The sequence below is a fragment of the Mus musculus genome, chromosome 1 (genome assembly GCF_000001635.26).
Source record: "Mus musculus strain C57BL/6J chromosome 1, GRCm38.p6 C57BL/6J".
NCBI classification, from domain to species: Eukaryota; Metazoa; Chordata; class Mammalia; order Rodentia; family Muridae; genus Mus; species Mus musculus.
This window is the reverse complement of record NC_000067.6, coordinates 152,797,369-152,941,212: the sequence shown is the minus strand read 5'-3', so window position 1 is coordinate 152,941,212 and position 143,844 is coordinate 152,797,369. Positions and strand designations below refer to the sequence as shown.

At 42.3% G+C, this 143,844-nt stretch overlaps 2 protein-coding genes and 1 long non-coding RNA gene across 14 annotated transcripts; 1 reads left to right on the top strand and 2 right to left on the bottom strand.

The window, feature by feature from the left end:
* Positions 1 to 4,166: 4,166 nt before the first annotated feature.
* 1700040K01Rik (RIKEN cDNA 1700040K01 gene) lies at positions 4,167 to 6,408 on the bottom strand. The gene is made up of 2 exons (NR_166417.1): positions 6,028 to 6,408; positions 4,167 to 4,882 (listed from the first exon to the last, which is right to left on the bottom strand). It is a non-coding gene; the product is annotated as an RIKEN cDNA 1700040K01 gene (long non-coding RNA).
* Positions 6,409 to 38,082: 31,674 nt separating this feature from the next.
* On the top strand, positions 38,083 to 104,218 carry Smg7 (Smg-7 homolog, nonsense mediated mRNA decay factor (C. elegans)). Of its 11 annotated transcripts, none has more exons than XM_006529450.4 (24): positions 38,083 to 38,704; positions 63,036 to 63,172; positions 70,422 to 70,453; positions 72,844 to 72,961; positions 74,500 to 74,632; positions 79,361 to 79,532; positions 80,692 to 80,763; positions 81,711 to 81,861; positions 82,199 to 82,334; positions 84,602 to 84,764; positions 85,211 to 85,364; positions 86,833 to 86,903; positions 88,555 to 88,615; positions 91,219 to 91,338; positions 92,197 to 92,617; positions 94,950 to 95,094; positions 95,618 to 96,000; positions 96,806 to 97,177; positions 97,834 to 97,983; positions 99,620 to 99,700; positions 100,029 to 100,188; positions 100,741 to 100,911; positions 101,033 to 101,178; positions 101,828 to 104,218. In XM_006529450.4, the coding sequence occupies exons 2-24, from the start codon at positions 63,120 to 63,122 to the stop codon at positions 101,939 to 101,941; spliced, it is 3,579 nt and encodes a 1,192-aa protein (XP_006529513.1). In that variant the 5' UTR covers positions 38,083 to 38,704; positions 63,036 to 63,119; the 3' UTR covers positions 101,942 to 104,218. The 11 variants fall into 11 exon arrangements, with proteins under 11 accessions (XP_006529513.1, XP_006529514.1, XP_030109150.1 ...); XM_030253296.1 differs by lacking the exon at positions 63,036 to 63,172 and adding an exon at positions 80,348 to 80,450 and having other exon boundaries at positions 38,530 to 38,704; NM_001359257.1 differs by lacking the exon at positions 63,036 to 63,172 and adding an exon at positions 80,348 to 80,450 and having other exon boundaries at positions 38,568 to 38,704; positions 92,197 to 92,479.
* Positions 104,219 to 104,222: 4 nt separating this feature from the next.
* Positions 104,223 to 141,060, bottom strand: Ncf2 (neutrophil cytosolic factor 2). 2 transcript variants are annotated; one of them, XM_006529236.4, is made up of 17 exons: positions 140,700 to 140,993; positions 133,814 to 133,956; positions 133,008 to 133,357; positions 130,213 to 130,295; positions 124,114 to 124,222; positions 119,563 to 119,697; positions 116,889 to 116,996; positions 115,272 to 115,331; positions 113,752 to 113,795; positions 110,720 to 110,861; positions 110,452 to 110,520; positions 109,524 to 109,599; positions 107,868 to 107,890; positions 107,285 to 107,436; positions 107,033 to 107,144; positions 106,009 to 106,186; positions 104,958 to 105,211 (listed from the first exon to the last, which is right to left on the bottom strand). In XM_006529236.4, the coding sequence occupies exons 3-17, from the start codon at positions 133,179 to 133,181 to the stop codon at positions 105,099 to 105,101; spliced, it is 1,578 nt and encodes a 525-aa protein (XP_006529299.1). In that variant the 5' UTR covers positions 133,182 to 133,357; positions 133,814 to 133,956; positions 140,700 to 140,993; the 3' UTR covers positions 104,958 to 105,098. The 2 variants fall into 2 exon arrangements, with proteins under 2 accessions (NP_035007.1, XP_006529299.1); NM_010877.5 differs by having other exon boundaries at positions 104,223 to 105,211; positions 133,008 to 133,956; positions 140,700 to 141,060.
* Positions 141,061 to 143,844: the final 2,784 nt, after the last annotated feature.

The following is a 143,844-nucleotide window of genomic DNA, read 5'->3' as shown; positions in this document are numbered from 1 at the left end:
ACGCCAGGGCCAAAAAGTGGGAGGGGGTGGGTAGGGGAGTGCCGGGGGGGGGGTATGGGGGACTTTGGGGATAGCATTGGAAATGTAAATGAGGAAAATACCTAATAAAAAATTTTTTAAAAAAAGAAGGATAGTGGATGAAAGAATTATAGTGTTTGTGTGTGCACACATGCAATTGTGTGTATGTTGCAGAGTCAGGGAATGGGGATATTTGAAAGCATGGATCAAGCAGATGATAGAAATGACTGGAAAGAGAATGAGAAGATGACCAGAACACCCTAGGGTTCTGCATGAGAATAGCAGATCTGAATTGGGATTAGTAATAAGTTACTATTATTAATAATGTGGGAACAGGTGAGATGGCTCAGCCTGTGAGCTTGATGACCTGTGAGCCTAATGACCTATGAGCCTAATGACCTATGAGCCTAATGACCAGAGATGGATACTTGGAATTCATGTAAAGATGGAAGGACAGCTCCTACTCGACAAAGTTGTCCTCTGACTTTCACATATGCAGCACAGCTCAATTGTGCCTGCATAGAAGCACATCACACACACACAATTTAATAAATAGAGCGAATCCCTATTGACATGAGAAGTGATACTTATAGTTCACAAGGCTCAAGCACATTCACTATCTCAGTATCTTCACAATGGCTGGGTCTGTGAGCTGCATCAGCAAACCCTGTATGGATGCTGCATATGAGGACAGATGAAGGCTCATTTAAGGTTTCACCTTGGTCAGACCCAAGTTCCAGAGTCCTACTGTAAGTGACTGGCAACAGAACTTACTGCTACTTTTTAACTGAGTGAGGTTGGGTGTGGTAATGGATACCTGTAATCTCAGTGCTCAGGTTGAGGCAGGAGAATTGAGAGTTTGAAGCCAGCCTGAGCTACATGGTGAGACTCTGCTTTAGACCAAACAAAGCGGCAATAGAAAGAATGTAGAAAAACTGAGGAATTTGGGCTGTCAAGGTAAGAGGCATCCTGAATACAAAGGCTGCTGGGTCCTGGTGCAAAGAGCCTCACTTTTCATGGGACTAGATGTCTGTCTTTGCCCTTTTTCTGTGACTAGTTCCAAAGAGGAAGAGCCTTAGAACTCAGCCATGGAACTAAGGAGCAAAATGGAGACGGTCTTTGTGTTCAGTGAATAAAAAATTTAGCAGCATGCAAATAGTCAAGAGGGCAAGTGACTTGATACCCAATACTTTCTGTGTGAAAATCTAAATACTTCTTAACTTCGCAAAGAAGACACTAGGGTAGAGTGAGACTAAACCAGATCCCAGTTCCCACACATATAAAGAGGGAAGACATCCTTTGCATGATTTGAGTTGTGACTTATAGTGAACCTTTGCAGAGGGACTTGGTGACCTTCTACATGGCTTCCTTGTAGTTCTCATATTTATCAACTGATCATTTCTACTTTTAAGTTGGTTGCAAAGAGGAACCTTCGGGGCAGGGGAGGGCAAGATGCTCCTGTTCTGAAGAAATTTCCTCTGAATTTAAACTTACAAATTGGAGGGAGGCTTGCTTGCTGAGGCTCAGGAAGTAAGCAGAATGTACAAAGCTCTGAAAATAAACAACTCACAAGTCTCGGGAAGTTCCTAAAAACTTACAAGATTTATAAATCCTTTCCTCAAGGTTATATAAGCTATAAGGAAGGCTGGGGAGAGTTTTCCCACCTATGGAACTGCCTGTAAGGTATTTGGAAGAGCAAAGAGTTGCCCTGTCTCTTCACAGCAAAAGAAACCCTAACAAAGACAAGTCACTACTACTTCAGTGTAAGAAACAATTAGCCATTCAAAAATAGTTTTGAGGATGGAAGAATGAACAATCAGCTATTTCAGAGTACCAAAAAGAGCTGGCTCAGTTTCTTATTCCCTCTGTCCTGAAGGCACTATCTGTCAGGCAAAAGGAAGATGGCCTATGACGAATGAGCACAACCATACACACCAATGCATCTGTGCTTGACTTTATAATTATGGGAAGATGAAAACACTCCATTAAGGTGACTGGACAGCAAGTGCCTCCCTACTTTTGTCAGGCCAGCTGCCATTTGAAATGTCCTAGCCTCTTTACCAGAAAGTCAAGGTGGGATGGCAGTCACCCTGGGTTAATTGGGCCTGGATCTGAGGTGGAAAAGGAAATGCAAGAAGGAAGAAAGGAAGAGCTCGCTTGGCTAGCAACTGTCTCTCAGGAAAGAAGGTCGAAAGAGGATGCAGAGAGCCAGGAGAATCTGAGCTTGAGAGCTGTGTGTATGCGTACATAGAACTTTCTGAAATCACATCCACATGTCTGCAGGACAGCAGGGCAGAGGACATGACTACATACTGGATGCCCATCCTCAATCTTAAGACAGGACAGATTGTCATTCTTTAAGCTGAAAGTTGAGAGACATTTAGAAAGCCTGCAAGCTCAGAACTTCAGAGATCTCCTCTTGCAATGCAGGAGGGGAGCAGGCTTTTGTGTGACTCATTTTTATGGATGCTTTTGGTTTATGTTGTTTTCCTAAATATCCATCAGTCTGCATGGGTGAGGTGGCCGTATACTTTTCTCCCACTGTTTATCTGGGCAGGGGCTTCTCTCACTCTTGACACTAGTGCAAGGGAATGCGCTGTGGGTGATAGAAAAAAAAGAAACTACAAGAAGACTTGAGAAGCTGGGACCTTTTAATTTTTCTCTTCTCTCCCTCTCTATGTCCTGGAGAAGTTTGGGAGGGACTGCCATCACATTTCCAACTGTGGAAAGACTCCGAGAGTTCTGACAGATTGCCTAAGATCACCCAATCTCCCTGCAAGGCCAAGCCAGGTCCTCCTGAGCCCAGGGCTTGTTCCTGCCAGGAGGCCTCAGGCTGCCATTGGGAAGGGAAGACTTTCCCCCAAGGCTGCCTCTCTGGGCCCCAGAACTAGAAATCCAGTGAGAGTCTCCAATTGTGTGCTACCTTTGAGCACTCCAGACTCTCAAGTGTGACAACTAGTCTAAAGGGGACAAAAAAAAAAAAAACCACTTCTGTGCCACCCTGATTGACATCCCAGTGCCTTCAGTTGGAGATCCATCAGATAGAACCCCAGTGCCACACTGGGAAGATAGTGCAGCACTGGCTGTGGATAGTCATCAGTGCCTTTCTCTCTTCGGTCCTCTGTCCCCTCATCCACTTCTGCTGAGACCTCTGCTGTCCACTCAGCCATGGGACTTAGAAGGTAGACAGTAGAGAGACTTCCTAACAGAGGTATGGGCAGAGCATTGTGCTGATGATGATCATGCTTCAAGATCTTCCTTTAAGCCAGCACAGTGGCTTCCAGAATGATCTGAGCACATTCACCACATAGGAGGCATCATTAATACACAGTAGAGAGTCCATTTCCCCAAACAAATGCACCGAACGATTACTTTGATGTAATCAAACTTGGTATAATTAGAAAGGGTGGGTCTTTTGCTTTGTCAGCCTCTCAGGAAAAAAGTACAGAAGCCATTATGGGGATCAAATTAAGTATGCTACTAAAAGGAGGCTATTTCTCAGTCCCATGGCTGCAACTCTGACCCACTGCTCCTCGGGTTCTTACCATGCTACTCTTTGGCACTTCCAGGACATTGGGAAAGAGGGGAGGGGGAAACAATTTCTCATGAGTATGGCCCAATGCAGGTGCTGTTTATCATCTAGGAAATGAAGCTGGGTTGAAGTGTGTGTGTGTGTGTGTGTGTGTGTGTGTGTGTGTGTGTGTGCTCATACCTAGTCCTGAAAGCTCCCTACGGAAGAAGGCAAGCTTGGACAAGACTGGACATAAGTAGAGGTTTGTGTGCACATGTGTGTGCTTGCTTGGAACAGAGGGAAACAGGAAGGGAGGGAGGGAGGAGAGAAGGAGAAAGAGGAGGATGAACAGGAGGAGGAAGAAGTCAGTATCTTAGGGGTTAAGAGTTCAACAAAGGAAGGTTGGAGAAATAGTTCAACAGTTGAAAGTACTTACTGCTCTTGCGGAGTGCCTGGGTTCAGTTCCCAGCACTTACATACATCTCACAACCATCTGTAACTACAGCTCTAGGAGATTCAACTCTTCAGACATCCATGGACTCCTGCATGCACACTGTGCACATACACACACCCAGGCACGCATACACATAAAACGAATATTTTTGAAGGTTCAACACAAGAATTTTGGAGGCACACATTCGTATCACAGTAATAGACTTCAAGGATTTATTCGCTCTTTAAATGAACAGTATGATGATAGAAAGATTCCAGGCTGACAATTAGCACAATGTCAATGTCCCAATCTGAACCTCTGACTTCAGTAGTGGTTGTCAGGGCAGCCGGGGCCTGGGTGATCTTGAGAGTCAGCTGTGGGTGTCCCCACTGTTTGCTTTCTTGCCTGCACTCCACTCTAGGTTTAAAGGTATCCAAGGTTTCCCTCTCACGGAAGATGCTTTGGAGTTTTATCTGGATGAGTTCTTTCTTGCTCAATGGCTTTCATAAAGGCCCTTGGCTTGTCATTTATGCCTCTATCTTCTTCCAAAATGCACCTGAAATGGCTGATCCTGCCATTGCCTGTGCTAACCACAGCCCTTCAATCTTTTCCAGACCATCTGTTTCTCTTCGCTTTGAAGCCACACTAAATTTGTGACAGCACAATCATCTCCATGGCAACGGGATATGGTCCTCACCATTGGATCCTGATTTCATTCTGACCAAAAACCAAGCAACAGTCAGATGACCTAGTTACTTTTCTCATTGTTGTGACTGAATACAGGACAAGCAGCAACTAAAGAGAAGGACGGTTGTTCCTGCCTGTAGCTTGAGGGGATACAGTCCGCTGTGGCTGGAGAACGTGTGACACCAGCTGCTTCATGGTGACAGGAATGCAAGATAGGTGGTTACATTATGTCCCTAGTCAAGAAGCAAATATTGAACAGGAGATAAGACTGAGCTGTAAACTTCTGGTAGCCCTCAATTGCCCACTCCCCTCTAGCCAAGGTTCCCCACCTCTAAAACAGCACAGCCAGCTGGAGACCAAGACTTCAAATACTTGTACCAGTGGGGAAATAGTTTACATTCAAACCACACCTGAAACTATAGTATAATGTTTCTCATTACTGTTTTGTGTTTTGGTTGGCTTTTTTTTTTTTTCTTCAGGCAGGGTCTCAAGTAGCCAAGGTTGGTCTTGAACTCCCGATCCTCTTGTGTCAACCTCACATGTACTAGGATTAAAAGTGTGTGCCATTCGCCCCGGTTCTTGTTTGTTTTCTCTTTGAAAAAATTCCTACTTTTGACTTCTGTAATCTTGGACTCGGCCTGAATATATGCTTAAATAACATATATGAAGTATTTGTTCAGCAAACAATTCGATATGCAGGTCAAAAATAATCCTAATTTGGAAAAAAATCACATAGACCTACCCCGTCCACACCCACTGTGCTATAAAACTTGATTGACTATGCATGACTGGCTCACAGTCTTCTGGCTTGGGGAGAAGAGAATGAGGACTCCATTTAGTGGACATGAAACTTCTAAGGCTAAGAAATAGGCTTTGATGACCGAGAAGCAGCGGAAGGCAGCTGACCTAGTTCCAGCTCAATGGCTTTCTTATCATGCTCAGCACAAGAAAGACACAAAGAGTCTTTTCATCTGAGTTCAGAGTCTCTAACCAAGGAAGATAAATGGGAAGCTGTATCCTCATAATTGACCAATACCTGGATATTTTGTTCATTTGCTTTAATCTCGTACGACTTAATTACTGTTTGGGGGAAAACCCTGAACATCATTTGCTATGCTGGGGTATTGAGAAGGTGTATGAATTTTTTAAATGAACTAGTTGCAGGAGGATCAATAACATGTCTTATCAGTCCATTCCCGTGTCAGTCTTTAAATAAGTGACAAGGACTGGATAATGGCACTGTGGTGGACATACAGCATAATGCACACAATGCACATAACTCGCAGGTAATAGACACAGAAGGGAACGTATTGTAGTGTATGGATATAGGCACAAATACTTTGTATAGCATTTGTAGCTTAGTGACAAGTGGACTTACCACCATCTTCTCCGTCCTATTTTTCTCCAGCTTCCTCCAGAATGAACTAGTTAAGGGTAAGGTAACGGGTGGGTAATAGTATAACAAATGTTAGAAGAGACGCTAAAGTAAATTTTTAAAAAGGAGGAAGAGAAAGAGGAGGAAAAAGAGGAGCAAAAGGAAGAAGAAGCGGATAAAGCTAGGTGGGAACTCACACACGTTATTCCAGCGTGAGGTCGGGCTTCTGCAAACCGCGTCTCAAAAAATGGGGGAAAATTACAATAGAAAAAATCTAGAAGGAAGAAGGTACAGAAAAAAGCAGGAAACTGTGAGCTGAGCCGAGTGGCTACAAGGCAGAGCCAGGATATGAGAGGCAGCTGCGCTGTGGGCCTTCAGGGAGTGAACAGGAAAGAAAGACTTTAAGTCCTATTGCTAGCTCTGGGCTATGATTCAGCAGCTTGCTAGTTTTTTCAGAAACTGAAGAAAACGAATTATTGTTCAAACTCTTTAAATTAGAAAGAAAGAAAGAAAGAAAGAAAGAAAGAAAGGAAGGAAGGAAGGAAGGAAGGAAGGAAGGAAGGAAGGAAGGAAGGAAGAAAGGAAGAAAGGAAGAAAGGAAGAAAGGAAGAACAAAATAGATAAGTCTGGAAGAAGCCCACTTCATAATCTATCGCTCCTCCCCACACCCTCCATTTCCCCCACAGCTGCACATGTGCGCATGTGTGCTTGCAGCTTGTCCAGGTAAAAGGTTTCTTGGGTTTTTTGTTTCTTTGTTTTGTTTTGTTTTGTTTTGTTTTGTTTTGTTTTGTTTTGGATTTGGGGGGCAGGCGGGAAGCCTGGGGGGAAGTAGGTTTGGTCAATTGTGGTAGCTTGTGGTTTGACACAAGCTAGAGCTATCTAAAAAGAGGAAAAAAGAGGAGTCTCAACAGACTCTCAACAGATGGAGAGAGTGACTCCATCAGACCATAGGCAACTTTGTGGGAGTGTTGTCTTAATGACTGATGTGGGAGCGCCCAGCTCGCTGTGGGTGGTGCCAGCCCTGGACAGGCGGTCCTAGGCTGTCTAAGAAAGCATCCTGAGCGATCTGTGAGGAGCAAGCTAGTAGGCAGTGTTCCTCCGCAGCCTCTGCCTCAGCTTCTGCTTCCGGATTCGCTCCTTGAGTTCCTGCCCTGACTTCCCTTCGCGATCGATTATAAATTGTGAGATGAAATAAACCTCAACGTCTCCAGGTTGCTGTTTGTCATGGTACTTTGTCACAGCAACAGAAAGCGAGCTGACATTTCCTCACCCCACCCCACTGGCCAGCCCTCAAGCCCCCTCCCCCACCAACAGTCTTCTCGTACCATTAGAGATTGTTGGCCAGGATTGTTTTACACTTACGCCAGCCTTCTATAGTCCAGAAGCTCTACCTCTACTGAAATTTAATTTTAACCTCAACAGATTTAAAACAAAATTAAGTGAATCAAAGAAGTAGGAGTGAGGAAAAAAAAAAAGGAAAGAAAAAATAAAAACAGTACAATTTCCTTAGAGAACCCTAAGGTCAAATTTGAGGCCTAAGAAAGGCAGGATAGCATTCCAGAGAACACCATGGTGCCCAAAGGACAGGCTTCATTGAGAGACAACATGCAGACTTGCTCCTGTCTGACACTGTTCTTGAATAGTGTCATACATTACTATTACTTCAGAAGACACAGGGCTTAGCCAGGCTCAAGGCCAGTCTGGAACATACTGGGAGACTCTGTCCCCCAAATCCTCAAACAAACAAACAAAGAAACAAAGGGTTTCCTGTTTGAACCCATGTATTGAAATGTAGTTGTTAACATTGGAAGTGATCTGTCACAGAAGCTTCCTCATCATTTAACCTCATCCGTAGCTTCAAGGCATGAACCACACCCTGGTCATTCAGGGGAGAGTAGGACAAGACAAGGTAAAAGCGACTATCCAACTAGCTGGATAGAAATGGGAGGTAAGGAGCCAAGTTCGCAGTCACAGTAAATCCATTGTCCCAGACAACAGTCTGGCCTATGTTACCATGAAAAGGAGCTTTTGGGGAAGACAATTTCTGGTACACGGCATATTTCTCCCCCTGGAGAAGCTCACACTTCTGTGTTAGACTCTCTGTGAAATACTATCAAGAGGAAAAATCTACTTGAACTGCTGTGATGAATTGCTTCTGGGAGCACATGCTATGTTTAGAACATTACAAATTCTACGAAACACTAGTATTTTCAGAATTTGCATCAATATGTTTGGAGTAGATGATGTCTATAAAAGTTTTATAATAGGTATACTATTATGACAGTAGCCCTACCACCCACACATCTGAAATACCCAGGGCTCCTAGGATTCAATCACGGTGGGCTTTGATCTTTCCAGCACTTCAGTGTCGCTCCTCTGTAAGCTAGGGTGTGCTGCATAAATTTGTATCTGACACCAGTATAAATGTTAGCCTCTCCTCAATTTCTCCTAACTGCTTAGTGTCCTCATGGTGACTGCACTACCCAGGAAGTCCTGCGACAAACATCTAAATGTCAACTTCTTTATAGAGCTATGCGAGAGTTTTTCATCTTCCTCCCAACAATGTAGCGTTGTTTCTCCAGAAACTGCTTTCTTCCAGAGAGCCTGAAAATGAACCCACACTCATCTTACCTGATGAACCACGTGGAATACCTGCAGCAGAACAGAGCCGTCTTGAAGATGGAAGGCTTTCATACAGATCAATAAAATAAAATAAAATAAAATAAAATAAAATAAAATAAAATAAAATAAAATAAAATATTGCTTTCAAGGGGGAGGAGGGAGAGGTTGGGGCTTTGCAGAGGGGAAACCAGGAAAGGGGATAACATTTGAAATGTAAATAAATAAAATATTCAATTTAAAAAAAAAAAAAAAAGACTTTCCAGGACTAAAGCAAACTAATGGGGCTGGGGATGTTTCGGGTTAGTTGGTTCCTTGTTGAATCAGGAATAGTACCACGTGGTAAGTGGCCTCAGTTGATTGTTAGGTGAGTAGGTAGTTTTGGCTTTCTAAGACAGGGTCTTGGTAGTCCAGACTGGTCCTGAGTTGACAATCCCTCCTGCCTCCTGGTCCCAAATGCGGGGCATGAGCACAAGCGCCATACCTGGCTAGCCTCTTCTCTTCAGACGAGAAAGTTAGTGTGAAAGATGATGTTCTTGAAGGTTTAGGTTTTGAATGTGGTATATTTCTTCAATTGTCAAAGAACTGGTATTTCACAAGTCATTTAAGTACTTGTGTGTGTGGAGGGTTCTATTTTAACTTGATGAGTAAACACATGGCTATCTCTGACTTAAACAGATTTTGAATTTCATTTTTTGTTTTTGAACATGTGTTGCTCATACACAAAATAAAAGGCAGGAAAAACCACCTTATGAAGTGTATTTTCCCTTCCTATTCTGACCCTTGGCAACTCTATTCTCCTTCCCACCTGTAGCCTCCAGTACCAATCCCTTGACTTTCCCCTTAGCAGTGGTCTGTCTTCGCCCACATGCATGGCTTCTTTTCTTCGCACAGACGACACCACAGGAGACAAGCTGCTTTGCTGGTCTTGAGTATCTACATTAATGCAGTGCAGAGTGAAGGCTGGGCTTTATTTTTTATCAGTTACTTGGTTCTCAATGAATGCTGAGGCATTTTAGATCACAGTTTCTTTGGAGAGTATTGTCGGTCACAGGTTTGCTGGTGAAGTCTCACAAGTAGAATTTGTGTCCATAAGCACATGTACGTTTATTTTGAAAGATAGCTCTAAATCACTCTTTGTCCCTTACACAGCCCTCAACTACGTATCACTATTTCTCTAAACCTGCTAACAAACCAGCATTTTACAAAAAGTTTGATGTTTGACAGTATGAGAGTGAATACACACACACACACACACATACGAGCGTGTGCACACAGGAGACAGGAACTGGGAACTGTCATGGTTAAAATATGAAATATCCCACAGGTTCACATGATAAACACCTCGACCCTAGCTGATGTTATTTGGGAGGTGGTGGGAACATTAGGAGGGGACACCTAGCTATAGAAAGTAGGTTCCAAAGGGTGTGCTTTTGAAGGTTGCACATGGTCCGTAGTCTCTTCTTCTTTCTATGCTACTTGTCCGCCATCGCAGGGAACCATGGAGTTGGCTTGGCCTAGCTGCCTTGAGAGGCATGCGTTTTAGAGTTCTCAGATTAGACTCCATGGCCTCTGGGATGCAGTATACCTTCCAGTTCTTGAAAGACAGATGCACTCCCTCAGGCAGCGAAGCATTCACGCTGCTGTGTGTTTCTCTGTATGTTCTCTTGGTAGTTAAGAAAGCATGGGAGCTTGACAGGACAATTGGTCTTGAGCATTAATGCTGCAAAAGCATCTCTTCTTTCCCTACACAGGACTGACTGCCCGCACCTACATCAATATCATCCATGTTTGTAGGAAGAATGGGAAAGCATACCCTGACTGGTGGCCCATAATGACTCACACATGCGCAACGGCTCCATCCGTATTTTACAACTTTAAGATCTGCCTGACACTTGGAGACTAAAGAAGAAAGAGCAAATGATCTGGCCAGCCAGTCAGATGGTGCCAGCAATAAGAGGCGAGATGTCCTGGACCAGTGGGACATGGGTAGAGGGTATAAAGGCACTCCCCAATTCTGTAATAAATTAGTCTGCTTCAGCTTCTCACCTGACTCTCTCTTGGAGTCGGTGTTTCTGATGATCCTGAGACGCTGAGGGCTAGCGAAACACATGTTGCTTTTCTTCACATCTCAGAAATGTAATGTAAACTTTGATGCTTATAAAATGCTTTATTTTCCTTTGTATTTGGGTGTGTGTGCATTCACACATGTATTGTAAGCCAGACAGATCTCGGGTGCTGCCTCTCAGGATACCTCTACTTTAAGGGATCTGTCTGACTTTGAGGCAGAGCCTCTCTCACTGACTGATGTTAGACAAACTGGCCAGTGCACCCCAGAGTCTAGTCTCTTTCCTGGTCCCCAGCACTGGAATGCTAAGCACATGTCACTACACCTGGCTATTTATGTAGTTCCTGTAGGTGGAACTCAGGATGTCATGCTTGTGTGGCAAGGACATTACTGAGACATCTCTCCAGCCTGTAAATGCTTTTTTTATGAATAAACTCAACTTTGGTTTTAACAGTCTCTATTCTAACACTGCCAGAAATAGAATTTTGGCTAATTCCCTCCCTAACTCTGAGCTGTGTCTAAATTTTAGAGTTTGGGAGTTGCACCATATCACTGGGAATAGTTGGGCCTTAGGCCCCCCAGCCATACCTACTGCAACCTTTGCATATCAATACTGACCTGATGCTTGGTTTAGATAGGAGCTTGATAAACATTCATTAAGTAAACGAATCAATGTTTTCCCACTTGTCATTTTAATTTTCCTAAATTTTAGATGTCTCTGGATTATAAGCATTTTCACCTGGACAAGGTATTTCTAAATGATTCCCTAAGTCGCCGTGCCGATGGGCTGTTTCACTAGCAACAGAGGATGTATTTCAGTCCCCTAGAGCTTTGTCAAAACACGGAGCCATCGCATTTTGAAATTTCTACCGAGAAATGTCTTGATTTGCCCTTTTCTGATCATTAGTGAGTCTGAGCATATTTCATTTACCTAATTTTCGAGTGGATTTCATTGTCTTCCTTTTATTTACAAAAGGAACTTATATGGTCTGCATGCTGCTTTGTCTGATATATATGATGGTTTGAATGAGAGACGTTCCCTAGAGGCTGGAACACAAGGGGTCACAGATGAAGAGAATGCCTTGAGTCTCAGAAGAGGCTTTAGACCTTTGAACAGTGTGAAGGCTTAAATACTATCAGGACTTTTTAAGTTGGACTAAACACATCTTGCATCATGAGATAGCCATGAAGCTATGAAGGCCAGGGAGCCAAATGTGGTGGCTTGTGTGTTTGAACACTTAGTCCTCAGCTGGTGCTGCTGTTTAGGGGAGATTATGGAACCTCTAGAAGGTACAGCCTTAGTAGGAACTATGCCACTATGGGCATCTTTGAGTGTTTATTGCTTTGCCCCCATGTCTTAGTTAGGGTTTTATTGCTATAAAGAGACCCCCATGACCAACTCCTATAAGGGCAAACACTTAATTGGAGCTGGCTTACAATTTCAGAGGTTCAGTTCATTATCATCATGGCAGGAAGCACGGCACCATGAAGGCAGACATGGTGCTGCAGAAGGAGTTGAGAGTTCTACATCTAGATCCACAGGCAGCAGAAGGAAACTGTTTTCCACAGGCAGCCCAGAGGAGGCTCTGATTCCACTAGTCAGACTTGAGCATATATATATGAGACCCCAAAGCCCTGCCTCCACAGTGACACACTTTCTCTGGGGTTTTACAACTGTTTTGGCTTCTCTTAGATCATTTCTATATGTAAGTGACTTTAGTGTCAGCCTGACAAATCATGTGTGTGTGTGCACATGCACACGCGCGCGCATGCACACACACTATTGTTGGGATTTTGTTTGTTTGGTTGGTTGGTTTTGTTTGTTTGTTTGTTTGTTTGTTTTTTCGAGACAGGGTTTCTCTGTGTAGCTCTAGCTGATCCGGAACTCACTTTGTAGACCAGGCTGGCCTCGAACTCAGAAATTCACCTGCCTCTGCCTCCCAAGTGCTGGGATTAAAGGCGTGCGCCACCACCGCCCGGCATTATTGTTGGGATTTTTAAAACACAATGAACCATGGAAAATTATTCTACTTATTCTATTGACTTTCTATTCTGATTTGGATATTATGTACTTTTTATTCTAGTCCCTTTTTTGACCTTTGGTGGTCAAAATATTCATGAAGGTTTTGCACATTCTTGGTTAGGTTGATAAGTGTCTAAGATTGTTTCTGTTGTCATTGTAAATGAGATTTTCCCCTACCTGTGTACTGGTGGACAAGTTTCCTGCTATGAGGGCTAAAGACCTGCTGTTGATTTTTCCTGTTGATCCTATACTTAGCAATAATGCTAAGACAGTTACCTTATTTTTTTTCCTTTTTGAATCTCTTGTAAGAAATGATGTCTACAAATAATTTTTACTTTTTTTGTTTATCTTTTAGTAGCTATTTCCTCTGAAATACAGAACATAGAGCTTGTGGGACTTGCTGTGTTCTTCTGGCAGGAATGCTTCTATAACCTATTATACACTGCCATATGACGTTAGCCAATTGATTTTGTTTTTAATTATAATTCTTAAATCCTTAATGTTTTAGTTCTTTGAATTTTAACTTACATTTTTGTGTGTGATGAGGATGGGGGACAGATGTGTGCCCGGTGTACAGGTGGAGGTGAAAGGCTAACTTAAAGGCATTGATTCCTTCCTTCTGCCGTGTGGGCCCTGGGGATCGAATTCCCAATGTCGGGCTTGGTGGCAGGTGCCATTACCCACCGAGCCGTCTCAAGGTAGGGTATGATGCTTTATTTCTACCAAGTGAGAGAAGCTATGGGTTTCTCTTCAGTCTGGAAATAAGGTAGCTTTGAGAGTGTTTAAGAATTGCAGTACTTGGGCCGGGCGGTGGTGGTGCACACCTTTAATCCCAGCACTTGGGAGGCAGAGGCAGTCGAATTTCTGAGTTCCAGGCCAGCCTGGTCTACAAAGTGAGTTCCAGGCCAGCCAAGGCTATACAGAGAAACCCTGTCTCGAAAAACCAAAACAAAAAAAAAAAAAAAAAAAGAATTGCAGTACCAAAAACCAAACCAATTGTAGTACCATCTTTATGTTTGTGGTAAACTATCTGTCCTTGATATAGTATTTTATACTCTTTGCTGGAGTTGATATTATAGCTATTTTAAGGTTTTTGTATGTGGGCTAAGAATGAGCTTCTGAAAGTCTTTTTTTTTTTTTTTTTTTTTTTTTTCTTAAATAGAGAAAATAGAACTTGTAATCTAATGCTGGTAAAGAAAGAGTTGCCTCCTGTACCAAAAGCCCAAAGTACAATTCCTAGCACTAAATAAGTCCGGGTGTTGTGCTGTAGATCTGGGGTCCCAGCACTCAGAGGTGAAACAGGAAGATGAGAAGTTCAAGGTCATCTTCAGCTGCAGTAATGAGACACTTTGGGGAGGATGTTCACAAGTGAGATTCATGTTTAAACCTGAAGTGTGTGTGTGTTTCTGTGTGTGTGTGTGTTTGTGTGTGTCTGTGTGTGATTGTGACACAGTGTGTTTGTGGAGGTCAGAGAACAACTTCTAGGTGTTGGTTCTGCCCTCTTCTTTCCTTTTCTTTCCTTTCCTTTCCTTTCCTTTCCTTTCCTTTCCTTTCCTTTCCTTTCCTTTCCTTTCCTTCCCTTTCCTTCCCTTCCCTTCCCTTCCCTTCCCTTCCCTTCCCTTCCCTTCCCTTCCCTTCCCTTCCCTTCCCTTCCCTTCCCTTCCCTTCTCTCTTTCCTTTTCTTTTCTTTTCTTTTCTTTTCTTTTCTTTTCTTTTCTTTTCTTTTCTTTTCTTTTCTTTTTCGAGTCAGGGTTTCTCTGTGTAGCCCTGGCTGTCCTGGAACTCACCTTGTAGACCAGGCTGGCCTCAAACTCAGAAATCCGCCTGCCTCTGCCGGGGATTCTGAGATTAAACTTGGGCCTTCAGGCTTGGCTATAAACACCTTAGAGAAGCCATCTTATAGGTCCTTTTATCATTTTATTCTCTCTTTCTTCTTCTTTTTTTAAATTTTGAGACAATATCTCATGTAGCCTAGAGCCTAGGTGGCTATTCAACTTGTGTATGGTGGTTTATACCTGCAATCTCCACGATCTGGAAGCTGAGGCAGGAGAAGTACTTAAAGTTTGAGGGCAGTTTAGGCTATACAGTGAATTCCAGACCAGCTTGGGCTAGAGTGAGGACTTGACTCAAAAAAGAAAAAGAGAAAAGAAAAACTAACAAACAACCCCCCCCCAAAAAAAAACTAGGCATGGTAATGCACACCTTAATCCCAATATTCTAGAAGCAGAAGCAAGCAGATCTCTGGGAGTTCAAGACTAGCCTGGTCTACATGGCAAGTTGCAGGCCAGCCAGGACTATATAGTGTGATCCTATCTTTAAAAAAGAAATCCAGGCCGGGTGTGGTGGCACACACCTGTAATCCCAGCACTTGGGGGGCAGAGGCAGGTGAATTTCTGAGTTTGAGGCCAGCCTGGTCTACAGAGTAAGTTCCAAGACAGCCAGGGCTATACAGAGAAACCCTGTCTCGAAACCCCCCCCCAAAAAAACCCCAAACAAACAAACAAAAAAAAGAAATCCAGGCCCCTCTATAAAAGAGAAGATACACTGTGATAATCCTAAATCATGCCTACAGATTCTCTTACACTAAGAAATGGGCCACGCCCAGCATCTTGAGCTTGCGGCTAAAGGTAGAAGAACCTTATGACTTCTGAAGTTGGAAGTCCAAAGGCCACGAGAGCTGTTTGCTGGACGAGTCTCTATTGAATCCCCGAGCCTCCATGTAAGAAGTCCAATCACAGCCGGGCGGGTGGTGGCGCACGCCTTTAATCCCAGCACTCGGGAGGCAGAGGCAGGCGGATTTCTGAGTTCGAGGCCAGCCTGGTCTACAAAGTGAGTTCCAGGACAGCCAGGGCTACACAGAGAAACCCTGTCTCAAAAAACCAAAAAAAAAAAAAAAAAAAAAAAAAAAAAAAAAAAAAAAAAAAAAAAAAGAAGTCCAATCACCCTGATGTCATTATGGTATGATGAGATCCAAGACACTTACAAACGTCACTTGGCAGCATTCCAATACAGCCCTTGTCACTCCAGCCTTGTCCTTTAAAAACTCCCCAGGAAGTTTAAGTTCAGGTTTTATCTCAGGACATCTTGGACACTGTGAAATGGAGACTAACTATGCCTGATATATCTATCGTTATTCCTATCACGTGGGACCTGTGAGCCCAGTAACATGGCTGCTGTGTCCTGCTGTTCTGCAGCAGTTCTTTACACAGAGACACACAGAACACAAGAAGGACATATCTAATAGTACTTCAGGAAAGAAACAACATAGTGGGGGAATTTATAATCCAAGATGATACTGAGAATTTTCTAAAGTTCTTGGAATTAGACGATCAAGAGAGCCACTGAGAATTGAACTCCAGTCTTGTGGAAGAGCTGCAGCAAGCACTCTAACTGCTAAGCCAGCTCTCCAGACTGTGTTTTTATTTTTAATGGAAAAAACACTAAAGTATGTATTGCCACAAGAAAAGTGAATTTAGAACGAAATGTTAGCATAGATAAACAAATGGTGAGCATAAAAAGTAATAAATTATGCTCGTAAATTGGATTCATTGCTTGTGTAGTGGTTTTATGCTCCCACAAATATACAATTAACTTCTAGATGGAAATAGTTATCTAATACATCAAGGAGCTAAAATATATCTTTTGGGGGTATGAGGATAGCTATATTTTTTTTTTTAACTGTGAGGAAAAGAAAGAATTAGGTATGCTTATCAGAAATGCAATGGTAGCTTTTAAGACTATAGACAAAATGTAGTCTTCAGGGCCAGTGAGATGCCTGGCTGAGTAAGGATGCTATACTCTGACCACCTGAGTTTGATCCTTGCGACCCACTTGGTGAAGGAGAAAACAGACCTCCACAGAAGTCCTCTGACTTCTACCACAATAACAAAAATTCAATTAAAAAAAAATCTACAAAGTCCAAATCAGCAGAGGTAAAGTCAAATGGAATTTTTTAATTATGAAACAAAACAAAAAGAAAAATTACCTGTAAAAAAAAATCAAAAGTACATGAGCGAGTCAGGCATGGTGGTGCACATATTTGATTCCAGCACTTGGGAGGAATCACTTGCAGAAGCAAATGAATCTCTACAAGTTTGAGGCTAACCTGGGCTACATCAAGAATTCCAGGCCAGGGCTGGTGTGATGGCTCAGCGGGCAAGAGCACTGACTGCTCTCCAGAAGGTCCGGAGTTCAAATCCCAGCAACCACATGGTGGCTCACAACCACCCGTAATGAGATCTGCTCCCTCTCTGGTGTGTCTAAAGACAGCTACAGTGTACTTACATATAATAATAAATAAATCTTAAAAATAAAAATTCCAGGCCAGCCAGGGCTGCGTAATAAATCCCTTTCTCAAACCAGACAAACAAACAAATAAACAAACAAAAAAGAATAAATAAACAAGCCAAAGTACAAACTGGAGACTAATAGAGGAGCAGCTCAGACTGATGATACTTCTGTGAATTTAACCTTGCACTTATAAACAGAAAATGTCAGGATACTAAATGAAATAATACCACAGTTACCTGCTGTTTGTAAAAAAGAGGTGGATTAAAGGAAGCTGAAAATAAAGAGGAAAGTTCCAGAAAGAACATGCAAGAGGAAGAGTTAGGAGTACAGCCCGTAGGTCCTTGTGCCCACAGATCTCTAGTGCTGCCTGTAAGTCCTTATGCCCACGGATCTCTAGTGCAGCCCATACTGTAGGTCCTTGTGCCCACAGATCTCTAGAGAAACCAGGATTGCTGAGCATGCAGGATTGTCTTTTCAATAGGAAAGATATAAAACCTGTACTGCCAGCCAGAAAGCTGGGAGTTAGAGGTGATTAATAACTGGCGATCTGTGTTATCTGTTGGGCCAGACCATACCAAGCCCCTACAACCAGGACCAAAGGTGGCTAGTAATCTGTTTCCCTGAGAACAGGGACCTCCCCAAGATCCCCCAACCAGCACCAAAGATACCTATTAGTCAAATGACCCTTCCATTATCTGTCTACTCAGACGGTCTCCCAAGTTCCCATAACCAGAACCAGAGATGGTGACAGCCCAAACGACCTCTACACTATGTGTATGACTGGGACCAGGCTGGACCCTGCCTTAGGCCCTTAAGCTCTTACACGTAACCTATCTCTAGAACTCATCTTGGAAAAAATGACCCGTAATTATGCTTCCTTGTGCCTTGGGGATTCTATTACACCAGGAAATTATATTGTGTTTACAAAGTTTTACAAAGTCAATCTAAACTGAGTCATGGTGTCTATTCACCACGGGTGCCTCACTTTCCTGACTGCCGTGACCACTTGTACTGTTCCCCCGACAAAAGCAAGTTAAATATTAATATCAGGCAAAAGAGTATTAAGCAAAAGTACTAATAACAATAAAGAAATCTCATAATGCAAAAAATTTAAAAACTTGTAAAAGTCCTATCCTGCTTACTATATGATCATGATATAAGAAATAACAGAACATGGGCTGGCGAGATGGCTCAGAGGGTAAGAGCACTGAGTGCTCTACCAAAGGTCCTGAGTTCGAATCCTAGCAACCACATGGTGACTCACAGCCACCCGTAATGAGATCTGACACCCTCTTCAGGCGCGTCTGAAGGACTACAGTGTACTTATTATAATAACAAATAAATCTTTGAAGAAAAAAAAAAGAAGTAACAGAACTACAAGAAAATAATTGCTCAACAGTAATATTGGAAAGGTTTAATGTATCTGTCTTAGGTTTTTATTGTGATGAATAGACACCATGATCAAGGCAACTCTCATAAAGGAAATTAAGTTTATAAGTTTCATTTCACTATCATCATGGCAGGAGCATGACAGCATGCAGGCAGACATGGTGCTGGAGGAGCCAAGAATTCTACATCTTGATCTGAAAACAGCTAGGGGGAGACTATCTTTCTGCAGGCAGCCAGGAGAAGGTCTAGATCACACTGACCAGACTTGAGCATATATAGGAGACCTCAAATTCCTGCCTCCACATTGCCACTTCCTCTAATAAGACTGCATGTCCTAATTGTGCCACTCTCCATGGGCCAAGCACATTCAAACCACTACAGTATCCTTACTAGAAACGCAGTTGTAATTAAACAAAAATTAAGTTGAGAGGTTGGAGGAAACTTTGCATCAATTTTCCTTGTGCACAGTAATATAATCAGAAGTATGGTTTCACTATGTTTGTTTTGTGTGGGTATATGTATGTCCATGGCACTGATCATGTATGGAGGTCAGAGGACAACTTGTAGTTGTGAGTTCTTTCTTGTCACAGCATAGTTCCCAGAGATCAAACTCAGGTCATCGGGCTTGACTGGGGCTGCCTTTCCTGTCTTACCAGTCCAGTTCATTTCCTCATGAGAGTTATTCTCCCTTCCTACCTTCTCCACTCACTTCCTATTTTAGTGTTGCTTCCCTATACATTCAGGACCACGTAGTGTGACACTATTCCCGGGAGACATGAGCAAATACCTACTCACCCAGACAGGAAACTGTCATCAATCCAAAGTAAAGATACTAACAGAATCCAATGTGGTGAGTCAATAAGTTTTATTGGGGTTACTTATGGGAGTAGAAATGACTCAAAGATATTTATATCAGTAAAGCTGAACCAGCATGGGTGACAGCTCACCAAAGCTGGAAATCTGGAGAGCACTACATAGCTGTGTCCTTTCCAGGTAGCTCAGTCTAAACCTCTTCTAGGCAACTTGGGTGATTTCTTCTTTTTCCTGGGTACCTTGGCTGCTCTGAGACTCTTCTAAGAAACTCAGCTTTTGTCTTTTTTAGCAGTCTTTACTGCTTATATATACTTGAGGAGGAAGGAGCCTAATGAATCTGATCAGTTTCAGGGACTTCCTAAAGACTTTTGGGTTGTTTTCTGGTCTGAGCTTAAGGGGAATGTTTCTTGCAGAATGGAATGTTTCATCTCCCCTTAGAAAAGCAGTTCTCAACCTGTGTTTTGCAACATTTTGGGGAGTCAAACGATTTCACAGGGTCACATAACAGATATCCTACATATCAGATATTAACGATTCATAACAGGAGCAAAATTAAAGTTATGAAGAAGTAACAAATTATCTTTAAGGTTGGGGATCTTATTAAAGGGTCACAGCATTAGCAAAGTTGAAAGCCCTTGTCTTAGAACATCCTGTTGTTTTGCCCTTTTTTTTTTTGTTTTTGTTTTTGGTTTTTGGAGACACGGTTTCTCTGTGTAGTCCTGGCTGTCCTAGAACTCACTTTGTAGACCAGGCTGGCCTTGAACTCAGAAATCCGCCTGCCTCTGCCTCCGAAGTGCTGGGATTAAAGGCGTGCGCCACCACTGCCGGGCCTTGCCCTTCTTTTAAATTCGTGCCTTAAAATATTATGTTGTTTCATCTCTTCTTTAACACCTGTGTCTTAACAAACTTTCTCTCAAGATAGAAAGCTGTAATATTCAAGGACACTGCTGTACAACAGACCCTTATCCTAGCCCTAAAGTAGGTGTCTCTCAGAGAAATGGGAGATACGGTGAACATTAAACTGAAAGCCAATTGGCCTGATTTTTGTGTGTATGCAGCACTCTTGCTTTCTTCCACTCACAGAGCTGAGCTATTTGTTGGTTTATTCTGTGTGTATGTATGTGCACATGCATGTGAAGACCAACGACTGACATTGGGTGCCTCCTCAGTCTCCCTCCATCTAAGTTTTCGAGTCGGGGTCTCTTGCTAAGCCTGGAGCTCACTGAGCTGGCTAGCAGCCCAAGGCATCCTCCCATCTCAGCTACCCCAGCTGAGTTTCAGGCTCACACTGCAGCAACAGGCTTTTATGTAGGTTCTGAACTAAAAGCCCATTTAATTTTTTTAAACTCCAATCCAGGGTAGAATTTACACCTTTTCCTAAGTCCCAACTTTACACCTCTGATGGATCAAACTCTCAGCTCACTTCTGCTTGACTCCAGACCCAGAAGATTATCAGAACCATCACTGTAGCCCACTAATCTCCGTATGTTTATTTTTTTAGACAGGGTCTCATATAGATCAACCTACCTTCAACTCACTATGTAGCCAAGGATGACCTTGAACTCCTGGTCCTGTGGTCTCTGCCTCCCCAAAAGCTGAAATTATACGTGTATGCTGGCCATTATATTGGGCAGCCTTTAATTTCTGAGCTTAGAAACGGAATATCACATTAATGAATATGGTGTGATTTCTTGACTTTTCTTTTTGCTCATTTGTTTGTTTTTTTTTTTTTTTTTTTTTTTTTTTGAGAACTATGTGCACCCCTGGCTGTCCTGAAACTCACTCCATAGACCAGGCTGGCCTTGAACTCACAAGAGATCTCCATGCCTCTGCCTCCCAACTGCTGGGATTAAAACATGCACCACCACTGCGTAGCAACTTGACTTACTTCAATATTGAAAATTTTAGAAATTGAGTGTATGGCTCAATCCTGTATTACCAGAAGCTGAGGCAGAAGGATTGCTGTAAGTTTAAGGCAAGGCTGGGCTACAAACTCAGAACTTGTCCAGGGTGGAAAGAAGAAAGGGAGAACAGGAAAAAGGGATAAACTGTGAAGAGGAAGTAGAAATTCCAAGTCTAAGCTCACAGCAATAGCATTTTACTGTTTTCCCTTGGCACTGTGGTTTTGGGAATGTCTGGCTTTACTTGGCATCAGGTTTCTTCTATTCTCAAATGCCAAAAACCTATCAAATTTTTTTGTAAATTTCCCCAGGACATCTGATTTGAGGTGGGGACTCTCTCAAAGGTTCGGTAATATTCCCATAGAATAAAAGTACAATCTTATGTCATTGTTGTCCCACCATATATGTCTTTCTGCATATGCATTCCCACACCCATCTCCTCCCTCACTTTCCTCAGAGGCTTCACTCCTGTCTATTAGTCTCTCCTCTCTCTCTTTGTTTGTGCTGGTCGTTTCCTTGTCTTTTAATTTGACCGAGCCCTTCTTATCGCCCATTCCTTATCTGAGCAAACTCTGTGAAAGCCATCCAACTAATCAATTACCACCTTACATGCTGACGACCAACAAACCATTGATTCCAAATCCGACTCCTCTTAAATGCCCCAGATTCATAAACTCTCTTAATCCAGACAAATGCAATTCCACTGTGATCAAGATAGATAGGTCAGTGGGTAAAAGTTCTTACTATATAAGCCTGACACCTGAGTTCCATCCCAGAATTGACATAAAGGCTAAAGGAAAGAACTGAGGCCACAAAGTAATCCTCTGACCTCCACACGACCCCCACTGAGACACACACACACACAAACACACACACACACACACACTAATATATATTTTAAAGTTTTATATGCAGATCAACATTTCCAAAGTGAATTAATTCATTTTCTCCACATCTTACGTACCCCCAAATCTTCCTTCCCTTCTGCTTTCTACTTTCATCCAGTTTCCCAAGCAGAAACCTGGACATTTTCTTGATTCCTTCCCAACCAACAAGTTATTGGTTACTATATTTCACTTAACAAATATTTAGTAAGTGCTGTTATACTAAATTAAATTGGTCCTGAGAGTGACTTCATACAGGAGTCCTTAAAGACATTCTTAGCCTACAAGCTATCCCAAAGCCAAGCTTAAGTATATACATGTGTAACAAATAGCTTAGTCTCAGCCACTCATAGCAGACAAGTGGCCCACTGTTCAAAGCATGCTCAACTAAGGCTCGGTAGCTCACTTCCATTTTCTATGCACAAATAGTGATACTTTGTAGCTCCAGTGTAGCCTGTCTTTGGCTACTTTGTGGGTTCTGTTTTCTTCCTTCTATACCCTTTCCCACCCTTTCAACCCCCTAACATTAGATAGGAGAGAAACAAGGATAGAAGAGAAAGAGGGTGACATTATTGTTGGATTACTTTCTGCTGCTTAGGAGCATGGAGTTCTTTGGGGCAAGTTTGATCCTCCCTGTCAGGATACCTAATTTCTTCTTGTTTCTTTGTTGTTGTACTTAACAAACTGGGACCAACAGCAACCAACAGCAACCAACCAACAACCAATAACCCACCCTACCTCTCAGGGCCCTAGCATTTATATACCCTCTGAAAAGTCCCCAGAATTCCAAACGGCATATAAACGCAGAAATTATCTGCCACTGGCAAAATCACGCCTCTGCTAGAGCATGAGGCAAACCATAGTCAACTACTGTGGACAATCTAAAGCAGCCCCATATCCCACACCTGGAAGTAAAATTAAAACATAGTCACGTATTTCTGTGGAGTTTTTTATTGTTTGGTTGGCTTTGTTTTTTTTTTTTTTTTTTTTTTTTTTTTGAGACAGGGTTTCTCTGTGTAGCCTTGGCTGTCTGTCCTGGAACTCACTCCATTGACCAGGCTGGCTTCAAACTCAGAAATATGCCTGCCTCTACTGGGATAAAAGGCGTGCAACACCACCACCTGGCTTATTTCTGTGTTTTTAAAAGAAAAAAAAATTCCAAAATTGTCACTACACTCCAAAATTCGTAAAAACTGTTCTGGCTCAGAGGCTGCCTGACTCTAGAACCATGAATAAAAGTCACTTAAGATTTTTAAGTTATAGCAGTACAGACTGGGCCTCGAATGCCAGGTCTGTAATCCCAGGACTCCCTAGGAGAAAGCAGGACAGCTCTGAGCTTGAGGCTATCCTAGGCTACTTGGCTTGGCAGACTATTGGTCTTTTAAATGGTAATGTTGGCAGCAGTGGGAGGTGGGGCAGGGAGCATACCTGGGGCAGCCTGAGTTCTGTGGAGAGACCTCCTACTAACGTGAAGCCAGCTGTTGACTTTTCAGTGAAAAAGAATTTCACAATGAGTCATCGGAAGAGTGTGTGTGTGTGCATCTAATAATCACCTGGTGGTTATTAGTTGAAACCTTAATGTAGATTTAATCAGAGGGATTAATAAAAAGACAGGCACTGAGTGAAAGGAGAGTACACACCAAGCATGGACACAGGCTCTTCAGAGTCACACTGAAGTGTCCTTACCATAATCTTTTTTTATGGTTTTGGTGGCTTCTGAGGATTCCTGAGGGCGGTTCCTGAGGATCCTTGGGCAAGTGACAAAGTGAAACCAGGTCACAAGGGCTACCCAAGGGAGCTAAGGTACATTTTTACTGCAAATGAAATTTAAATCTTGTGAAATGTCCAGAACGTTGAAGGCCCACATCTGTGAAGGAATGAGGCCATACTTCAACGCCAAGCTTGCTTAGTTCTTAAGCATCGTCCACGTCCACTGCTGGTTTAGTATCCATACTGGAAATAACTCCGAGTAAAACTAGGCATGGTGGTGCATGCCTGGAATTCCAGCACTTGGGAAGTGGAGGCAGAAGATTCAGGAGTTCCACCAGAAGGCTCAAGGATAACAACAAGCCCTGAAGCCTAACAACCTGAGTTTGCTTCCTGGGAACCGCCCTGTGAGAGATTACAACAGATTCCTGGAAGTTGTCCTTTGACCTTCATATATGCACTGGCTGGTGCATGAGTGCACAGGGATACACACTCATACACACACACACACACACACACACACACACACACACATACACACACACACACACACACACACACACACACACACACACAGTAGCCTGGGCTACAGGAGACCCTGTTTTAAAACAAGTAAATTAATAAAAAATGTAGCATGATGAAATAGCCCTAAATAAAGGAAATGTTGTCTCTGCAGGCAACCTTCAGAGCAAATTCTGTAAATTGTGAGGAATTCTTAACTCTGCTGGCAAGAGATTCAAACAAGAGTCCTGAGTGAGGGCTCTTTTCCTTTCCCATGTCTTCTTAATTGTCCTTAACTCTTATATGCTGCCTCAGCAATGCTGTTCCTCTGGGGTCTGTCAGGCTCCTTGAACTAGGTCTTACCTGGAAGCCTCATTATCACAGATTACAATGAAAGTCCCACTCAGAGCTACACGGAACTAGAGATCACCAAGTCTGCTGTGGTCTGGAGACCAGAGTCCTATCTGCTTCTCCAGAAGATCATGGACCCAAATTCTTAAACCTCTGATGAAAAGTAGGTTCTAAATGATAGGCAGGGAAACACGAGGGCCTGGGTTTGAATTTCCAGCACTGTGTAAAAGGCCAAGCACGGAGCTGTCTTTTTGTTGCTGTTTTTTTTTTTTTTTTCCAAGACAGGGTTTCTCTGTGTAGCCCTGGCTGTCCTGGAACTCACTCTGTAGACTCGGCTGGCCTCAAACTCAGAAATCCACCTGTCTCTACTTCCCAAGTGCTGGGATTAAAGGCGTGTGCCACCACTGCCCAGCTCTTAGTTTTTATGATTCAGAAAGGAAATAAAAGCAGAACATGGTGGCGAAAGCACTTAATCCCAGTACTCAAGAGGCTCCTGAGTTCAAGGCTACCCTGGTCTACAGAGCAAGTTCCAGGACAGCCAGGGCTACCCAGAAAGAAGCCCTACCCCCACCCCCCAACAAAACAAACAAACAAAAACTAAACAGCAAGCAAACACTGAGGTCAGGACTGGTCACATTCCAGAGAAGCTCGGAAGTTGGTGAGGTGAGGCGAGGCCATCAGTATGCCTTTCAGTTAAGGGAGGAGAAGAGAGTTACAAAGGAAAGAGAAGGCAGAAAGGTTAAGGAAAGACAATGATTGTCTTGTAAATCCTCTCAGGGATTACGGTCTTTTAGTCAGTCACCGTGTATTAGAAAATGATCAGCCTGTAAGTATCAGTGTCAGACGTGTATTAGAACCCTGGGGTTGCCTGTAATAAAATCCTGAAGCATCACATTATAGAAAACTGTTGGTTTTAATTGGACTTCTTTCCAGCTCCCACATTGCCTCCGGGTTTCTGTAACAGAGCAGATAGTGAGAACACTTAGAAAAGTGAACAGGGTTGGGGTATAGGTCAGCAGTAGACTATTGTCTAAAATATGTGAGACTCTAGATTGGAGCTCCAGCTTCACAGAACAACAAACAAGAAAATTCCAGCCAGGCAGTGGTGGCGCACGCCTTTGATCCCAGCACTTGGGAGGCAGAGGCAGAGGCAGGCGGATTTCTGAGTTCGATGCCAGCCTGGTCTACAGAGAGAGTTCCAGGAAAGCCAGGGCTACACAGAGAAACCCTGTCTCAGGAAAAAAGAAAAAGAAAAAAAGAAAAATAAGAAAAGAAAATTCCAAAAAACTGTAGCAACAACAAAGGAACACTGAAGCTAAGTGGGCTGCTCTATGGCTATAACCCAACGTGAGACAGGACTGAGATTTCAAAGAAACCAGGATAAGTCTTACTCAGTACCTGCGGCTCCTCTCAGCCACTCTCACTCTGCCTCCTTTCCCAAACCTCTCCAACCCAGTGGCTGGGCTTAGCTTCCCTTCTCCCAGCTTCAGATTCCTATATAAGGTGGCCATTTTGGCTAGCCACTAGCCAACCTGCCTGCTCCTGGATCTCTCCTGGACTGCTTGTTTGTTTCCCTCTCTGTGCTAGTGAGAGACACCAAGAAGATGTGGAGTAAAAGCCACCCAGAGACCGTGTGTGGCAGAAATGACCGCTGCTAACACTTCATTGTGTCCTCACCAAATTCCATGTATGTCTAGTTCACAGTAACACTTTCTATTTTTTAGTATAACTTAGCATATAACACTTCAGTCTTGAAAACTGCTGGAAAGTTTAGTTGTATATTTTCCTCTTCCAAATGGGAAGTAGAAATTGAAAGCAAAAGTTCCAATGTTTCATTCTGAAAGAGTTTGTAGAATGTTATGTATCTGTATTTCATCTTTAAGTGGGACGACTTCAAAGCTCTTTACCATAGCATTCTCCCTTAAAATACTGCTGCCCCTCTATGTAATTCCCTCCACTTTAAGCACTGAGAGCAAGACCCTATTAGGAGCCAATACAATGGAATCTTTAATATATATTTGAAGGTTGCATGAAAGAATAAATCAACAGACACTAGATGATTCTATCAGCTCACTTCTCCTTAACAGCAGGATATGCACAGATTGGGGTTGCCAGAGGTAAAACGAGGTTTAGGTAGATTTATCTACTCTAAAGTTTTGTTTTGAAGACAGAGTTTCATAGATCACATGCCAGATTTAGATATTTGTCTCAGGAGAGCAGAGCATTCCTGTTTAGGAATTGATCATTCAGATGGTGTCTTCACATCCTAAACTCTTACATCTACTTAAGGTCCTAACTTTTGGACCAATAAATATTTACCCAAACTTAACCCCGCCTCCTTTCTACAGCTAATATACATTGCTGTGTACAGTGGGAAATGTTGCATTCCAATATGTGCCATGCCTTATAGACTTGGTCCAGTCAGAGGACCAAGCGCTAAAGAACTAAAACCACGTGTGTCTTGTTGAACACAGGATAGAGGGACTTGGGGGGCTAAGACAGAAGCACCTCAACCAAAGGTTCTGCGAGCACATGTGAGGGAATGAGCAGGACATCAGGAGAGCCAGGAGGGACACGCCAGCCAGGCCAGCTGGGCTGGCTCCTGGAAAGCTTCCTGTTCTCTTTAGCTTTCAGACAGGTCTTCATCTCATCTCAACATCTCAGCAGCTAATGAGCTGAGACATCCCTCATCTGCAGATGAAAGCTGTTTCCTTTCTTAGCAGTTTATCCTTGGCTGTCAGCCATGACTGAGTTGGGGGCAATGCACTCTCTTTGCCTCCTTCTCCTTGAAAGCAGTTCTGGATCACTTCCTGTTTGCTCTTTAAAAAACAAAAAAACAAAAAAACAAAAAACAGGTTTAGCACATATTGATGTTAGTATGTAAGTTCCCTTTCATTTTGTTTACATAGTAAGAGCAGCAGCCTGTGCTGAGCGTCTTCTATCAAGTACTAGTAAAGCTCAGACATTACATATCTTAGTTACTGTGATTGGACAGTTTGCCTCCAGAAACAATTTAATTATCTCATTTGCTTTGAAAGCCAAAGTGGCTTTTCAAGAATCTTATGTCAGTTTACTTAGCTCCACCCCATTATAGGAGAAAAAAAAAAAAAAAAAAACAATAATGCTAGAATTCAGTAACATTTTCAATGATGGAAAATAGAGATTCTTGAACTTTTCATCCCATGCCCTGATGCAAGCTTCTTTCTGATTAAATCCATTATTAACATATTACTACTATATGTGTGGGTGCACAAAGTGTGTGTGGGGGGGGGGATAGGAGGCCAGAGAACAGCCTTACAGAATCAGTTCTCTCTCCCTCCCTTGATGTAGGTTCCAAATACTAAAGGCTCACATGGCAGGTGCTTTTATCCACTGAGCTATTTTGTCAGCCCTTTATTATGATTTATTATTTACTTTTTTATTCAGACATGGTCTCAGCTCGTATACCAGGCTGGTTTGGAGTATATGGTGGTCCTTCTCCGGTCTCCAGTCCTGGGATTAGCAGGAGCAGCACCTGTCCAGGTTCTTACATCAGAAAGCTTGATTGTCTAGACTATTTTCTCACTAGCTGATGGCCTTTCCTCTTCCTTTCTAGAAAAAAAAAAGCGATCATCTTTCTTCTGCCATGTGATGATTGGCTTGAGACGGTTCCAGATTAGAAACAAAGCTAAATTGAAATTTTGATTTTTTAATGCCTTGTGGCATTAAATCTCAGAAGGATGAGATTTTGCTGTGAAATAACCTGAATTTTATGTGAGATCTCTTTACTCACTGCCTTTTATTAAGTATAAGAGCAGGTTACAATTATTCAGTTGGGTTGGGGACTCAGTAGAATTCTTCTCTAATTGCTTAGTGATTTCCTTTAGAGAGCATTACTCAATGAAGTGATGAGGACACTTGAGCATGTCCTCAAAAGTCATGGTTCAAATTTCCATTGCATCTTTTAAGTTAGCTGACTTAAGAAGCACTTATTGAACAAGGGTATACCAGCCACTTTGCAAGGGGAAGGACTACAGTCAGCACGAGAGGAACAATATCTACTACTATGGAGCTTACAGTCCAAGGCAGTAAATCTGAACACAGACATGCCAACATGGCTGTCATAAAGAGGAGCAGAGCAGAGCAGAGCACTGTGGGACATTTGAAAAACAGCATAGCTGCTTCCATGATGCCGATGTGGGTGGTGGGCAGTGAAGGTTCCTTTAGGAGAGTTCAGCTTGGAGCCTGATGCCCGAGGAAAGAAGTCTGGAAAGAAAAGGTAGCTATATAGAGGAGACAATTTGTATTCAAAGCTCTGAGATAAAAAGATCTAGTCAAGAATCTAGGAGGTCAAGGTAATTATATCCAAACTGCTCAGGATCAGATTGTCCTGGGGTTGTCTAGCAGGTAGCCGAGGTCCTTCCTTGGTGCTGACAAAGAATTGGAGACAGCAGAGCCTGTCACAGAACAGAGAAGAGTACCAACTTTATACATGTGGGATGGGAGAAGCCCGAGGCTGAAATCTTTTTACCAGATGCTGGCTTGGGCTATAAGGTCTCTGGGCTCCATAGCATAGAGCTCCCCTTTCCACTATTGGTTCTGTCTAGAAACTCACCCAATGCCTTCTTTCTCCTCACAGAGTTTTTCTGGAACAAGAAGCAGCTATGTCAGAAAGCCTGCTTTTGGGCTTCCTTGTTTACCTCTGTCTCTCTGCCTCTAAGAATGGGTAGGTAGGGGAGTTAGGGGAAAGGGCAAGAGTAGACTCATCTAAGGACTGGCAACTTTGCCAGAAGAATAATAAGACATGCATATTTGCATCTACACATGTTTTGACATGATTTTGAAGAACAGGTTTATGGCAATGAATACCAGTTATCATAGTTTTATGCTGGAAATGGTATCTGCCTCATGCAAATAAGATAGTAGAAAATATAGATTATGTTCTCATAGTTAGATACATAGGGAAAAAATGGCTGTTTTGGTAGTAACCCAGGCTTTGACATAAATGTATTCTTTTCAGGTTTGGGACCAGAGGATGCCTTTGGTCTGTCTTCTTGTTTGGTTTTTTGTTTTTTGTTTTGTTTTGTTTTATTTTTCGAGACAGGGTTTCTCTATGTAGCCCTGGCTGTCCTAGAACTCACTTTGTAGACCAGGCTGGCCTCGAACTCAGAAATCTGCCTGCCTCTGTCTCCCAAGTGCTGGGATTAAAGGTGTGAGCCACCACCGCCCAGCTTCTTTTGTTTGTTTGTTTGTTTGTTTGTTCTTTTGGTAGTCTTGTGTATTGCATACTAAAATGTTGTGTGAACACCAAGGCCCTCTGTCAATAGAGTGTGAGAGAGAGGCGACTGAGTTTTTGCTTTGTTTTTAATATTCTTCTACCTTTCCTAATAGCTTTTCTCTCCACTACACTTTGTCTATTTATAATTGAGACAGGGTTTCTATGTATAGCCCTTGCTGTCCTGGGACTCACTATGTAGACCAGGCTGGCCCCTTGAACTTACAGAGATCTGCCTACCACTGTCTTCCAAGTGCAAGAATTAGAGACATGAGCTACCATGCCTGGTTCTGTTTCTATACTTTAACAGATTTTCTGATATAATTTCTGAAAGGTGTTTGCTAATTGGTAGTTGTGAAAATTTCTTTATAGTGACAATTTTGGAATTTTGGTTTCTTTAAAAAACGAAAATATTATAAGAATATTTTTGTTTTGATCCCAGATTAGGGATATGGGGCTTCTTCAGATTGTCTACAGCAGCTGACTCTGATTTGCCTCGTGCTCTAGCAGGGGTGTGACCTTACCAGATAGTTTCTGATACCATGTGACATTTGGAATGCTGAGGACGTTTCAGAGGGTATATAATATAATGCTAGGGCCTTCAGCGTTATTGGAGGGTTGTTGGCTGTGGATTTTTAAGTAGTCGTACACAAAGAATAAATTAGGTATCCTGATGGCGAAGACCAAACTTGCCACAAGCCCTCTCTCCAACTTTATTCAGGGATATCTTTCCTTTCTCTCTATTATATTTTCTCTCTTATCTAGTGTTAGGGGCTTGAAAGGATGGAATAAAGAACCCATAAAGTAGCAAAGGTCAGCGATAATTCCTGGAGATTAAAGTTTTCTGTAGCACACATTAGAGAATGGTGAACATATGTGTGTGGGTGTTTGTGTGTACATGTGTCTGTGCACATGTGTGGAAGACAGAGTTTGATGTTGGATGTTTTGATGCCTGCTCAGCTTCTAAAAATTTATCACCACCATCATCATCACCTCCATCATCATCACCACCACCATCACCATCATCACCATCATCATCCTCCCTGCCAGGGACCCCATCCTTATGCTTGTTCAGCAAGTGCTTTATCTACTGAGCCATTTCCACAGGCCCCAAACTCAAAGGGTTTTAACATGTACTTCGGGCTATAAAGCTTCACAACTATTTTTCAGGCTACATGACTATTAGAACTGAATGAATAGATAAATACTTGGTCAATTCTTTGAGGAAGACCCTTGGTCTAGCAAGGCCTGAGTTTGGATGTCAACTTGTATCTGACTATTTGAAGAGCATAAATCACTCATTTGACTGAATCAGCTCTATGGGTTGAGGTATGGCCCTCAGCAACACCAATGAGCTTCACCTGTACTGTAAATTCGGATGTGCAATTGATAATTCATCTCATCAAAACAGAAACACATACATTAATGTCCAATTGCATGCACATGTTTTGGAAGCACACAGAGTATTTAGGCTAAATATTAGAATAAATTCGTGCTTGTTGAAGTCTTTTGCAATGGGTGAGAAGTCTATTATTATAAACAGGGAGGAGGAGGCTTGCTATGTATTGACTGTTGGGTCATGGAAGCCCTGGTTTTACTCCTACGAAATAGGACTATTAAGAGTAGCATCCTGAGTTGGGTGTGGTGGCACATGCCTTAATTCCAGCCCTTGCAAGGTAGAGGCAGGCAGAACTCTGTGAGTTCAAGGTCAGCCTAGTTTACAGAGACAGTGCCAGGACAGTCAGGGCTACATGGAGAAACCCTGTCTCAACAGATCAAAGTAGCACCTTCGATTCAGTTTTATTTAAGGGGCAGGCCACTGAGAGTTTGACCATGCTCCAGTGAATATATACACAACACAAATTGGACTTGTTCGATTTTATTTTCTATTTTTAATTCTTATTTTTTCTTTTAATTTTATTTTTTGGTAGTGGGGGAGGTCTCAAGGGTAGTGAGGCAGAAATGGAAGGACAGGGAAGTAATTGTGATCAGGGAGCGTGATGTGAAATTCCCAGAGAATCAATAAAAGTGTTACGTTAGAACAAACAAACAAACAAGTTAGAGGGCCAGTTGTGATGCGTGTTTCAATGCCAGCAATTGGGAAAGCAGAAGCAAGCAGATCTTTGTGAGTTTGAGGTTAGCCTGGTCTACAGAACAAGTACCAGGACAGCAAGGGCTACACAGAGAAACCTTGTCTTGAAAAAGTAGCTTCTTAGCAAGTTCTTACTATTTGGTGGAAAAGTCACTTTTTCATGTTCTTGGGTAATGGTTATATTTGGCTGTTTGGTAGTAGTAAAGCTTTTTGATGTTTCAAATATCTAAAGGACTCAATGCTTTGGTGGCCACAGCTTTTTGGGTAACCAGAAGTATGTATAACAAAAATCTATATTCTAGCACTGAATAACAATAGATTTGACAGTGTACTCAGCTCTGAGAGTATCATAGAAAAACGAGGGTACTATTTCTTCTTCTTCTCCTTCTTCTTCTTCTTTTTTATTAAGAGGGCACTATTTCTTAAATTGCTTTACAAATAATTTTTATGTTTCAGTGTCTCTAAGTTACTCTAAGTTTTATCTTGATATAAAAGAGCAAAACAGAAAGAAAATGAACATTTCTTAAGAGGCAGCATTATGTATCAGACACTGAGCAGATCACGTGTGTATCATCATTAAAGCTTACAGGAAGTCTGTGATAGGTAATCTCTTTAGGAAAATGAAGTTTGGAAACCGAGACGGCAGAGCCACAAGGCACACTCAGGTCTGTTAGCTTGTGAATGGTTAAAGAGATCACTTAGCCAAAATACACACTGAACAACTGTAAAATCAGGGAGGGTTAATAGAATGGGGCAGCTGTAACCTTTCCTTCAGTAGATGTCATTTATAAGTGGCTGAGTAACGCTGCAGGTGTTTGTAGTTTGGAACCCCACTGGTTTTTGATTCTTTGATACTAGCAACCAAGGCTCTTGGTTAGAACCCCGAGAAGAAAGGTGAACGTGTGCACTGTCGCCATGTTTGTCTCTGTTGTCAGTTTGTGTCATTTTATGCAGGGTCTCCCTTATGTAGTTCCTCCTTCCCTGGAACACATGTACACAGTCTGCTGGTTGCTTTTACGCCAACCTGACACAAGCTAGAGTTATCGGAAAGGAAGGAACTTCAATTGAGAAAATGCTTCCATAAGGTCCAGCTGTGTGCATTTTCTTACTTAGTGACTGTTGGGCACATTGTGGGTGGGGCCATACCTGTGATGGTGGTCCTTGGTTCTATCAAAACGCAGGCTGAGAAAGCCAGTAAGCAAAACCCCTCCATGGCCTCTGCATGGGTTCCTGCCTCCAGGTGCCAGCCAGCCCTGCTTGAGTTCCTGTCCTGACTTCCTTCGGTGACAGTCTACAATGTCAAAGGGCCAACCAAACTTGCTTTTGGTCATGGTGTTTTATCACAGCAATAGAAATAGGTAGTCTCCTAACTATGACAGCCAGGCTGCCTTAGACTTGTAGTGATCCTCCTTCCAATTCTATTAATTTTTGAAAATAATTACATAAATATTACCATCATCCTATCTACTTATTAGGCATATTGTAAATGGTACTGAAGAATCTTACAAAATTCTTAGGAAAGCTTACATAAACGTGAAGTTTATTTCTGATCTCATCTGTGCTTCTGATTTGTTATCTCAATTACCAAAGCCATTGCTTCCCATTCTCGTCACTTCTTGTGCTGCAACCAGAAGGTGAGTTATTCTAAGTATCATCTCTCTTTCACTGTGGTATCCATAGTAACCTGGACAGTTCCTACAATATAATAATTCTCAGGAAATGTTTGGTGAATAGACCAGCCACGGTAAGAAAAAAGGATTCATCTCTTATCTCATTTTCTGTATCCAAAATTAGTAGATAAGAACATTTTCATAGAGTTAGTATATGATGTGCTTATTATTTATTGGAGACATATGCCCTGAACATAAAAAGGTTGCTATGATCATTATTTTATTTAGAATGAAATTACATTTTGGTAAAAATATAACATGAATTTCAGGAAAAAAAATCCACTGAATATTTAGCATACTGCTTGAAATATAAATAGAGCAATAAGACAAGAGAAAGATAAAAAAGAGTTATATGTAAACAAAAAAGAAAAATCAAAGTATCTCTACTTGCAAATGTCATAATACTGTACTTTAAAGATTCTACAAGAAAACTCTTAGACCCTCTATCCACTTTCATCAAAACAGTAGAGCACAAAATCTACACACAAACATCACTAGCCATTTAAATATAGCAATAATGAACTTTCTTATAAAAATTAGGAAAAATTCCATTTACAATAATTTTTAAAATGCTGTGGAATAAACTCAACCAAGGAAATGCAAGACCTCTACAATGAAAACTTTGAGATGCGGCAGCAAGCCTTCCTCTGCTTGTGGGCTGACACAGGAGAGTCAAGAGGGACCATCCTGCAGATTCAACCTTCAGAGTCAAGTGCAATCCAAACGAAACTGCAATGACTCTCCTCACAAAAAAGCAGCAACAACAAATTAAAAAGTACATATGGATGGACAGAGATCACATAGTCTAACCAGTCCTAAGCAGAAAGAATAATGCCGGAAGTACCACAGTACTGGATCTTCACATTATACTAAAGAGCCACAGAACAAAAAGTACGTGCCACTGGCAGAAGGAAACAAAGGAGACATGTAAGCCAGCACACTAGAACTGGGGATCCACAAGCAAATCTATATAGCAATAAGACTATCAAAATTATACATCAGGAAAAAGGGTGCTGGTCACCGTTTATAGAAAAATGAAGCTTGATACATATTTCTTTATTGTGCACACAAAAAAAAATCAAACGTAAAATGGACCAACAGCATTAGAGGACCTGAAACTTTGAAACAACTAGAATAAAACAGGAAAAACACCTCAAAGTGTAGGCATGGGCAAGGGATTTCTGAGAAGGACTCTACTAACACAGAGTATAATCCCCATGGGTTATGAGACTACACAAAACTAAAGACGTTTCTACCTCAAAGAAAACAGCCACTTGACTGAAGACAGAGCCTGCAGAAAGGAGGGGAAAACCTTTGCTAACTACACATCAAATGGGAACAATAGAGCAGTGGCTCTCAACCTTCCTAATGCTGCTGTCCCTTTAATACAGTTCCTCATGTTGTTGCTTCTTCATAAGTGTAATTTTGCTACTGTTATGAATGATTATGTAAATACCTGACATGCAGGATGTCTGATATGTGACCCCTGTGAAAGGGGCAAGACCCACAGGTTGAAAACTGATTTAGAAAATGCACAGAATCGCAAAAAGTAAACAGCAAAGACAAGTCATCAGTGAACAGGCCAACGAGCGGGAGAAACGGGTCTCAGAATAGGAAACAGACGTAAAGTGAGGTGGCATACGGTATCTTCAGCCATCAGAGAAATGCAAATTAAAAGAAAGGCTGTTAAGAAAACCAATCACAGCTGGGCATGGTGGCACGTGCCTTTAATCCCAGCACTTGGGAGGCAGAGGCAGGCAAATTTCTGAGTTCGAGGACAGCCTGGGCTACACAGAAAAACCCTGTCTCAAAAAACCCCCAACCCCCCCCCCCCCAAAAAGAAAAGAAAACCAATCACAGCAGACAGTGGGGGTGCATGCCCTAAATCCCAGCCCTTGGGAGGCCGAGACAGGCACTCTCTGTGAATCCATGGCCAGGTTGGTCAGAGAGACCAGGCCAACCAATCCTACACTGAGAGAACCAGTCTGTAACAAACAAACAAACAAAACAGACAGAAAACTAAAACAACCAAACAAAAGGAAAGAAAAAGAAAGAAGAAAACAGACCTGCTGGTGATGATGTGGAGAGTAAAGGAATTCTTATGCTTTGTAGGTGGTAATGTAAGCTGGCCCAGCTTCTCTGGAAGTCAGTGTCTAAGTCCCCCAAGAAACTAAAAATAAAACTACCATAAAAGTTAGCTCTGCCATTCTTGGGAACAAAACTTAAAGTCAACACACCAGAGATACTGGCACATCCATATTTATTGTTGCACTAGTCCTTATAGCTAAGAAATAGAACTAGTTTATGTGTCCATCAGCAGATAAGAAAATATACATAATGGATTTTTTTTCAATCGCAAACCCCCTCGGAACCAGGTTTTTTTTTTTTTTTTTTTTTGAAAAAGCAAGGAACTGGAGATCAAATATTAAGAAAAAGAAGCCATACTGAAAAAGACAAATAACATTTTCTCTCATACACAGCATCTAGATTAAAAATGTGTATGTGTCATGAAAGTTCAAACAGGACCATGAAAAGGGAAGAAAAGGTCTGTAGGGAGGGAAGCAGTGGAGAATCTAATGGAAATTCACAGGACAATGAAAGCAGAATGGATGACTAAGAGGGGGAGAGCACAAGGAAGAGAGGGAAGAAAGTAGTATGGAGGAAATCAATGGGGAAGGTAGATAAAATATTTGTGTGTGTATGTGTGCCATAATGGAATTCATCACCCTGAATACTAACTAAAAAAAAAGTAGAATATTTGAGTATATATAGTAGTAACTTCCATTCTTTGACTTCCAGAGTTGAGGTAGAAAGCTACACACCAGAGATGTGAACAGTTTCTCACTAGGTGGCTCTCTTTCCCGTGAGTGGGCGGTGCGTTGGCGCTGGTGGAAGATAGGGGCCATTGTACTGCTGCAATCGCCCATACGTCATAGCGCCTCACACTCGCGCTTGCTTGCAGCATGAGGGGGCATAGTTCACTTTCTATTTCGTTAATGACATGCTGTCCTTGAGAATGATGTCCAAGTGGGCTGTACTTTCGTTTCCTGAGAACAGAAACACGTTCCAAATAAACACTGTTCTAGGTTAATAGGAGTTGGATTCAGAGAAAGACCTGTAAAGCGATTCTTTAGGCAGCATGGAAAAACCGGAAGATATCAGGTACCCAAACCAAAACCAAGATCCCATTGAAAATGCTGGTTTTAACTATACAGTGAGGACTGCGTTCTTGGATCTTATTCTAAAACACTTTAGGATAGCTGCTTATATAACTTTCAACATCAATTGAAAATAAAACCTGTAAAATATCAATAATTACTTCATTCCATCAGAATGACTTATTCTACACGATTCCACATCATCAGGATCCATTATTTCTATTTTAACCCTAAACCTGACACAAAATGCTTAAAATATTCGTTCTCAAAATGGAAAATTATTTTCTTAAACTCCCTCATGCAGATAAATCTAGATACTTTTTTTTTATGGCAAGTTCTAAAACACTGCAGATGTTTTTGAGGAGGGGGTCTTTGGAGATCAACCTTCGATGACGGAGCGTCTTTTCTCTCTGAGGGTACCTCTGGAAAGAACGTCATCAGCCTTTCTGATCGCTCTCCATTCTAAATGCCTAAGAACTGCGTGTTAGCCTCCTAGGCTGGGTTCGAGCTCTCACTAAGTCGCCTACGGGAGGTCTCGCCGGTGATATCGAGTAGGAATTAGGCAAGGGTCGACCGGCTACAAAAAGTCGAACATTCGCGATCGCCGGAGCCGCATCTCGGTTGTCATGTGCCCGTCTCTTCCCTTAGGGACCCGCTTCTGGCGGGATCCCGCTGCCCAGCCTCAAACAGTGGTGGGGAAGCCCCTTCCCTTTCCTCTGACTTCGCAGCATCGCCCTCGCTTTCTCGTTCCCACCCACTCGCCGCCGGCCTTCATAACCTGCCTTTTCTTCTCGGGCCCGGCCCTCTCCCTACCCGGCTCAGATAGGCAACGATGGAGGTGGTTTCCACCCTTGGGGGACTGGCAATGCCTAAAATGAATGCTTCGGGGTCTCCCCCAATTTTTGCTGGGAGAGTAAGGGAGGAAGAAATGGACTTTCCTACTCGGATAACCATTTCGACTTCTGGCTTTTAAAAAGGCAGGGAATCCAAGTGGGGAATCCTGGGCAGTTTCCAGGGAACCCGTTTCTCTACGGGAGGGTCACCCTGTCTACACACGGCAGTTACTATGACAATACAACCACAGCCTCCAGTTTCCATGGCAGCGGCCTGCCCAATCGGATTGGTTTTCCTTTCTATTTCTCCCTGGGCTCCGCCCTATTCCCCCCCCCCCCCCCAACCTTCTCCCAGAGTGCCCGGGGAGGGGCGGCTGAAACGGGGGAGGCCTCTGCGTCACTCTCCGGCGCGCGAGGGGACGACCGGAGTCGAGGAATTGGCGGGCGGAACTGTAGGAGGAAGGGGTGGCGTTTCCGGCGGGGAAAGTGGAGGAGTGGGAAAAAAAAAAAAAAGAAAGAAGGAAGGAAGTGAGAAGTGGGCGGGTGGCCGGGCGGAAGGCTTTGAGTGTGACTCCGGGCTGCTCTGGGCTCGATGTCCGCGGTGAGCCGGGGGCCGCCCCCGCGCCCGGGAGGAACAGGACGGAGCCTTAGGAGGCCGCCGGGCACCAGCACCGGATCGTTCGGCCGGCGCGCGGGCACCGCACCGCTCGCCGATCCCAAGAGGGAGCGCTACAGAGCGGCGGAAAGCACCCAGAGGGACCGGCGCTGCTGAAGTCTCGCGAGAGCGAACCCGACTTCCTTCCTCTGCTTCTCCCCTCCTCTTTCCCCGCCCCTTTCCCCTTCTTTTTCCCCCCCCCCTCCGGAGCCGGAGCGTCCCTGCGCCCCACAGGCCAGAGCCGCAGCCGCTGCCGGAGCCGCTCCCCCCAACTCCCTCCCCCTCGCCTCACTCACTCTCCCCCCCCCCCACCCCGCGCCAAGCGAGGAGGAGTCGGAGGAGAGGAAGATGGCGGCGACCGCCAGCACCCGCGGGGCCGCGGGGCCGCTCCGAGGAGCCTGAGAGACCCACGGAGGCTTCGCGGCGAGACGCGGCGGCGGAGGATGAGCCTGCAGAGCGCGCAGTATCTCCGGTGAGCGCCGGAGCTTGGCCGAGGCGTGGTGGCGACGGGGGAAGGGGAGGCTCTCGGGGGGCCGAGGACCGGCGGACTCGGAAGCGGTGGGGGAGTCGCGGCGTCCTTCTGTCCCCAGGGCGGGGAGGCCGAGCGCGGGGCCGAGCGGGCGGCTGCGGGAGGGGGCGGGCACACACATGGCTGCCTGGCCCCCGGGAAGCCGGGCGAGCCGCGCTCCGGGGGAAGCCGGGCGAGGAGCGGAGGGAGGTTGGGGAAGCGGGAGACGAGAACGTGTGTGTGAGTGTGTGTGTGTGCGTGTGCGCGCGCGCGCGCGCGCCTCTGGTCGCAGGCTGCGGGGCCGGGGTAGGGGAGAGGAGAGCCGGCAGCGACCCAGAGTCGAGGTGGGTGTGAAGGGGTCTGGAGCCCACGGCCCGGGAAACGTGGTGTGCTGGCCGGGGCGATGCAGGAGAGAGGAGGATGGAAGTCGGCACACCTGGGGGTTGGGAGGGCGCATTCTGGAGGGCAAATGAGAGGAAGGGGAGCCCGCAGGAAACGCGAGCTTGTTCTTTAGTCGCGGGCTGGAAGGAGGAGAAATAATGCCTTCTGTCCAGAGTTAGAGGGGTCGGAGAGCCCGGAAAGGGGGAAAAAGGATGGGGAGACGAGGGAAGAGGGAGGTGCTACGAACAAGGTGATGTTCTCGAAAGAAACTGTAGTTGGAAGATACCATTCTGAGAGTCGTGTGCATTCATTAGGTGCGATGTAAGGAACTTGTATGAAGGAGATAGAGTGACCCATGGGTACTGGGGGTGCGTGCGTGTGTATGTGTATGTGTGTGTGTGTGTGTGTGTGTGTGTGTGTGAGTGTCTGGGGTAAGGGAGGGGAAGCAGGGATTGATGCACACTTAAAGAAGACTCACATGCATTAACACCGACGTCGAGAACATTTTGAATGGAAAGACAGCAGCTGGTGTGCAGTCAGAATAGTTTGACGGATTTTGAGTGAGAGCTTGGAGGAAACTAGAGGGGAAAATACAGCCTTCACAATGGGAAATAAGGTTGCTAGTGCCTGAGGCTAATGGAGGAGTTGCTAAGACTGGGAACTTACAAACTGGCCTTTTTGTCTTTCAGGAACAGTGTTTTTCTTTTAAATAGCAGGTCTTATTTGGGAAGATACTTTTAAAAAGTGAGTTGAAACCTTGAGGAGAAGAGAATTGAATGGGTAGATAACTGAGTAAGATTTTCTTTAGCTGTTTAGACATAAGTGATGTGGAAGTCGATGTGTTAAGAGTGGTCCCATATATATATTTATATTGCAAGAGAATTGATGTTGTTCTGTGGTAAACAGAGTGGCTATTCTGTCTTTGAAAGTAGTTATTCATTACACTGGAGAGAGAGTGGTGGGATCTCTGAATCTTTGATGCATGAATTCCAGAGTTTAGCACAATGTGTATGCCTGATATTATAAGGTGGCATTCTCTTTTTTTTCCTCTGTTACCCTTATTACTGCATTAAGTAAACTTTACAGTGAGCTGTGAATATATAGGTGCAGTAGAAAAAAATAGAAACTACCAGGACAGTTCTTAATCTTAAGGAAATTACATGATAATATCCAGTGTGTGAGTAAATTAATAGCACAGACTAATGTAGCTATCACCACAAAAAGGTACCATGTTTTTGAGTCCTAGATGACCTGAGCAGTTGAGGGAAATAGGAAAGGCTCTCTTTGTTCATCTGCTCTTTCTACTCCTATGATTCATTGATTGGTTGGTTGTTCACCTGTAGGTAAGGCATTGTACCAACTGCTAAGAATAGAGAGTAAGGACTCCACCCTCTTACAGAACTTACTAGTTTGTTAGGTTTTAGAAGAAAAGAACACTTAAACTTTTATAAGGATGGACTCTTCCTGACAGCTGTGGATTAAGAAAGGGAGATTCTAAATGGAAGGACATAGATAATAAGGAAATGGAAGGGGGAGTGGTGTTTGGTTAGGCAAGAATGCTGGAGGGCTTGAATGGAGTTTAACTTTTTTCTTTTGCAGATTAGGAAGGTGAGTCCAAAGAAGCTATTGAGGATCGAATGGCTGGTGTGTAAAAACAAATTCAAATGCTTGTCTTGTAGCTTCATGTCAGCTTTCTGTGCTGCATATCTATGCTCATTCTTTGCCCAAGTGTGAACTGAGGGCTTTCTATAATCTAGGAGCTGAGACTTCACTGGTGAAACAAGGGTGAGCATGGGGTAGTCTATCTTGATAGAAAGTCAGTAAACATGAACAGATAAATACACTATAAGGTCCTTTGAAATGATAGAAAGGAAAATAAGGCCGTGTATTTTTATATGAACACAGGAAAACCTATTCTGTAATCTGATGCTAGAAGGGTCTTAAATTTTATGATCTTTAGTTTATAGATAAAATAAGTAGACATCAGAAATATTATGATGAGGGATGGATAGAGATAGGAATATAGCTTCATTTGTAACATAGCATGCTTGCTTACCCTGCACTAAATAAAACTGAGTATAATAAAGTTCGCCTGTAATCCTATCATTCTGAAATAGGAAACAGGAAGATCAGAAGTTCAAGGTCATCCACTATTTAGCAAGGTCAAAGCCACCTGGGCTTCATAAGGCCCTGTCTCAAAGAAAGAAATCTGAGATGACTTGTTAAAAGGCAATTTGTAAGCCCGGCTGTGGTGGCACACGCTTTTAATCCCAGCGCTTGGGAGGCAGAGACAAGCAGATTTCTGAGTTCGAAGCCAGCTTGGTCTACAGAGTGAGTTCCAGGACAGCCAGGGCTACACAGAGAAACCCTGTCTCGAAAAAAACAGCAACAACAAAAAGGCATTTTGTAGGTTTACAGCTTTGAGAAAATTACTGTGTCATAAACTATGTGGACCTTTAGTGCTTGAAATAAGGTCTTGGCAGTTGGAGGATTGTGATGACAAACTGGAAAGTGCTGATACTTTTAATGCAGAGATAGCTGGCTTTTAGAAGCTTCTGTGCCAGTGTATAAATCTGCTTGGAGGGAAGAATTACCCTTAGGTTATGGAGTCAGTGACAGGTTGGTGTCAACTTGACTCTGAAGAATAAATTAAAATGGAATGACGGCTACACCTCCAGCTGCAATCCAATAGGCAAAAAGAGAGGCATGAGCTATAGGATACCTTCCACGTTTCTCAGATCTGTCCTAAGTAACAAAAGCAAACCTTAAGTCTGATGCTTAGAGATGCATGCAGGAGGAAGGGGGCAGTAACAAGCATTGTGCTAGCTTTAGTTTTACTCTTAGGTCAGTTAAAGACTACTGCTGGGAGACTGGAGACTGTCTTCAAGGAAACATTACTTTGAATTTCTTTGAAAATAGAACTTTTTAAAAAAATTTAGTAGATTTATTTTTATATGTATGGTGTTTTGCCTGCATTAATGTCTGCATTCATGTACTGTGACCATGGAGGCCAGAAGAGGGTGTTGGATTCTTTGGAACTAGAGTTACAGATGGTTGTGATTGGCCATGTGGGTTCTGGGGATCTAGCCTCCATTACAACAGCCAGAGTATGAGCCATCTCTCCAGGCCCCCAGAACAGCTGTTGTGGTTTTTGTTTTTGTTTATTTTAATAGAAATTAGGGGATGTGACCTGTGACCTTGACTTAAGGAAGAGTTGCCTACCTTTGTCAATGGGAGAAGACCATGACTGGACAGTTTTTAAACTGTATAACTGTAGATTTTCCCTCATGTAGAATGAAAATTTATTTTCTCCTAGCCAAATTTTAGTTTGTTAGAGTAAAGTAAGCAGGGGTGTCTGGTATTGAAATGGCGGGGTAGTGGAATTGTAGGGGCAAGGTGGCACTTTCGAACAGTGAGACATATGATTATGATGGTAAGAACAAGAAAGTAAGGGACTCAACATTAAAGGAACTGAATTCATCTCAAAGAAAAAGCATAAATGAAAAGAAGAAAGGCCCTGTACAGGAAAGAGATGATGCTGTGAACAAGACTGCAGATTTCGAAAGATTTAATATTTATAAAGTAAGAAATGTCCTTAAACACATGTTAACCAAATCGAAGCAGAAGTCAGATTCTTTCTCTTGATGTGACAAAACGAAACTTTTTAAAAAAAGAGATTGACACTTCCTTGAGTAAAAGGCTGGATTGAGTTTAGTTTTTCTGTTACGTGCAGAAGGGTGAGGGTAGGCCATAGATGAGATTATAAGTAAAGCACAATATACTTTAAAATAATTATTTTATTTCTTAAAGAGTTTGGAAGTTACATACCAAAGGCACTTTTTTGAGTTTCTGTTGCTGTGAGAAAACAGCATGGGAGAAGCAGGTTTATTTTCTCTTACAGTCCATCATCACTCAGGGAGTTCAGGGCAGTGACTGGCGCACAAGTGATGGAGGTGTTCTCTTATTGGGTTGTCCTCCATGGCTTACTCAGCCTGCTTCCCTGTACCACGAGGATCTCTGCTCCCAAAAATGTTGAGCCCATCCACATCAATCGATAAGGAAAACACTCTAAAGACTTGCCTGGAGAGAATCTGATGGAGACATTTTCCCACTTGAAAGTTCTAACCTGTGTCACTTTGACAAAAATCTAGCCAGGACACACAGAAAACTGTGTGTGTGTGTGTGTGTGTGTGTGTGTGTGTGTGTGTGTGTGTGTGTGTGAGAGAGAGAGAGAGAGAGCACGAGAGCACGAGAGCGCGCCAGCGAGCAGTTTTAAAGCATGAGAAAGAGAAGATATAAAAGTTGTTCTAGAATATGAGAAAGAGTAATCATAGTCATAGACAATACCAGTCACACAGGTCAAATCCTATTATAAAAAGTGTCAGGTATTACCAAATAACACTTGCTGTCATTGTGAGAGTTACTATTCCTATTTTGTATACTTTCCAACTTTGCTTTCTTTGTTATTCTGTCTTAAATTTTCTTCTATGATGGGTGTTTTAGTGAAGTCAGTTTCAAGTTGATTTCCTAGTGTTAGATTCTTTTACAGAAATGGTTCATAAATGTCTGCTTTGTCAAGAGTTGATACCCTCCATTGGAAGGTCATTCTAGTGTCATATTCCATGATAGAAACTTTAGAGTAAGAAATGAAACAGCAGCCTTAAACTTGTCTCTGAGGCATCAGAAAAATGGTTGTCTTTTGAATTGGAAGGAAAATACTTCCATATTATTGTAAGATAAAAATTCATCATGGTACATCTTGGCTGAGGCTGGGTAAAGTAGCAAGCGTAATCATAGACTGGTGAAAGAAGCCAGGAGAATAGGCCATTAGGAGGAGTAAATAACTGAGTGGAGTGGGCTCTACTTTCTAGAACAATCTGGTAATGCTGAGTCTGGGAGGAAGCCTCAGAAAGACTTGTAAGGTGTACACTGGTAAATCCTTGCGGTCCACACAGTTGTTGTGTTGTTTCCCCCACCTATCTACTCCTTCCCACCACTCGTAGCCTTCCTAGGATGTGAAGTAGCCTCAATTCCAGAAAATCAAACATGGCTGGTTTACCAAATATGCCAGTTAAAAAAATAACTTGAGGCTTAGAAATTTTTGTTACAATAATGTTAATAACGCTTGCTTGGATATTGACTGGCTGAATTATCATGTTTGTTAATTTCTGCTTCCTTTGTGGTTTCAGTTGAATTAAACATGTATACCTCCTGTCTTAGCTACGTTTTAATCCTTGCTTTCACACAGCTGCTGTCATCTGTCTTTATGATGGAGGAAGCAGTCACTGAGATTTTTGTTGATGTTTTTAATGGGTAAGTCATGGTAAGAGACTAATGTAGCCAGTTTCCTGTAAAGCACTTGTTGGGATACTGTAAGAGGACTAGTTTGTTTTATACTGTATTAAGTTACTGAATCTTCAGCTATATCTCTAACCCTGACTAGACTTTTGAATTTTTATTGTGAAAATTTGTACCTGAAAGTTTAGATGGGCTAGTTTATCTGATCCTCTTGTTCAGAGATGAGCAGACAGGTGTATTGAAGAAAGTGGTTTGTTCCTATGTATGCATTTGCTGGGAAGGTATATTTAGTTGCTGTAGTTAGACTTAGCAGAGAGTCTGGTAGAGTGTCACTAAGAAGAGCTAACCATCAACCGGAAAATAAGAGACACGGCACATGGTAAAGGAGAGCTGTAACCAACTCCTTACTCGTTAACATGCAACTGAACTTGCTCAGGGAAGTTGTTTGATGCCAAATTCTTAGTCAGTACAAACGAGGTAACTAATTGTTTAAGAAAATTTTAGAAATCTCAGGTACACCAATTAACAACTCTGGTTGTCTGCTTTTTTTTTCTTGATTGCTTCATTTTGAAAGGGAATTTTATTTTTGCAAAGGTTGGCCCTGGGCTGCCGTAGTGGGCTAGAGATGCTTCATCTGGATGGTCATGGTCTGTTTGTGCACCTTGTGCCATTAGCAGCCTAGCCTCCTTAGCCTATGCCCATCTAATGCCAGTATCATTCTCCCCCAATGTTACCATACTTTGGGAGGTGTGTAAATTCTCTACCAGCTGAGGATAGTGATTGTAAAAAGTATATATGTATGGATGGTATTGTTAGTTTCATATCATTATAGCAAATACTTACATAGTCAACTTACAGAGACAACAGGTTTATTTCAGCTTAGTTTCTGGAGGTTTCAAATCATGGTCAGTTGTTTCTGTTGAGTTTTGTCCTCTGGTGAGGTAGCAGGTGTGTGTGTGTGTGTGTGTGTGTGTGTGTGTGTTCATTTGTTCATTCATTAATGTTACAGTGGCTAGGAAGCAGAACAAGAGACTCAAACCCAAGACTCCTTTGAGGGTACACATGTGTTCAGTAACCTAAAACCTCCTATGAGACGACCCACTCCGCCCTCCCCACTAACCTCCCAGAAGTTCCAATCCAGGGACCAAGCCTTTTAATACTTGTACCTTTGGGAGATGTTCTAGTTACAAATAGACATAGCATGTGTCTCTTTTCCTGTAAGCTATAGATTATTTCTTAAGCTTTCTCATCAATTTTCCCTTAGGTAGTACTAAGCTAGCTACCATGTTCATACTCGTAGACACATGTACTTATTTCAGCTTGGTTTTGTAAATTTGAGTTTTGCTCTATTAGCAGTTACTGAATATTACATGTAGAGCACCATCCCAGAGCTTTTCAGCAGCAAGTTTAAAGTTACTGGGGACACATGAGTAGCCGGCCAACTTACTACATGCTGTAATAGAGAAGCAAAGGTAATGTGTGGATGTAGGGATGCTGCTTAGTCCAGTAGGTGGAGATGGGTGATGAGGGCATCTTGGTGGAGATGAGATTTCACGTAAATATTGAAAGATGAGTGGGAGTTTTAAGGGGGAGGGAATTGAGCACATTCATATTGTACAAACAGGCTGAGCTTGCTTATACATCTTTTTTTCAAATACCTTTTTAAAAATTGTATCTGCCCTGATGTAATGCATAATATTAAATGTTCTGACCAGGCACATGTTTCTCACAGATAGGAGAAGCAGAGGTGTGAAAATGGCAATTTGAACATTTGGTAGCTGGTATGGGTCTTAAAAAGGGAAAAGCTGTTAGGTAGGGCTTGTCTGAGAGCCTCATCTTTTCCTTGTGCTCTTGACTATACCATGACCTATTTCATTTGTGCTGTTATTTTCTTTACTAGTGTTTCCTGTGAAACAATCTCCTTTTTTTTTTTCTTTTTCCTCTGTATAGCCTTGGCTGTTCTGGAACTCACTTTGTTGACCAGGCTGGCCTCGAACTCAGAAATCTGCCTGCCTCTGCCTCCCGAGTGCTGGGATCAAAGGCGTGCACAACAATCTCCTTTTTAAAAGCCTGTTTTCATTCTGATTTTCCCTCTGAATTCTGTTGTTCATGCTTTTTTATGGCTAACTTGAAGTTCATCCTGCTGCCTGTTTATCCTTTTTTTTTTCTATTGTTCTTTATTACATCTGCAGAGGCACTAAAGACCTCATGACCCAGTTTGTCAACTCTTTTCCTTACATCACACCTTTGTTTTCATACCTCTGATTGTGTGTCTCTCTCTTAAATCCATCTACACTATCGCTCTAGTTCGGTTTGAGCCAGTGTATATATTTCAGGACTCTGGAGATTAAAAGAGACCATGCTTTCAGCTGTTGAGGTTTTCTTGTCTGTCTGTCTGTCTGTCTGTCTGTCTGTCAGTCAGTATTGATATAGGGTCTCACTGTGTACCGCTAGCTGACCTGAAACTCACTCTGTTGATCAGGCTAGCCTCTTAACATAGATCCACCTGCTTCTGCCTCCTGATTGCTGGGATTAAAGTTGGTGAACCCCTTGCTTGGGTGACTTTACTAAGCATACATGTACTTAATTATTATATAACTCATATTAGCTATGATTTATGCACACAGCCACATGAAAAGTTCTTAAGCTCTGCTGCTTTCTGCAACCTATTCTCATTACTTGGTCCTGTTCTGTCCTGTTTCACCAACCAGTGGCAAATACAAAAGCATGGCCTATTCTCTTCTCTCCTCCCTTCCCTCCCTCCCTCCCCTCCACCTCCCCTTCCCTCCCCCTATGTAGTTTCTTAAAGCTTTCTCATTTTCCTCATTGTAGGTGCTCATTGGGATTCTTTCCCTCCCTTCACACTCCAGGTTCAGCCTTGCAGTCATTGAGTTCTCCTCATCTCTTTACCTAACTCCTGCATGATTGTACCACTCTGGAAGTGTTGCCTTTCTCTTGTTTTTCTTTCTCCTCACTGGTTCTGTGCATGTTTTACTCATACCCTTCCAGCCAGTGCCTTGCCTTTAGTTCTTCCTGAGAAATAAGAAGTGCTGACCGGGTTTTAAATACTGCTCATTCCTTTGTTGTTTGTAAAATGGAACATGGATATGAAAAAATAGTGTAACAAATGCTGGTTCTCTCTCAGACTAAATCCTTTTTTCTTCAGACTCCACACCATCTGTCCTACCACAAATACATATTTTGCATTGGTTCCAAGTTAATATTGAAAAAATATTTATGTATGGCTTTTCCTTAATTATACTCCTTAATCTGGCATGTTGACCTTTCATAAAAAAAATCTTACCTAATTTAGTCATTGGTGTCAGGAACAAAAACAAAATGATTTGCCCATTGTCTTTGAACATGGCATTTTTATTTCAGGTTAAAACTATAGGAAGTTCTCTCTTCCATTAGCCTAGTTAGACATCACTTTTTAAACGATGACTTCCTTGTTTACCAATTTCTTTTTTTGGTACTGTATTTCTTTTTAATTTTTCTATTTTCCTGTGTTAATCATTGTACCTGGATTGTAGTAGAGAATGTGTCCTGTCTGTCTGCCTATCTGCTTACCTGTCTAGGTGTTTGAGGGTAGAGTCTCCACAGCTGGTCACATGTATTCTACAGTTGGTACAAGTCTTCTTGAGAAAGTTCTCCCTTAGGAGTACAGTGAAAGCTTCCAAATATGAACACTTGTTTGTTTGTTTGTTTGTTTTTCATTTGGGAGGGGTCCTTATTTTTTGGTGGTTGTGTTCATTTTAAAAAAATTTTTTTATGTGTATGGATATTTGGCCTGCATATATGTCTGTGTACCACATACATGCAGTGCTTATAGAGGCCAGAAAAAGACATTGGGTCCCCTGAACTGGAGTTACAGATGATTTTGACCACACATGTGAGCTGGGAATCAAACTCTGGTCCTCTGGAAGAGCAGCCATTGTTCTTAACCACTGAGGCATCTCTCTAGCCCCTGGTTGTAGTTGCTGCTTAAACTGATCTTGAACTCCTGAGTTCAAGTACTGTCTTCTGCTTCAGTGTTCTCAGTGCTGTATTACAGGCATGTGCCATGTGTCCAGCTTGGGCATACATAGTTTTAAAGCATGTGTGGGAGTAAGCAAGTTAATTATTGAAGAGAAAGGAATACAAGAGAAAGGCAGTTCTTTGGGATATGCAGGATTTGAGTTTTCTCCTTTTGGTAAGTGGGATCATTTTTCATTAAGCTTTATTATTTATTTGGAATACTTGTAAATTATTTGGGAATGAAGTTTAGCAAGTGAAATTTTGAAAAGAAATTTGGATTGTAGGATTTATTTTATAGCATTCTCAACTCCTGTGGTAAGATCGGGGACAGCAGGAGCTCTGTAGTTTGTTCCCAACTGTACCCTGCTCCCCAGCCCTTGCTGAAGATGGAACCCCAGAGGTTCATACATTCTAGGCAAGTGCTCTGCCACTGAACACCCCTTAGCTCATTATAGTTCCTGGTGGCCTTTGGTTTTGTTGTCCATCTCAAGTGATAGCCATGGTTCTGAAAGTCTGTTGTGTCTGTCATGTTAATGCATCCATTTCCTCAAAACCAGGGTTCACAGACCACAGAAGTTGAGTTCTTTTTCTTCTCAAGGCATAGTGTTTCAAGGCTATTGTCAGTTATAATATCATATATTAGATTCCAATAATGTTTCTTATATAATTACATTTTTATTAGGCTGTTACCTAGCTATATTTTCTTTGATATACTGTACAGCAATGAGGTATTTTTTTAGTTGTGAGTTGACTGAAAAAGTTTGGCCTCTTTCATTTGGAAATTTTCTTTTAAGTGATGAAAAATAGAAAGCATAGTGTTAAGAATTCACATAAATACATTTCAATATTAAAGAATTTCTTGGCCATCTCCAAAACTTTGTATGTGTGTATGTAGAGCTTGTGGAACGTATCTTAAAGTATATTTACTTTTACTTTTAATATATTTAATCTTAAAAGAGTACTTTTTTTTTTTTCTTTTTGAGACAGGGTTTCTTTGTATAGCCTTGGCTGGCCTGGAACTCACTTTGTAGTCCAGGCTGGCCTCGAACTCAGAAATCTGCCTGCCTCAGCCTCCCAAGTGCTGGGATTAAAGGCGTGTGCCACCACTGCCCAGCTAAGATTACATATCTTAAAATTTAAATAACAAAAATGTCATTTGTTTGTCTGAACATTTGTTCTTTAATGAAACAAGATTAGAACATTTTGAGAAGCACAAACTCAAATGATAAGGCATATTGGTTATAAATTCTGCCTTAAAGGATGAGAAAAGAAACCAACACAGATTTATTTTCTAATGTAAAAATAATTTGGTTGACCAAATTTATACACAGGGGTCTTTTTTGTAGGCTTCTTAGGACAGCAGTGTGGTGTACCAAACTGACTTTAGAAGGCCTTTGAATTAAAACTGCCTTATTTTTTTTTTAATTGTCATAAATTCAGGTCCCTGACCTTACATACTGACAAGGTAACCTTAACCTCTGTAGTTTTCATTTTACTGCCAGTGATCGTGATAGACGTGTACATGAGAAGCTGTGACTTTCTTAGGCGAAGTTCAATTTAGTTTTATATAGGCACTGAGCCTCTTTTCTGCATTGACTTGATTTTCTAAATTTTAATATATTACTATTTCATTTTTAAATATGCTAATATAGCCCTGGAGGTAATTGAGGGGTCTGTAGTGTGAAATGAACTTCTTCATTGTATGAGACTACCATCTTACCTTATTAATATAGTTTATACTTTGAAAATGCCTTTCTGGAATTGTCTTCGATCTCTAGAACCTGTGAGTATTTTACTGTATATTAGTTGATGGAAAGAAATTAAGGATTCACGTAGAACCGGCAGACTTTAAAATGCAATTATTTCTTGAACTCAGTGTAATCATAAGAATGCATAACTCGTGGGAAAAAGCAGGAGAACTAGAGGTAGAGATGGCATTCTTTTGTATTGAATGTGGAAGAGGGCCTGAAGCTAAAGACTCCAGGCAGCTACCAGAAACAAGAGAAGGAAAAATGCCGATTCTTTGCCCAGAGTCTTGAGAAAGAAGTACAGACTTCCTACATGATGATACTTTGATTTTTAGAACACTGGAAGTCCTATTGAGATTTTGATAATGTATTTCATTCTAGACCACAGATTTATAGTAAGCTGTTAAGCAAAACTAAGATAATAAAGCAGTGTTTTCATAGAGCATCACAAAGTTTAAAGTGCTGATTTTGATCCCAGCAGTGTTTAAAGCACCTGTTATGTCCAGCCTTACCAGTGCTGAAGGTTCTATGCATCTCATTTTTAAAGCAGACCCTTGAATGTTTTTCCTTGTATTTATATGGTAAACCTACCCAGTATCTAGTATATATTAGAATATATTCTGCTGGTAGGCATTCTCTGTTAGGCATGAGGATTGTCATACTTCCAAGACAAATTTAAGAGCATCAGATTAAACTGGATTTTTTGAGGAATATACAGGAGCTTGGTGGATAGCATGAGCTGGCCTCATTCTCATTCTGTCCTTACAGTATGGTATTTATTCCTTCTGCCTCGGCCTCTGGTGCTGGAATTATAGATGAGCACCATTGCACCTAAGAATGAAACTGGATTCTCTCATCATTTTTAATGTGATAATGTATCGTGAACATCCAAGAGGGAGGTGTGCTTGTCTCAGAGTTTGCCATGATTGGTGTTTTCTTAGAAAAAGAAAAAAATTGATGCTATTCTTTCAGGTTTTTTTGTTTCTTAATTTTCCTACTACCACATATTGCGCTCACCATGGCAAGGTACAGATATTGCCATTCTTAAAATGTTCCACCTCTAAAATCTTAGCTTCAGCCTTTCTGACCACAGCCCTTCCTCCATTAATCTGCTTCTAATTAAGACTCCCAGCTAGGTGGTGGCCATACCTTTAACCACAGCAGGGGAGGCAGAGGCAGGCAGATCTCTTTGAAGCCAGCCTGATCTAGGGAGCAAGTTCCCAGGACAGCCAGGGCTACACAAAGAAACCTTGTCTGAGAGAAGGGTGGGGGGAGACTTCCTACATTCTGATTTTTCTTTCTTTCTTACCGCTTTTTTCTATTCTTCCTATCTTGTTTTTCCAGCCCTTCTTTTGATACTGGTTTCCTATCAGTATCCTCTCCTTCATCCTATTTCCTTTCTCATTCATCTAGAAAAATCCAATGTTGAATGATTCTGACAGTCTGCTTTGGGTAACCTGTCATTAAAAAAGTCTTCCTGGCTAGTTAACTGTCACTTACACAAAGTCTTCAGTTGTATTTCACCTTACTGGCTTGTCTAATTCTTCATAGTAATTATTTTACACTTTTATTATTTCTTGAAGCTTTACAGTTAGTAGATGGCCTTTATATCAGACATACTCTCTTATAAAAGTAAAAGTCTTTTGGTAGCACTGATCTTATTCCTCTTCCCTTTTTTGGCTTTTGTTTCCCTCCATATTAACGTTATATTGTATTGTTTTGTTTTTGAGACAGGGTCTCACTGTATTACAGTAGCCTTGGCTAGCCTGAACTCTCCCTAGAGAGATCCACTTGCCTCTGCCTCAAGTTCTGGGACTAAAGGTGTATAAACTACCATGCCTGGCTGGGATGTTTTATAATAATGCATTTTTATAATAATTCTGTCCTGTTGCTAAAGAGCTTTGATGATTAATTTGACTGTCACATGGGTCTTAGATTAGCATTGATTCACTTTTAATCTTAAGTCATACCTGTTACAGTCTTCTTGCTATGCCATTGAGGCTAGTGTAGACCAGCAGTGAGGAGTAGCTTTAGAGGCACTTCAGTCAATAGTCAGATTTAGGTTTTATTTTATGCCAGACTATACCAAACACTTTCTGTTTATTATTTTGAATTTTAATAGCAATCCTATGAGTTATGTACCATTTTGTTTGGTTTTACAGACGGGCAAATAGACTTAGAATAGTTAAGGCTAATGTCATTCTAAGATTGACAGAGTTGAGTTTTGAGCCTGGGAATTAGTTCAGAGTCAATAATTTTTAACTATGCATCATTCTGACTGTCTTTAATATAATTTATTTGGGATTGTTTTTGTTTATATATTATGCATTGCTATAAAACATAACATTCATAATTACACATTTAATCTGACAAAATTTATCAATCCCAACTTTTAGGGTGCATTATTTTTTCTAGGGGAGTAGAAGTTAGACTAATTTTTTTGAAAAGTTTTCTGATGGGAGCAGAAAGAGGAGATTCTTTGAAATTCATTGCAACCACGTAAGAATGGAAGCAAGAATGGGATCATGGTGTTTTAAAAACTGAAAGACTAAAGATTTAGGGTGGGAAGATAAGATGGCATATTAGTTAAGTCTCCAGTGGTAAAGAGAAAAAGAACTTTACTCTTTAAGTATGAAAGGGATGGAGTCCTGGCACCAATAGCTGTGAGTTGTGGAACAGTGCCTCCAATTTAAAATAACCGAAAGAGACAGTAGAACCTGGATTCTAAATGGAATTTGCATCTCTGACCTCATTTTCCCTTCACCCCATTCCATTGCAGTTAGAAATTAAGTCTAGGGCTGGTGAGATGGCTCAGTGGGTAAGAGCACCCGACTGCTCTTCCAAAGGTCCGAAGTTCAAATCCCAGCAACCACATGGTGGCTCACAACCATCCGTAATGAGATCTGATGCCCTCTTCTGGTGCGTCTGAAGACAGCTACAGTGTACTTACATATAATAAATAAATAAATCTTAAAAAAAAAAAAAAAAAAAAAAAAGAAATTAAGTCTAGTTGCTGCCAGTATCTGTGACGAAGTAGCCAGTTTCTGTTCTTCTTCTTTAGCACCACTTAAAACGTGGACTTAGAAAAGTTACTAATGACTCCTGAATTATGTGTGTGTGGCTCCAGTGGAGTGGGAACCTGGTAAATCTGTAGCAGGAAGCAAATTTTGCCTTATAAATTGAGGGGATTGCTTTAAAATAAGAAAAATCCATATGCTAGGTTTCTAAAAGGAAAGTTAACTAAAGAAAATACAATAAGTATTGTGTCCTTGATGTGCCACAGATACACATAGGTATGACAGGCCTCTGTATCTTTCCTAGCTAGGAGGACAGATGTGAGAATCTATATGTTCACATGCCAGGAGTTTATTATAAATCCGTGCTACTAGTTTTTTCTAACTAAAGCTAGTGTTGTAGCATTCAGTCTTCATTTCTTTACTCCTTTGTATCTGTCAGTTTGATATCTCCCAACCAACCATAAATATTTTTGGGGGGGGGGGGTTCGAGACAGGGTTTCTCTGTGTATCCCTGGCTGTCCTGGAACTCACTTTGTAGACCTGGCTGGCCTCCAACTCAGAAATCCGCCTGCCTCTGCCTCCCCAGGGCTGGGATTAAAGGCGTGCGCCACCACGCCGGGCCCAACCATAGATTGAAAAACGTTAATCATGTTCAAACTAAACATACAGACTTTGGCTTCCCATCACTGTTTTCTAAATAATATAAGAACTATTTATATAATATATAGTAGCAGGTATTACAAGCACTGTAAAGAAGGTGGCTTAAAGTATATGTAGAAATGTATTCCTTCCTGTATTAGAGTGTGAAGCCCATTCTGGGTGTTAGCATGGGGTCTGAGAGCGTGATCACAGAGAACCTAGCTAGTTCTCTTTAGCCCCTTTATAAAGGCACTAGTCCCATTCTTGAGGGTTTAACCTTCATATGATATTCATTTTCAAGAGTCAGCATTTGTTAATATTTTTGTACTGGAGATTAAGTTTCAGCATGCATTTGGAAGGAGATATGCAGCATTTAAATGAGAGCTAGTAGTTTAAGTTACCCAATTTCTAAACTTTCTTCTAGAAATGTTATAGCTTAAGTCTGTGATCTATTTTGAATTAATTGTGCATATTGTTGTGATGTATTATTTGAGGTTGTATTATGGTTAAAATTTTTCATTCAGGTATTAGTATCATTTCTTGAGAAAAAAAATTCTCCTTTAAATTCCTTGGTAGTTCTGTCAAAAGTTGGCTACACACAAAAACATATTCACATACATACATACATAAGTGTCTTAGTGCTCTATCACTGTGAAAAGACATTACCATGGCAACTCTTATAAAAAGAAAGCATTTAATTGGGACTTGCTTATAGTTTCAGAGGTTTAGTCCAATATTATCAAGGCGAGGAACATGGCAGCTTGCAGGCAGACATGATGCTGAAGATGTCCCGGAGAGTTCTACATTCAGATCCACAGGCCCCCGCATGAAGACCATTGGACCTGAGTTGGGCTTCTGAAACCTCAAAGCCCACCGCAGTGACACTTTCAACAAGGCCACACCTACCCCCAAAAGATCACACCTCCTAATTCTTCTAAGAAGTGCAACTCCCTGACAACTAAATATTCAACTATGTGAACCTATGGGGAGGCAGGAGGATGGGGGAGAAAGAGTCTTATTTAAACCACCACAATAAGTATACCAGTAGATGTTGATTTCTGACTCTTGAAATCAATAAGCCACTCCCTTGATTACCATAGCTCTCTAGTAGGTTTTGAGATCAGGTAACATACAAATTTCTAAACTATTTATTTGGAAAATCATTCCAGTAATAAATGCTTTTGTCTCCAGATAAACATGAAACGCACCTACTAGTTTCTATCAAAAAACACATACCAGCGCTTTTATTAAAATTGCGTTATAACTATAGATCATTTGGGAGTAACTCTAATGAGACCAACCAATTGCAGCTGGCTATCATATTGATTTGTGTTTATATGATTTTAGTTCTTTTTAAATTTCTAAAGACTTATTTTGTGGTGCAGCTTATTGTCTATCTTGTAACTTCATGTACACTTGGGGAAAAGTGTGTTTTATTTGGCAGAATATTCTATGGATATTAATTAAGTCAGGTTGTTTTCTAGTATTGGTCTAACCTTACTTGGCTTTCTGCCTTGCTTATTTTATTGTATTATTTACTGAAAGGTAAAGAATCTAAGTAATTGTAGATTTTTCTGTTTCTCCTCTTTGGTTTTTCCATGTATGTGTAAAGTTAGGACAGTTCACTTGCCTTCCATCTACTCCTTTTCCCCGTTTCTTTGGGAGTGTGCATGTGTGTGTGTAGAAAGGATCTCGTGTAGCCCATGTTGGCCTCAGCTTTTTAAGCCTTCAAAGTCCTAGGATTAATGATAACACTGCCATGCATGGCCTTATTACCCTATACCCCACCCTATTTGGTTTTTTGGGGTTTTTTGACTTGTCCTATTGTGGAATATCTACATTTGTTTTAATCACTATCATCTGGTTTTGGGGGGTTGGGTTTTTTTTTTGTTTGTTTGTTTGTTGGTTTTGGTTTTGGTTTTTTGGTTTTTTCCTCAAAGACAGTAATTTTAAGGTAAACTTCATTTTTTAAAATATTTATTTATTCATTTTTATATACATGAATACACCGTAGCTGTACAGATGGTTGTGAGCCTTCACGTGGTTGTTGGGAATTGGATTTTTAGGACCTCTGCTTGCTCAGTTCCTGCTTGCTCCGGCCCAAAGATTTATTTATTACTATACATAAGTATACTGTATCTGAGTACACTGTAGCTGTACAGATGATTGTGAGCCACCATGTGGTTGCTGGGATCTGAACTCAGGACCTTTGGAAGAGCAGTCGGTGCTTTTACCCGCTGAGCCACCCTGCCAGCCCTTAAAGTCAATGTAAAACAAAAAGTAAAGTGCTATTTTATGTTTACTCTCAAGTCTATTTGTGGAACTCTTCACCTTTATGCTTAGTTTCACGTTTCCATTTGGTATGTTCTTTCATCCTGAAAAGCTCTTGTTTTAATACTCTTTGTGAGTATTGATCTGTTAGCTGAAAAGTTCCTTTGTTCTTTACTTCTGCAAATGTTTATTCTCCCTTTTTGAAAGGTACTTTTGCTCGCTATAAGATTGTATAGATTGACATTTTCTTTTTTCTGTACTTTGAAAATGGTGCCTCTAGCTTTCCTTTTCTTTGATAGTATTCAGCCATGATTCTTACTGTTCTTATTTCCTATAGAACATTTTTTTCTTTACTTGTTTAAAAAGATTTCTTCTATTAAAATGAGTCCATAGGTTTTTCTCTATAGTTGTTTATTGAGTATTTTAACATCTGTGGGTAAACCGTTCTCATCAGTTTGTGGAAATACTTGATCTTTTCAGGCAAATTGGAAATCTGAACTTTGATGATATTTAAATAACAAAGATTCAAGTTTAGGTTCTGTTTGATCTTTATTTATGAGGATGCTACCAAAGAAAGTGGAATAGTGTAGAGACTTGACACATAATAGCCCTTAAAATTGTATATTTTTGACCTTTTTATATGAACAGCATTTGGCTGTAGGCCAGAGAAAGCCATAACATTTTTGTGATGTCTTTTTCTTCAGGGATATTCTGCAGCTGCCATCCATGTATGTATGTATATATGTATGCATGCATGCATATATGTGATAGTTCTTCTATACCATTCATGCAAGAAATTACAGAATGCCTATGTTCTATGGTAATTGTCTTTTTAATAGGATCATTTCTAAAATTGGGGTTCAGTGGGTAAGTTAGAGAAGAGGGTATAGAGAAACTTCTTGTCTAAGAGCTTGATCTAGAAACTAAAAACCAAGACAATTTCCCAGAATCTTTTTCAGGTTTAAGAAAAGGAGACTTGTGGGTGAACTATATGCTGATTAATTGGCAACTTAAATCCTAAGCACTACTATAATATTTGTAATTGAGGTTTGACTATCTGAGCCATTGGAAGGTTCTGCATTATGAAAATGTTTAGGCTCTAGAGTTCTGGGTTTGAATCCCAGTGCTAAGTCTTTGTAGCCTTCTCAAGTTTCCTATGAAGTATTTCTTTTTATATTTGGAGAAATCCCAAGTTGCTATGGAAAAAGCCTGAATGATTTATGTATTTTACATTATGTATTGTAGGCGCCAAGGGATTATTAGTTGTCATTCTTTCTCTATAAATTCACTGTTAATGTCATCTAGTTCAGGAACTTTTTCCCTTATGTTTGTTTGTTTCTTTGTCTATGGTACTAGGAATTGAACCCAAGTTCTTTATGGTAGGCAAATACTCTGCCATTAAACTACACATCTTTATGTCTCCCATCTCCTTTTTTTTTTTTTTTTTTAATGGTTTTTCGAGACAGGGTTTCTCTGTGTAGCCCTGGCTGTCCTGGAACTCACTTTGTAACCCAGGCTGGCCTCGAACTCAGAAATCTGCCTGCCGAGTGCTGGGATTAAAGGAGTGCGCCACCACGCCCGGCTCCCACCCCCTTTTTGAGAATTTTATTTTAAAACAAACTGGTCTTGAACTTGTATCATAGTGCAGGCTACTCTCAAGCATTTGGTCCTTCTGCACCAGCCCCTTCCCAGGTAGCTGCTGCCTTTCCCAGGCATAGAATATTCAGTCAAGTTCCTGTGGCTGTCAGGAAATGGTTTTTACCCATCTTTTCCCTCTCTAGTAGATCTTTTATGTGTTATTTCTTATTCTATCCTATCTTATAAAGAAATGTTAGGTATGCATCTTTAAAATCCTTTTGTAAGCTAGAAGTGGCTGAAACAGAAGGATTGCCATGAGTTTGGGCCAGCCTGGGCTTCAGAGCAAGACTCTGTCTATACTCTGTCACAGTTGAAGACTATCTATATATAGTCTTATTATGCCCCACTTTTCCAAAGAAAATGTGTTTTAATAAGATTCTCAGCAACTTCCACATTGTTAAATCCAATGGTCAGTGTGTAGACCTCATCTTACTTTTTACCTCACAGCATTTATTTACAGATACTGGTTTTTTGTTTGTTTGTTTTTATTTTTGGTTTTTCAAGACAGGATTTCTCTGTGTAGCCCTGGCTGTCCTGGATCTCACTTTGTAGACCAGGCTGGCCTCGAACTCAGAAATCTGCCTGCCTCTGCCTCCTGAGTGCTGGCAGATACTGCTTTCTTGGTGCTCTTTTTTTTTTTTTTTTTCAACTTGGCTTCTAGGTCAATCATGTTCAACAATTTTAGTGTTTTCTATCCTGTATTCTGTATTTTCTAAATGTCTGGACTCCTGTACGTCTGTACTTTGTGACAGTGCTGTCCTAGGCTTTGAATCTTGTTTATATATTGGTGAGTCTTGGATGAGCACCAGTACTGTGTTTCTTCTAAACCGTATATTCTTAAAGAGCCATTGCATGTTTAGTAATTTCAGATCTTATCATTATCAAAAATAATAGCAGATGTTTTTAATTTACCTGTGAAGTATTGTTGACCCCCAATGAACTCTTTTCTTCTAACCCTATTCCATGTCTTCTCCATTAGCAAATGCTAAATCCTCCCAGATTTTTTTTTCTCCTACTGAAAACCATGGAACCACCTTAGACCTTCTTCCATACCCCAACATTTGGTTATTTGATATGTTATTTACTAGAGACTGATCATATCTACCATCTCATCATTGCTGCCTATTGATAAATCACTCAGGGCTTAATGTAGCAGTCCAGTGGAACTAAGGCAGGTCATCATGATGTCTTCAAAAATTCCAGATATTTTGCTTCAAAGCCTTTTCCTTCTTGGACTAGCTCAAGTTGGTGCTGACGTTCATGGTCTAATTCATTCATGGTCTTCAATGGCTGTAATAGTTAAGAAAATCAGATCTCTTTTTGTGTTCTCTCATCCTCAGCTTCATTCTGTGGTGATAGTGTTAGAAAGGGGCAAGCATAAAATGCAGAGAAATTGTCTGTCAAAGAGAGTGACAGGACAGAGTCATGTGATCTGCAGAGAGTTGAGAAGGGTGCAGATGTCAGGATGTATGTTATTCATTGGGGCCAAAATAATGGATCATAGGGTCTATATGATCTGTATTGGGTCTAGTTTATTAAATTATCTAAATATGTAACCCATTTCTTAATCAGATATGAAGATCAATAAAAAGGAATTGTCTAGATAAAACTAAAAATGTAGGATAAGTAATGGTTTCTGGTAAAAATTTCAGAGGCCACCTGTAAGTAGAGAACATTCTTTGTATACCATAATATTATAGTTCTATTTGTAGTTAGCTCACACTGTCTTCCTTACATATTGTTGCTAATAAATTAACTTGCTCATCTCCCACATTGCTTTTGTGCTGCATTAGGCAGTTGGTACCTCTAATCTAAGTGTATTTGGTGCTTTACATTATGTAAAGGGCTGTGATTACTTTGTCCAGTGTCAAAGGATAGAATCACACTCCTGTTTTCCTTTTTAGACTTAAAAAAATTCTCAGAGCATTTTTAGGTTCTCACTGAAGGTATTTTTGTCGCCATAGTTCTCTTTACCCGTGTGTCCTATAGTAAAAATCATATATTTAGCTGTCAGATTGGCTTTGTTCCCTAAGCAATATGCATCAAGGTTTCTTTCTCCTTTTTCATATGCTAATAATAAATAGTTGTCTGGGTGTACCACAGATTTTCCACACATTGTAGAGCATCTTGGATGCATCCAGGGGTTGATAATAATGAATAAAATTGTTGTAAGCATCTGTGTGCATGTTTGTGTAGATAAAAATTTTCATTTTGTTTGTGTAGATGCTGGAAGCACAGTTTTCAAATTGTGTGATAGCATAAAGTATGAGAAACGTTTCTGTTCTCCATTTGCTGTTACTACTTTGTGCTACCACTAACAGTCAGGAGAGCGCCTGCAGAGCCAGACTTACCAACACACTGATTTTGTCAGTGTTCTGGACTTGACCACTTAATTGTATAGAGGGGTCTTGTTATTCTTTTTTTTTTTTTTTTAAGATTTATTTGTTTACTTATTTATTCTATGTAAGTACACCGTAGCTGTCCAGAAGAGGGAGTCAGATCTTGTTAGGGATGGTTGTGAGCCATCATGTGGTTGCTGGGAATTGAACTCAGGACCTTCAGAAGAGCAGTCGGTGTTCTTAACTGCTGAGCCATCTCTCCAGCCCTTATTGTTCTTTAAATTTGCATTAACAATAGTTTCAGATCTATTTCCTTTTTCATTTTTACAGTGATTTAGTATTCTGTTAATCCTACATTTATTATTCACATATACAAATATCTGATTACTTCACCATTGTCTTTTAAGGTAATCTTTTCTGAACATTTATCTATCATGATACTAATTTAGTTGCTTTCTTTTAAATTTTTTCTCTGGTATTAAGACATTTATTCATTTTAATGTAGATTGCATTGCCTGCATACTTCAGGAAGATTTAGAGGTTATTACAAAGAAGTGTTTTTAAAGAGCTAATTTAAAGCTATTGCTTTGGTATATCTCATCTAATATAAGAATTGAGAATTTCTTATTTAACTATGTGAACTACTGGACTATCTTATTGTGCGCCTCAGTTAATTTCTGTAGAGTTAATTTACAGATTGATACACAGTACATAGGTCTCACTTGAATGAAAAGAGAATCTGGATTTTAGAAGGATAACTATGTGCTCGTGTTCTCTAATTGTATAAGATGGTGATCTCTAAACTGAAAAGATTTTTGTTATTCTTGGTTCTTGGATTTTTTTTTTTTTTTTGAAATACCTGAAAACAAGTATCAAGTTTTGAGTAACCAAAAGTTTAGGATCCTGACTTTAAATTGAGACACCATCCACACAGTGATTTATATTCATTTGGGTGAATGTCTAATAATCAACATGCTCTAGATAGATAGATAGATAGATAGATAGATAGATAGATAGATAGGTAGGTAGGTAGATAGATAGATAGATAGATAGACAGACAGACAGACAGACAGACAGACAGACAGACACACACACACACACACAGCTAAATAGATCCAACTTTGTTTAGTGGAAACATGTGTAAACCCACGATTTGTTTGTTTAGTGCTGCAGTGAAACTGCATGTGCACATGTATTGGAATAACTGGTCGAGCCATCCCTTTCTTAGAGAAGTTACTCGGTTTTTAAAATCCAAGAAAGAGTTGGTGCGAATGAAAAAAAAAAAAAAAACAGGAGTATATTGCAGGTTGAGTGGGTAAAACCTTCCACAAATAAAGATGCGGATACTGAAAGCAAGAAGCTCATAGAGGCTGATTGGGTCAGAGTCACAGCTTTACCATGTGACTTGCTATGTCAAGGAAGCTGGAATTGCTTTATCTCATTCTTTCCCATGAATATATGCTTTGAAAGTAGAGCAACAAAGCCCCCTCCCTCATGCATGCTTGACATTTCTATTTAGACATACTTTGGTGCTAAGCCTGAAGAACTGTGCATTCTCTTCTAAAATGTATTGATATGAGTTCCTAATTTGTAGGGAAAAAAAGGTATTTGCATTTTTTGGCTGATTGGGAGTTGTGATTATAAATAATAAAAAGAAATGTAATAATAGGTCACTTATTTTCAGTGCTTATGGTACTGATGACTTATGTTATTTATTCTCCTTCATCCTCAGAGCATCTCAGTGAGGTGGCTTATTTAATTATGTCCATCTTCTAAGTAAACTGGGTACTAGAGCACTTGATTCACTTTGTTACATGGCTGACAAATAGCAGAGCTCAAGTTGAACCCAGGCAGTCTGAATAAGACACTTAGTATCTCTTCTTATGCTCCTATTCTGTGAGGTCACATATATAGAGCACTTAAGTATAATGTCTAGCAATAGAACTGTAAATGTAAACAGTGATCAATAGCTAATAATTAACTCTTTTTACCTAAATCATTTGAGTTAATACTTCAGGAAACTGTTGTTTTGCCTATGGCTTCTGTTCCAGTACTTCATTATAATAATAGCACAAGATGATTCTGGAACCATGCTTAACCTACCTGCTGTTACCTGCTTCTTTGCTGATCTGTTTATACATTCTATATTAACTCTCTAGCAAGGACTATTACCTGTCTGTCCTTAATCTAGTGCCCCGCACATAAAAATGACCAGATGCTGTTCAGCAACTGAGTGAAGCCTAAAAATGTGACCTCTGCTGGCCTTAAACATTATTTATGCCACCTGTACCTGTGCTTTATTTTACGTGGTTTTCTGTTGGTTAAGAGTTCATCTGTTTGATGTTATATATACCTGGGCAGTTACATGGTTTTCTGTTGGTTAAGAGTCCATCTGTGGGGCTGGTGAGATGGCTCAGCGGTTAAGAGCGCCGACTGCTCTTCCAGAGTCCTGAGTTCAAATCCCAGCAACCACATGGAGGCTCACAACCATCCGTAATGAGATCTGATGCCCTCTTCTGGAGTGTCTGAAGACAGCTACAGTGTACTTACAAATAATAAATGAATAAATAAGTATTAAATAAAAGAGAAAGATTGTTATCTCTCTTAAAAAAAAAAAAAAAAGAGTCCATCTGTTTGATGTTATATATACCTGGGCAGTTTCACCCTGCAGCTTGCTGCTGGGCAGGAAACTGGTGTCTAATTCTGAAGAAATCACTCAGTTTAAGCACATGAGGGCAACATACAGGACCTAAAACCAAAATCTTTTAGAAATATACACAAAACAACATTTAAAGGTGTTTAAAGAAACTAATAAAAAAGAAAAAACTTTGCTATTTTTCATTTGCTTTTATATTAAGTCATTTCAAATAAATTTTTGAAAGTTTTTCCCCAGGGACCTTCTGTTTTTTTTGTGTTAACTCATATTTTCCTCCTCTCCTCTGTCTAGAGTGTCTTAGACCATTCTACCTTGTGAAAACTTGGATGTTCTTACAGATAGTCATTGTGGGAGAACGTTTCATTTAAGTCCCAGATGAGGACCGAAAACTTGAAATCAGAGGAGCATCTGAAATCAAGTAATATTAGGTAGGATAAAAATTACAAGGGATTTCTGCACTGTTATTAATTTCCAGGATGTACGTTAAGTTTCTCATATCTATAGACATTGAGGAAAGAATGTGCGACTTCTTGAAGGGGGAAATATGCTAAAGATCCTATTTTTACTTATGTGGCTTTATGAGAAATGATCTAGGTTTACTTTGACATTAGCATGTATATGTTTTTATGGTTCAAAAAACTTTTTAAGAATGTACTAAAATACATTTCAGGAATTTGTAATTAAATGTAAAGTTTCTGAGTATGAGTTTATAAGCCTTGGAATATGGGTTTCATCTTTTTCATATATAATGTTTCCTTTATTTATGTATATGGGTGTTTTGCCTGCATGTATATGTGTATACCCCAAGCATGCAAGCATGTAGTATGCAGAGTCTAGATCATGTTATTGGGTCCCCTGGGACTGGAATTAGAAAAGGTTGTGAGCCACCATGTCAGTGCTGAGAAAGGAACCTGGGTCCAGTGGAAGAACAGCTAGTGCTCTTAACTGCTGAGCCCAACTTTTCCAGCTTCCTGAGATTCATAATTATAAATTAGCCTATAGAGTTAAAGAAAATTTCTGTTATATATCTAATGATTTATTTATTAAAGACGGATGCAGGTAACATCCGTTCTGGGTTCTCTATGTCTGTAGAGATGGAATTAAATGTCTCAAAGGCCCCTGTAGAGTTTTGTAATAATTTATTATAGAATATATTATATACAGATAATACAGATATTTTATTATAATGCATCTATGTGATGCATTGTTACTCTTGCATCTTAATAATGACACAGCGTGTTTGATTAATGTTAGAAATATGGTTTCAGAACTGATGGTTGTCCCTGTAAGTTGGTACTATGATTGGTGACACTTGGAGCTACCCCTCACCTCCAAAAATCTTTCTTTTTATAATGCTTATGCGCTCTGGTTCTAGAATTACATTGCCCTCCTACTTTTCAATCCTGTGATCAGGGGACATTTCATCACTCTGTTCCTCTTTCCTCATCGACAAAATGTATTAATTACTCCTTAACTGATGGAATGGAATGATTGAAATTTAAAGTTATTTGCTTGTTTCCAGTGCTGGGGGTCAAAAATGGAGTAGTAGCATTCTACTGTTGCTACTACTGTCCCCATGTTTTGTTGTTTTTAGATAAGAGTCTTGTTATGTAGTCAGGGCTAGCCTTGAACTTCTTTGTCACCCAGGGATGACCCCATACTTTTTGAGCCTTGCTTCCTTTTTCTTGGGACTGCTGGTGTGTTACTGGCATGTACCTCTATGCCAGGTAAACGAGAGCACAATAAATCCATCTAACAAATGTGATCAAATAATATTATTATGCTATTAAGTTTTAACTGGTGAGTTCACACTCTATTATCAGCATGGCATTTCAGTCATTTGCTTTATATGCTATTGGGTCTCAAGTTTTTAAATGTTACTGTGAAGTAATCAGATATAATCATGACAGCTTTAGAGAGAAATGACAGAAACCTTTTTTTGTTTGTTTGTTTGTTTTGTTTTTGTTTGTTTAGTTTTTCGAGACAGGGTTTCTCTGTATAGCCCTGGCTGTCCTGGAACTCACTCTGTAGACCAGGCAGGCCTCGAACTCTGCCTCCCAAGTTGTTGGGATTAAAGGCATGAGCCACCATGCTCAGCTATGAAACCCAACATCTTGACCCAGTTTTGTTTTGTTTTGTTTTTTGTAATTTCTGTGTCTGTCACCAACGTTATTTTCTACTCATGCTAAAAATATAGTGGTTTTATTTTCTGTTCTTGAGAACATAGTTTTATGGCATCTGAATAGATTGTTTATTCTTCAGAATTGTGTGGAGGTAAAGAACGGGGATTTTTGACTGTCTTGAACCCATTGTGCTCTTTGAAGTAGTAGAGGAAGGAACACCTGATTTACAGTTAGGAAGCAGATCAGCAAGTAGTTTGGTAGTTATAGATTGTCCTTTGAGAGGCCTTTGTCTTAGTTATTCCACATGACAACAGCCTGACTGTATACATTGCAGCTTTCTGAACTATCTCCTGTCCAAGCTAACTATCGGAAGTGATTTTAGTGTCTTTGCTTTGTATTGTGTCCCCTCCTTCTCCTTCCTAGTTTCTTTGGAGAGTTCTTGAAAAGGAGTTTTTCTACTTAACTGTATCGTCCTTATCTTGTTTCCAGTCTTGACCTTTTTAATCCATGCTTCATGCATTTCTATCATCATCCCATGGTATGTATGTGCCCTATATGTACTCAGTGCCCATAGATACAAGGTAACATAACAGTGCTGTTATATTGTTACTTTCAAATCAGCATCGATTCCCTATTACAGAACTGAATTTAAACTCTTAAACACATCCTGCAAGTCTTCTCATGATCCGCTGCCTTTCTTGGTTCTCCAACTTCATCTGTAGCTTTTGACTTTGCATTTTATCTTTGTTTTACTTAGTTTTGTCTTTTGCGCTCATCCCTGAAATTCCCAGATCAGAATGGCCCTTCATAAACTTTATACACATACTCAAAGAATATAGGTCATGGAGTAAATGTATGGTGTAGATCAGTGGCTCCTAATGCTGTGATCCTTTAATACAGCTCCTCATGTTGTGGTGACACCCCCCCCCCCCATACAATTATTTTTTGCTACTTTATGACTGTAAATTTGCTACTGTTATGACTTGTAATGTAAATATCTGATATTCAGAATATCTGATATGTGATTTCTGTGAAAGGGTTGTTTGACGCCCATAGGGGGTCCTGAATTACAAGTTGAGAACACTTTATATAGAGCACTGGAGTGTGCAGAGATTTTTTTTTTTTTTCGTTTTTCGAGATAGGGTTTCTCTACGTAGCCCTGGCTGTCCTGGAACTCACTTTGTAGACCAGGCTGGCCTCAAACTCAGAAATCCTCCTGCCTCTGCCTCCCAAGTGCTGGGATTAAAGGCATGCGCCACCACTGCCTGGTGCAGAGATTTTTATATACACTGAGAGAAAGCAAATTCATGTTTTTTAACCTGAACTGAGGAAAATACCTAGTAACAGCCTCTTCCCTTAGAGTCTCTTCTAAATGACATTTAGTGGGATAGCAATAGCATTTATTCTTTTGCAGGTTATTAGGGGAAAAAAGTATTAGAAAACTTGCAGTCTAGAGAGCTATACTTTCATGTGTTTGCTGTGTGTTCATAATAAGTACATATCCACCTCACAGTCTTTGGTCTACTATTTTGCATAATTAATTACACTTTGGTTTTTATGTTATGACTGTAACAAGTGAATATGGTAATTATCCCAGATTGTTTCTTAGAACTATATGTTGAACAAAGTAATAAACTAAAAGCCAACCTTGGCTCTTGTATGGTGGGGAAGGAAAAAAAAAATCCCAACTACTCTAACCACTTCTCCCAAAATAAAAGAAAGTGGTTTAGCATTTGTATGTTTTGTTTTTATAACTGAGTTTAGAATGACTTTTGATTTTTGTTAAAACAGGGAAAGTAGGTCAGAAGTTCAAGTAGAAAAAAAAATCTTATGTGTTCTAGTACTATGGGCTGTTACTATCATATGTTTGAGTCTTGTTTTCTTACACTCAGAGCCTAGCTGTAGTTGGTTAGGAACTATATTCTGAAGCCAGACTGCTGAGTTCAAGAACTCCTCCTAACCCTGTAATCATGGGCTTGTTACTTAATCTCTATAGACTTATGTTTCTTCAAGTGCACAATGGAGACAGTAATAGCACATAGTTTATGTTAAAACAGTTATTTATACAAGGCCTTTAGAACAGTGTCTAGCAAAGTATTTTGATAGCTCCTGAAGTAGCTAGTGTTTAGAATGCATTAAGTATATTTATAGATAGATCTTGATTCTGTTTTGTGAATTGTACCAGATTGTAACTTTCACTATATTTATTATCATTTATCCAGACTGTTTTCAGCCTATTAACTTCGGGTTTTTTTCTTTTTCATTGATTAATCAATATAGTTTATTTCTCTTAACAAATAACTAAGAGCTACTGGGTGTGGTCAGATACCTGTAGTCCCACCACTTGGGAAGACTAAGGCAGGATGGGCATGGAAATTTGAGGCCAGCTTGATGCATAACAAAATAAACAAAGAACCCAAAGATAATGTATATAATAGTATTTTGAAAATTTTATATCTCACCACTATATTTAATTGTGCTGTTTTATTACTAAATATGGTGATTTAATTTTTGGATTCTTGGTATATTCATTCCTTTCACTAATTCCCTCAGCTTAAAGTAAGAACAAACAAATAGAAACCCACCATTGCTCACATTTTCTGCTGAGAGAGGACATTAAAACTTGTCTCATCCAGGCGAATGGCAATGTAGAGGCAGGTGTATACTGTGAATACAAAGACAACCTGTTCTACAGCAAATTTGAAGGAGAGAGTGTGTGAGAGTGACTGGTCTTTGGTTTTAGGTCTTTTGGTTTTTTTAAGGTGCATATCTCTATGTGAGCATTGGCTATAAACTGTAGTATTAATTTTTTGAAGCTCTATCAAGAATTTTTGGAGTATAGTTTGTTTTGTTTTTCTATAGACTGGAAAATATTCATTTTGGGGAAAGATAGAGTAAGGATGTATTCTCTCAAGTTGTATGATCTTGTATTTTTAGCGTCTCGTGCTTGTCAAGACTTTCTAAATGGTGAAAGTTAGACCTAAAGTAACCAGTGAGGCTAGACTTTATGGAGGATGAAATTTGGTATATAACTAAGCATAGTTATTTAGTATCATTCATTTGATTTGATAGTTCTTTTGTGCTAGATTTTCTTCAAAAGCTTAATATTAAAAAAAAGTGGGTATCTTTATAAAGACTACAGACTAAAAGGATTCATTTTATATTTTACTGAAGTTAAAATTTACAGTCACTGAATCAGTAAGAACACTGGCTTCACTCTTCCTACCCACATGGCAACCCTCTGCTGGTCTCTGCTGGCTCCAGGCACAGAAGTAGTGCACAGCCATCTACTGTCTTAGATAGGGTTTCTGTTGTTGGGATAAACACCATGACGAAAAGCAACTTGGGGAGGAAAGAGTGTATTTCACTTAGACTTCCAGTAATAAATTCTAAAGGGCAGCCAGGGCAGGAACCCGGAGACAGCAACTGCTTACTGGCTTGCTTGCCTGCCTGCTGCACTTGCTCAGGACCACTTGCCCATGGGTAGCCCCTCTCCCATTGAGCTGGGCCCTCCCCACATCATTAATGGGCAAACACCCTGCAGGTTTTTCCATAGGCTAATCTGTTGAGGGAATTTTGCCAATTGAGGCTTCTTCTCAAATAACTCTAGCTTGTGTCAAGGTGACAAAAATTAGGGCACAGGCAGAACACATGTACATATGAAAAATAATTTTTAAAAATTTACAATGGCTGTAAAATATTTATGTAAATAGTACTTTCTATAAAAGAATTAATATAGCTTTTTTGGGTCAGTTTAGTTCTTTGAAATGGAATCTCAAGTTGTAATAATCTTTATTTATTTTTTGTCAGTTGACACATAATTACACATACAGAGGGTACAGGGTGATGTTGAGAACACATAATCATGAGTTATGATCTAGTCTCAGGGTGTTTGGCATATTCTTCACCCCATGTATCACTTCTTTGTGGAGATAGCATTAAAAAGCTACTTTTCTGGCGGTTAAGATTAGTCAGCATGTATTGTTAGCCATAATCATTCTTCTATGCATGAGAATACAGAAGCTGTGGGAGAGCGTGTTGTAGAGTCCCTGCTGAGCATTATGCTAGTTGAAAAGGATACTGACGGTATTTATTTTTAAAGGCTGTGATACCTACTTACTAAAGGGACTTTGAGAACCTATGAGTTTCCTTACCCCAGCAGGGTTTCCCAAGGAAGCACAGTGCTCTGACTCACACAAAGCACGAGTGATTATTGCCGTAAAAGTGGAGGTGATACTTTTTTTTTTTTTACAATTTTTTATTAGATATTTTCTTCATTTACAATTCAAATGCTATTCCAAAAGTCCCTTATACCCTCCCCCCACCCTGCTCTCCAACCCAGCCACTCTTCCTGGTCCTGGTATTCCCGTCTTGGGACATTACAATCTTTGCAAGACCAAGGGCCTCTGGAGGTGATAGTCTTAATAGCCCAGGGACTCTTCTTTTCAGAAGTTCAGTGACAAAGCAGCTAGAATAAGGAGAGAAGAGTGGTAACAGTTCCGAGACTATAGAATTTGTCACGAAAAGTTGTAGTGAAAAATCAATAAATGTTTGAAGTTCAGGTGGATAGTTGGTAAGATCAAGCATGCATTCAAAAATACCTTTTGTAGTAGTTCAAGTGAGGGTTGTGTGTAACAGGTGGGTGGCTAAAGATGTAATGCAGTAAAAAGTGCAATAAGTATTTAGAGGACAGCATTCCTCTGGGATTGACAAATACTGAAACTTAGGAAGAAGGCTGGCATAGAGACCTTCTGGGAGGAGGGGGAAATTGCCTTCCACACCTGGGAAGCCATGATAAAACGGCCAAGAGGAGAAAAAACACGTAAGAGAACCGAGCATGGAGTTCAGAAAGGACCATGAGGTCAATCTAGGACCTCACCAATAACAGACAATTCTTGAATTTCAGAGGGTGAATTAAAAAAATTTGGAAAACTTGAAAATGTTTGAAGGCCAAAGAGAAAAAAACTTGAAAACGTTTGAAGGCCAGTAGCAAGGGAACTTTAAAGACTGTTAAAAAGAGGAAAGAATAATCAAGTCCTGAGGAAATGTTAGAAGGAGCTGTCCATTGAAATGGCCTTTGCTCTCATAAGGAGAACGCTGTGTCAGTGCAGTACATGCCCAGTCAGGAGATTGTTTTCCCAGAGCAGGGTGTGCAGCTGTAGTTTGCCAGTGGGAAAAGGGACGGGAACAGCAGCTTGAAAAGAGTGAAAATTTGAAATTGTTAATGGTAACCAGTAAATTGAAAACAAACTAGTCTTTAATTAAGGTATTGCAGGATGTAACTTGTAGTATTTTTTATTCAGATTTGGAAAACAAGAAATGAACTTTTGGGGAAGTTACCAGTTTGATTTGTGAAGTCATATTTAAGTTATATCACTTTGTTAAGTGAACTGTTGCTACACTGGGTATTAAAGGAGGGCATAAATTTCCCTATCACATTGCCTCGTTGTAATGCATTGTTCAACTTGATTTAGTCTGTTTATTTTAACTTGGGTTCGGTTTTTTGTTTGTTTGGTTTTGTTTTTTTAACTCTTGTTCTTTTTTTCTTATTTAGGCAGGCAGAAGTCCTGAAGGCTGAAATGACAGGTATCGGTTGTCTTCTTTCTTACCACTTACTTTCTTCTATTAAAGGGAGACAATTTCCTTTCTCGTTTGTGCTGTTTGCCTAGAACAGTAACTTTGCTTTAAATGTCTCTTGCTCTTGTACTTTGCATTCTTCTTAAATACTTTAAAGGAATTTAATGTAGTGTATGCCTCTACTCAAGAATATATACTACATGAGAATTTGAGTTGCTATTAGTGTGTGATTATTTAATTTTTATGAACCTTTTACTAATAATTTAAGATATAAAATAATTCACACTCTATATAGCTAAAGATGTTGTATTTGATTACTATTTTCAATTTATAGTGACTCAAACCTGAGTAGCAGGTAAACCTTCAGAAAAAATGTTGATAGAAAAATTGCACTGAAAGTATGAAGTTCAGCAAGCTACCTTTTCTTACACATCTTTTCTGCTCTGAGTAATATCTCAAGCCCTTTGAGAAGAATTTTTTGACTCAGCTGCTGAGAGGAACAGATAATTCAAAGCTCACCAGTGATCATCAGCATGTCCTTCATAGCAGCACGTGGTGTTCTAAGCTCTCAGATATTTGATAGGACATTGCATCTTAATTTGGAAGGAATGTAGTTGTATGTTTAACTCGTGAGGAATTCAGCCTCTGTTGATTGATAACCAGAGTCCTGGGCAAGGTTTATCATTGAAGAGGGCACACACTGGCTCCGAGGGAGGCGGTGTTTCTTGAGCTTTGACAGTTACAGACTAGTGTTGGTGAGGAGCCCGGTCATTATATCATAGGGAGCAAAAGAGGAAAAGGTTACAGTGCGTTCACTGTTGTCCTTCCTACTAACACATTTGTGGTCATCATCTACATTATATGATACCAGTGTTGGAATTCTACTCTTGAATTACCATTGAAAGTGCCATCTGTAGAACAACATCAAGCTCCATATATGTACCATTTGCTTTTTCCAAAGTATTGAATATCTATTTAAATTTACTCATTTGAATGACTTCTGCAGTCCCCTAGAGCCCCATTAGTGGCACACACCTATAATCTTGGCTCATGGAAAATGAAGGCTAGAGTGAGCTCATAGAGGCTTGCTAGCTTCTCCAATACAGTGGGATCCTGTCTCCAAATAAACAAAAAACACTTTATCAGACCCAAATCTGACTAGCCAACGAACCTATTAACTCAAATATCCAAGGCATTCTCTTTGGTGAATAGGATTATGATAGTGTATAGGTACTAATAACTTACCTAAAGAGGAGTAGAAAATGTGGCATCGTATAGCAGCAAGCTACTAGATGAAATTGAATTGCATAACTGGAAATTGGAAACTTATAATTGATACGCCCATTAAGTAATTCTACGGAGGCAGCCTGCTGTCAGCATTTGAACTAATCACCCTATAGGACTTTGGAAAATGAGGCACCAGTTCAGAAATACAGAGCCTAGCTCCCTTATTCTCCCTATACACTGTTACTCTTTTGGCACGCATGTTGAGCAGTTTAATCCCAGGGTTCTGCCCTTTTACATTAAATGGCTGTAGTGTGCACTGATGACAGAAGTGTAATGCCAGTGTTTTGTTCATAAAAATAATTCTCATCGTTTCAGTAGGGCGGCATATAGGAATGATCCAGGTATTAGCTAGATGGTGACCAGATAGAAAAAATTTGTGAGGATCCTTGTAGGAATGATTCAAAATAAAAAGGAAACAGGATTTGGCTGAAGATAGAATTATTCGTGGTAAATGACTTACTATAAATCCATTATTTCAAATGGATTGACTCAACTATCAGATATATGACCTGTTGTGTCATGAGCAGACAGAAATCCAAATAAAAGCAAATGATGATTATTTTTGATGGCCATTTTAATTTCATAATGTTCTTTTAAAGCTGGAAGATGAGGGTTAGAGAGACTGGGTCAGCACATAGGAATTCTGGCTGCGTGAGCATTGGAAGTAGATTCCAGGAAACAGGTGAAGTCATTGTGCCCATGCCTGTAATGGGGCTTCCTCACTGCAGCCTCACTAGAAAACCTGAAGCTGCAGGTTCAGTGAGAGACCCTGCTTCAAAGCAACAGGTGGGAGTGGTGAAAGGATAGCTGATGCCCTCCCTCTCTGCTGTACTCACCCAGTCCACACACACACACACACCCCGACTCACTCATACATGCACACGGCTTAAAAACATAGCTAAAAGACAAAAATGTTTTAAATCAAATTTAGTTATTAAGCGAAAGGCAGAAGGTGAAGGTCATTTGAAATACAGTAACATAAACCCTGTGCAGCAGTGGATGGGATGTGCTGAGAGCGGCTTTGCTTTGGTGGATGGACAGAGAAGTCATCGGTTTGGCTTGTGGTTGTCACTTAACTATATAGTGATATTTTTGTTTGTTTTATTATGCAGATTCTAAGCTGGGTCCGGCTGAGGTCTGGACATCCAGGCAAGCTCTGCAGGACTTGTACCAGAAAATGCTAGTTACTGATCTGGAATACGCTTTAGACAAGAAAGTAGAACAGGATCTGTAAGTATTATCATTTGAGACATGACTATGCAATCAGGAATCTCAAGATTTTGAAACTTTATGGTTAGTTGATTGTTTTTCAGACTACCCTAGTGTAAGCTTTTTCAAAGGAATTCTAATACTTGTGACTTTTTAAAAACAAAACATTTAACCATTAGTATTTTTTTCAGCTGTAGTCTCTGAAGGTAAGAGGAATAATGTTTAGATTTAAATTTTACCTAAGGCAGCTCTTTGGAGCATTCTGGAATAAACAAATCTAAACATATGTATCTCAGATTCTAAGAATTTATCTGTATTGGGTCTTATATTTGAACTTAAAGATAAACTTTTCTTTGATTAGTGGGATTTTGTATTTGGTCTTAGTCCAAAGGCCAAAACAATGATCAATGTCATCCTGTTTCTTCAACAGGAAAGTGTATTTGCATTGTAGGAAAAGTTTATGTAAATCAAATACATAATATATATCCTCCTTTACGATCCCCAGAAACTAAAGAAAGAGTTTGTGTGTTTAGACTATTCCACTTGTTCTTTCTACGAAGGATGAAATGGCCGATGTCCAGACTCCCCAGTGAGTAAATCAAGGCCTCTTATAGAAGATCTTACCTTGCCTTATAAGTTAAAACAGGGGCGCTTAGCTTGATGGACACTTACACATCGATTGAGAACAGGCCTGTCTAGTAAAATCCAATGTTCCCAGTGGTGGTGAATTTGGTTTTTCCTTTTCTCTCCCCTGTGTTTTTATGCCCTGTGTATTTAGAAAATCTAGTAGTGTACCTTACAGACTAATCAGAACTCATGTCTGTAATATTTGAGTCCATGAGGAGAAGGGATCACTAATATTGAGGGAGCATTGACAAATGTCCTAAACTATTTTAATGCCCTCGGACTCTAGAACCTCAACTCCGATGCTGACATTTGGTACTATGATTTTTCACTAAAATTGAATTGAAGCTGATAATATGGTGACTTATTTTAATATAATGTAATTCAGCATTCTGTTCTTTAGGTAGCCAGAATTGAAATGTGGTTTCTATTTTATGCTGTAAAGAATTAAGCCTTACCCTATAAGATAAAATAAACAAAATCATTAAAGAGGAATTGTAATGAATGATGTAGCTAATTAACTTGGGGAGATAGGGACAGACCTTACTCAGTACACACACACAGCACCCTGTGTGTGTCACTTGACTGAGGGTATAATATTTGTTGGAGCAGTGTGTTAAAGTTAGTAATAGTTTATTCGGGTTTTTATACTGGGATTCTTAAGTAGGTCTTACTGTGATAGCTCTAAAGGTTCACAGTTGCACCACACTCTGCCTACTGGAGCATCTGGTAAGTGTCTGCTGAAGTCAGTTGCGTTCTACTGCATGTCTAGTCTTGTTCAAAGAAAAGCTTGAAGTTATTTAAATCAATAACTTTAATGCTGGCTTACTGTTCAGTGTGGTATAACAACAAACAGTTCTTTCTTGTTCTCAGGGGGACCAGTGTCTGCCCAGTGAGTCACTACTATACCAAATAGAATTACATTTTGTTTTCAGCTGGAATCATGCCTTTAAGAATCAGATCACAACACTGCAAGGCCAAGCCAAGAATCGAGCAAACCCAAATCGAAGTGAAGTCCAGGCAAACCTTTCTCTGTTCCTAGAGGCAGCTAGCGGCTTCTATACTCAGGTGAGTTCTTCTTTGTGTATGAATTCTCGTAGCTTTAGTGATATTCTGTTCTATGTACACATCTTTTGTGCATATAAACACTTTATATAACTGCCATATGAGACAGGTGGAAGTTAATCACATATAATCTCTAATAATAGAGGTTTCAGAAATGATTCATAATATATATTTTTTTAAAGGTACAGACTTAAGTTTGAGGTCTTGGGCTTAAACACCAGTATTGCCAGAGAGAGGGGAGAGGAAGATACATGCGTAGGATGGAGGTTTAATTCTGAATAAAGCAGATGTGATGAGAGGCAAGCTGTAGTGAAAGGAAACATGTGATCAGACCGCATGTGCTCATTATGAAAGGAGTAGCTGGATTGTGTCAGGTAGTTGTTAAAAGCTGTAATGTCAAGTGAGTTTTATAGCATTAGCCACACAGTGGAATTTATATGGATCATGAAATTATTTTAAGCTACTTAAGAAACAGGTATTTTTTTATTTGGTTTGAAAAATAAAAAAAATAAAAATAAGCTATTATCTTCACATACTTATTTTTCCTCAGTCACATCCTGGTGTGATCTACAAATGAATCCGTGTTCATGGAACTTTTTAAAAGCATGATTTCTTGGAACAATTGGCTATTTCAGGCTGGAGAGATGGCTTAGCATTTAAGAGCACTAGAACTCTATATAGCAACTCTCAAATGTCTATAATTCCACTTCCAGAGAATCTGATGCCCTCTTCTGACTAACATGGGCTTTCACACACATGGAGTGGTGTGTGTGTATGTGTGTGTGTGTGTGTTTGGTTTTTTTAATTGTTACTCCAGCTACTTATAATTAAATGAATAATGCAAAATTTAAAAATTGATTTTTATGCACTCGGGAGGCAGGGGCAGGTGCATTTCTGAGTTCGAGGCCAGCCCGGTCTACAAAGTGAGTTCCAGGACAGCCAGTGCTATACAGAGAAACCCTGTCTCAAACAAACAAACAAAAAATTGATTTTATGTATTGGGATATACCATGTATACTATGGCACATGGCTGGAAGTCAGGACAATTGTGGGCACCAGTTCACTCTATCACATAGACTCTGAGGATCAAACTCTGGTCGTCATCTGTGGGGGCAATCACCTTTCCACACTGAGCCATCTCATCAGCCCTTGTAATGATAAAATTTTAAGGACTGCGTACTGAAGAAATCCCTGGCCAGTTCTCGCCGAGTTGCTTGCCTCCACCTATACATTGGCTTTATTTTGGCTTAACCTTTCTTTGAAGAAAAAGAAAAGAATGTATTGGAAGGTATAAGTAAGTGCCATATTAAATAAGTTAATAATGGTAGTATGTGCCTTTAATTCCATCATGCAGAGACAGAAGCATATATATCTTTGGATGTGAAGCCAGCTGGGTATATAACAAGTTCAGGCCAACCCAGGGGTTCATAAGAAGGTAGTGTCTCCCTCTGTAAGAGAAAGAAAAAGAGGGGAGAAGGGAAGTATTTGTCTTTCTTACACTATAAAACCCACCAAAGGTTTTTGCTGAAAAACCTCCAGTACTATTTTATTCTCAAAAATTTTTTAAATGTATGCCAATTTTTAGTTGATGCTTCTGGAAAAGGGGACTGATGTTGAACTGAATAAATAATTGAAAAGTTAAATAAAAAAACTCGGCTAGCAAGATGACTCAAAGGATACAAATATATAATAACCTGAATCTTATAGTGGAATGGAACACACACACAAATACAAATATGATTAAAATTTAAAGCAGGAGTAGGAGAGATGACTTAGTGGTTAAGAGCATTGGCCTGCTATTCCAGAGAACCCTGGATTCATTCCCAGAATCCATATGCTAGCTCAAAACTGTAACTTCAATTCCAGGGAATCTAATGGTATGTGGAATGACATGAAGGTAAAGCATCTAGTAAAAGCTTGTTCATTTTGCAGATAATGGTCAGAAAACCTGGTACTTTTTTGCTTTGCAATTTTGTTTCTGTTTTGTTTACTACTAATATTTTTACATTTGCTGAGTAAGTGCTGTGCCACTGAACTATATTTTAACAACTTGCAAAGTGTTTTAAGGTACTGTATTAGATGCTGAGACTATGAAGGGAATGGTAAGCCAAGTATGGCGGTTCATGCTGGAATAGCAACACTCGGAATCTCTTCAGGTTAAAGTTCAAGACCAACCAACTCGTCTGCAGAGTTCCAGGGTAGCCAGCTCCTGTTTCAGTAGCCAAACCACCACCACCCCTAAATAGCTATCCAGTTACTCTGTATACTGTATACTGGTTTTGTGTCAACTTGACACAGGCTGGAGTCATCACAGAGAAAGGAGCTTCAGGTGAGGAAATGCCTCCATGAGATCCAACTGTAAGGCATTTTCTCAATTAGTGATCAAGTGGGAAGGCCCCTTGTGGGTGGGACCATCTCTGGGCTGGTAGTCTTGGGTTCTATAAGAAAGCAAGCTGAGCAAGTCACTCAGTAGAATAGGCTGGCTTCAAACTGAGAGATAGGCTTGCCTCTTCCTCCCAAATGATGGAACCAAAGGCATGCGGCCACCGCCTGGCCAGATGAGGTCTTTAAAAGGGGAAAAACTAGATTTGGTGTTCATAGAAATCATTGAAAATTTTAATGTACACCATATTTCTTCCTCTTTAAAATTTTAAAACACATTTTAGGTGGCACACAACTGTCATCTCAGAACTTGGGAGGCATAGGTAAGGAGATCTGTGTTCAATCAAGGCCATCCCTAGTGACTTCCAGGACAGTTGGCCAGGGCTCTGAAGAGACTGTCTGAAAACAGAACAAAACAAAAATTAATTGTTTCTGTAATAGGGATTCGCTTATCGTAGAATTTTTGGATTAGCATTTTTAAAGGACTGTTACTTTTGGCAAGATTTTTTTCTTTCTTTTTTTTTCCGAGATTTTTTTCTTAATATATAAAATGATGGCTCCTCTCTTAAGGTACAGTATTTTGGGTTTATAAAGTGTAATTTGATTAGAGTGATAGATGGTTGTGGGTTTTAAAAGCTTAATATATATGATTACCACAATCAGAGTTTCTCTATAAACAGTTTTATCTTTTTTAATTCACCTAAAACCGAAGGCACCACCAAATTCTTGGGTCACAGCAAAAGCATGTAAGATGCTTTTATTTCCCATGAACAATATAGTAATTGTATCAGTTAAGTTTCTGTTTCAATGATAAAACACCACGAACAAAGCAGCTTGAAGAGAATGTTTATTTCAGCTTGGAATTTGAAGTCCATTATCCAGGGAAATCAGGGCAGAAACTCAAAACAGTAACCCGATGCAGGAGCAAAGCAGAGGCCATGGAGGAGTGCTGCTTACTGGCTTGCTCAGCCTGATCTCTTAAAAATCTCCAGGATCGCTGGCCAGGACTGACACCAACCCAGTGGCCCAGGTCCCGCTACAACAATCAAGCTTGTGGTACATTTTAATTGAGGTTTCCTCTTCCCAAGTATATAGCTTGCATCAAATTGACATAAAACTAAATAGCACATAGTGGTTCTTACTCTAAGAAAATGGGAGAAGAAAGCATTGTCACATTTCTATGTCATGTCTCAGGTGACAATTTGCTTCATAGTCAACTCTTCCTCCTTCACACAGAGTGAGGAGCTGAGGAAAAAGGGGGCAGTAGGTACAGTTTCCCCTCATGAGCAGGACCCCAGAGCTGTCTAGTACTGCAGTGCTGACTGATTGACTTACTGACTGGGGTTTACCATGCGCCCAATAGAAGGCAGATACTTGGATGAGTCTAGTTGTATTTATGTAAAGACCAAGTGAGAAGAAAATGGAAAGAAAAAGACTTTCAAGTGCTTGGCAAGATGGGGGAGGGGCTTTGAATAAAGAAAACAGAAAAGAATGGTTGGAAAAGCACTCAGGAGCTGGTTAGCCTTGAGATCTGCAAGTTTAAATGCAGTGTGATGATGGCAGTATAGGGATCATTGTTTGGCTAGCTAACACACAGCAAGCAGATCGTCTGATTGATGCTTTAGTTAGCCAGTGGTGAATTGGGGTAGAAGATAGTTGAATGGAAATCAGGTGTAAGGTAATGGGTGTAAAGATTAAGTAGGTATTGAGAACACAAATGAGAAAAAAAGGTGGACTCCTTTGGAGGAGTCTAGTTGAGATGAGAAAGGCATTAGAAGATTGTTGGAAAGACTCTGAGGTCAAGAAAGAATGCTTTGGTTTTGTGTTCTTTTCTTGTTTGCTTTCTTAATAGGAAACCTTGATATTGTTCAAACAGGAAAGAATTGAGGTAGGATGTGACAGACAGGAGACAGAACAGAGTGGAATAACAGGCCTACGCAGTCAGAGGAGGTGACTGTGAGCAGAGGAGTGAGTTACCTGCTTATTTTTCTGTTCACACCTCAGAATGAAGAGTGATGAATCAGTCTAGAACTTGAGAAAATAAATGTCAAGACCTTGTCTTGCATTTCAGAAACATTTCTAGCCAATATTTAATGATTTTTTTAAAAAGAGAAGTAGATACTTTCATGGCATTCCTTATTGTTATGTGCTTGCTGAATGTTTTTAAAAATGCTTTATATGAAAATGCTTTGATAAATAAGGATTAACCCATCAAAGATAACATTTAATCTCCATACAGTTCTTACTGGAGTCTCAGGAGTATGGGATACTTATACACATAATCTTGTATACAAACTTACTGTTAGAACATCTGACATTATTAAACTTTGCTTATGTTTTTTTCTTCAGTTATTACAGGAACTGTGTACGGTGTTTAATGTAGATTTGCCATGCCGTGTGAAGTCTTCCCAGTTGGGAATTATTAGCAATAAACAGACGCACAGCAGCACCATAGTGAAGCCACAGTCTAGCTCCTGCTCCTACATTTGCCAACACTGCCTCGTCCACCTTGGAGACATTGGTGAGCCTGGGAAGGATTAGTGACACGTTCATCCTTTTCTTTGAGTAATCATAGGAAGAAACTTCGAGTATGCATGTTTGTTTTGCTTAGATTGATAATATGTAGAAATTATAAAAGTCACTTTTAGGAACCTTTTCTCCATGTTTTGCGATTGGCAGAATTCTGGAAAAAGAAATTCTCAAATTAAAATTTAAATTCTCTTCAGATTTGATCCAGGTATAGGCAAACACTAAAACTCTAGCCAAAAGTAAATTTTAAAGTAATATTGTATTTTCTCAATTAGAAATTTATTCTCGTTTAGAATAAATTTTATAAATTATTTTTTTAAATCTAGTTTGTCTATTATTTCTTCCTATTGGTACACTGAAAGCTCATTTTATATGCTGCTTCCTTTTAAAGGTTAAATTTGCATTTCCATTATATACATTTTACTTGGGGTTATGTATAACGTATTTTTCTGTTCATTCCTTTAAGGTGACCTAAAAAGGTTATAAAACAAATTAACTATAGGATTATGTTTTGTCCTGAAATAACAAGGAATGAGGATCATGAGTGTATTTAAATTAGTAGATTGTACATGTCTTAATGCCATAAATAAGTGGCACTTTGAGAGGTCACATCAGAGTTATCAGTGAGCTCTGCAAGGAGGTACAGTATGCTTAGGTTGGCTTTGCTTTAAATGTCTTCTTTGCACACACATAATTAATACTGCAGTAGATGCAAGGCATTTTTCAAAAATCACTTTAAGATATTGAAGAAATACTTAATTTTCAGATCATATTGTATAGTGGTTTTTGTTTTGTTTTGTTTTTAAGTGCCATATAACTCACCCCTTCTTGTGGCCGGCTCCAGGTCACCAGCATAGTCCATAGTGGGAGCTGGTGAGGCTGACACTGGAGGACCTGAAGTGGGGGCTAGGTAAGCTTTCACATCGGTTACTGCTGAGTGTCCAAGGAGACGGCCAGCCGGACACGTCACATAATCCTATAGTTAATTTGTTTTAAATTTTTCTGTCTTTAGTGGTCTTTAAAGTAATTTTAATGTCTTTATTATCTCTAGAATTTAAAACTAGCTGTTTTGGACATGCCCTCCTCGTGGTTTTTGTGTATGTTTATGTATATTAATATGATTTTAAACTGGATTTTCTTTTTCTTCTCAGCTCGATACAGAAATCAGACTAGCCAGGCAGAGTCCTACTATAGGCATGCAGCTCAGCTTGTCCCCTCCAATGGTGAGTGCACCTGGGCCTGGGCCTGCCTGCCACCTTAAAGAGACCATGTTCCTGTGGTGTTTATAGTACTCTAGCAAATAGATTCCACTTTCCAAGTGTATTGTAGCAGTAGATGTTGAATTTCAGCAGCATTGAGTTTCATGTTTTTCTTTTTGAACTTTATATTCCACATACTTAAAATGAAATTTTCTTTTAAGAAAGTTATTCTGTAAGCCAATATAAATAGAATTAATCAATGTGGTCTAAAGTTTTTCTCCAAACCTAGCATTCATAATTGGCCTACATAGTAGTGATCTTTCAGGATAACTATTTCTTAGAAAACTAACCAGTTACCTAAAGGATAGTGCTTTTGATGACATTCCCAGAATAGCCATTCTTGAATTAAAGAGCTTAACAGCAGATACTTGCTGTTACAAATCACTTGTGCTAAGCCACATTGAAACTTCTTTAGATTCTAGATAATGTCTCAGGATCATCTGGACACAAGGATCCATTTTGTATTGCCTGTATCAGCCATCACACCTCAGTAACAGCTGAGCTTGGGTGGGTCCTTAGCACCTACAACGTAAAGGAGATTAACTAGCTAACCCTTTCTGAAACCATGACTGCTTATTGTATTGATTCTAATTTTATTATTTTTTGTTGTTGTTGTTTTGAGACCATCTATTTATGTGGCCCAATATGGCCTTGAACTCTAATCCTGTCTAAGCGTCTCAAGTGCTAGAATTACAAGTGTGTGCCTCCATAGTCAATATTTAATTGTGTGACTTTTTAACCTGCACATGATAGGATGTGCCATCACTAATGTGTACAATCTCACATTCTGTCCATCTGTAATTGATCGATTGAGATTTGCCTTACATAATACTCGGATTTAACTGAGCATTTGTATTTTGATAGCAGAATTGGTTCTTGGTAACTTTAGAATCTTAACTTTTCTCCTTTAGGTCAGCCTTACAATCAGTTGGCTATCTTAGCTTCTTCCAAAGGAGACCACCTGACCACAATTTTCTACTACTGCAGAAGCATTGCTGTGAAATTCCCTTTCCCAGCTGCCTCCACTAATCTACAAAAAGCACTTTCTAAAGCACTGGAAAGGTAGGACTGACTTTTCCAAGAGAATTTGTGTAACGTGGAGTCTTAATCGCTCAAATTTTGTTGTTTAGGAAATTGTAGCAATGATCTCTAGTCATCTTTAGGTCTAAAACTACAGAGAACATAATTATTTTGTGCACAGTCACGTAATTTTACCCAGTATGTGGTTTCTTGTAGCTGAGTGCTGACTCATCTGAGTTGTAGCTGTGAAGCTAGACCTGGACAGAAAGAACCCTTTTCTTGTCTATTGGATGATGAAGTAACTTGCAAGCTAAACCCAGTTTAAGGGTTTTGCAAATTTTGCTGATTAAGATTGATTCAAGTTTTTCTTTCATTTCAGCCGGGATGAGTTGAAAACCAAGTGGGGTGTTTCTGACTTCATCAAGGCCTTTATTAAATTCCACGGTCATGTATACCTGAGTAAGAGTTTGGAAAAGCTGAGCCCTCTTCGAGAGAAGTTGGAAGAACAGTTTAAGGTTTGAGTTAAAAACCAAAAATGTTGGTCATCTCTTAAGTGGGGAAGCTTAAAATTTGGAGAACATTAACTTATTATTTTGTGGTGTTAGGGGATGGAACCCAGGACCTTGCACAAGCTAGACAATTCCCCCACTTAGCTATGCCCAGAGGGCCAGACTTCTGTCTAGTCCCTATGTTGCTATTTAATTATGAATTCATAGCAATAGTTAAATCTGAAATATATGAAGTCCTTGCATCTAGCTTTCCTCTTGCTATCTGAACTATATGGTATCTAGTCATTGTTGAAACAGCCTTCTCATTGACCCCCTGCCAGTTGGCAAAACGGATTGAAGTATAAATATATTAAGAAGCAAGACATGCCGGGCGGTGATGGCGCCCGCCTTTAATCCCAGCACTTGGGAGGCAGAGGCAGGTGGATTTCTGAGTTCGGGGCCAGTCTGGTCTACAAAGTGAGTTCCAGGACAGCCAGGACTACACAGAGAAACCCTGTCTTGGGGGGCAAAAAAAAAAAAAAAAAAAGAAGCAGCAGCAGCAAGACAGTTTAGAAATACAGTTATAAAACTGTCCAAAACAGCAACACAAAACTTGGACAGTAAAAGCATAAATTAGCCAAATATAGTCAATGTAAAATAATTACAGATAACTGCTGAGTTGATCATTTACAATAGAAATAGTTTGCTGCAAAATAATTTTTACTGAGCTTTTGTTCTTCCCAGTGGCCTATTTAAACTTAGGCCATATACATAGGGTTGGGTGTAAAAGGAACCACCATCATTTGAGTGCCCTCAATTACTTAGCCTAGAAAAGAATATTAGAATCTGAATAGAGTTGTTGGATTTAAAGTATAATCAGTATAAATCATTAGCTTATTTAGAAGGCTAGATGCTTTATAAATATAAAAGCAGAAAATAGAAATCTCAGAATACAGTGAAGGTGATGGATATGTTTGGTATGGAAAGCAGTGTAGTCAACTGGTGTGGAACTGCAAGAACTATCTCTTCTGGCTTTTGTTTGGGGGGGATTGTAATGGTTTTTGAGTTGTGTGTGTGTGTGTGTGTATTGTCTTACTTACTCTTTTAGCTCTTGCTGACCTCAAAATTGCCCACATCATTATAATCATGGCAAACCTGGCTACATCTGATATATTATCAATTTTTACCAAAAGACTAATGACACTTGATTCTGCTATCCTCTAAACTGCTTCCTGGGGAGATATGGAGGAGGGCTGGCTACAACTAAAAGTATCCATCCTAGTAGCTGTCAACTTTTTAGGAATTTAGGTTTGGAAATTATTCCATGTGGGAGTAATCAAATCCCATCACAGATGTTAAAGCAGAAGTATGATCACATAGAGACAACCAGCTCTGAGAATGTAGAGTTCCATTATGATGGTGATGTCATACACTGCTGCCCAGGTTACCATGTGCACAGTTGCTGTGCAAATGAAGCTTAGTAAAAATCATATGTGGAATTTCCTATGAAGATTTCAGCATGATCATTAAAGGTGCTTATTAGACATCCTAATGGCAACTTCAGCATGTCATTTGTCCCTGTATTCCCACGTATGTGGTTCTGCATGGTTTATAAAGGGTTTAGGACAACTCTAAGTCATGCTTCATGTATCAAGGGTTCAAAATAATACTTGAATCTTTTTGTTTGGAATTTTTTCACAACATACATCTGCTTTCAATCATTTGTCCTTTTTTAACATTTTATTCAGTATATATCTTCTAAATGTCTATATGTATAGCCCAAATACTTCTTGGGCCATATTAAAAATTATGCTGTTTCTGGGGCTGGAGAGATTGCTCAGCTCCTCTTCCAGAAAACCCAGTTCCATTTCCAATACCCACATGGGAGCTTGTACCTACCCATAACTCCAGTTCCAGGGAATCAAGCACCGTCTTTTGGCCTCTGTAAGTACCAAGCAAGCATATGGTACACAGACAACATACTCAGGCAAAATTGCTATACTTATAAAAAATAAAAGTAGATAAATCTTTATTTAATACATGGACAGTTTCTTAAAGCAAAAATGCTCGAGCAATAGTTTAAACAACCGAGGAGTGCCTGAATGGATCCTTTCTAGTGTAGTTCTTTCGTAGACATTAGAGCTGTATAAAATACTAAAGAGTGGGACAGTTTAGTCATCCCGTAATGCTATTACAACACTCTGTGATTCTGGGTGTAGATGTTTAGTAATTCTTGTATCTAAGATGGATCCTGCTCTTGATAATATATACAGTATCTTTGTCTTCCATTACAGAGACTGCTGTTCCAAAAGGCTTTCAACTCTCAACAGTTAGTTCATGTCACTGTCATTAACCTGTTTCAACTTCATCATCTTCGTGACTTTAGCAATGAAACAGAGCAACACAGTTACAGCCAAGATGAACAGCTGTGTTGGACACAGTTGCTGGCCCTCTTTAGTGAGTATTAAATCATTCAGCTTTGAAAGGTGCAGTCAGTCTACATGTGTTTTTTATATCTATGTAGCCAGATGCAAAGATACATAAAATGAGCCCTCTATTTCTTAATACTGGGTCAGAGAGACTTATACATCAAAGCCTGTCCTTGTGTCTGCTTTATACCACTCTATATAACATGTTAACATAAAAAGTGTTTTTCTCTTTGTATTTTTTTGATAGTCTTACCATGTATTCCCAGGCTGACCTTGAACTTCATGATCCTCATGTTCCATCCTCTTGGAATTATAGCCATGGGTTGCCATGCCCAGCTAAAAATACCTATTTAGAAGGAAACTAAGATACGTGAATGTTTAATACAGCAGAAAGCCCATAGTAATATTTTAAACTGGTTTGTGGTTTGAAATGCCTTATACATTCTGAATCTTTCTCTCCATCCCATCCCCAAGTGTCTTTTCTCGGCATCCTGTGCAAATGTCCTCTCCAGAATGATTCTCAGGAGTCCAACAATGCCTACCCCCTTCCTGCAGTCAAGGTCTCCATGGACTGGCTAAGACTCCGACCTAGAGTCTTTCAAGAAGCAGTGGTGGATGAAAGACAGTAGTAAGTGTTACAAAATTTTATGGTGGTTGGGTGGTTTGTCTGATACTTAGAGACACAGGAAAACTGCCTGTTAAAAGAATAGTGAAGAATTGACTGTTTTCTGCATATTCTGTGAAAATTGAAATGAAAGCATCTATGCATACTTTATTTTGAATTCTTTGTTAGGCCCATGATCTTGGATAGAAATTTGTGGCTCCTATATTCCCCTGTTCCCAGTTGCCATATCATGAAGAGACAGATTTCAAAATGAACTTAACATTAAAAATCAAGTTTGTCAGCCAGGCATGGTGGCACACGCCTTTAATCCCAGCACTCAGGAGGCAGAGGCAGGTGGATTTCTGAGTTCCAGGCCAGCTTGGTCTACAGAGTGAGTTCCAGGACAGCCAGACAGAGAAACTCTGTCTCGAACCCCCCCCCCCCCCCAAATCAAGCCTTATCTGTGCCACCCTATTCTGTTTTGTTTAAATGAGAAACTTCCATTTTCTATACACAAATTGATTCTACCTTGTAACTATATTTTTTATTTTATTTACCTATAGATGACTGAAAATAATTCTTAATTTCCTTAAGACAGTAGAACATTTCTTAAGACCCTTTGATTTTAGTGATGAATGGCATTTTCAATGTACTTTTGGTTGTAGAAATAATGTCTCCAAAAGACTGCAGTAGCAGAGTTCCTCCCCTGCATATCTTAGTAGTTGTTTTAACTCGGAAGTTTCTGCTGTGACCTGGGTTGTACACACCAACAAGGGACTATCTAATTAATAAGTAATGGGACCTCATTAGAATTCTCCTCTTCCCCAAACACAAGTCCCTTCATTTTTAACATTACCATGAATGTGATTTAGGATATAGTGTAGCATATAGGATAGTATCTGTCTTCTTTAAATATTAATGTGGGCAGTGCTAGGACAGGGTTTTAGGTACTGCTTTTTTTGTATAAATTTTTGCTTATGTGTACTCTAAAAGTCAGACTTGTGTTTTATTTAATAATTTGTCAGGACTCTAAACTAAGGACTCTGTTCTCTGCGGGCTCACCGAGGTTTCGTGCTTTGGTTGCACGTGTAGTGGACAAGGAGATTGTGGCCATGTGCATTTGGACCCTTAAAAAGTCACTGTAATTCACTCTGAATAGAGATTTGAATTTAGTGTGGCTATTCTTTGTCACTAGCTGAAGAACATTTCCACTGTTCTGGACATGTATATATCAATATCGTTGACAAATTATTTTACACCCATTAAACGAGACTTGGGGAACAGTATGCAGTAGTGCATCTCTCACACGTGTTTTCGCCTATGTAGTTTTGAAAGTGTCTGTTGATTTACATAGCCTTGAAGATGGCTGAGGAGTGGGGTGATGAGTAAAGAGTGGAGTCCTTGGAGATGCCGTTTTTGTCATTTATTAGTATTCTAAGTTTTCTTGTATAAGAATAAAATCTGATTTTTTTTTTTTTTTTTTAATTTACAGCATTTGGCCCTGGCTAATTTCTCTTCTAAATAGTTTCCATCCCCGTGAAGATGATCTCTCAAATACTAATGGTAAGAGGTGCCTAAATTGTGTATTGTCTCTCTGCTTCTTCATCAGTAATGGGAGGTTGAAAGCCAGGGAGATTGGGTTTTTGGTGAGGCTTTTTGTTTTCCTTTTAAGAGAGGCTCTGACTTCTGGTACTGATGAAGTGACTAGATGTGGGTAATTCTCCTGAAGTACCCCTGATACTCATTAGAGTAGATATTCATGACCCTTACATTCTATCCATTTTCTTCCCTGTCTCTTCATCATTTCTATCTGTTTGGGATGTTTGTTTGGTTTTAGGTTTATATATTTTGCATGTGTGAGTTTTGCCTGTGTGTACACATCCACACTGGTGTCCACAGTGACAGAACAGAGGCTTGGATTGCTTGGAACTAGAGTTATAGACAGTTGGGAGGGGGTGCCAGAAACCAAATTCAGGCTCAGCAAGTACTCTTATCTGCTGAGCTGTTTTAAGGAAACAGTTACCTACATATCTCACAGAATTTAGCACATACGGCATAGAAGATAGAAATTGCCAATGGATCTCCCATAGTATTATAGATTATATTGTCCACATGATAGTGCATGATCTTAGGACATCCTCCTGTGTTAAAACATAAGAGTCATTTACTACTTGAAACATGCTTTTAAATTTAACAGTGTAATGTTAACATTTTCATTTGCTGCTAACTAGTTTTTACTGACTTCATAATATTTTACTTCCTATATGTGTCATTGTCTATTATCCTGTGACATTTTCCTTATCAAGGGCCTGAGAAGATAGCTCAGTCAGTAAAATGCTTCACTTCTCAACCATGAGTACCTAAATTCAGTACCTAGAAAATCCATGAAAATAATGTCCTTCAAACCTGCAATCCCTGTACTTGCAAGCCAGAACCAAGAGGAGCTTTCTCTTGCCCACCAATTAGCCTAATCGGATAGTTCCAGGCCAGTAAGAGACCTTCTTTCAAAGGAGGTGGACTGCATTGCTGAGATGACACCCGAGGCTGTCCTGGCACACAGACAGACGTGTGCACGTTTGCACTGATGGTCTAAACTGTCTTCATAGCAGCATGGAGCTTCTCCCTTTGCCATTACTAGTAATTTACAAAGTCACTGGGTCTTTAGGATTTAGAACATTTGAGATAATACCCAAGCTTATTTCTCACTGATATTAGTGTTGTCATTGGGTAGCTTAAAGGTCGCATGTAACCTAAATATTGGGCTTGCTAGATTTGATATTAAAGCTCTGGATTCTTTTGATTGGTTTGTTTGGGTTTTTTTCTTTAGATTTTTCATGACAGGGTAACAGGGTTTCTTTATGTAGATCTAGCTGTCCTGAAACTTCTTCTGTAAACCAGGCTGGCCTTGAACTCAGGGATCCACCTGCCCCTGCCTCCTGTGTGCTGGGATTAAAGGTATTGCCATGCCTAACTAAATTTGTAAATTCTTGAGAGCAGATGAGGAACTTCTTTCTGCCCAGCAACTTGAGTGTTTTGTGTTTTATGTTAGGGAGATCTATTGAATGATTTATCTTTATAAGGTGATGACACTGGGGAGCAAAAAATGGACATGACACATTCTTCCCATACCTTTTTTATTCACTTTTTTCATATCTACAAAATAATAAGATTTTAATTAAAATGTTTACAATTTCTGGCATCTTCCTTTCTTCAGCCACACCACTTCCAGAGGAGTTTGAATTACAAGGATTCTTGGCTTTAAGACCTTCTTTCAGGTAAGGAGCTTTGAAGAGTTTCCAGTGTTAAAATTTGTAGGAATCTGGCCTACCTGTAGAAGAGCCTTTGATTTGTCCCAACTGTGTCATCTTTCTTTAACAGTTGTTTGTTTGTTTGTTTGTTTATTGGTCTGGGGGTCATGTGTGGGATGTGGGCATAGTTTGCATGTGAGGGTTCAGTGAGAGACCCTGTCTCAAGGGAATAAGGCTAAGAGCAATAAAAATAACCACAGTTCACTCCATGTAAGTATGTGCATGTTTTCTTTTATCTTACACATACCAGTTTTACAAGAAATTTAAAAAAAATAAAAGAAAATTCAGTGGCAAGGAGACAAAGGGACCCCCTTCTTCAGCCCTCCTGCACGCTACCCCCACCCCCATGGTCTCTTCCTGCCCTCTTGGTTTACCTTCTATCTTGTTCTCCCCTCTTACTACTCTGCTTTACAGTGTATCTCCCACTGGGTTTAATTTGTTGTTGTTGTTATCTCCCACTGGGTTTAGTTTGTTGTTTGTTTGTTTGTTTGTTTCGGTTTTTTGTTTTCTGTTTCTTCCCAAATAGCTATCTTGCTTTAGCCTACTAACATGGCAAGTGTGGTTTGTTTTGTTGTTGTTGTTGTTATTAGTTTTTGTTTTGTCTTTTTTTTTATTCTATAAAATATGATTCACAGTCAGTCTCCTTCCATCTTTCTCTGTTGCTGTGTATTTCTCCATACCACAGTTTTTCTTAAGAGCAGTGTGGACTGCCCTTACTGATTTCAGGTTTACTTATTTCTCAGCCTGCTACTACTAAAACTGTCCTTGTCATCTTAGTTACCAAATTTTAATGGCTTTATTCTTTAAAAAGCTATGGATTTTTTTTTGTTGTTGTTGTGTTGTTGTTAGCTACTTTAAGCTGCTACACAAATAATCTGTGAAGCAAACGTCTGAAAACTTAAAGACAAAAACAGTTCAGTCACTAATACTGTTTGACATCTTTGTACAGTTTATCATTCCTGCTTTATTAATTTTTAAGCAGTTTTTAAATAATTTGCCTTTTTTAATTCTTGTAGCATAGGGTCTGTTGATACACTTACTCACCAATCCAGAAATTAGAAAAGCCTTTTTTCCCTCATCAAGGGTTATAATCTTATTACCAAAATGTCTCTAATAGTCAGCACTGTCAAGTGACTTCTGACAGTATCTCATGACAAAATCAAAAACTCAAGTTCTACAGTTATTCTGGGATCTCCTTTATGTCCAAGTTTGAAACCGGTCCACTTCGTGCTGCACTAGAACATCACCATCAGCTCCTCAGCCTTTTCTTTACTGTCTTGGTCAGTAGTTGTTCTGCCTGATACGCTCCAGCTCAGGTGTCACTCAGAAACCTTCCCATAGTTTTGGGGAAGGAATTAAATTCTTTCACTTTGCTTTTTTATTCTTTATGTGGTTTTATTATAAGGTTTACCAGGTTTAATTTTAATTACTTTTTTCCTGAAGATGCTTACTGTTTTTCACTTATCTTTGTGTTTTTCAGCCTAACTTGTTTAATGGCATTTTAGTTTGGAGATAGGCATGATTTCATTATGAAAAGCCTGGAGTGTCCTGCCTCCAACTCTGAAATGCCAGAATTACAGGCATGCACCATCACCCCTGACTCTTTTCAAATTAATGACAGGAGATCTCAGGAGCCCTTTCCACATTGGTTTACACTCTGTCCATATGCTTTATGACAATTGCACACTTTTCTGATTTAGCAAACAAAAAGTACAGTGATAGTTTTTGTAATAGGTACCCCAGGAGCTAGAGAGATGGCTAAGAGCACTTTTCCCTCTTGCAAAGGACCTAGGTTTGATTCCCAGGACCCATGTGGCAACGCAAAAGCACCTGAAACTCCAGTCCAAGGGAATCCAAGGCTCTCGTCTGGTCTCATGAGTATCAGACATACATGTAGTGCAAATACATACATATAGCACAACATTTTAAACACATAAAAAATAAATTAAGAAATGTGCATCAGAGAGAGACCCTTAGCACTATGTTGTTGTTCTCTGAGACAAAGTTTCTTTATATACCCTTGGCTGCCCTAGAACTACTTGGGAGACCAGACTGGCCTCAAATTCACAGATACCCACCTGCCTCTGCCTCCCAAGTGCTGGTATTAAAGGCATGCATTAAAGGTATACAGCCTGTGTATAGTGATTATTTTTTTAATTAATTTATTTATAAATTTAAATAATTATATATATTTATATAATTATTAATTAATTATTTTTTAATTAATCAAAGTATTTAGAAAAGGGGTATTTGGGTTTCATAGCACTTTTTCCTGGCATTGACAAAGACATGGATTCCATCTTAGGACCCCAAACAAACAGAATCTTCAATAATAAAACCTATGGATTATTTTACTTCGTACCTAGAAAGTAAAAATATTAAAATTAGTATGATGAACCTTGATTTTATTTCCTGCTTTGTTTCTTATATTTGGAATATAAATTCAAGCAAATACAGTTATTACATGTAGTCTATAGCCTGTGTGGGAAATATCTTAAGGTATTTACATTTGGTTTCCTGGAAATTTTCTTCAGTATTTAATCTTCTATAATATGCTGTGTCATTTTTAGGAACTTGGATTTTTCCAAAGGCCATCAGGGTATTACAGGAGACAAAGAGGGTCAACAACGACGAATACGACAGCAGCGTTTGATCTCCATAGGGAAATGGATTGCTGATAACCAGCCACGGTATGCCCATGGCCTGCTCCTGCATTCCTTTCAATCCCTTTATTGTCACGCACGTGTGTACTAATGGTATAAAACTATGATGAACTAAGACAGTATTGGTAGCATATCTTGTTAGGAGCCAAGTGGTCATAAGTGTACTTAGTCTCTCTTCTCTCTGTTATCTATTATAAGAAGAATTAAACTTGCCTTTCTTATTTATCATGAACTGCTCCGGTTTGTAAGCATCTGTACTATTTGAATTGGATTGAACATTGTTGTTCTAGTGGGTGATTTGTTTGGCACAGATGTGCCAGTTATTTTCGCTCAGGACAGCAAGGCCATGCTTCCAGCACTAGTTAAAGACAAAGCAACAAGGTCACTAGAACACAAGCTTTGGAGTCAGTTAGGGTCGTGATCAGTTTCTGGCTCTGATCTTTTCTGTGAACCTGGCATCTTCCTGATGGGACATACCCTGTTCAGAGTCAGATACTGTTATTTCTTAATGTTTGTTTTTAAACTCCTGCCATGCTCTGTGCACTTTTGAATACTTGCATGCATAAATAAACTTATACCATTTCTGGGCTTCACTTCATCTATAAGATAAGTATATATACCTCCCTTATAGGCTATGTCAAGGACTTAGACTAGTGTCTTAAATCATGCTCAGTAAGAGTAGCCACGGTTATTAGAAGGGGAAAAACAGGGACTGAATGTGATGTGCTGATGTGAAATATAGTCACAAGAGTCTCAGTAACTGAGTAATACTGTTTTGTTTTGTTTTGGTATAAAAATAGTTATTGAAGCTACACACAACTGAGTTACTTATTTTTGTAGTTTATGGTTTTTTTTTTATATATGAATTTATTCTTGCTTTTTTAGGCTGATTCAGTGTGAAAATGAGGTAGGGAAATTGTTATTTATCACAGAAATCCCAGAATTAATACTAGAAGACCCCAGTGAAGCCAAAGAGAACCTCATCCTACAAGAAACATCTGTGGTAGAGTCACTGGCTACGGATGGGAGCCCAGGACTGAAATCAGTGCTGTCTACAGGCCGAAATCCAAGCAACAGCTGTGACTCAGGAGAGAAACCAGTGGTCACCTTTAAAGAGAACATTAAGCCACGAGAAGTGAACCAAGGAAGAAGCTTTCCTCCCAAAGAGGTGAGAAGGGACTGTAGCAAAGGCGTAACTGTAACTCAGGAGGACGGACAGAAGGACAGCAGCAAGAGGAGAGCTGAGACCAAGAGATGCACCTTAGGAAAGTTGCAGGAAACAGGAAAGCAGAGTGTGGCAGTGCAGGTAAGCTGTATTTGAACTATAAAGCAGGGAGAGAAGGCTCACAAACAAACGGCAAGGTTTCTCGTGTCGTTCATAAAGACCAGTACATTAGCCGTTCCGCAGTCTAAGTGCGTTCTTTTACCTCCTAGGAAGGTATGTATAGACAGAGCTGTGGTAGATGGCGACTTTATCAATTGAAGGAGGTCCTGTGTCAGTGAAGTTCTCTTTAAGTGCTCTGTACAGAGTTGTATTTTCCTTTGGAAAGTATAACTACCAATTAATATTACAGAGGAGTTTTGGGGTTTCAGAGCATCTAGTAGAATTAAAAGTATATCAAAGCTTTCTGTTGTTTTATCTCCTACCCCCTGGAGAGTTCTGCAGGCTGGGTATTATAATAAAATACACCTTTAAACTCAGCACTCAAGAAGCAGAGGCATGTGGGTCTTTGAAGTAAGAGACCAAGTCTGGTCTACACTGTAAGTTCCAAGCTAGCAAGGGCTACATAGTGACCCTATCTCAAAAACAAACAAGGTTCACTGTACAAAGTAAAACTTAACTTTTGTTTTTTGGGGTTTTGTTTTTTGTTTTTTATTTTTGTTTTTGTTTTGAGAAAAATGAAACACCTTTTCTTGACATTGTACCTGTTTGAGCCAGCAGTGTTATACAGTAGTAGTATCCTGGTTCAAAGATTGGTAAAACAACTCAAATCTTGTTTGAGAAAACCACTTCCCAGCTTTTGTAACCCCTTTTTATACCTTTCCAAAAGGGATACTGTTAATTTCTTATAATACAAAAGGATCCTGACTTTTATTAATACCATTAATGTTTTGATGACTCTGTAAGAAGCTGTATGATTTGTTGGTTCGTTTTGACAAATGAAGGTGTTTGCCTTGGGGGCCTCTACTGCAGCAGGCTGCTTATCAGCAAGACCATCATTTCCTTGCCTGATAGAATCGGGGGCAGGATGGCAACGAAGTGTGTGGTTCCCGTCATTTTAATGTGTTTGTTCTGCCAGTGCCCTCCTGTGTGCATGAAGGTGAGAGCACAGCCTTAAGTGTCACCCTTCCCTTTGACACAGGGCCCCTCATTGGCTTAGAGTGCAGCATTAAGCTAGACTCTAGTCATTGACCCTTCTTCCTGACTCCTCCTTGTCACTTACTGGGACCGTAAGTGCTGCAGCTGGTACTTTTGTGTGGATTTGGAGAATGAATTCTCATTTTCATGTCCACAGGCATTTTACTAACTGAGCCATCCTCTAAACTACACACACACATACAGGAAATGGCCTGAAGAGAAGAGGGTATGAAGAAAACAAAAAACACAAAACCCCACCACATTCACTAGACCTGTGTTTGAGGACTAAGCCCAAGCATCTTCTGCATGTCCTCTGCAGTGGCCTCCCAGTGAGACCCATGCTGCTAACACAAGGCTCCTTTTCTCCTCAGTCCTTCTCAACCTACTGGTAGATACTAAAGTAAATCTGGCATACAGGGATGCAGTGCATTCCTGTAATCCCAGCACTCAGAAGACAGGCAGGAGGATTGCTACACATTTGCGGCCCCCTGGGACTACATAGCAGTTTCTAAACTAGCCAAGACTACGTAGCAGAACCTTGCCTTGGCAATACAACACAACAGTTTGCAGACATAGGATTATCATGCTCTTTTTCTGAAACTATTTTCTTGCCTTTGGCTCAACCTTTAGGACTGCCCATGGCATCTCCTTATTAACTTGATATTTAGAACTTTGGGCCTGTTTGTTGCTGCTGGAAGTATTTTTGTATTTGTTTAAAGAGCCTTAAGATGTGCTACCTAGGGGCTGGCGAGATGGCTCAGTAGTTAAGAGCGCCGACTGCTCTTCTGAAGGTCCCGAGTTCAAATCCCAGCAACTACATGGTGGCTCACAACCATCCATAACAAAATCTGATGCCCTCTTCTGGAGTGTCTGAAGACAGCTACAGTGTACTTACATATAATAAATAAATAAATCTTTAAAAAAAAAAGTGCTACCTAGTTAAAAGTAAACCGGGAGCCATGGTATGTCACCTGTGAGATAAGTTTTCATTAAATCACAATTCAGCATGAAGAGCCCTAGCTGAAGGTTGTAGGCATGCCTGTGGGTATGAGCTACCTCACTTGTAAACAAATGATTTCTATGTTCCTTTTCCTTATTTTTCTGTGATAAGAGAGCAAAATAATTGTATTAGTAAATGAAAGCCCTTGTTTCTTTTTAATTTTCTTATATTAATATAGATGGACATCGTAAAATTTTAATATTTTTCTTAAAGTAGGTGCTTCTTTCTAATACATGGGCACCAGGTTTTTATGGTTAGTTTTGGTTCTGTTGATTATAGGTAAAATCCCAGACAGAACTAAGAAAGACTCCAGTGTCTGAAGCCAGGAAAACGCCTGTCACTCAAACTCCAAGTCAAACGAGTAATTCTCAGTTCATCCCCATCCATCACCCTGGAGCCTTCCCTCCTCTTCCCAGCCGACCAGGTAAATACACATTCTTCTGTCTGAGGCCTTGGTGCAGGGCTTTCTGTTCACTCACTGGGTACTTTGTAACCTTGGGGCAGTGTTCCTAAGCTGAACTATAAAGCCTCCCTAATGGTTAAGGGGCTCTGGTTGCGTCATTTCTCTGTAGTTAACACACTAGTGCTACTCAGTTACTATGAAGATTCCTCCATGCTGTCATTAAAACATGAAAGTATCTTTGGGGGGCGGGGGGGGGGGGTGGCGATGTTGAGACAGGGTTTCTCTGTATAGTCCTGGCTGTCCTGGAACTCAATCTGCAGACCAGGCTGGCCTCGAACTCAGAAATCTGCCTGCCTCTGCCTCCCAAGTTCTGGGATTAAAGGTGTGCGCCACCACGCCCAGCTGTATTTCTTAATGTCATGTTAAAGACCTGCATGGTTCATTGTTACTTTTTATAATATGTAAAAACACCCTCTTCTCAAATTGTACACCTTTCTTTTGTCAAGTTTCTTTAGAACTAAAGCTGTGTTCTTCTGTTTTAAAGGATTCCCGCCCCCAACATATGTTATCCCCCCTCCTGTGGCATTTTCTATGGGCTCAGGTTACACCTTCCCAGCTGGTGTTTCTGTCCCAGGAACCTTTCTTCAGTCTACAGCTCACTCTCCAGCAGGAAACCAGGTGCAAGCTGGGAAACAGTCCCACATTCCTTACAGCCAGCAACGGCCCTCTGGACCAGGGCCAATGAACCAGGGACCTCAACAGTCACAGCCACCTTCCCAGCCACCCCTTACATCTTTACCAGCTCAGCCAACAGCACAGTCTACAAGCCAATTGCAGGTTCAAGCTCTAGCTCAGCAACAGCAATCCCCTACAAAAGTCATACCAGCTTTGGGGAAAAGCCCGCCTCACCACTCTGGATTCCAGCAGGTAGGCAACAGTTACGTGTACTGTCAGCTTAGAATGGCAAGAAATGCTGAGGTAATTCCATGTTTGACCATTCAATAAATACTATTTACGTTTGTGTTGCTAGGAAGGTTAAATGTTTGACCTCTTGCTTTATTTGTGAAGGGTAATAATGTTAGAACCTTTGTTTATGCTTAATTGCTAGCTCTATTAAAAGGTTTTCTGCAAATCTTAATATGTGTACATCTATAGGTATGTAGGTAAGTGTATGTGCACGTGTGTTTTGTGCTTTAATGTTGAAGCTGAAGGACAACTATAGTGTCATCCTTAAAAATGCCTCCACCTCCTTTCAGACAGAGTCTCATTGGCTGTAGCTCACCAGTTAGACTAGACTGCTGACCCTGGAGCCTCCTGTCTCCACTAGGTTTATAAGCATGTGTCATCATGACTAGCACTTTTGCATGGGTTCTGGGGACAGAACTCAGTTGCTTTATCATTCTTTTCACCCCTGCACCATAAGAATTCTTACCTGAACATAGACATTAGAATAGAAGTAGATTTGTACTCTTAAGGTTTAAGGTGAATGTGATACCAGTCTTAAATGTCATACTCTTGTTGTACTTGGAACAGAAGAGGGAACACATCCTATCTTATGTACACATTCATTAAACTTCTTAAATAATTGAATTGAAAAAAGATGGGAGTTCAAAGTCCTTGTCTTCTCAAAATTCTCTGAATACGTATGGAAGCTACATTTTTGCCTAGAGTATTAACTGTCAATGAGATTGCAGTTTATCTTCATCTGGTTGACAGGCGCCTCTTTTTTTAGTATCAACAGGCAGATGCCTCCAAACAGCTGTGGAATCCCCCTCAGGTTCAAAGCCCACTAGGGAAAATTATGCCTGTGAAACAGTCCTACTACCTTCAGACCCAAGACCCTATAAAACTGTTTGAGCCGTCATTGCAACCTCCTGTAATACAGCAGCAGCCTCTAGAGAAAAAAATGAAGCCTTTCCCCATGGAGCCATATAACCATAATCCCTCAGAAGTCAAGGTCCCAGAGTTCTACTGGGATTCTTCCTACAGCATGGCCGATAACAGAGCAGTAATGGCTCAGCAACCAAATATGGACCGCAGGAGCAAACGGTCACCTGGAGTCTTCCGTCCAGAACAGGATCCTGTGCCCAGGATGCCATTTGAGGTATGTGTCCTTTCCCATCACTAGGTTCTGTGGAAATCATCATCAGTCTATGGTTGCATACCTTAAGGATATCTCAGATACACACAGCCTTTTAAGTTGATACATAAAACAGGGATACATGTTTATGAGACGTAAACATTATAAAGACGTGACCTCTTCAAACCCATGTGTTTGGAGAAGAGTTCATAACTGAACTGTATTACTGAGCTGTACTGGCCTGGCAGAAAAATTACCTAATGGCATTGTGATAGAGAATTCTGAGAAGAGCTCCTTAGTTGGGTGTCATCTAAATTTAAAAATAGGTCTCGTGGGTATTTAAATTACGTGAAACAAAGTCAGTTATCTTCTTGCTTGTTGCTCAAGAGAAACAGGTGCATAAGGTTGGAAGCACTGTTGTCTGTGTTAATTACTCACTAGCTGCATTCACGCCTGTGTCCTGCTCTGTTGGTAGTCTTACTCTTCTGTGTCTCTGTCTTCCTTCACTTTTGGCCATGCCACCTTTCATTTGTATTTCAGCCTTTTCCTCTGTGTGCTACATCAGTTATGTCTCTACCCTTCCTTGCCTTTAGTCATGTTATCTGACTAACCAATCACGCTGCTATTCTTATGTGCTTTTGTCCCTAATTGCATCTCACAGTGATCCTTTCTGTCACTAGGACCCCAAGAGCTCCCCTCTGCTTCCTCCGGACCTGTTAAAGAGTCTGGCTGCCTTGGAGGAAGAGGAAGAGCTGATCTTTTCTAACCCTCCTGATCTTTACCCAGCTCTGCTGGGTCCTCTCGCCTCTCTTCCTGGACGAAGCCTCTTTGTATGTATTTGACATAATTCTGCTTCTTGCTCTAACCACACAGCTTCTTTTCTGAGGTTTTTATAATACTTGTATAGGTGAGCTCTTCTTTCTGGGGCTTTCCTCTGTATAGAAATATAAAGTATGTTTCTGTATTGCTTAAAATTAATCTGATAATGTAGTAGAGCACAGCCAATTAGTACTGGCTCTAGTACCCTCAAATTAGAGAGTCATAGCCTGGGTACACATCAGTCAGAATGTCTCAGACTGGTCTGCCCGCACTCTAGGTGATGCTGGCACATTAACCCCCTCTTCAGGCAGTACACACCTAGCCTCAAGTATCAGGTATTGTATAGTATATTTAATTCTCAAATGTATATAAAATATTAAAGGAAGCACATCATGAATGTTTGAATTGATTAATTGAATTGATTGGTTCACTGGACCCTAAAAGAGCCCTGGTCTAAATTCAGAATTGGAATTATAAAACAAAATGGATAAAAATGGAGAAACTGTTCGGAAAAGGGTTTAAGATTTTAAATGAATGGCTATGAATGTAAATAATCAGGATAATATAGAATAAGATGGAATGATTGACTACTGAGTCTTGTAGACCACAGGCTGCAGAATGTTATTCTGTATGCTCGTTGGTATTTATATCATTTTAACTGAGGGTTTGGAATATAAACCTAATGAAACCTCTCCCACTCCACACACACACACATCTTAAAGCAACTTAAAAAGATTTTTGAGTTTTTATTTCTAGCTTTTTCTTTCCTGTAAATATAGAGCAATAATCCATTAACCATAGAGTCAGAAAAAATAGCTGCCACTCCTAGTACTTGAGTTTGCCTGGGCGAGTTAGCAGTAAAGGCTTCCTGCCCTGAGGGAAGAAGCCTAGGAGCCATGCAGCTCAGCTGGGGCGGTTGCTGCTGCAGATGTGCCTTTGTGTCCACTCACTCTTCTGCTCCTGTCTATTTGCATGGAACTGGCCATGATAGAAAAAATGGGACCTTTTCACGTGTTTTGTTTGTTTGTTTGTTTTTTGCTTGCTTGCTTTAAAAATTTTTTTAAATATCCTTTCCTGTACTTAACATAGTTTATAATGTAATGTATTTGAAAATGCTTTCCGTGTAGTGGGTGTTCAGCAAATTATTAAACTGTTATCTATTAACAGCAAGCATTATATCCAGCTTTCTCTCCCCTGCCCCCACCCCCAGTAACTTTTTTAAGACAATTAAATAGAAAATCAACTTAGTATATCATGAAGGCAGCTGCTTTAGAAAACATAAAAACAAAACCAGCTATCAAAATGGATTTGAAAGGCTTTTTAAAGTCAATAATGTTTTAACATTTTAGAGAGTAAAACCTGCTAGGATAATTTGTCCTTAGGGAATTCCTGAGGGTCATATCCAAAAACCAATCCTGGTTCCTGTCAGCATCTCTGCACCAGACCAGATAAACCCAGAAAAGAAGGTCTGATTCACCTGTGACAAGTGGCACTTAGTTGGAGTCATTGTATTATCACAGTGAACACTCTACTAACCTTTCCTAAGTCCTCTACCATGGGACAGGTAGACACATGTTTAAGTGTTAGTTTTTAACTTGAAAGTAGAAGAAATAACCTTTTTTTTCCTCCCTCTACCTGGGACTGCAGAAATCCTTATTGGAGAAGCCTTCTGAGCTCATGTCACATTCATCTTCTTTCCTGTCCCTCACGGGGTTCTCTGTCAATCAGGTAAGCAAACTTTAGAATTTTGTTTTATGTGTATTGTAGACTGGTTTGTCTCTGATGGGGGTAGACTAGTAACCTGTATATCACAAGCTTGAGCCTTTTAAATTTCTCATCGATACTCAATTTCTTAGAGCTTGGTTGACTTTTTTTTTTTTAATGGCCTCAGATAGATAGTTTACATAGAGCAAAATACAAAGTGAAAGAAAGACATGAAAGTGAAAGAAGTTAAAGTCTTGGAGTTTGTCTTACTGAGAACCTTATAGGTCTGCTGAGTCATCCATGAACATGACTTTCTTAAATCTCTTTCTGTGTTGTTAACTTAATCTTTCAGGAAAGATATCCAAACAGCAGTATGTTCAATGAAGTGTATGGAAAAAACCTGACAACCAGCTCCAAGGCAGAACTGAACCCCTCAGTCGCCTCCCAGGAAACATCACTGTACTCCCTTTTTGAAGGGACCCCATGGTCTCCATCACTTCCTGCCAGTTCAGGTATCAACTCTAATACTTAGATTATAAACCTTGCCTTTCCTGTACATCCATATTGACTAAACATTAGTCAGATTCTATAATTAGAAAGTTTTTTATATTATCATATATTATTTCTCTTTTGGAATGTTTTGGGCACTGTTTATATGTTTGCTCGTGTGCCACATGTGTGCAGTGCCCGCTGGGGCCAGAAAGAGGGTGTTGGATCCCCTGGAATTGGAGTTAGAGATGGTTTTGAGTTGCCATGGGGGTCCTGGGAGTCAATCCTAGGTCCTGTGGAAGAGCACCCAATACTCGTAACTGCAAAGTCATCTCTCCAGACTCCTTTTATTTCAGCTTTATAAAGTCTTAATTTATAATGATTCTTAGGATCCAAGGTACAGTCAGTCAGGCACAACAGTGATCAGACAGACTGCTTCATGGTCTTTATTTGGCCTTTTCTCCAAAACCTTCTTATAGTGCTTTCATTCAAATTTTGACTACCACATCTGAAGAAAATGTTAGTTCTTGGTTTGGTGTGGGAAACCCCTATTTATGTTCATAATTATTCAACAGATCATTCGACACCAGCCAGCCAGTCTCCTCATTCCTCTAACCCAAGCAGCCTGCCCAGTTCTCCTCCAACGCATAACCATAATTCTGCTCCATTCTCTAATTTTGGACCCATTGGGACTCCAGATAACAGGGATAGGCGGCCTGCAGATAGGTGGAAAACTGATAAACCAGGTGAGATCCACATTTCTTTATCTACAAGGCAAAGGGGGGTGGCTTGCTCTGATTTTTGCCTGAAGTTTGATATTTGCCACTTACAAAACATTTTGTATTCTTACCTATTGTTATCTCTTAGCCATGGGTGGTTTTGGTGTTGATTATCTCTCAGCAACGTCATCATCTGAGAGCAGTTGGCATCAGGCTAGCACTCCGAGTGGCACCTGGACAGGCCACGGCCCCTCCATGGAGGATTCCTCTGCTGTCCTCATGGAAAGCCTAAAGGTGAGTGCTCACGTGGCTCCTGCTGCAGCAGTGTCTCTGCTTTTATCCCGGATTGAGAGGCGTCTTGAGTGTGTTGTCAGGGCATCCAAAATGCTAGAGCATTTAGTTTCATCCTAATGTTAAATCCTGTTAAGTTTGAGTTTAGCCTTATTTGACTTATTAAATGAGTATGTAAGCTGGGCGTGGTGGCGCAGGCCTTTAATCTCAGCACTTGGAAGGCAGAGGCAGGCGGATTTCTCAGTTCGAGGCCAGCCTGGTCTACAATGTTTTGTTTGCTGGAAACCTTATATTAAACTTACTGTCATGCCATATGAACTTGACTTAAAACATAGTTGATTTGACTTAAAACATAGTTTGGGCTGGACATGTTGGTGCATGTAATTCCAAAAGAGTGGTCGGAGTAGGAGGAATAACCTTGGCTTGGGGTTTAAAAAGTTGTATTCCACTGTTCATAGTGTCAAAATTATCTTAGTTAGGAACTGTCTAGTCTTGAGAGTTCCATGACTTTTAATAGAGCTGAGTTGATTGGCATTTAGAGTGGATTTAAAGGACAAATTTGTCTTTATGGGTGGCTGAGATTTAAAACAAATCCCTGTCAGACAGCCAAAGCATTTGCCTTCTGCTGACAAGTTTTGGGGCTGTTTTTCAGTCTATCTGGTCCAGTTCCATGATGCATCCTGGGCCCTCCGCTCTGGAGCAGTTGTTAATGCAGCAGAAGCAGAAACAGCAGCGGGGACAAGGTGCCATGAACCCTCCACACTGAGGCCACAGGAGCAACCCAGGGAATGAAGGCTCCATAAACCATGGCATGTTGGGTTTGCAGGACTGACCCACACAGTCTCTGCAGGTGGCAGCTCTCTTGTCTGTTTCTTGCTGTCGAGAGGGTGTAAGTGTTCCACCAGCCCGCTGAGTGTGCACGAAATGTTCGCAGTGCAACAAAAAGAAAAAACCATCAGGAACTCTCGTTCCCCCGGGGCTTTCCGGAGGGAGAGAGGAGCTGCTGTTTGTCCCACTCGGTTACTGATAGCACGCCTCTCACCTTCTCCACCGCGCATGTCCCCAACACGTGGGAAGTGGAAGCTGAGAAGGGAAGGCAGATGGGAGAAACCAATAGGAACTTCTCAGTCCTTTTTTCCTCTTTGGGGAATAAAATAGGAATCCATTATGAGTGCTTTGCTGACTGAGAATGTAGTTGAAATTATTCTTAAACATCTTTTATTATTACTCTCAGTAGCAAAATATCACACTGAATTCTTCCATACACAGGCGTATTTCTAGTCAGTGTGGAGCAAAGACAGTCCCGTTTGCTGCTCCTGTGAGAGGTCAGTGGTGACAGGACAGGGAACTGACCTCTTAAGCCAGTGGGAGTGTTTCATAGGGAGGGTACAAGGCCTCTTAGAAGGTTCTGGGAGAGGCCTTCCTCCAGCCTGGAAACTCCAGCAGGAAATGCCCTTCACTCTGTAGGTGCTCGAGCCCCAATAGAGGATGCAGTGTGGGTAGTGCTGCTGGCCTAGACCAGCAGATGGCTGCTGTACGATTTCAAATTCATGTGGTGGATTCCTACACTTTACAGTAGCGTAGCAAGCAGTCTCAGAAGGCAGGCTAGTTCATTCACGGCCTGGAACCCATTTTAATAGGTGGATGCTTTCAGTGTGGTTCTTTTTGTTGAGTTGGTTTTTGTGTCCCCATCCTGCTTCCCAGCCTCTTGCATCAGTCTCCACCCTTTAGCCATATGCTGTACCGTAGTCATTGTTTTCTTCCTACCGTGTACAACATCTCACCACGAAACAGCAGCATGGGGCCAGCACTTGGGGCCCAAAAGCCTGAAGTCTGAAGAGGAAGGAAGCGGCAGTGCAAGCGTCACTGCAGAGGAGCCGGGCTATGCCCAGTCACAGCTCCTGGCCTTCACCTCGAGGATGAAGTTGAAGGCCACAGAGACAGATGCACACTGTGCACAGAAGAAAACACAGCAGATGCCACTTTGGAGAGGGCAAGAGAAAGGAATAAACTCTATTTGATAATTTATATTAGGAGGAAAGAGGACTGAAGATGTTCTGTGTAGGAACAGAAGAACGGACAGCATTTCTGTTAGTCATTTCCTGGAAAAGTAATATTTTAATGGGAAATTATGGAAACAATCTAAATGTCCAATTGCTGTGCTAGGGTAGGGATTATTTTCTGGGAGGTGTGTGTGTGTGTGCGCGCGTGTGTGTCCCACACATGGCTTTCTACTCTCCCAGAGGGCAAGGGCTAAGTGTGGGAAATAGTGTGGAGCTTAGCTGAAGGACAGCTGTAGAGCAAAGCACATCCAGGAGCCCCAGGTGTCACTGGGGTCTGGGCAGCCCCGAAATGAGATGGGGTAAGGTATTGCTCATTGCTCTTCAGAAAGAGTGCTTGAAGCCCCAGGCTTACTCTATTGCTCTTTTAGTTTGACATGGTATTTGGATTTTTTTTCTTTTTTCTTTTTTTTTTTGTTTTTTTGTTTTTTTGTTTTGTTTTTTGGGTTTTGGTTTTTGTTTTGTTTTGTTTTTGAAAGGTCTGAAAGTGAAACCCTTCACTAAATGGCAAAAGAAACTGTCTGTGCTGCTCCAGTCCCTCCCTGTGTCCATCTTTGTCCTCTCCCTGTCCCTTCCCTGCTACCTTCACCCAGTTTGTGTATGTAAGCTCTGCATTCAGACAGCTGCAGCATTCCGAGGTTGGAAATGTCACTGATTCTTGCACCTTAGACCAGCCAACAGGTTTACCAGTTCCCTCCCTGCAGTACCCACTTCCCAGCTATAGCCCCAGTCTGCATGAGAATTTGGTGTTTGGAATGTTTATGACTCTCTCGGCGGGGTTCCTCGCCTTGCCATCCTCACTGTGGGGTAATGAAGAAGGGGAGGAGAATCTTCATCAACTGGTTTTGTGTAATAAACTTTCGTGTTTTGTTTTGATTTGATTTGATTTGGGGTTGTTTTTCCCCCCTGTCTGTCTGTCTGTGCAAGATCTGCAGCTGCTGAAATCAGCTTTGCCTTTAATTAAACCGTGTTCTCTCCAAGCAGATCGGTGTGTAGAGGATTTATTCTACCTTAAAGGATATAGCAGTAAAAATACAGCTTAGAACTTCAACTGCTCACTTGTCAGCAAGAAACAAAAATGGCCACAACTGGGTAGGCTTGGGGATGGGTTTTGCTTTTCTTAGCATCCAGTGACTTGTTCTAGAAATGCTAGCTTAAAATGTCTGCCATAGCTGGACAGTGGTGGCGCATGCCTTTAATCCCAGCACTTGGGAGGCAGAGGCATCCTCTGGCCTATAAAAGCCATTGAATCTGATGAAAGCCAACAGTGATGGCTGTGATCTGGGGGGTGGTTGATTTCTCTTCCTGTTTGTCCATCTGAGGGACAGAAAGGGCTGTCATTCTAAGAGTTCCATTCTCCTTGGGACTGGATGGTGTGCTTCATGGGAACCTGATTCAATCTGCCTTTTCTTTAATGCAGCTTAAGTTTTTTAATGAGTTGTCTGTGTGTACCTTCAGGATTACATATAAATTTGCTTTAAGCTTCTGGAACCCAAGCAATTAATAAAGGAAGAACCCTTTATTAATTATTTTTCCACTGAACTGTTGGACTTGGACACTGGGTGTCCTGTTTTCCCAGCAGAAAGGTGTGCCCATTGGTGTGCAGCTCTGGGAATTCTTAAGTACATTCACGTAGCCAGCACACACACAAACCTTCATTTCCTTTGCAGAAAATTTGTCTCCCCCTCCTCCATCTGTAAGAAAATCTTCTGAGTTGTCATATTGCTGTGTGACAGGTTCAATTTTAATAGGGAAATGGTAAGTTAGGCCACATTTCCAAACTGGTGTGTCTGTATAGCGCACAGCAGAGATGGGTAAGTCTTGCAAGGGGAAAAACAACACTTTGCTTCAGCTTTGTAGATCCTAGACTTCTCTGGGAATGCCTTCCAAATTCTTGGCTGCACATCCTTCAACAAAAGCCTTCGGGAAAATGCCAACTTTCCCTTTACACTCCCCTTCCAGCCATTCTTCATTCACTGATAAAAAGCAAAATATACACTGATTACTAAAAACGGGAAAGATTGTACCATCGTGAGTGGTCCATTGACCCTATTAGTCATCCCCTGTTCCCATTTATGGTAGCAAAATAACTGGAAAGTAATTTGAATATTAGACTTACCATCTAACGGGGTTCTGTTGTGGATGCAATAAATACACAGTAAAATGTAGAATGAATAAGACTGAACATGAAGCCTCAGGTCAGAATTGTTTTTAAGAAGTAGTTTTATCTGAGCTCTGCTAGAATTCATTTTGATAACATGAAAGGGCATGGTGGTAAGCGCCATAAGGTTCATCAAGGCCTTAAAAATTGGAGCTAGTGATAGGTTTAGTACATTTGTAAAAACTATGCATTATAATAGCTATTTTAGGCTTTTAATGAAATGAATGGTGGCCACACCCAGATTTTCACAAGAATGGTACCCTTCCTGCCCATGTTACCCTGTAATCCCTAGGTTCCTAATAGTCAGGTAAGTCACTGACAATTGGCTGCCTCTGCAGCAGAATGGACCTCCCCTTCTCTCTGGAAAGTACTTGATGGGTTCTAGCAGAGACAGAATAGTTCCAGCCAGTTACATTCTGGAACAGTCAGTATGTTGTCATCATTTTGTGCCTAGTAAAGTCAAGGACAGGAGAAAGCCACGCATTTGCTTTTGCCTCCTCTTACCAAAATCTAGGAAGAGATTAGCTAAGAGTTGGTGTTTTCCTTTGTCTGCCCTTTGGTTTTGCTGATACATGCATGCCTCTGGTTCTGTGGCCTTGGGGTAGCACTTACCATGTGACAGTACCAGGATTACATCTCCTTCCACAAATTCCAGGTCTTCTGGCTGGGCAGCCTCATAACTGAAGATTGCTACCACCTGGGTCCCCTCCTTAGGCTGAGGCTCCGTAGTCTGCTTACTGGCGTCTGAGTTTTCCCTTTGTATGGGTTCATCAATAAGACCTTGGTCACCCTGAAATGGTAAAGGGCCTGTTTTTGCTCATTCATAGCCAGCAAATTTTGAAAACCACTAAAGGAAGCAATTGATGCTCAATACTTCCTTATAGGCCTAACACATTCTATGAATACTGAATGTTTGGATAAATGAAACCAAAATGTGTACAGAGCCCTATGTAGCTTTAAATTGCCTTACATAATAAACCTTACACAGACCCAGGGTAGAATAGGCATTGTTCTTTTCAGATTGGGAAATGATATTGAGCCACAAATAAATGGCAGTCTGTGGTATAAATTCAACTAGTTTTTATCATATGGGGGTGGGGGGAGCGGCAGATCAGAGGACAACTTGCACAAGTCACTTCTCTTCTACTATGTGGGTTCCGGGCTCAAGTCATCAGGCCAGACAGCAAATGGCTATTCCTACTGATCATTCTCCTGTCCTTAACTAAGCTCAGCATTGAATTCACCCCTTTTCCATAGCACAAACGCTGAAGATCTATCTCATACCTACTAAGACAGCTTTCCTAAGAGCTAGCTCTAGGTAGTTCTGATACTCTCTAAAGCTTCAGAATGACTTAAAAATATTTTGAGACAGGCTTTTGAGGAGCTCAGGGTTGCCAGGAAGTCCTGTTTCTTGTTGTAGCTTCAGGCCTGTCCTTGACCCAGTCAGTCTAGTGAAGGCAGCCGTAGGCTTGCTGTGCACTTCTGGGTCCCACTCATCCAAAGTCCTCTATAACTGCTATCTGATGCCTGCTATAACTGGATGAGCCTGTAAGCCACAATGTCCCCATCACTAAGCCAATGTGTGGCATACAGGAGATGTTAAAAATGGCCTTAGGTCCCGGCTCCCTCCACTCACCACCGTATGCTCACACCACAGAGTCAGGCAGTAGTTTTTCACTTGGCCCCAGGCATCCTTCATGCTTTCTTCGGACAGGAGCAGAAGCTCGTGGCTGTCCCGACGCCGGTAGCTGGTAGGGATGATGAGTAAGGACCAAGGCAGAAAGTATCAACACAAAAAACATCCCATAGCCAGTCCTCTGCATCAGACAAGACCCACCCCATCATCCACCCCTGCTGCATCCCCAGCTCCCGACTTCATGGGGTTTACCTCAGTTTAGTGTGTTCTGGCGAGAGCGCCAGCTTCTTAGACACCATGTTCCGAAGCTGGCTGTAGGGGAGGCCAAGCCGCGTCTCCATGACCACTGTGTATTTGTAATGCACCTTGAGCATGTAAGGCATAGGCACGCTGAGCTTCAGTTCCTGAGGCAGGAGGAAGGAAGACCACCTTAGCGGCTGAGGTTGTTGACAGCATCCTGGACCACCACAGCCTTCCACCACTTTGTGTATGGGCACCAGGAGTGCCTCAGGGAAAGGGGGGTGTTTAATAAACAGCTGGTTTTTACCAGTTAATAATAAATCTAATAAGTTAAAAAATCAGTAGACAACTGTATATTAATAAACAGCCCATTTCTGCATTCCCTGAGAGGTCTTTCAGAGGGCTCCAATCCAGCACACTGAGACAGAAGTTTCTACTGAGCTATGTGCTCAGCTAGGGGCTAGGATGACGTGTAGATGGAGAGTCAGGTAGCAACTGATTCAACCCTTTCATTGATAGTCCATATTCTAAGAGATATCTCATGCTAGACAAGCCATGCTCACCCATCTCCACTTGGAAACAAGGAAAAACTTACCTTGGGCTCTTTTTGCTTGTGACCTAAATGGAAAAGGAGATGGTAAGTGAACACTCATAGTGGCACCTGCCACCCACAGTGCCCATCTCCCTACCCTTTAACATCCAGGGTGGATCTAGAGGAGCATAGAGAGCGCAAATGTGTGAGCAGAGCTGGTGTCTGCTTCCAGGGCGCTGCAGGTAGGTAACTATGGGGACTGGCTCAAAGGCCAGCTAACCCTGGAGGATCCAAGACAGACAGAGGGAAGATGGACGTGTGATAACCCCAGGCCCCAGGCAGAAGCACCAGGAAGATGATTACCATTTCATGGCCCTGTTTTGTGTGTGTTTATGGTCTGAAATGCACACTATGTTAGCACAGCAAAGTGTGTATAAGTGAAGTCTGAGACCCTTTACTACTGAGGATGGAAGAACCTCTGTGCTGCTGATTATTCGAATCCCTTGGGAACTTTTGCTAAAATCAATCAAAGGCCTAGGAGCCTGGTACTCCAACCTTTTCAGTGTGTGTCCTCCAGACAGAAAAGGTAAGAAAAAAAACTATGAGGGACACTGGATGGGGCCACCGAGGCATTTACATGTGGAGTAGGTGATACCTATCAAGGGCAGATGTTCTGGATGAGAAGTGCACTCTGTAGGCAGAAGCCATGCTTGTTCCCAGGGGACTTCTATCCTGGTAGGCTCGATCATGGATCTCTAACTTATATTTAAGTGGCTCTCAGGGGAGGAGGGGTAGAGAAGAGTCCAAATACATGAAGTAAAATGTAAGTAGCTGACGGGTTGTTTCCATTTAAAATGTTTGTGATGCAAGGGCACACGCCCTGACATGCACGGAGGCAAGCCATGCTCCTTTGTGGTGTTGATTCTCCAGTTCCTGTTTTATGGAGGCCCTGTGAGTGCACTCAGGCCACAAGGACTGTGCAGCAAGCGTCTTTGACTGTGGAGCCACCTGGCTGGCCCAGAGCTGCTGTGTTTAAGTGAAAAGTGTTGTGGCACTCAGTGTACCCCACCTCCAACTTCTCTGTAGGTTCGCAGCTTTCCAAATAAGTATGCAGGGGAGGGCCACCAAAGCAGTCTTTGGTCATCAGGTGGTCGTGCGCAGGATGACTCTGTCATCTACTGGAGCATCTGCTGAAGCTCACCAGGAACAAAGAGTCATCATTTTCCCACCCCAGATTATGAGAAGTCCTTCTGGGAAGATCTTCCATCCACACCATCCAGTGGTCCTTTGTTCAAGCCCTGGGGGCTCTGCTCTGCAGACATGTGCAACTCAGTGGTTTGACAAGAGCTGAGGTGTGAAAATGCGCTTGCTGCAGCCTTTTTCCTCCCACCGGCTTTAGGTAGTTAGCAAAGGATCACCTGGTGACTGCTCTGATGATGGCCACTGGCGGGCCCCATTACCTGCACTCATTTCTAAGCAGGTGAGGGCAGGGCACTGCCATCATGTTTCAGGGGGATGATGGATGGTGCAAGCAAGACAGGGCTCTGGAAAAATGTAGTCATAAAGCAAGGTGCATGCTGGGTAAAACAAGGAGCATGCTAGGTAAAGCAAGGTGCATGGTATGCAAAAGAAACGAGAATTTCCTAAATGACTCTGAAAACAGCTGTCTGTTTTCATGAAGCATCTGAGAGAGAGAGCTCCTTCCTCGGGGCCACCAACCTGGTGACAACTGGAGTCTTCCTGGGGGGCTAGAATTAGGAGGTGGTGGAATATCGGATTCTGGAGAGGTATCTTCCTGGAGGTGACAAGAGGAAACAAAAAGGTCAGACAAAAGCACAAGAGGGTTTCCTTGGAAAGAAGCTAGATGCAAATGGCTTCCTAAAGTGGAACGCTATGACACAGGAAAGGAGGCTAACTCTCAGGAGCAATAAGAACCCTAACGCCCACATACAAAACCCTTTGCCATCTTTTCGACCATGCTGAAAACCCATCAGCGTCAGGTGACATGGCACGCTTCTGTCTCAGCTGCGGAGTGTACTGAGAAAGGGAAAATTCCATTTCCCATTGGCAGGACATTTTCAACTTCAAAGCACCTCAGTTCTGTGACTCAGCACACGCTGTTCTTGAGTGTGAAGAGAGACTATAGGCTGTCTGTCATCAGAGTGCCACGTAGCTAAAGATGACAGACTTCTGATCCTCCTGCCTCCACATCCCATGTGTTAGGAGCATATGGCTTCCCGTCTGATTTGTTCCGCACTGAGGATTGAGCCCAGGGCTTCATGCTATGCGAGTGCTCTCCCATTGGAGCTACATCCCCAACTCTTACTTTCCTTTTCAGTGGCACTGTACCAACCAAACAAGCTGACTCTTCTCCCTGGTGAAGAGGCGGGCTTGGGAATACCTAGCCCTAAACCGTTAGGCTTTGCTGCCTATGTCTCCCTGACCAGGAGGACTAACAGAGGTAGGCCAGTCCAGTAGAATAACTGTTGCCTCCACTCGACACAGGCTCAGCTCTGGGCATCTGATACCAGCTTGAGTGGCCCAGATCTGTTGAGTCTTCCTTCTATGACAGGGAGGCCATCCCTTTCAACTCTAGAGAGTTGTGTGAAGGGTGAGAGCAACAGGCTAGGCCTCAGCACGACAGTACCTGGGGCTGCGACTGAGGGTGAATCCGAAGCTCAACTGGCTCCAGGTAGTTGCAGGGGACAAGCCCCTTCTGCAGTGTCACATTCCAGAATCCAGAAGGGAAAACAAAGACTCATTAGTACCCAGAGCATAGAACAGCCTGCAGCCATGGGTAGAAACAGCACACAGATGATGACCTTTGGGAGTTCTGCAAATGATGCAGCAGATACTGTCTCTGTGCCCTTAGCATCTCCCCGAACCACCCACCCCACCCCACCCCACCCCCATACCTGTCCATTGAACATGACTGTGGCCCAGTTATCACTGCCCTTCTTCAAGACAAAGACGATGTTCCCAGGCATGACCTGTAGCTCTTCTGGCGTCTCCGGCACAAAGCCAAACAATACGCGGTGTGCCTCACCTTCCAGAGCCCTGAGGGGTACACAGAAGACTGAGCCCACCATTCAGCTTGGACCATATCCCCTTACTGGGGAAGCACTTGAGGCCAGAGACTTAGCTTGGCACTCACTCTAATTCCACATCTTACTGCCTACAAGACCAGTGTCGGGTGCTGCCACCCAGGACCCCGAGAAGACAAGGCGAGAACACCATGTGAGTGTGTTCTGTAGCACACAGGAGTTCCCCTTCTCCCAGGGAACACCACGATGGGATCCAAGAACCCAAAAGTTACATGCTTTTAACTCTTGTAGCCTGTGGTGTGACAGCAGGTCCAGAATAAATTCCTTTCCCTTAGCACTTGCTGGCCTGTACTTCCAGCAATCCTCCTGTCTCTGCCTCTCAAAGGTGGGGGTCAGAAATGTGAGCCTCCGCTGGGTGGTGGTGACACATGCCTTTAATCCCAGCACTCGGGAGGCAAAAGCAGAGGCAGGCAGATTTCTGAGTTCGACGCCAGCCTGGTCTACAAAGAGAGTTCCAGGACAGCCAGGGCTACACAGAGAAACCCTGTCTTGGAAAAAAAAGAAAAAAAAAAGAAATGTGAGCCTCCAGGCTGGAGAGATGGCTCAGTGGTTAAGAGTATTGATTTCTCTTCCGGAGGTCCTGAGTTCAATTCCCAGCAACCACATGGTGGCTCACAACCATCTGTAATGGGATCTGATGTGTGTCTGAAGACAGCTACAGTCTAGTCACATACAAAAAACAAATAATTATTAAAAAGAAAAAAAAAAAAGAAACGTGAGCCTCTGTACCTTGCTCATTTCCCTGTTAAGTCAACTTTCACTTTTGAACCTAAAAGACAACTTTATAGCTTTGGCGTTAACAAATTGCAGGTCTCAGTACTACCCTTGCGTTTTGGGTCCATTGTTAATGAACCAGAGGGTACTTGAATAAGCACCATGACACTGTGCCAATCCTTCCCAAAAGATAATATTTTTACTTTATTTTATTGAACTTGCTTCATTTCTATTTTTCAAAGCTTTAGTTATCATGTCTGGGGGGCATATGTGCCGCAGTGCACAAGCGGAGGTTAGGGGACAGTTCTGCGCTGTCATTTCTCTCCTTCCACCTAGATGTGAGTTTGAGGCTCCAGCGCAGTGAGTCGCCAGGCTTGCACAGACAGCTTCTCCCCCTCTGAGCGTCTCATGACCAAGGTTTTGGTTTTGTTTGCTTTGCTTTAACTAACATACACAGTATTAGATTTCATGCTGGCATTTTTTTTTTCAAATGAAATTTGATTTTGTTGATCTTTCCTCCCTCTCTTTCTCTCAAACCCTACTCCCCCTGCCCTGGGCCTTTTACTTACTTACACACACACACACATACACACACACACACACACTCTCTCTCTCTCTCTCTCTCTCTCTCTCTCTCTCTCTCTCCTTCCACTTTCATGTCACAAGTGTCCCATCACCCTGTCCCTCCCTCTCTCTAACCTTCCTTCTCCTGGCCTGACAGCCGATCCTGTGTGGACAGACGGCTACTGAGTGGACAGACGGCAGATGGCACACAGCAAGGCTATATATCCCTGAGGATCCCAGGCAGGTGGGATTGTTTCATCACACTGCTCAGAATGGAAAGCAATTTAAAACTTCTTAGAGTTGTTTCTTTGCTTGTTTTTCAGACAAGGGGGGTGGGGAGGATATTTGGCTCTAGCTGGCCTCTAACCGATCCCTCCACCCACCATGCACCTGAGGCTGGCCTCAACTCTTATCCTCCTTTCTCCTCTAAGGAGGGAGTCAGTTCTCAGGTCTTGCCTTCCATAGACAGGAAGTATGAGCAGGGGAGTAACATAGGTGGAAGGCAGTGAACACCAGGGGAGAGACCACCTCAGACAGCCTTGCAGGAAGGGGATGGAGAGCCAGGCAATGGAAGGCACAGTAGAGAAACTGCAGCACTTTGCTTTATGTTAGCCATGTCCTTTCCGCTTCATTGACCCCTCAAGGTCCTGGTTACTTCTCCACTCCTAGAGAGAGTCTCCCATGCTGCCTCAGTGTGTGAGGGAAGCTGTCTGCAAAACTACCCATACACGGGATGGGGATGTTCGTTCTGCTCAGCCCTGCCCTCGTTTGCAAAGTCCCTGCCTGACGTTGTGAGGGATGCAGCCTCTTTAGTTTAGAGAATTGGGGAATGAGCTCCTTCAAGCCCTTCTCTTTGGGATCACCTGTAGCTACCCCACCACCCACCCACACACACTTTTCCTGACCCCCTTTATTGGAGGAGGAAGATGGCTTGCTTTGTTCCTTAGAAGGATTTTGGTTTTTTCTTTTTTCTTTTCTTTTCTTTTCTTTTCTTTTTTTTTTTTTTTTTGTTTTTTTTTTTGTTTTTTGAGACAGGGTTTCTCTGTGTAGCCCTGGCTGTCCTGGAACTCACTCTGTAGACCAGGCTGGCCTCGAACTCAGAAATCTGCCTGCCTCTGCCTCCCGAGTGCTGGGATTAAAGGCGTGCACCACCACGCCTGGCTAGAAGGATTTTTTTAGCTGAGATTAGGCCGCTCTGCTTCTCGGGTTTACTGAGTGACTTCCTTTTCTTGAGTCTTTCCCCTGCTTTAGAAAAAACGCACACAGGAAAGAGACTGTGATAGCTCGTGGAATCTGGAGAGCTTTCACTGAGCGGGAGGGGAGTGCACTGTAGTCAGTACAAACTGACCTCTCACCTCTGACCTGGGCTTCGAAGCAATGACCTCCCATTGTAAGGTGACCACGCCCACTGGGGCACCAGGATGCTGCAAGTGGTGGTCTCAGCACAATCGCATCATTTGGGTCTAACCTTAGACAGGAGAAGCCTACCATCCTTTACATCCTTACTGCCGTCAAGTCAGACGTAGAGTGAGGGTATTTCGCATGCAGACCTAAACCTAACTTACCTGAAGATTTCTGGGGTTTTGGGTCTGGGAGGAGGCTCTGCTGACTGTGGAACATTCAGGAAAAATGAAGAAGGGGAAGATGACAAGAGAAAAAGTGAGGGGGCGGGGGGGGAAGAGAGAACAGACTGTTAATGGTAATTTGGAATACTGTTCCAGATCCAAAAACAAAGACTTCTTTTCTGGGTGGTCTCTGGGGCAAGGGCACAATTTGGGAAACCAAAAGCCTGCCGCCCACCTGGGCCTGACCCTCGCCAGTGAAGCTGCTGCACACTCCAGAGCAGGTGTCTGGAGAAGGTTTTATTGACCTCAACTCAACCCTTCCCCAGTATTTTCCAAAAGCGCTGGTCTACAATTAATGTTTGCCACAATATGTGACATTTCTGGATATTTAAAATCAACTCAGCATCCCCTGGCCAGACAAGAGTCTCTCAAGCTGGTGAGATGGCTCAGCCGTTAAGAGTGCCGACTGCTCTTCCAGAGGTCCTGAGTTCAAATCCCAGCAACTACATGGTGGCTCACAACCATCCGTAACGAAATCTGATGCCATCTTCTGGAGTATCTGAAGACAGCTACAGTGTACTTACAAATAATAAATAAATAAATAAATAAATAAATAAATAAATAAATATTTTGAAAAAAGAGTCTCTCTTTAATGTATATTCCCTGTTCTGCACTGAATGCCATAGAGTCTGTCATCTGGGACTTTCCTTCCTTGTCCTCTAGCTGGGCTGAGCCTGGGACCACAGCCAGCCTTTCTCCAACTTTAATGCCAAAAGGAGACAAGGAATCTAGATGCTGGCCCTCTTTCTGCCCCTGTGCTCATCCTGTCCCCACGGCCCAAGCACAGGTCATATTACAGTCAAGGCGGCAATCGTCTTGCCCCATATTTGGGGTGAGGATCAGTGCTACCCCAGAGACAGTATATATGCAGATGGCAAGAAGGTGACGAGGTCCAAGGTCCTTTCCTTTGCTAGTGCTGATCCCTCTTCTTACCCGTTACCCTGTCACCCTGTTATGCAACCAAGCCTGAGGTCTCCTTAATCTACTTCACTGTCTTCCTGTTACAAGCTTTGTCTGTCTCTGAACTGACTGCCACATGCCATCAGGGACCATCTCTCTGAGCCCAGCTTGGGCTGGCAGCCTGCCTTGTGTTCCCAAAGGAGTCTCTTATACAGGAGCAAATGGACAGCACCAAGGAAGTCAAAGCCCCCAGGCTCCAAGCCCTGGCACCCTATCCCCTGCAACTCACACGCCTGAACCCATGGAGAGGCTCATTACAAAACTTCCTGAGTGCAGAGGCTGCGCAAGGTCCCATGAGGTGGTCAGTGGATCTCTTAGGACCACCGGCAGAGGACGGGAGACAGAGCTGACAGGGCCGGCTCCCAACCAGCCATGTAAACTAGGGCTGAGAGTAGGGATCAGAGGCTCAGCTATGCTGAGAGGCGGCTGAACCCCTGTGATCAGTTTGTCAGACCAGCTCCTCTTATCGGGGTCTACTTCCCAGAGAAAGCCAGTCTCACCTGTGGCTGCAGAGGGGCGAAGCCAGAAAAGTTGTCTTGGTGAACCACAGATGCTACAACCTGAAACAGACAAGAAGGTGAGCGTGCTGCTGCCAGGCTCTGTTTGCCCGGTGTCTGTGTCTTTCTGGAAGACCTCCTCTTTCCTCAAACCACAGAAGCCATTGTCACTCAGGTAGCTTTTGGAGGGAGGTGGGAAGTAAGGCACCTCTTATCTTACTCTCACCCTCTCTTTTAGTTAAATAAACAAACAATATGAAAAACTGCTGGTAGTCATACAACATCAAATCATCAAATTGACCATTTTAAGTGAACATTTCTGTGGTATTTCATATACCCACAATACTTTGCAATGCTACATGTTATCTGGTGCCAAGACATTTTAATCACCCCACAAAAGAAAATGTTGGAACTACTAAGAAGACTACAGTCTCCTCTCTTAACCTGGCAACACAAGTTTGTAAAGACTTTATATAAATAGAATTATATAGCATGTGCCTTTTTTCCTGTTTTTCATGGTACGTGTGCATGTGTCTGTAGTGAGTGTATGCGTGTGTGTGTGTGTGTGTGTGTGTGTGTGTGTGTGTGTGTGTGTGTATGTGTGTGTGTGTGTTATGCCTGGGGGCACATTTCTGTGTGTCTGACCATGCACGTAGAGGTTGCAGGTTAATCTAAGTATCATCCTCAGATGCTTTTCCGCCTAATTCAGTGAAGCAGGGTCTCTCAATCAAACTCCGAGCTGACTACTATGGGTAGTCTTGCTTGCTTGAGGATCCCCTGTCTCCACCTTCTGACTCTGGAGTTGCCATGGCTACCTGGCAATTACACAGGTCCTAGGGATCTGGAATCCAGTCCTCATGTTTACACAGCCAGTACTTTTAACAACTGAGCTATCTTCAGCACTTGGCCATGGCATCTGTATTTCTTCTGGCTGACATACATGTCTATCCGTGTTGTAGCATGCATTAGTTTATCCTTCTTGTGGGAAAGCAGACCATATGGACATATCACACTGCATATATCCATTCATGAATTGATGTCTCATTGTGGGGTATTTCTATTAGTCTCTGTGATTCTGCCAGGTCTAGCTTACTCAGATTGGGCAACTCACATGTCCAAATTGTCAAAGCCAAATACAGATCAGATAAGGTCCTACGGTCTCACCTCAAGTCAGGTCTGAAAGAACTTAAGACCTGTGTTCAGAAGAAATGTAGCTAAAGAAGGCTTCTGGGCATAGGGCTGAGAAAATGGGAGGGATTCCCCAGAATCCTCAGCAGTATATTGCAAGGGCATTGAGCCAAGGGCATCTCCTGCTGGCCCTCTCCCGACTCTCAGTGAGCCCCCACTATGTCCTTTTTCCTTCACCTCTGTCCCAAGACTCAGCATCCCAGTAGAAACCTCAGGAGTGAGTGATGGTCAGGGTTATGGAAGAAGCTGGAGAGAAGAAACTGGAAGTGTTCATTCCTTACTGTCAGCAAGATCCTCACTGCCATCCCTGAATGCCACAGGGCAGGGAGAGGGGGCGTGTCTTCTTGGGGGGCGTGTCTTCTCGAAGCCCTCCCACCAGGCCCCATGCAATCCAGGGCACAGGAGAAGTAGGAAGATGGACGGCCCACCTACCGTAGCCTTGCCCAGATAGTCCTTTTTGGCCAGCTGAGCCACCTGCCTCTCATTTGGACGGAACAGCCGACCCACAGGGATCACCACGGGCTCGAACAGCTTCTGCTTCTGGAAGAGAATGGTCAGTCACAGGTCATTAGGCAGTACTGGGTTCATTCTGAGCCAGACGTTATTAGGTGAGCTCATGTGAGCATTATCATAGAGTGTGCTAGGACAACCTTGGTGGTTCAACCATTGTGGAATATGTGATTGGTTGGCTAAAACATCTTTGTATCTCTCAGGACTGTGTCTCCTTGTCTGAGAATGGGAGTGAGAAAGCCATTCCTGCTTTCGTCATCAAAAGGACCACTGGAAAACATATCAAAAGAAGAGTCCTTTCCAACCATAGTGGCTTGTCATTTGAGAGGGCTAGGCAGGAGTGGTTGGGCTAATTCTTAGAGAATTTCAATGCATTTTGATCATATTTAGCTAACTCCTCCTCTTAACTCCTACCAGATCCACTCTTACCTCCTTAATCTTTATAATGTTGTGTCCTTTGTTTATCTATTTGAAACAGAGTCTTAATGTGTAGCCTTAGCTGGTTTAGAGCTCACGATGTAGACCAGACTGGCCTGCAGTTCACAGAGATCTGTCTGTCACAGCCTCTGGAGTGCTGGAACTAAAGGTGTGTGCCACCTACAGTATCCAACCTTTTTTATTTTAAATAACACCTTAACTCCACTTTGTGTTATTTATATTCTTCTGTATGTGACTATCCACTGGAGTATGGTTGACCTATCAGGAGCCACACCCCTTTAAAAAGACTGGCTCTCCTTCCCCTAGAAGCCACCAACTGTCCATAGCTCTTCAGTTAGGGATGGCTCATGAACCCCTTTCTGCTCCAACCTAGAAGGTTGGCTGACTTAATCCTCTACAGGCAACCACAGATGCTGCGAGTTATGTGCAGATGTCCTGCCATGTCTAAAAGATACTGTTTTATTCTGGTCTGCCATGACCTCTGGCTCTTACAATTTTTCTGTCCCCCTCATCTGCCATGGCCCTGAGCCTTGGTGATAGGATGTAACATAGATGTCCCATTTGCATCTGAGCACTACTCGGCCATTGATTCTCTGCCCTTGGACAGATTGTGGGTTTCTGTGTTAACCACCATCCACTGCTTCACTGCACAAAAAAAAACTTGTCTGATGAGGACAGAGGCTGTGGCAAACTACAGGTATAGAGATACAAGTTTAGAGGGCAGTTGATACTGTGCCCTTTTAGCCAAGTGATAGTAGTGGGTTCACCTTTGGGGCCTGTGAGCTCCCCAGTGATGGGTCCATGCTCAGTTCTGCAGTACCTGCATGTGTTTCCTCCTATGCAGCGGGCCTTAAATCCAATCATGAAGCAGTTGGTTACCCCGGAGCACGCATGCCACTATTGCACCCCTGGGCAGATCTGACAACCCCAATCTTCACCTCAGTTCACCAGGCTCACAGCTGAGTAAGACTTTTCTCCCAGCCGCCTGCATAGAATCTTCTAGTACCATCAGAGCTAGCCAGCATGGAGGAAGCTTCTTGCTCAGTAGCAACATGATTTCTCCATGTCCTGTGACCAGTGTGTGTGCTACTTGAAGCAGTGTGGTCTTGTTGGAGCTACCCTGCACAGAGCATGATGCTCATCCCAGAAGCTCAGTGCCAAATGTGGGATACTTCCCCATGAGCCATCAGACAGAAGTATCCAGGAGACACTCCCCCCCCCCCCGCAAAAAAAAAAAAAAAAAACAATACAGACTATTTTCAACGCTCTTGTTTGCCTACTGGAAGCAGTTGGCTTTAACCTCACCTTATATTGGTATTACTTACCCAACACTCTCTTTTTCTAGAGCACTGACTCTTTTCCATTCTGTGTGGTATCTTGAATTTCTGTCCCAGCATAGAGGGCACACTCAAGAGCCAAGCAAGGGCTCCGACAGTACTCTCTTGGGAACAAGTATTATTCATGTACACAGGCATACAAAACCATGAGCCCTCTTCTTGGTGTTTAAATACAGCTTATTTAAAACTAACTTTGGGGGACTGGAAGGTGACTCAGAAGTTAAGAGCACTTTCTGTTCTTCTAGAGGACTAGAGTTTGGTTCTCGGCATCCACATCAGACAGCTTACAACTGTTACTACCTATAACTCCAGCTCCAGAGGATCCATCACCCTTCTGGATGCTACGGCCACATACCCACATGTGCCCATTCTCACACATAGTCACATAATTTTGAATGAAACATCTCCAAATAAAGAAGAAACAAAAAAAAAAAAACACTCTTGCTTCCAAATGGAATCAAACTATGAGTAATCGTTTTCACAATTCCTTGGTAGAACTGGAACATTTTTTGTGGGAACCACATTGAATCTGGCACTGTGCTGGACAGCCAGGACTTCAGGCAAGCAAACAGCCTCTGTCTTCACCGTGTTTATAGGCTGCACATCCCCGAGAAGCTGCACATATTACCCAGGGCTCTACTAGAAGAGATTCAGGGGCTGTACTGTTCCATTTGCTAGGGTGTGGCTTCTTAGTTTCAAATACAGGATGGAAGATGTTGAAAGAGCATTTGTTGGCCAGAACCAGTGAAGAAAATGCTCCCCATCATGGTGTCCTGGGAAACAAGTGGGCTCCAAGGAAACCCATCCCCCACCACACTCACCCAGATGCTCTCCATGGCCTTGTCGATCTTGGAATGCCTGGGCTCGGACTTCATGTTGGTTGCCAATGCCAACTGCTCTTCTGCTTTCTTCCATTCCTCTTTCTTGGCATGCATGAGAGCAATATTGTACAATACCTGAAAGAGCAGAGGCCACACAAATCTTGAATCTGCTCCAAAACCAGGCACCAGGGAAGGGTTCACATGTACACACAGGGAATGCTGACTGGTGACATAGTTCCCTTCCCCAGGATTGAGGGGATAGCCAACACTTATTCTAACTACTGAGTTATATCAGACATAAGCGGTGTTAAGAAAACACTTCATCATGCCTAAAACCAGTATCAAGTGCATCCTTCAACAACCAAGTAGGTCAGGAGGGGACAAGAGCTAGTGTGTTGTTCTAATATAGAAAAGAAGAGCTTCCCTGGGGCCCCCTGGGGAGGCAGAGCCAGAGTTGGGGAGAAAAATGAGTGTGTGATGTCGAATTCCTGCTCTTGCTATTGAACCTGGGCTGAGCCCTAGGCCCAGCAGGGTGGAAAAGGTTCCAGATGCATTGTTCTGAGCCAACAGACCCTGGCTGAGATGCCATGAATAGCCGGACAGTGACATAGCAGCATGCATGAGACAACTCCGTGGTCAACGTCTAAGGGAGGTGTGTCTTAGTCAGGGTTTCCATTCCTGCACAAACATCATGACCAAGAAGCAAGTTGGGGAGGAAAGGGTTTATTCAGCTTACACTTCCACACTGCTGTGTATCACCACAGGAAGTCAGGACTAGAACTCAAGCAGGTCAGGAAGCAGGAGCTGATGCAGAGGCCATGGAGGGATGTTCCTTACTGGCTTGCTTCCCCTGGCTTGCTCAGCCTGCTTTCTTATAGAACCCAAGACTACCAGCCCAGAGATGGTCCCACCCACAAGGGGCCTTTCCCCCTTGATCACTAATTGAGAAAATGCCTTATAGCTGGATCTCATGGAAGCACTTCTCCAACTGAAGCTCCTTTCTCTGTGATAACTCTAACCTGTGTCAAGTTGACACAAAACCAGCCAGGACAAGGTAGAAAGAGAGTCAGCATGCACAGAGCCCAGGGAAACACTTTAATGGCACCAGGGAAGGGGGTGACTGAACATCCCAGGCCTCGAGTTGAATTGTGGGTTCCTCAGTGTCTGCTTTATTATAATGCTGCACAATGCATACAAGAACCAACTACACTTTTGTACATATTAATAAGATGAAAGAACATTAGGCAGTTCCTCAGTGCTGTTCTGCAGCAAAAATTGAAGGCTCCTTGCCAACAAACGATTCTACCATGCTAGACGCACCTGGGTGACGGGACTGCCATTTCCATGGAGGTAATAGCTGGTGCTGGTGCTGGTGCTGGCGCTGGCGCTGGCAGCCAGGATCAACCCCAGAACAAAGCTCTCGCTTCCCTTTCACAGTCAGCTCTGAGGACAGGTGAGCTGGTACCTTCTGCACAGGTCATCACTGGCTTAGAGTGGTTGAAATAAGGAGTTTATGGCACATGTGCAGAGGTCAGAAGCCAACTTGTAGGGGTCAGTCCTTTCCTTCTACTGGGTGGGTCCAAGGGTTTTAACTAAGGTCATCGGCCTTTAGCCACAAGCATCTCCAACCCATTGAGCCATCTCATCAGGCCCAAGGACTCAGGATCTGGACTCAAGATTTTTTTTTTAACTTAACTATAGTACAAAAGAGAAATGCATTCAGAAGAAAGAGGACTTCCGGAGTTTTAATTTTGATTTTTTTTCCCCCACACTATTGACACACTGCAAAACCCTCTTGCAATTTGGTTGGTGTCATAGAGCCTTGCCTCCTACTCTGCATGCAAGCACAAAGGAAAGCAAGTGGCTCTCTGTAGGAGGCGAGAAGGTTGGTGTGGCATGTGGGGGCGGGAGGTGTCTCTGCCACCACCACGACCAGCAGAATAAAAATCCACGGGTGACAAGAAGGCAGTTTAGTTCAGCACGACTAAGTAGCTGGTGTTGGTGCAAACTTTGAGAGTCTGACCCTGAGTAGTTTATTTCAGGAATATTTAAGCACAGCACAGTTTGGTGGAAACTTAGTCCTATGTGCACAATAAAGCATAAAGTAAGCTAAGTAAAGATTGGGGGTGACTACATAGGAACTCTAGAGGACATGAGACATCTTTCATAGAGATGGGTTCTGAGCGAGCTGGGTGGTAGTGCATGCCTTTAGTCCAGCACTTGGGAGGCAAGGGCAGTGAATTTCTGAGTTCAAGGCTAGCCTAGTCTACAGGGTGAGTTCCAGGATAGCCAAGGCTACACAGAAAAAAAAAATCTGTCACAAAACAAAAGAAAGAAAGAAAGAAAGAAAGAAAGAAAGAAAGAAAGAAAGAAAGGAAGGAAGGAAAGATGGGTTCTAAAGATTGGCTGAGAAAAACAAGCTTATGGTGGGAAACCAAGTGTGGTCTGGGCACAAAGCACACAAAGGTCACCAGGCGATTAAAGGGTCACACCCACCCCAGCCTTCTGGGTTGATATCAGGTTAGACACCCCTACCTTTGAAGGAACAACACTGTGTTTAACATCCCGGGTTTCCCTACTGCTTGTCTGTGAGCACACGGGTACAACACACTGGTGTGCTGTGTCAGAAAGCAATGATGCACGTGGGGTAGGTGTGTCAAACACATTTTTGACTTATAATAACTTTCTCCTTTTTTTTGTTTTTTTGTTTTGTTTTGTTTTTTGTTTTTTTTGTTTTTGTTTTTGTTTTTTTTCGAGACAGGGTTTCTCTGTGTAGCCCTGGCTGTCCTGGAACTCACTTTGTAGACCAGGCTGGCCTCGAACTCAGAAATCCGCCTGACTCTGCCTCCCGAGTGCTGAGATTAAAGGCGCGCACCACCTTGCCTGGCAACTTTCTCCTTATTGAGGAGCCACTGAGGATGTGGCTCATATATGGACAGAACTTGTCATCATAAGTTGAGAAGCATGTGGCACAAACTTGGCTGCCCGTTACTATTTACTACAGGTGACAGAAAAGAGACCACAACAAGCTTTAACATTTTCTTATTTTCTTTCTCAGTTGCCTTCTCTTAAGGCCTTTCCCCATAACCACTTTTTTTGACTAGAAGGACCTCGGGACTCCTCCACAGAATGGCTTAAGTAGGGAAATGCCTAGTTTCTTGACCCCTGGGTCATTTTGACCCTAACAACAGGGAAAACGTCTTCCTGTGAAGGACTTGCTTGGTACCACAAGGCCCACTTCCTTGTCTAGCGCTGCCTGCTCACCGCCTTCATACCTGTAAGTGACAAGCGGCCCTCGGCAGGGTGAGTGACAGTTTGGGGACCATTTTGATCATGGCAAGGTGAGGTGGGAAGCTCCTGGCCATCTAGAGGAGAGAGGCCAGAGATGGAGCCAAAAATCCCACCAGGCACAGGGCAGGCCCTGTAACAAAGCGTTTGCTTCAACTTATGGAGGGAGATAACCCCTGTCCTCAGGGAACCAGCCTCAGGCCAGCCAATTCCCAAAGCAAATGCAAGTCTTCCCTTGTGAGCAATGGCGTAGCTGTGTGCCTGCCACAGAGCAGGACGGGCCATGGGCCACGCGTCCCCAGGGACTCAGGCAGAGAGAGAATCTATTTTTACTAGCATCTCTAAGCAACCGTGGGAACGCTTCACTTCTCGTGCCTGAGAAACCGAAGCAAAAGAAGACGTTTGTTCAGCATGCTTCTAAATAAAGGTCACCGACATTTCCAGGGGGTTTTTGTTTTTAAAGCTGGCAGTGTATATTTGGAAGTTTGATAGGGAAGGTTATTTGTGGAAGAAAAGTTCATAAACTCACAAGTCAAAGCCAGCCATGCCTGTCCTTTTTAGTAATAGTGGGAAGAAGTTGTCCTTGTTTGGAGAACTTCACCTCTCTGTGTACTTAGTGCGTTTCTTCCACAGACCTGTACCAGACAGCCCACAGTCTCTCTTCCAGTGTTAATCAAGTACCTAGGCGGGTTACAGCAGGTTCCTCACAGTCAGAGAACCCATGATTTTGAACATGGCAGAGTAATGTTGAGGAAATAGCTTGTCATATGCAAATTGATGAGTAAAATATGCAAATTGCTGAGTAAAATATGCAAATTGCTGTGACTACTCTCCCAGGCCAGCACACACTCACTCCTGTCTGGTCTCCCTTCAAAGCACACAATGGGCTTATTTTTGCATTGGCTTTTGAGTCAGAAACTAAAAAAAAAAAAAAAAAAAAAAAAAAAAAAGTTTCCTCTCAGGTATCTAATGACTCTATAAGGAGTGCGAAATCATGAAATCTCCCTCCCCTTCTCTCTCCTTTCCTCCCCCCACACCCTCTCCCTTTCTTTCCTCCCTTTGTCAATGCTGGTGTCAGATCCTGGGCCTCAAGCATGCCATGCCGGGGAAAACACTTTTTCACCCCTAAGCTACACGCATCTCAGTGTTTTCTTAACAGACAGCATGCGGCTCGAGGCACAGAGATCACGTGACTTGGGCCAGCTGCTGTCACAACAGCTAGACCTTTGTGCTTCCCTCGCGGGCCATCCCTGCCCTCCTCACCTCACAGGCAAACAGCTTGAACTGCAGCCCCAGGATCTTGTAGTCTATCAGCTGGTTCCCACGAAGCTGCGTCAAGGCCTCTTTAAGGTCTTTGATAGCAAGGTCGTACCTGCAGGACAGGAGGAGAAGAGAGCTGGTCCCATGCAGGTCATGGAGAGAGAAATGCAGAGCCCACGTCAAGAAGCCCTCCTGCTCTGTTTGACCTTCTCCCTTTTCTCCAACCCTGAGCGCAAAGACTTTTACAGACTATGTATGACTTTTGCACACTGGGGCTAACCAGCACAGCTTGTGGGGACCTTCCGTCTATGACAGCAATGTAGATTATTCTTCTCTAAGTGTTGTATGCATAGTTCCCACCTTTCTGATGACCTGAGTGACCTTCAAACACAGCTCTCAGCCTCACTGGAGAGCTCCAAGCAGAACCACCCTGCTTCTCTCTGGAAGAGTCTCAAAGCAGTCCCCACCACCCTCGCTCAAGGACAGATCTGCCTGGCCACAGCTGCCAGGGGTTCCTCGTTACAGCTATAGCTGTGGGTACCATCCTCCTGCCTAGAGCCTGTTGTGTCTTCTGTTGAGTCCAGTTTGAGGTTTGTGGCCTCTTGCCCCCTCCACACAGTCTGGGGAAGAGGGAGACGTTATCTCAGGTCTGTAAAGAATGAGAAGGTAGGCTTCCTGGACCCCTGTCTGTAAGCACAGGCTGTGTGTGGCTGTCTGGTCCCCTGAAGCAAGGAGAGGGCAGGTGGAGGGTGCAGGTGTCCTGTTCTATGAGCAGATACAATTCCCACTGTGTTCCACAGCCTGTTTGGGAGCAGGGACAATCTCAGAGGGGACACTTTAAGTGTCATCAGCACTAACAGTACAATCGTGTCTTGCTCCCTGCAGAGTTGGCTGAGCAGGTGGTTTTCAGCTGTGGCGATGCCCTGAGTCTACCTGGCACTGTAGGGACTCAGCAAAGTTCTCCGTGCAATTCTCTGTCTCATCAAGATGTCCACAATGTTTTGTTTTGTTTTGTTTTAGAAAAAGGACAAGTTACCCAGAGTGCTTGTTTTGTAAGAAGGAGCTGGTGGATGGGGCAGCTCTGCTAACGTATTGCCCATTTGTTAATGTTGTTATGTTGAAATAGGGTCTGATGTATCCAAAGCTGGTGTTAAACTCAATGTGTAACCTGGGATGACCTTGAAGTTCTGGTCCTTCTGCGTCTACCTCTTGAATGCTGGATTGTACCCAGTGTATGATGGGGGAATCAAGTGAGCTAAGCTTGCTTCTTGCAAGCTAGGCAAGCGCTACCAACTGAGCTACACCCCCAGCCCCGATGTCCATTGCACGAATCATTTGCCTGGCTTCCCTCCTCACCCCCCCCCCCCCCCCCCCGCGCTTGTGACCTCAGCAGCGCCCAGGGCAAGCGGCTCGGCTTTAACATACAGCTCTGGATCCCACTGCACAGGTCTGAGTAGGACCAGTTTTGAAAGAGGTCCAGCCCTTCTGGCTGGCCCCCTTCCAAGTGCCCTCCTCTACCATCTGGAGGCTTCCTAAGACATCTGCCGAGAAACAGCCACACCCCCAGAGCAGGCAGGCTCTTGGCTCCAGAGTACTTTTACTTGGCGTTTCTGTCACCAACCCCATAGGGACCCCTTGGTAACCTCTGAAGCTGCTGTTTGCCTTCTGCTACCAACACACACACAGTCTAGAGTCCCAGAGCTCACAGACTGGAATAAGTGAGAGGGAGGAGTCGAAACAGGCCGCACCCCCAGCATGCTGCCCCTGGTGGTCAGGGCCAATCCTCTCAGCCCAGCAGGAAGAAGGCTTTACCTCCTCCCCTTTCTAGACCAGCTCCGCCCTATTCTGAAAGGTCTCACCCTGCTTTTATTTCCACAGCCTGAAGATCCAGGAGGCTCATTGTGTGAATGATAACTTACAGTGCCTCCCCACTCCCTCCCCCCGCCCCCCACATACCCTGCTCCCTTTTTTGGGTTGACAAGGTCGGGACAGGGAAGTTTGATGGGAGGGAGAGAGTCATCTTGAGCTACCATCTGCTGCTTGGGAAACGCTTCTGACTTTGTTCTGCTAGAATTTAAGACAAGCAACACTGAAGCCGGGTGAGTGAGTGGTCTGGTCGAGGGGACAAACCCTCCTTGGTAGGAATGACCCTGTTAAGACAAGCCCCAGTGCAATGGAAAGGAATGCCTAACCCATTCAATATCAACTCACCTCTCTAGGTCACTGTGCACTTCCAATCTGCTTGGGGCCCAACTTTGCTTTACACCACAGTCACAGACTTAGTTCCCCCTTTTAATCTACACCTTCCTGGAAGTAGACATTTGTCTACTTCGTTTAATACTCATAATTAATTCAACACATATGGGTGTGATAGTTTGAATGGAATTGGCCCCCATAGACCATACAAATAGAGAATATGACTATTAGAAGGTGTGGGCTTGTTAGAGGAAGAGGGTCACTGTGGGGGTGGGGCTTGAGGTCTCATATGCTCAAGACATGCCCAGTGGCTCAGTCACCTCCTGCTGCCTATAGATCAAGATGTAGATGGTATGATGTTTGCCTGGACTCTGCCATGCTTCTCACCATGACAATAATGGACTAGACCTCTGAAACTGTATGCCAGCCTGATTAAATGTTGCCTTGAGGGCTGGAGCGGTAGCTCAGTGGTTAAGAGCACTGGCTGCTCTTTCCAGCAACCACATGGTGGCTCACAACCATCTGTAATGGGATCTGATGCCCTCTTCTGGTGTGTCTGAAGACAGCTACAGTGTACTCACATAAAATAAATAGTTGATTTGGTCATAGTGTTTCTTCACAGCAATGAAACCCTATGTAAGACTCAGTTGTAAAGCTTTTATTCCTCAAGCATGAGACCTGTGCTCAGATCTCAAGGACTCACGTAACAAAGGCCAAGCATGGTGGTTGGAGAAATGGCTTAGTGGTTAAGAGTGGTATCTGCTCTCACTGAAGACTGCGGTTTGATTCCAAGCACTCACATGGTGGCTCATATCCATCCATAGCCCCAGTCCGAGGGGATCTGGTACAAGCTCTGGACTCCATGGGCCTCAGGCATGCACATGCTACACATTCATTCCTGCAGGTAAAACACTTGCACACAGGGAGGACAGGGTGCAGATAGGCTTTGGCTTTTACCTTTCTCCCCCTGCTAAAAACCCTTGGGTTCAGTTCCTAAAGCTAGCCCCAAGGTCTATTTCCTTATTTGGCCACTTCCTCCTCCTGAGGCTGACTACCAGGGTCCAGCTATTAAAGCCCCCCCCTTTTGGCTAATTAACAAGCCCAACCAAAACAAAACAACCCACCCTAACTCAGGGGTTCCCCTTTACCTTTATAAAGTGCCATTTGCCTATGGGCCACATCCATCTCCTCTCTATCCAGAGGCAGTCCTTTGCCCCTCTGGGGCAAACATCCCTTCCCCCTTTCACTTGTTCCTTTTTTTTTTTTTCTTGTCCCTTATCCTCTGTCTCCAGTCTTTGTCTTTTATTCCCTGCCCTTTGTCTCTCTGGGGCAAATAAACCTCCTTTGTGTTGAGAACTTGGTCTTGGTGTGTCCTGGGCTGACTCTGGTCCTTCCATATGTAAAATAATCTTAAATGGAAAAAGAAAAAAAAGCCAAGCCTGATAGCATAATCCCAGATCTGGGGATGCAGAGACAGATCCTGGGGATCTACCAGCCAGCCAAGTGAACTATGTGACCAACTCTGTATTCAGTGAGTTAGCTCTGGCCCCAAGGGCCTCTTGGGAAGGCTTTGATATGAGGGTGGTCAGCCTGTACAGTGGGGTGCTCAGCTGTTGCTAAGAGCAACCACTAGTGCTCATAGACCTTCAAAGTTTCTTCTTAGACGTGGTCAGTTGCCTGAGTGAGAATAAAATACAAGTCTTATTGGAAGAAAAGCCGCAGCCACATCTTCTGGTGTATCTGAAGACAGCTATAGTATACTTAGATAAAATGATAAATAAATCTTTTAAAAAAAAATCTGAGGGCTGGTGAGATGGCTCAGCCAGTAAGAGCACTGACTGCTCTTCTGAAGGTCCTGAGTTCAAATCCCAGCAACCACATGGTGGCTCACAAACATCTGTAACGAGATCTGATGCTCTTTTCTGGAGTGTCTGAAGACAGCTACAGGGTACTTACATATAATAAATAAATAAATCTTTAAAAAAAGAAAAAGAACCTTAAAAAAATCTGAGAAAAATAATCCACCAAAATTAATATTTAGGTCTGCAACTCTCTAATGAAGAAATAATAGCAAGTTTAGCATATTCTCAACCCTAACTCTATTGCTGAGAGATCCCTAGAAAGTATTTTCCCTGACACAAACCTGGTCTCAGTGGGGCTTGCATTTGGAAGCCCATTTGTGATCCTTTCTTCCTTCCTTCCTTTCTTCCTCCCTTCCTTCCTTCCTTTCTTCCTTCCTTCCTTCCTTTCTTTCTTTCTTCCTTTCTTCCTTCCTTCCTTCCTTCCTTTCTTTCTTTCTCTCTTTCTTCCTTCCTTCCTTCCTTTCTTTCTTTTTCTCTCTCTCTTTCTTCTTTTCTTTTTTAGTTTTATTTGTTTACTATATATACAGCATTCTGCCCTCATGTATGCCTGCAGATCAGAAGAGGGCATCAGATCCCATTACAGATGGTTGTGAGCCACCACGCGGTTGCTGGGAACTGAACTCAGGACCTCTGGAAGAGCAGCCAGTGCTCTTATCCTCTAAGGCATTTCTCCAGCTCCCATTTGTTATCCTTAAGGCGCCACCCTCTATCAAAGCACTCAGCTCGGTCTGTAAGTATCCAGCTGCTGCTGCATGACAGAATCCACTCAAAATATGCCAGCCCTGTGCCTTGTCGGGGTGACCACCTCTGCAATCCACTTCTGGTCCTTGTCACTGGTGCTGCCCTGGTTCTGACCCTCATTGTTCCTGAGGACGTCTGTGTTCACTTCCAAATTGACTTCCCAAGCACCAGTCTTCTTTGTTCATAGTCTAGAGTGACTTAATCCCTCAGTGATCTGCTTGAAAACTTCCAGGATTTTACTGTCAATTCCCCTCCCCCTTCAGGGTATCCCCCCTGCTTCCCGCACCCCAGCCTCACCACACTTGTCCAGTTTCATTGATGGGAAATTCTTCCTCTCCCTAGAACGTGTGCACACATTGGACACTTTCCTGAGTCACTGCTGTCTGGCTTTGCCTAAAATATCTGAAATCCACATTTTGAATATTATCCTTTTGATATATCTGTGTGTACATGTGTGTGTGTGTGTGTGTGTGTGTGTGTGTGTGTGTGTGTGTATGTGTTTGTGTGTGTGTTCTTTGGGCATTTGAGGGTAGAATAACACTCATTTTGGGTGTTTTGTTTGATTTGGTTTTTCTTTTTACTTACGACAGTAAATAGCCTGAAATGTGCACAAGGTGATGGAGGGAAAGGGACTTCATTATTATCCCAACATCCAGAAACAACTAGAATAGTGCATTGGCCGATGCCCTTCCAGACTGTGTAACAAATGGGTTTTGTAGTAATATGGTATTTGGAAACCATTGTTTAAATTTTGCCATCAACTGTAAACTCTATCTATCTATCTATCTAAACACACATATTTAATTTGTCTGTATTAACTTATATATCTGCTGCTAACAGTTTGTATTCTTATTTTTGTGACAGGGTCATCCTCCCAGCATCCACCCTCTAGTTTAAACTGGGTTTTGCAAACACATTCAGCATGGGTGAAGCCAGGATTGATTCGCTTTCATGATGAGCCTTGTCTTGGGACTGCTCAGTCCCGCACAGAGAAGCACAGTGAACGTCCTCATTAAGGACATTGTTGAGAGGGCTGGGTAGCCAAACAACCAGCCAGTGGCTGTTTCAGGCTCCTTGCCGCTGTGCGCTAATGATGACTTACTTACAATGAGGTCAGGCTTGCCTCCCCTTCCCAGAAAAGCCTCTTGCTTACTACTCCTTGCATAACTGCCTAGAGAAAGCAAGCCAGCCTTCCTACCCACAAAAGCTGGAGGTCCTGATTGAATACCAAGACTACAGAAGAAAGCCCGATCCATCAGGCGCTGTCACGCTCCCACAGCCTGAGTGGCAGCGGACCACTTACTTCTCCATTCTGTAGTAGAGCATTCCTCTCTGGAAGTAGGCCACTGCAGAGTGCTTGTCTCTGTTGATGCTTTTGGTGAAGGCCTGCAGGAGGAAGGGTCCATAAGGAAGTGTCAGAGTATTGCCAGGGAGAGGCAAGACTTGTGTCATAATGATTCGGCAATTCAAGGTGACAAAACTGGCCCCGGGGTACAGAGATCTTGGATCAAAATGCCCTGGGGTGTTATTTCCTCTTTGCATAGCCTGTGGTAAATTACCTAATCTTCTTGAACCTCCTTGTTTTCCTCTGTAAAATAAGTGATGGGGACAGAGAGATGGCTCAGCAGATAAGAGTGCTTGCTGCACGTCCAGAGGACCTATATACACTTCCCAGCACCCACATAGTGGCTCACAACCTACACTTCCCAGCACCCACATAGTGGCTCCCAACCATCTGAAATTCTAGTTCTACGGGCTCTGATGGCCTCTCTGGCCTCCTTGAGAATCAGGTACGCACATGTTGTCAAAACAAGCATGCCATCAAAATAACCGCTCACATTAATTAAAAAAATTAATAATAAAAATAAAATAATAGTGATATAGTTAGAATGTATATTGCATTTTCTTGATACAAATTTATTGTGTGATCATTTATATCACTAAATAACAAGTAAGAAAACATATATAATATTATTCATATTGGATTAAACAGAAAGACTATGACAGATGAGATGAGAGGCCTGGTGACAGAAAAATGGAAAGAAAGATCTTGACCAGTAAGGGTAGAAGTCAGGGATCTGAAGGTGTGAGGTGGCCTTTGGTCCAGGCCAGGTTATAAGCATCCAGGGCCTATGGCAGAGCCTTGTCTGGGAGAGCTGCCTCCGTTTGTCTCCACAGCTCTCAGCTCTGAGGATGCAGCCGCACCCCTGAGGGAAGTAGGAGGAGGCATTCCTCCCTCCAGGCGGAGGCTGGATGGGGGCCGTGCTCTGCACCATCTGCTTGCTGACCGGAAGAGTCTGAGCCTATCCAGTACCTTCCTCTCCTCCTGTCAGGATGTGGATGTGTTTTTTCACTGGCTGGTCAGAGGATGAACCAGTGTGAACTGGTTCTTTGGAGGTGGTGGAGGCTGGGGAGACGTTCTGTAGGTAAAATGCTGGCCTCACAAGCCTCACAGCCTACAGAGTCCAAGTTTAAAAACAAACAAACAAACAAACCAAAACCAAAACAAACCAACAAGGGTGGAGTCACATCACATCCTTTCTAATCTTAGCGCTGGGGAGGCAGAGACAGGCTTTCTAGCCAGCTGAACCGAATGTGCAAGATCTGGGCCAATAAGAGACTGTACTGGCTGGTTTTGTGTGTCAGCTTGACACAGCTGGAGTTATCACAGAGAAAGGAGCTTCAGTTGAGGAAATGCCTCCATGAGATCCAACTGTAAGGCATTTTCTCAGTTAGTGATCAAGGGGGAAAGGCCCTTGTGGGTGGTGTCATCTCTGGGCTGGTAATCTTGGTTCTATAAGAGAGCAGGCTGAGCAAGCCAATGGAAGCAAGCCAGTAAAGAACATCCCTCCATGGCCTCTGCATCAGCTCCTGCTTCCTGACCTGCTTGAGGTCCAGTCCTGACTTCCTTGGTGATGAACAGCAGGATGGAAGTGTAAGCCGAATAAACCCTTTCCTCCCCAGTTTGCTTCTTGGTCATGATGTTTGTGCAGGAATAGAAACCCTGACTAAGACAGGGACCCTTCCTAGAAAACAACAACAACAACAAGAAGCAGGTGAAGCTCCCGCGGAGCTGTGAGATCGAGTTCAGCAGACAAAGGCACTTGCTGTGCAATCTCAGAGATTTGGGGTCGGTCACTGGATCCAGGTCAAAATGGAAGGAGGGAACTCCACAGAGTCGTCCTTTGATTGACACATGTGCGTCATGACATACGTAGCCACCCCCACCCACATCACACACGCACATGTACACACACACACACCTAAGCAATCAAGAGGCCTGCTGGTCATGTTGAACACCTCTGATCCCAGCACTTGGGAAGCAGAGGCAGGCGGATCTCTGTGAGTTCAAAACCAGCCTGATCTGTAGACTGTGTTTTAGGATAACCAGGTCTCCACAGAGAAAAATCAAAATAAAATAAAGAGAATCGAGCATGTTCAACTCCGGGCCAGAGAAAAAGTATTTTAAAAAGATGCTGATCGGGAGGCAGAGGCAGGCGGATTTCTGAGTTTGAGGCCAGCCTGGTCTACAAAGTGAGTTCCAGGACAGCCAGGGCTATACAGAGAAACCCTGTCCCAAACAAAACAAAAAACAAAAAAAGATGCTGAAATGCCCTATCCCATACCCTTGGTGAACTTCATGACTTAATTACAGTGTGAGTTTCCTCAACTAGCCTCAGAATTCTTAAAGAAGAACCCTGCCTTGTTGATCAGACTTGTTCTTTGAGCAGGCCAAACTGATAGGATGTTGCGTAAGTTCCTGGAAGCCATAATAGGCATTTTACAACTGGATACAAGGGTTTATGGTGCAGAGAAACTTTATCCAGGAGGCGAGGTAAAAGAAAACACAAATGAAGAAGTCTTCACAAAGGGTTAAAAGATGATCTTGGGTAATAAGGAGATCTCATAAAGAGCAGAGCCCCACCCATGGGTGGCTCTGAAAACCTGCCCTGGGAGCTTTTAAAACTGCCTGCCAGGCCAGGGGCAATTAGTTGGGGCCTCTGAGGTTGTTCTGGAAGGCTTTTGTTCCTTTCCGGCTCTGGGGGATGAGGTTTCCAGAGGCGGAAAGGCTATAATTACAGGGGCCCCTCAACTCACCTGCTCGGCTGCCTGCAAGTTTTCCAGGATAGTGTTCACGCAGCCTATGTTGAAGCAAATCCTCGAGTGGGGGTCCTGCACCTCGCTGAAGGCCTCCAGGGCACCCTTCCAGTCCTTCTTGTCGGCTGCGAGCACCCCTTCATTCCAGAGTCTGATGGCCTCAGCCAGGGACATGGTTAGGTGCTTACCAGAAGGCAGGATGGTAGTTCAAGGTGTCTCTCTCAGAGCTGCCGGGTAGGCGCTCCAGGCTTCAAGGTCCCAGCCTAGCGCGCAGAATGGGGTCTAGCCTCCCTTTGGGCGACTTCGTAGCGTCAGGAAGTTTCCCCATCGTTCAGGAACTGACGCATAAACTAGCATGAGAGAGAAAAGGAAGGAGAGAAGAGGGCTGGAGGAGGCTGGCTGGGAAAGAGGAAGTACATCAGAGCAGCCTGCCGTGGGCTGGTCAGTTCCTCTAAGAGCTTCTTCTATGTCCTGGGCACCTCCTACATGTCTGCTTCCCACACCCTCTGTGGGAGCCTCAGGTCAGGGGGACCTCAGCAGGTCTGGGCCTGGTCCTGTACTTGACTCTTTTTCACCCTTGGAAGACTTGCTAGCTCTGGTCCTCTCAGGCTCTGGGTCTAGGGATGTAACCCAGGCTTGTCTGAACTCCCAGTACTCCGGCCTCAGACTTTGAATTTCTGGAGTGATAGATGTGCAGCCACTACACTGACTGTTTTGTTTTTAAATCTGTGGGTGGGGAGGAAGCATGCTACATATTTCTGAGACAGGATGGAGAATCTTCAGTGTCCATTCAGGTCTGAGCTTACTTCAAGGGAATTCATGAGGGTCCAGTTTCTTGTAGATATCCAAATTGGGCGGCAGACATGACAGCAATTACCATCGCTCTGTCTGTCTGTGAGAAGCTGAAGACATGACTCCTCGTGTTGATGACTAATGAGTTCACTAGTCTCTGTAAACACAGATTTAGGATTTCTTTACTTACTGCCCTGGTAATGTCAAAGTTAATTTAAAAAACAAACAACAGACAGACAGATAATAACAACAACAAAACTTTTCTGAGGAAAAGCAAGGTTGTGTGTCTAAATGATGAAATCTGCTGAAGTCTGGACTTCTTGGTAGGCAAAATATAGTTGATGAGGGCCAAATACATGAGTATTTCTATGTCTGGTTTTGAGGCACCTGGAAGAACTCAACACAGAGTTTGTAAGGTAGGAGGACTGAGAAGAAGAAAGAGGAGGAGGAGCAGGAAGAAGAAGAGGAGGAGGAGGAGGAGGAGGAAGGTGCTATTGCATAGCCTCTACCCTGACTTTGGCAGGCCTTCCTATCTCACTTCTTTGCCTGGTAATCTCCTCACCCTTCCAGGCTCATTCATCCAGTCTCCTATGTCCCTACTGTGCGACAGTCCACTCCGCACTCTACATTACGGAGAGAGTATTGTCCCTTTGTCTCACCTCCTCCGAAATAATGACCGAATTTCCTCTCAACCTGCTTACTTCTTAGGTCCCTTGAAATTTGGGACAGTGTCTTTAAGTCTCAGATCCTTGACACTGATTCTTAAGAAATGATTGAAGGAGTTAGAGTCTAGCCTGATGGCGGAGGCCTGCCACCCTGGCTATTTTAAGATGCTAAGACCAAAAGATCCCAAATTCAAGACCTGCCTTGGGCAATCTAGTAAGATTCTGTCTTAATATAAAAAATTGAGTAGTTCAGAGCTAGAGGTCTTATCCAGCATGCATGCTGAGAAATGACCCACAGGTAATAGCCACATCTGTGACTTTGACCAATGAATGAACAGAACTTGACCAGTACAGTGATTACTCTCAGGGAAATCAAGTAGACTTGTAGCCAAACAAGGCTTTTTATAAGCAATGTTGTGATCTTCCTCCTCTTCCTCCTCCTCCTTAGCAGCAGCGGCAGCGGCAGCAGCAGCATCCTAGCCTGACATTTAAACTTCCAAGTGATTTCCTTGGCTTCTCAGTTTCTACATCTGTGCAGGCTTCTACTGGCTGGCTCCTGCTGCCAGCTACACTCTCAGATCTGTGCATGAGACTTACCCAACCTAGCCTTCAGAGCTAGCTCATCTAGCTTCTCCCAGTTGGCCTGAAGGGCTCACGTGCTGCAGCCCATGACCTCGTCTTCTTTCCCAAGTCCAGCAGTCACCTCCCGTAAGACAGTCATTCTCCACCCATGCAGTTACATATGCTCTTGTGTCTTTACCCCAGGACAGACCTCAAACCTCCAGGCAGATGTTGAGGGTGGGGACAACCTACTCTCTGTCCTTAGGGTATCAGCAATCAAGTTGGAGTCAGTTCTGTCCACTTTCTCTAGTCCCTGTCACCATATAGGCTGAAATACCATCAGTTAACATAGTCTTCTGGCCATCCCTGGCTAATTCTCTTCTCTCTGCAGTTTTTGGACTGTTTCTAAAGCCCACCCCAAATGGGTCATACCGCATTTGTGAAGCTCTTTCCAGACTCCTTGTGGGACTGGCAGGTATTGTGGTAAATATTAATTACGGGTCTCTACCCCACCTTGGATCATTTAGTTCCCAGATAAAAGACACAAACCCTATATTTATAATAAGCTTTAAAGCACTAGAAATGGACAGAAATCTACCCTCTTAGCTATTTTGCCTGTTTCCCTATCAATAACCCTGAGATATACTCTGCCACGTTCCTCCTGCACTGCTCTCACTCCGATTGGCCAGCCTTCATGGCCGTGGTTTCATAATTCACCTACTCTATGGTGTCTTCTCCTCTCTCCACCTTCTCTCCTGATCCTGTCTCAGACCCCAAGCCTGGGAACTGAAACTCTACCTACCTCTCTTCTGTCCAGCTATAAGCTGTAGGAATCTTTATTAACCAATTGGGAATGACTTGGGGAGGGGAGGCAAGGTTACATAGCAACACTTGGTGTATGTGAGGATCTTCTGGTCCCTAGGCAACCAGGGCTAGTAGTGAGCATTATAATACATAGTAACAGACCAATCCTGAATAGGCAGGTCCACCCTGTGTCCTGCACTCACCAAGATCTCTATCCCTCCTTGTGTCCCAGCTGCAAGGGCCACTCCCTCTGCTCCAGTCCTCAACCCAGCCCTGCTGCTCTTACTTATCTTTCACTTCCCCAACTGGCCGCCATGACCCACACAGCACACAGTTCCCTCCGACAGCCTGTGGGTCAGCTCGTAATGATGTTCTCAGAGCAGGGACAGTGTGTTTAATCAATACTCCCCACTGCTAGCCGACGACCTTTCTGCCACTCTTCCTTTCCAAGCGTCCTTATGACAGAACCCAAGTTCTGTTCAAGTTCTTGTCTCCAGAGTCAGCGTGAGGGTTCAGTCATATCACATCTCCCACAATGCCCCAGAGAGGGTTTGTCAAAGGCCAGCTCCGACAGTCTGTCCCCAATCCAAGTCGGGGATGTAGGGTTGGTGATAATGTAAAACTGATGTACAGCCGAGCGTGGTGTCGCATGCCTTTAATCCCAGCACTTGGGAGGCAGAGGCAGGCAGATTTCTGAGTTTGAGGCCAGCCTGGTCTACAGAGTGAGTTCCAGGACAGCCAGGACTACACAGAGAAACCCTGTCTTGAAAAACCAAACCAAACCAAAAGAAAAAAAAAAAACACTGATGCACGTGTGCACATGTACACACGGTGGATGGAGCAAAACTCCAACAACTTTATTTTTCCTCCCACAGCTTATATATCCCAGCAAAAATTTTCAAGCAGTACAAAAATCACAATGAACAGGTGAAAACCAAATTTCCACTTAAGAACCCACAAACGTTTGTGACTAAGCAATTTGTTATAGACTAACAAAGTGTAAGCGGGCAAGGTAATTTTCTCAGCCAGGTTCTCTTACTGGCAGGCTGCGGTTTGCAACCACAAAGAAAGAATCAATTATTTTATTATTTATCTTAAAAAGAAACCTTATAAAACTCTTAAAAGAATCACACATCTGAACTTTTATATAAAAAACAATCAATCAGTCATTTCTACTTTACATCCTTAGGGTGCCCACCCACTCAACACAACAGTTTTTATTAAATTCTATCAGGAAGCTGAGGGCAAAAATGGGTACAAGAAATTAATTATCATCTGATCACCTCAATCCAGCTTTCGCAAGAAAGGCAGGTGAGCTAATGTTAATTAAGCTGCCATTATTCTTGTTCCCTGACCTTAAAAGTAAACGTCCTTCACTCAAGAATCAAAAGAGTGCCTTTCCAAATGTCCCCAAGATTCTCTACATCAGAATCACTAACAAAAACATCTTAACAGCTTCACTAACAATCTACATCTCCAAACTCTTTCTAAGGGTGGTTGACGTTACCAACCATCTACGTCTCTAAGTTCTTTCTGAGGCTGGGGGTTGCATCATTAATATGTTCCAGCAGCAAAGCTTGAAAAAGATCAATCACTGTTATTCTAAGTGCCAATGATACTGTCCAGCGCGGAACTGGAAACCCCCTTAGAGTTTTCATACAACTCAAAGATGAGGAGGGACATGGTGACCTGGAGGACAACAAGCAGAGCAAAACTCTATAACAGCATGAAGTCCTTAGGACACATACTCCTCAGGGTTCCGCCTCACTGAGGCACACTAGTTGTGCTAACTGGTGGGCCACACTCCATCAGTTCTAGAGCTGTTTTCTGTTCCTTTCCACATCCTGGCAAGTGTTCTAATTGGTTCAGGCATAAATGCTGAGTTTGTTTTTATGCTATGCTGTTTTGTTTTGTTTTGTTTTGTTTTGTTTTGTTTTGTTTTGTTTTGTTTTGTGTCAGAAGTCATCTAGGAAGACCAGGGCAAACAAGTGAGTTTTCTGCAGATGGCCCACCATTCTGCATGACTGCAATGCATGTGCTCTGAGATGCAGGGTCCTCAGAGACCAGGATTGCTTCTCGCTGCTGATAGGTCTTTCCTGTCACTATTGCATAGCCTACTGCTTCCTGGGCATCAGCCCATCCTATTGGGAAGCTCTCTTGCAGAATAAATATGGAGATGTACTTTCATGCAGCAATGCTGTGTAGATGAACTGATGATTTCATAATTCCTGATAATGATTTTATACTCCTAAACTAATACAAGTAATTTCAAGCCCCCTATAGAATAAAAGCTGCAAATAGAGTTTTGTAAACCTTCAGGTTCATGAGCTTATTGCTCTAGGAAAAGAAAACTGGCTTGGAACAAATTTACACTCAGGGAAAACATTCTTGTAGGTTAAGAATGAGGCCACTCTCTGGTAACTAAAGGTCATAAACTGGAGGTGGGCAATTTATTGTAGGTGCAAGGACAGAAAATAAGTGATGAACTAGTTTACCTATACAAGATTAAAATAATAAGACACAAGGCAGATGATTTGTCTCTTGACAAACCCATGCTAACTTGGAACATAAAAACTATTACTTTAAACTTATAATGATCTTGTAGAACCATAAAATAGTGACTATTTATTCAGGTACTAGTCTTAATGGAAAGACATGTAAACAATGTTACTGTAACTCCTGAAGCCTTATCGACCCATGACATGAACCATTTTGCCTTAAACTTACTATGAACTTATGGAATGTAAGAATGCTTTAAAAACCATGTGATCAGCCGGGCGTGGTGGCGCACACCTTTAATCCCAGCACTCGGGAGGCAGAGGCAGGCGGATTTCTGAGTTCGAGGCCAGCCTGGTCTACAAAGTGAGCTCCAGGACAGCCAGGGCTATACAGAGAAACCCTGTCTCGAAAAACCAAAACCAAAAAACAAAACAAAACAAAACAAAACAAAAACCACCATGTGATCAATTATCCTGAGAAGGTATAAAAACTAAAAACTAAGAACAACAATAAAGGGGTGGTATAGCCATTTTCTGCTTCTCTGTGTGTGCCTGACTTTCTCTCTCTCTCTCTCTCTCTCTCTCTCTCTCTCTCTCTCTCTCTCTCTCCCTCTCTCTCTCTTTTCATTTGGTTAAGGATCTCTGGGCCTCTCACCTGGACAGCAAGAGGCCTGAGTCAAAGAATAAAGAGCCCAAATAACTAAGTTTCTTTTCTTAATCCTCTGCTGCTATTAGCAGGAGTTAATTGTCAGCTTTTGCCACCAGCACCCTCCCTCCCCACCCAACTCCCGCCCCCAATACCAAGAGAGAGTTAATTTCCAGAAGCCATCAGCTGTTGGCCCAGAAGAACAAGAGAGGGTTAAAGGCCAGAGATCATCAACCTCTGCTCTGCCTCTCCGTGCTCCATCTCAGTACCTGAATGTGGGGGTGGGACCCCAGCAGTTTTGTGTAGCAGAATTTTCCAGGTCCAATCAATTTGAATGTTAATACAACAAGAAGCCTGTAATTGGACAGGGAAAAGGGAGGCGAAGCTGGGGTTTTTGGAGACAGAGACAGAGGAGAAGGAAGGAAAATGGAGCAAGAGAAAAATGATCTAGATTCTACGTGACTTTAGATAGCCACAGGTAGCCTTTAAAATCATGACTGCTGTTTTATTTGGTTGGCAGACTACCCTAGTCACAATGAATGTGTAAGGTATACTTATTCTTTCAAAGAACCCTCATATTAAGCATGCAAGAGACTGGGGTCATTTTCAGCTCTGTATACTTCAAACAATGCCAGCATCTTCCTAGGGATACTTAGTAAAACTCTCATGATTGGCTGAATGGGTAATTAACCAAATAAACAATTGAGACCCTAAATGTGGATTCTCATCATACGTTTTTCTGAAGACTTTACTGTTATCCATCCTCCCAGCCTACCCCACCCCACCCCACCGGTACTGAAGATCAAACCCAGAGCCTCTCACATGTTGTGCAAGTACTTTACCGTTGACCTCCAACTCCAGCCCCTTCCCCGGCTTTTAAAAAATGATTTTGAGACAGGATCTCACTAGGTTTCCAAGACTGTCCTTGAACTTGCTTTGCAGCCTAGGTCTGGCTTGAATTCGCCACAACCTAAGTAGCTAGAATTCCAGGCCTGTGCAACCAGAGCCCACCTGCCTGTCCTCAGAGAATCAGTTTTGTCTCACACCCGACATGAAACCCTCCCTGACCCCGAGAAGGCCACAGAGATTGATTTCCCTTCCTCTGCATTTCTCTTCATTCTCTATCCCAGCACCTGAACACAGGGGCTCTGCTGTAAGTGCTAGAGGCAGGGAGCGCCCTTCTGCTTTCCTTGTTTCCCACAGAACCTAGCACCTAACATTCTGAGTAAATATGGCAGATCTAAGACATTTTAATAAAATGGTGTCACGCCCCACACATCTTAGCTCTCTTTGGGGCTACAGTCATCCTTTTCAGTTCTGCATTCTTTCAGAATGCTGAACCCCCACACGCTATCCCATCGCAGTGCTGGGGGGCTCTTTCAGATAACGTTATGTGGTTTCTTTCATGATTGCGCTGGGATCGCATATGCAGTTTCTTCGGCTTGCTTCCTCAGGCAAGGACTCTCGCACCGAGGACATCTAAGGCTAAAGACTACTGGAGACCAAGTGGTTTCTGATATCACAGGAGGAGAAGCTGTGAAGTAGTCAATTTTCTTGCTGTGGTAAAACACTCCGACAGAAACATCGTAATGAAGGCAGGGTTGATTTGGGCTCACTAGTCTCCAGGGTACAGTCCATGATGGTGGATAAATCATGGTGTCAGACCCTGAAGCAGCTGGTCACAAGGCACCCACTGTCAGGATGCAGGGGACCAACTCATACTCACGTAGCCTTCTTCTCTTTATGCAGGGAGGACCCAAGTCCTGGTCACTTTTCATAGCAGATGCTCTACCTCAGTTAACCTAAGGCAGACGATCCCTCAGAGGTGTGACCTGAGGCTCATCTAGATCCTGTCAAGCTCGAAACACAAAGCTTCACACCGACCTTGTCATCACAGGAAAAGGAAGAGTGTGACGAGTTAGAAACACACTCTGAATGGGAAAAAAAAAAAAGAAAAAGAAAGAAAAGAAATAAGAAAGGAAAAGGAACATGACTGTTCCCAGATATGGTGGAGGAGAGAGTTTATTATAGCTGTGTGGGAGAGAGAGCACAGCCAGAGTCAGGGACCTCCGGGAGAGTGCTGAATAGACAGGAACAGGCTGAGCTGTGCTATGTGGGGAGAGGGAAGGGGAGGAAGAAGGGAGTGGGAGGAGCCAGGCACAGCAGCCAGGAGGCCCAAAGGCACAAAGACAGCAGGTTACAGAAATGATTGGATTATGTAGGGAAGAGCAGACCTCAAGGCCCAAGAGTTCAGGATAGGAGGCAGGGTATGCCTGATAGGAGGCTCTGTGACACGTAGAGGGTGGAGGATTACAGAGAGAAGCTGGTGGCCAGCTCTGCTTTGATATGCTATAGCCACCTAAGCCATTTGTCCCAAGTTCGAAACCCAACCATTTCCACATTTAGTAAGATGGAAATCTCTAAGATTCTCTGTTGATTCCTCTGTTGTAGCAGCTGAAAGCATGTGGTCATTCTGCATGTGTCTGCCAACGTATGACAGTAAGTGAAGCATCCATGCTCCCTCCTCTTTTCTGGGATCTGTTGTCTGAACCACAGCAAAAGCACGGCCCACATTTGGACCGAAACACTCCCAGCCGGTTGGAATACAATGGACACACAGCAAGGCCTGTGAAGTTCTAGCTCTCAAGAATCAGAATTTAAGCCTGGCAGTAGTTGTGCATGCCTTTAATCCCAGCACTTGGGAGGCAGAGGCAGGTGGATTTCTGAGTTCGAGACCAGCCTGGTCTACGGAGTGTTCTAGGACAGCCAGAAACCCTGTCTTGGGGGGTGGGGGGGAGAATCAGAATTTAGGGTCAGGAGAGGGAGCGGTAGGTTCTGCCATGCTCTGCCCTCCAGAGCAGGGGTCAGGGGAGGTGGCAGAGAGGAGACTGAGAAGCACCCGAGCTCAGTTTTTCCCAGGGCTCTTCTGAGTTCCAGCCAAAGTCTAAGCCCTTACAATTTAGTGTGCCATCAAGCTTGCCTTTTGTTTTGGATTTTCAATACAGGGTTTCTCTTTGTAGGCCTGTCTGTCTTGGAACTTGATCAGTAGGCCAGACTGGCCATCTGAGAGACCAAACCTACCCCATCTTGGGACTGTACCCACGTACCAGGAAGGACCACACGGCTTGTCCTTGGCCAGAGGACACTTCCTGGCTACTTCCTATCAATAGTTAATCAAAGATTAGTCTGACTGTTTCAGATGTACCTTCAGGCTATTTGTATACGGCCTTATTTCAGAGCACCCACCTCTCAGCTTATAGCCATTCTATTAGATGCTTGCCAGACTGGACACCCTCTCCCTCACCCCCTCCCTTGCTCCTATTTTTCTATAAAAACTTGTCCTGCTGAGGGTTCGAGGCCGCTCCACCTTCCCTTTCTGTCCTTGCTGTGTCAGGATTGGGATGGAGGAGAGCCCAAGCCTGCGCTTGTAATAAAGAGACCCTAATGCTATTACATCGCAAAGGGCTGCTTGGTGATCTTTTGGAGTTCGTGGTTCCTGGAACAACACATCTAACTGAGAGATCTGCCTCCTGACTTCTGAGATTAATGGCATGTGCCACCCAGCAAATAAGTAACCATTTCTTTCTTTTTCCTCCTCAGGACAGGGTTTTTCTGTGTAGCCCTGGGTATCCTGGAACTCATTCTGTAGATCAGGCTGGCCTCAAATGTTTATCCTCCCGAGGGAAAAAATAGGACCACTACCACAATTTTGAGTCAAATTTAAAGCAAACGTTTTAAATACTGGCCAGGATGATAGACTCTGACCAGGCTATTCCTGAACGCCATAAGGCCATTGTGTTTTGATCAGATCCAATCAGGGGTGAGCAACCATCCTGACCCATTTCCTGTCTCCGTACCTCCTGCCCACATGTCATCTAGCACATTCGTGTAGTTGGCTCAACTGAACCTGTTTGGGGAAGTGAAAACACGTGACTTGCTTCTTCCATAAACAATAGCCTCCGTCATTTCAGGAAGTATCTGTCCTTGGCCAGGGTTTACAGGCCCGAGGCACTTTTTTTTTTTTTTTTTGGTTTTCGAGATAAGGTTTCTCTGTGTAGCCCTGGCTGTCCTGGAACTCACTCTGTAGACCAGGCTGGCCTCGAACTCAGAAATCCACCTGCCTCTGCCTCCTGAGTGCTGGGATTAAAAGTGTGTGCCACCACGCCTGGCCAAGGCACTTTTGTTTCATGGATCTTTTAGGCACAGTAATTAAAATTTAAAACATTACTTTGCCTTTCACATGAACTCACGGAGATCTGCCTGCCTCTGCCTCCAGTGCTGAACTTAAAGGCGTGGGTCTATGCCCAGCTGCAGCAAACTTGTTCTAGTTAGTTCTGTTGTATGCCTTTCCCACAAAACAAAACAAAAACAAACAAACAAACAAAAACCCAAACAGGAAAATAGATGGGAGTTTTTGCTGTGAGATTCTAAACTAATCAATTGCTAACAGGAGATGAGAGTCTCAGAAACAACACAGTCCTGGGGACTATGAAGTTGGGGGGTAATGGAAACTCTCAAGAACTCCAAAGAGGCCAGATGCCCGAAGAATGGATGATACGTGGCTTCTCACTAAGGAGGAACCAGATCAAAGTATGTGAAAGGCAAGACAAACTCCAGAGAGGGTCGTGCTTTCAAAAACATCATGAAAGACACAATATAAAGGCCTCTTAGCACCAGAAGAAGTGTGTGTGTGTGTGTGTGTGTTTTTTGGGGATTCCAGGATGTTGCAAGTAGTTCAGGGAGTTGAAGATACAGAGAGGATGCAGGAGGTAAGAAAGCTGCCTTCAGGCCCAGAGAGATGGCTCAGTGGGTAGATACCCGCTGCCAAGCCTGACGACCTGAGTTTGACCCTCCAGAACATGCAGTGAGGA

Coding starts and splice junctions, on each gene's coding strand:
- Smg7 (XM_006529450.4), top strand. CDS start 63,120: ATGAGGACCGAAAACTTGAAATCAGAGGAGCATCTGAAATCAAGTAAT. Junction 86,904..88,554: donor TGATCTCTCAAATACTAATG/GTAAGAGGTGCC, acceptor TCCTTTCTTCAG/CCACACCACTTCCAGAGGAG. Junction 100,189..100,740: donor ATCACTTCCTGCCAGTTCAG/GTATCAACTCTA, acceptor ATTATTCAACAG/ATCATTCGACACCAGCCAGC.
- Ncf2 (NM_010877.5), bottom strand. CDS start 133,181: ATGTCCCTGGCTGAGGCCATCAGACTCTGGAATGAAGGGGTGCTCGCA. Junction 124,223..130,212: donor CTCTACTACAGAATGGAGAA/GTAAGTGGTCCG, acceptor CCTGTCCTGCAG/GTACGACCTTGCTATCAAAG. Junction 110,862..113,751: donor AAAACCCCAGAAATCTTCAG/GTAAGTTAGGTT, acceptor TGTACCCCTCAG/GGCTCTGGAAGGTGAGGCAC.